Raw genomic sequence first — 141,581 nt, forward strand, 5'->3', positions numbered from 1 at the left:
GGCACTTCCCAGAAACGCAGGGAGGGACTGGGAGAGGCGAGGAGCGGGAGGCGTGAACGTGAGGGGCAGTGAGGAAGGGCTCAAACAGCCAGAAATATCGCAAATTTTTATTTCTTTATGTTTTAATGCAGTGATATCGCAATTCTTTATTTCTTTACGTTGTGTGCGGTTGTGCATTACATATTGTACTCTGTGTCTAGAGGCCGATACAGGGAGGAGGGCTGCCGGCGGCGGCAGCTGAGGCACATCCCCGCGGATGGCACCGCGGCTCCCGCCGCCCGGCCGCCCCCGGCCGCCATCTTGCCCGCCCTACCCCGCCGCTCCCTCAGCCTCGGGGGGGGGGCGGGGCGGGGCCGCGGGAGCGTGACGGACGAGCGGGAGGCGCAATGACCGGCGCGCCGCCTGCGGGGTCGACCAATGAGAAGCGGGCGGGGGCGGGAGGGGGGCGGGGCGCGGCGTCTGGTCCCGCCCCCGCGGTGCGGCGCGCGCGGCCGGAGGCGGAGGGGAGGGAGGGAGGCGGAGGGGGGGAGGGAGCGGGCGCCGCCGCCGCCTGCTCGGGGCTGAGCGGCCGCGGGCCGGGCACAGCGGCAGAGCCGGGACGGGGCGGGGCGGGGCGGCAGGGGGGGGGGAGGACGCACGGACAGACGGGTGAGACGGACGGACAGACAGACGGACAGACGAGGGACGGAGGGCTGCCTGCCGCCATGGATCACTACGACCCGCAGCAGACCAACGACTACATGCAGCCGGAGGAGGACTGGGACCGCGACCTGCTGCTCGACCCCGCCTGGGAGAAGCAGCAGCGGAAGGTGGGCACCGGGGGGCACCGGGCAGCCCGCACCCCCCTCCCAAAAAATAGGGTGCACCCCGGGGGGGACCCGGCCCCGGCGGCGGGCTGAGCGCTGGGGGCTGCTAGGGCAGGGCTGGCGCCGAGTCATGTCCAAAAATGGTAACGTTCGGCCCTTTTCTGGCCCTTTTTTTTTTTTTTTTTTTTTTTTTTTGAACTAGCGGGGAGGGGAGCTGGGGAGCCGCAGCCTGGCCGCTGCTCTCCTCGCTGTGCTCAGCCCGGAGCATCCCGTGCGGGACCGCTCCCAGCCAGCCGGGGTGGGGGTGCCGCTGCCCCCCGTAAGGGGTCTCTCGGTCTCCAGCCCCCTCGTTCCCCTTCGTTCCCTTCCCTTCCCACCTCCGCTGCTTGCGGGTGGAGGGCTGCCAGGCTCTCCTGCCCATCGCCACCGGGTTAACGGGAGGTGAGAGCTGCGGGGCTCCTGTCCGCGGCTTCCTCGCTCGGGGAGGCAGCAGGAGAATTGCAGCACCCAAGCGAGGGCATTTAATTGAGAGCGAGCTGGCGGTGTGCGAGCTCGCACCTCAACAAAGGAGGAGGAGGAATGCAATCTCGGTCTGGGCTGTGCTCGCTCGGTGGCTTATCTGCCACCATGCACTCATGGAGGGAGAGAAGTTTCCTCCTGCTCCGGAGGGCTGCCTGGCTGCGATCGCTGCCTCCAGCCCTGCAGATGGGTCTGGGACAGCCCCTGGGGCGCAGGGCGAGGTGGGCAGCACTGCTCGTTGCCCACAAGGGGAAATAAATGGCTTTCAGGCTGTGCGCAGCTCCTTGCCTTTCATGGGGCGCTGGGGGCAGGCGGAGCGGAGCGGCTGGCGTGGTCCTTGGGAGCAGGAGCCCAGCCTTTGGCTTCACGAGGAGCCCCAAAGCAGGAGCTGTGTGGCACGTGCCCCGAAGGCCACGGCTTCCTTAATTACCTCCTTCCAGGAGGTTTTTTTGGTCCTCGTGGTCCTATCAGCAGAGGGGGACAGAGAGCCGCTCCGTTAACTTGGGTTACTTGTGCGCGCACAGGAGGGGAGAAGCCGGGAGGGAGCTGGAAGGTATCCGTGTGTCTGCTCGGAAATTATCCCAGCCAGTTCCTTTACGTGGCCAGCAGCTCCCAGTGACCGTGCTGGGGCCTTGGGGCTCGCTTCAGAGGGCAGGAGGTAACAGCATCCAGCAGGCACAGCCCTGGGGTGTGCTGAGACCGTAACCCCTCCTCACCTGCAAAATGAAGTCACTGCAGTAATTACAGCTGCACCTCTGTCTCCCTGCTCAGGACTGATAGCTTACCAAGGTGAATTGGAGGGGTTCACGCCTCCCAAATGATCTGTCGGCTCTCTTCTGGCCCACTGTTGGGGCTTTCTAGTTGGCTCACGTGTTTTAGGTTTTCCTTCCTGTAAGGAACAGCTAGAGAATTTCTAAAAGCCTGTCTGCCTAGAAATAAAAGGGCACCGAGATTTGAGAAGCAGAAAATCGCTGTGGAAGAAGGCTGGGATGTTGCTATGTGAACTTAATTCTGCTGTTTATGAATCCTGACTGTACGTGCGATTTCTCTGCCTACATAAATGGCTGTTTGGACGATCAGCTCTTAGAAATCGCTGTGCCTGTTGCAGCACTGCCATTCAGTCGGGGCCTTTATCAGCGGGAGATCGCTGACGTCTCGCTGCCTGCAGGCAGAGCAGCCAGGCCTCTCCCATGGGTGAGACTCGCTTTCGGGTGCTGGCAGCAGTAGACCCCAAAGCTTCCGTGCCAGTGTGGGGAAAGAGAGACGAGGAAAGGTCTGTGCAGGGGCTTAAGTACCACCGAGTTATTGTGGCATTACTACTGGGCTCAGCAGAGCCAATGGCAGGCATCAGAAGCAGGGAGATCTGCTGATTTTTATTTTATTTTTAGGAATGGGCTCAACAGGTGTGCTGTGCTCGAAGGAGGACAGGTTTCAGGGAGCTGGTGTGCAGGTTTCCTACTGCGCTGAGAGGGGCACGGCTGGCTGGGGCAGGGCTCGAGGTACGGGCTCGTGAGCTGCTTTGACACAGGTCGAGGGATGGCAGAGTGAATTTCATATTTCATATTTGGAGGGTGAAGTTAGGCCTCTAAACGTGACATAGCCAAGAGGCACTGGTCTCACACCTTCCCACCTGCCCCTTCCTGGGAAGCTGCTGGTTTAAAATTTGGGGATGAAGCGACAGTGCTTCGGAGCAAAACAGCTTTCCAGTCACACAGCTTTCCACAGGAGGCATTTCTGTGCCTATCAGAAGAGACTCTGAGAGGTTTCAAAGAGCTCCTTGCAGCATTGCTATTCATAAGTGGCAAAAAATGTAATGTGCAGAACAAACTGCTACTTCTCGCTTGATTTGAGCCTCTGCACAGCCTTTTGTACGGGAGCAGGGTCTCTGCTGGGGATTAAAATACTTTCCTCTCTGCGCTGTTGGACTCATCTCAGTAGTTTCTTCTAACAGCCTTGTCTTTCCTCTCCCTTTTTTCTTCTTTCCTGTCTGGAGTCAGGCCGTGGCGTAGCACTGGCCAAGGCATAACGAGACCGATCTCGCTGTTCTCCAGCGTTACGAAGCAGAGCTTGCTGAGAGCCATTGCCAAGGTCCCACCTGAAAAGCAGCTGTCGGTCGGGGCACACCAGCTTGCCCTGTAGAAAGCTTGTACCAGGCACTTCTCCCTCCCGATTACAGATGGCCAGGCTTCTCCAGGGCCCTGTGGGGCTCTTGGTGCAGGAGCATCCGAGTGCCTGGATGAGCTGCTGGGTGCTCAGCACCTGTGGTGCACCTCCAGCCTCCTCCCACTGCCCCCCAGTGTCCCAGAGGGGTCTGAGGTGGTGCTGGGGTGCTGCTGGTGCTGCTGGGGGCTTTTGGGGGCTGGGGGTGGTTCTGGCTCTCCCTCTGGTAGCCCATTTTGTGGGCTGGTTTTTCAGAGTTTATTTTAAAATGTGTCCTGAAGTGACTCGTCCAAACTGCAGAGCTGGGGGCGAAACAAACCCTTTAAATGCTGAATTGCTTGCAGACTTGACAGCTGCTGACTTGACAGTGTGAGTAGGAAGCAGTGTTGGTTCCAACATACAGAAGACAGCCACATACAACTTCAGTGCTGTAAGGAGACACAGTCATGCTTCTCTTTAAGGTATCAATGAAATAAATGTGCCTTGTCTTTGTCCGGCACTGCTCTGCCTCCCCAGGTTGGCACCCCTGTGGCAGTAAATGATGTGACCAGCTGAGAGAGCTGAAGTGTTCTGGTGTACAGTGCTGCTGAAGCAGTGGTAGCACAAGCTTCTGGAGCACGTTTTCTGCCCTGAAGAAGTGCTACGTACAGTTGTTACTCATGAAACTGCTGAAATTCTCAGTCGGGAATGGCAATCTCCCAAACCCTCTGCCATGAGCTACATCTGGAGATACGTATGAACGCAAGGGTGGTCCCATACCCCCAAAAGCTATGGATCTGGTAGCACGGCTGTGTCTGCACCTGACAGGTCTTACTGCTCTCGTTATGATTTGAATTTTGCTGTGCTAATCACCTCTGTGTCTGAGGTGGGGTTGTTAAGGGTAGAAAATACTCATGAAATTAGCTCACGTCCCTCGCAGAAACACCCCACCTCCCAGGCTGCTGGTAACATGCTCGTACCGAGGGTGACTAATATCTCTGACAAGACGTACGAGTTGCAGTCACCGCTTCCTTTCCCCTTGGTTCGAGTGCCCTCCCTCCCTGGTTTGAGAAGGGTGGCAACATTTCCAGAAAGCTGCACATCGGGTGGCTGCTGGGGGCCCATCTGGAGGCGCGGTGCCACACGCCATCTCTAGCTTGCTAAAGTCACTCTCAGTACCTCCCGCTGTAGTTTCAGTAGTAGCATAAATGCTCGTTGGTGGTGACTATGCAGCGCTGGCCCCTTTGCTCCCTCTGTAAGTGACATGATGACAATCAGCAGGTGATCATGAACGGCCCTCGTGGTCTTTGCAGGGTGGCCCTGGTGCACGTAGGATTCTCCGTGCCTTGTTTTGCACTCGCTGATACCAGTGTAGAAGCAGGATGGGGAAATCAGTGTGGCTGCTCACTCAGCTGCTGTTTTACCGTCATACAGGCAGGCAATACAGGTCACCAGGTACTTGTTATCTTTCAGATCAAGCTTTTGCTGTTTAACACAGATAGCTGTCGCCAGATACTTGTTCTTCAGAACGATAAGGTGAGAAGTTGCTGTAGGGGGTCTCTACAAGTATCTGGCTTTGTAGATCAGCTACTTGTCCTTGAGTGGGGGAGCTGCCTCCTGCTTTCTGTGATCAGGTTTCGTGTGTTTTGTGATCAGGAAGTGTGCTTGTGGGTTTTTGACAAGAACATTATTTTTCATCGTACCCTTCAGATAGGTGATGAATGAGGCGTGCGTGCTTTGCAGCGACTTACCGCCTATGCAGCAGCCAGTTTGAGAGAGAAACTTAGGAGAAAACATGGGTTGAAAAGAAGACTGCGCCTTCCTTGGAAGGCTTTGCTGCTACAGACCCCAAGGAGCCACTGTGAGGAGAGACACTTGCCAAACAGGATTGAATTGTTCATCCTCCTTATCCTCTAGGGACGGATGAAATACCTCAAAGGCATCCAGCTACCAGCCCACTGATGTAAAATGTGCCTGTCTGGGGAACTTCTCACGCGCTGCTTCAGGCAAGCAGCTTACCAAATCACAGGCACAAGAATTTCATGACGTTTTTGGTGTGGAGCTGCAGAGGCCTGATGTGATGACATTGCTTCCCCCCTGCCCGCTTGCAGTGCTGCATGGGGTAGCTGGGGGCATGTGGTCTGCTGCCCTGCCACGTGGTGTCTTTAAGCAGAAACTTCAGTTTTCTTGGCAGTCTGGTGAGAAGTTGTGCCCTTAGAAGGAAATGGGTGCTTTTGTGTGGGGTGGTGGTGCCTTGCCATGAAAATCAAGTGTATCTGTGAGAACATGGGCTGGTAAACCTGTTCAGTAAAAGCTTTGTGAATGCTAAGGCCACGCTTTTAGAAGCCCTGTGTGTTACAGGGGATGCTACCTGTGCTTCACAATGCCCAAGTGGCCACTGTGAATTGTAATAACGAGCCCCAGCTGCTCCTGCTGGAGGCACTTTGCTCTTCTCATGTGAGATGCACCTTCACAGCCCACCTGTGTGTTTCTGTCTGCAGGAGGAGCAGCACTCAGTGAGCCCCCCTGGCCTGTGCACTTTCCTCTGCAGCCTCATTGGGATGTGCTGAAGTTTCTGGCCTGGAGTTCTTAGGGCTGGCACAAGCAGAGGTGACAGAGATGGTGAAAACTAGCACGGGGCTGCTGGAGAAGGGCTGAGGGCTCTTTCCAGCTGCCTGCGGATTATCGCTATAGTGCCTGACACTTGGGCCCTTCTCTGGAGCATCGTTAGGCTGGCGGGGGTGGCTGCGCTCCGTCTGATGGCGAGGTGCAAAAAGCAGTCAGTGTAGAAAAGAGGCTGGAGCTCTGTCTCGGGGAAACACTGGGAAGCTGCTAATATACAGCAAATAGGGTGGATTGGTTTCACTTCAAATGTGTAGTGTCTGCCCCAGGGGCTTGCTGGATGCATTGCTGTGACTTCTGGTGGTAGTTTGTACAACCTGAGCGGCGGTGTTTGAGAGGGAGGACAGGCAGCAGAGTGGAACAGAGCTTATTCTTTTATGTATATATATAAACCTGATTTTTTGCCCTGTGTGACTATTAGGAACATGATGATTACCATAAGGAACATGCTTAGCATGACTTCCACAAGTCTTGTGCTGCAGTGTAAAACACTGTCTCTCCGAGAGACGAACTTTGTGAAGGGGCAGCATGAAGCACGTGCTTAGCGTGCCTGGCAGCTGCCAGGTGGAAAAAATGTCACTTGAGCAAGAAAGGTCCAGAGTTGTCATCTTCCTAGGGACATAGGATTTGCTCCATCTGTGGGATACCGGGGCGGAAGCATGTTACCCAGAGTTTGGATCTGTGGGGATGAGTTGATGCAGACTGGTGAGATAGGCTTGTTAGCGGCGGGACCTTCGGTCTGGCACTAGCCACACTGCAAAAGCCCATCTTATCTAGGTCCCTAGAGCCACCCACTGCTGCATTTTGACCTCCTCTACCTCAGCCTCCCTTGGTTCTGAATAATCACCCACATCCCTGAGACACAACTGGGGAATTCTTGGGCCAACCCCAAAAATGCTTAAGTGAGCAGGCCCGGCAGCAGTGATGTGCTCAGCAAACAGGCCGCCTTCCTGTTCCCCTGCCATATCTTCCCTGCTCCCGTTCCCTCACCGTCCTCGAGCAGAACTTGGCCATAGGATGTCTGTGGTGTGGCCCGCTGCCAGCTTAACCTCTGAGCACCCTATCGGGCAGTAAAGCAGAACCTTTTTGTTCCTATTTTGGTTTCCTGTCGTTGTGTCCTTCCTGCTCAGCTGGCAATGCGTGCATCCTACTGGTAAGGCCTGGGTCAGGCCTTTGCAAGCCAACCCTTGTTGGGTCAGTATGCAGCCAGCTGTCCTCAGGCCCTCACCTGCACTTGTCCTCTCTTCTCCTTTTTCTAAATTTGTTGCTGCTTTGCAGCAGTAGGGCATGGTCTCTGCGGAGGCTTTCTCTGCCCTCAGTGCACCAAAACAGCTCCTGTTGGCGGGGCTGGGGTACACACACTCTGAAACAGGACTTTGGCCTCTCATCCAGGTGACTCTGATTTGTCATTCTGTATAGATAGACTGAAAGCCTCTCAGATGTGTTCATCCCTGTGTTATGGGAAATGACAGCAGAACTGGCCTTTCCACTGCGCGGGGGCTAAAGTACAGCTCAGGATGGGACGTACTGGCAGGTGAAAATGCCTTGCGTTGGCTATTTACACTCACTACGCTGCACGCCACCAACGTGAGGCTCCCTTTATCATCTGTCACGTAGTTGGAGTAGTTTCAGGTGAGCCTCTGAATGCCAGTGATTCATCCCTTCTGGACAGTCTTATAGAAACACCCGGGGGTGATAGTTCATGGGCAGGGGAGGCTGCAGGGAGACCAACAGCCTCCTAGATGGCTGACGTGGTCGGTGGGCAGGCAGGGGGACTTGTACCAGCCAGCTGCCGCTTTGGTCATGGCTGTGACTTTGCGGTCACCGTGCATCACTGCAGGGATGGTTGCTTGACCAAAACTTCTCACGCAGAAAGCTGGGGCAGAGTTTACTCCTCTTCCGTATCGCTACACAGCCATCCCCTAGCTGAGTGATGCTGCTGGGTGAGGAGGGGCTGCTGTGCTAGATAAGTTTTGCCCAGAAAATTTGTGCTTCCTTTTACAACACCGAGGACAACTCTCCCGTCCTACAGAGGTGCTGAGCCAAGGCCAGCTGGCAGCTGAGGAGGAGCTCCTGCTTTCCATGGCCTTCGGAGCAGGCAGCCAGGGCACTTGCTGCTGCTCGCTGCAGCATATGATGCCCAGCAGTCGGACTTCACCGCTGCTGTAAATGGAAGTCGTGCTGTTACATCTTCGCTCCGGGAGCTGGCCTGTAAAGGCCTCCGAGAAACGAGGCACGGAGAGAGATCCATGTATGGTCTCCACACCCCGGCAGAGTGCTCTTTTCTTCATCATGGAAAGTGATGTGCACGTCCCGGGGCCGTGCTTCCTGGCCGGATTCCTTGGCTCTGCAGGGACAGAGCTTCTGCTGCCCCCCGTGCTTACCTGTGATCCCCTCCACTTATTTAAAGGTACCCTTCAGTAAATGGTGAGCTACTTCAGCTACCAAAGTGTATTATCCACAAGAAAACTGTAAAAATTTGGGTCCACGGAAGAAAAAAAAAAAAGCAAGTAAATGGATTTCTTAATTGCTAAACAATGCCAAAGTAAAGACACTTTGTTTAAAGCTGTTGAGGCCATGCCTATGCCAGGTTTTATCACAACGGAAAATACTTAATTTCCTGAGGAAAATTTTGATTGCAGCCAAGAGCAGTTGCAGCTCTTTAAACGTGTTTATGCTTCCAGGTGAGTTTCCTACATGTTTTATCTGGCCTGGGAGATGAAGTGAGGAGCACAACAGCCCAACAGCCCGGCTGCAGGAGCGCGCTGGGAAGGGGGGTGCGGGAGCACACTTGTTCAGCCCTTCTCTTCCCTCTGGTGCTGCTCTGTAGGAAAAGGAGTGGTCGAAGGAGCAGTCGTGTTGGTCTTGGCTGTGCTGGGCTCCTCGCATGGCACAGGAGCCTGCCCTTGCTCGCCAAGCACCCTTTGGCTGCGGTGCAGAGGAGGCTGGGTGGGGGCAGCGAGGGAGCACGTTCATTACCACGCACCAGACTGCCTCAAAATGGCCAACGCGTGGAAACTTGCTGTTTCCCAAGGGTTTTGTTGGGCCGTTGGGGAACTCTGGCTGCGGATGAGACTATTTCCAGCTGTGGGGAGCCAAGTGTGAACTCACCCTGGGCAAGATGCCCAGCTCCACTGGTTTCCCTTGCCAGAAATCCTCGCCCTCCAGCCAGCGACACCAAACTCGGTTTCTGCCAGCCCTGAGCCAAAGATCTCTGCAGGGAGGAGGAGGAGAAGACCAAGCAGAGCAGGACGGTGCTGAGGGGCGACACTGAGCACATGCACAGGGGGAGGCTGCGGTGGGTGGGCACCTGTGGGGTGGCTCTGGGTGGTGCAGGGCCTTGCCTGGGCAGGGTGGGTGGTGGGGATGCAGGGGGTTGGCTTTCCTCATTTAGGGCCTGCTTGTGCCTTGTATGGATTTTTAGCAACCGGAGGGACTAAGGGATTAATGCCTGATAACTGCGGGCCTTCCAGCGCTGGCAGAAATTGCTAGGGAAAGGAAATTTCTAGCTGCCGTTTCTGATGAGTGCCTTTGGCTCCTGATACCGTGGGTGTTCGCAGCCGGCTGCGTGGTTGGAGCTAGCAGGCCCCTGCGAAAGAGTTTCTGAACTGCCTGTAGTCACAGTGCAGTGCGTGCTGAAACAAGGCATCATCGGCACGGTGCTGTCTGTGTAGCTCTGCATGCACGCACCTGTCTTCTGGGCCTGCTCACGTAGGGGTGTTGGAGCCGATGGGGCCAGCGCATGAACAGGAGCCCTTCTGTTCCTGCGAGCACACCTCCTCCAACACTGATAATTTTCAGGTGCCAGCCTATCATTTCGTGACACGTTACACTGCTCCTCGCTGTTGCAGCCTGTTGCAAATGGCCCGACCCAGCCAGCTCCTAACAGCTTCCTGCGGGGTAGGCTGCCGAAATCTGAAAGCGGTTTCCAGCCTAGACCCTGAGGAATATTTCCCTCCCCCTCCTATAATGGCTTGTTTCTTTAAAGCTGTTAACTGGCCATAATCCAATCATTACTACTGTAATTAGTGAACTGCTTACAGTAAGTAAAACTGAGTGTTATACCCTCTGCGCTTGCAGGCCTTGGAACAACTTCTGCCTGCGGTGCTGCGAGGGGCGATGCGATCGCTGCCCGTGGTGCTTGGGGCTCCGGGTGAGCCTGGCGTGGGCCCACGCTGGCGCCGCTAGGGCTTCCCACATCAGGGGAGCTATGGGGCCCCGAGCTGGTGTGCCCACATCCCAGTCCTCAAGGTTGCTTTGGGAGAAGCTGGGGATGCTTCGAGGCCGTTGAGCACTAGCTGCTCTGCCTGGAGCAGCACAGTGAGGTACGAGGCTCACTTCCATCACATCAGAGGAGTCCTGGCTTCGCATGGTGCTGCTGAAGGGTGTGGAGGGCACTGAGGCAGCTGTAACATGGCAGTACTTAAGGTTTGTTTTATTTTTATTATGTGGTAGGAAATGCCTACCTTGCAGCAGGCTCCTCCAGGGTAAAGTAAAATACCTAGTTGTCCGGGTGCCAGCCATCAGTCAGCCACCTCTCTGGACTCAGCAGCTGAGCAGGGTGTTCATTTGTGGTATTTGGCCTCTGGTGGGGTCAGAAAGATGAGAAGCCTGTTCAGCCGGAGGACAGGGTTTAAAAACAAAAACAACAGCAAAAAAACACTCTCATCACAGCTTTCATTTTGCTCTCGAGCATTCATCTTGCTGTTTTTCTAGGCTTCATTCCTGCCTGGTGCTGGGCAGTAGAGGTGCAGCGAGATGCCTGGCTTGCGCCATGGCTCCCAGCAGCTGAAAGGAACAGAGGGAAAAAAACTCTGAGCATGAGTTCAACTTCACGTGCTGTGGATTTAGCCTGGGAGAGGAGAGATGTTGTCACCCTCAGGATCCTGTGCGGGCTGTCGACTTCTGGTACTGCTGTCTGCGTACCTGCCTCACCACCCTGGTGTCCGCTGTTTGATCTTCCACACGACATGACGTGTGCTTGGTGCCCTGTGGGTCAGTGTGGACAGCCAGGCACTGAGTACAGAGACTTTCGGGACCGGCCCTGGGAACAGGCCTCGATCACCAGCTGCTGGCCTGAGCAGGAGGCAGCTATCTGCTTCCCTGTGCTCTTCACCTCTGCCAGCATCTTCCTCACTGTTCTTGCAGCCAGGAGGTGCCTGGGGAAAGAGTGGGCTTTTTGCCCTGCAGCACCTTGCACTACAGACCTCTCTGATCACTGAGCATGGTTCCCAGACACTGGATGGCCAGCAGCACTGAAGAGATGCTAACAGATTTTAAATGGACTCTTAGCACGTACTTATCGATGTTTTCTTAAGGCTACTTATGCCAATTACAGCAAATAAAAGTCGTGTCTGTGTTTGTGGTACTTGTTTACAATCCACTTGACTCAAATGAAAAAAATATTGTCAATTCCGTGTTTTCTTGTGCTAGTACCATGCATTTGGATTTCTGCTTTAGGTGCTGTCTTGGCCACTATTGGCACACCCTGCTTCAGTGCTTCCCAGTCTCTCATGACCATGAGGCCTAGTAGTAGGCCGCCTCAGAGCTATGCCTCTGTATTTCTGTTGTCTTTAGGTCCAAACGCCTGCTTTCAGCATGTCACTCTAAAATTGCAGGAGATGTCCTTTCCCCACACCCTCCCAACTCAGCAGTACACTGGAGCGAGTTTCTGATGTGGCTATAGCCAGAGAGAATATACAGAAGCATGCTGTTTTCATTACATTTTGCTTTGAGTTTGAAGCCTCAGGTGGTACTCCTTCATCTCTCGTTTTCTGCCTGTATTTCCCAGTCCCAGATTCCTCCTCCTCCTGTACTCCTTGCCTTTCCTCCCCCCACCTTCATTAACGGGAGCTAAGGAGGGAGGTCTGTGTTCTGGGCATCTTACGCTGCCGTCGTACTGAGAGCTCCGCCTTGGGTTGCTGCTTGTTGTCCTGCTTAGGTGGGCTGCTGGCTTTCATCTCCGATACATTAACAAAACGGTATGGTACTCGAAAGGGCTTTTGCAGATGCTTCTGTTGAAGATAATTATTAAAAACTTAGTCTGTTCGTGAAGGAGATAATATTTCAGTGGTGTCGCTTCAGAGCTTAATTGGAAGTCTCTGGTTGGCAGTGAGCTCTGGGCAAGCCTTGCTCTGGTTCTCTGCAGCACAGCAGCGGGCAGGCTTGAAAGAGGGAAGTGTGTGCCATGGGCACATCCAGGATGCGAGGTGTGGATTCAGTCTGCTCATCCCATCCAGGGAAACACTCCGGGGTACAGTGCACACGCAGCTGTACTCTGGCTAAGCGTGCCTCTGTGGGTTGCGAGGGCTGTCCTGACGCTAGGGCAAGGAACGAGGTGTTGACAAAACACAGTTCTGCTCCTGTTCCCCTCTGACCTTCCTGTATGATGGATTGGGAAGTCATAAGTCACATTCTCCTATGACTACTTCTCATGTGAACTGTTGACAAGGTTTTGTAAGGGTGCTTATTTGTCATGAAATTGGAGTGCAGCGAAAAACTGCTCCCCTTCCAATAGGAGTAGCAATACTAGCTCAACATGCCTGCATCTGTCAAACTGACAGGAGTTTAATTTATCCCCCCATTCGCACATTTGCCTTCCCAAGAAGATATGAGTGGGCAAAATGTTTTACATACATATATTAGGAATAGCATGCTCCAGAGCTCTTAATGTAATTTATGTAGTGCTTATCTGTTTCTTGGCTGGTGAAATTTGGTACTTCTGCAGCCCTAGTGTACAAGTGTATTGTGTAACTGTAGCCTGCAAAGTATATTCTAGATAGTTTGCCAGAAGGTGATGTAAGGTATCTTCAAATTGGCAGTCAGTGATTCCAAAGACCTGCCAAATCTTAACGTTTTGCACCTAATTTATTTAACTTCTGTGTATGCAAATGGTGAGTGCTTTCTTCATCCATTTACTCGGTGCAGGACTCACTCCAGGTGCAGTTTCAGTCTTCAGACCAGTCTGCATGCGCTTACCTGTCACCCGTTCTCAGCTGGATGCAGACTGTCAGTAAAGTGGCCAAAGCTGACCCTGAAACCGGTCTCTCAGCAATATGGTATTTGGGGCTGGAGCAAAAGCAGAAGCTTCTGAACACCTCATGCTGGTTGGAAAGCAAAGCAATGCGTTCTCACTCTCTTAAAACCCTGCCCAAATTCCTTGAATTTTTGCAGCTTGGACCAGGTGATAGTTCTAGTCTGCATGTGAAAAGAATAAGCTGTCCGCCAGCTCTCCCTAGGTAGGAATGCTGCTTAAAGCCACCTCCAGCCATGCGAAATAGCGGAGATGCATGGGGGAAGGGTTTTGGAGTGGGGGAATGGAAATGTGCCTGACACCAGCAAGTAATGTTGGAAGCAGTGGGGCCGTGCTGGAGGCTTGATGCGCTGAGGGGCTGTGCTAGCAAGAGCTGCCTGCGGAGTACCTGTCCCCGGCTGCTCCTTCCCACCCTGCAAGGCACAGCATCTGCGTTGCTCCGGCGTAACTGCTTGCAGACCTGAGCTGTGAGCCATGTGAATGGACTTCATCGGGGTTAAAATGAATTTACCGAACAGATAAAAGGGAGAAGTTAAACCTACATAGCTCCCCACGGTGAGAGAGCATTCGGAGAATGGGAGAGAGCTTAAGAAAATGAGGCTTTTAACTGGTTTTCCTGTGGAAATAAGTAGCAGTGGATTTGTGTTCTGACCATCACGTTGCTGGTTCCCTGAGCACTGGCCCTGGACTGGGGTTTGGCATCTGTCTCACTGTCAAGTCCGATGCAGTCTCTTGCCTTCTGGAAAAGAGCTCTTAATAGCGGGTCAAAGAAATGCTGTGCAGCAGCTGCTGAGCTGGGAAAGAAGCTTCTTCTGTTGCCTGTGCAGGAACGTTTGCCTCCTCCTCAGGCCCTGCAGAGGCTGAGCCCAGAGTAGTTCCCACGGATCCAGTCGCTGGAGCTTTGAGGAAACAAAGGTGCCCAGCCAGTGCAGCCTTTAGCCCTGAGAATCTGAGAGCCTAAAACCTGGAGCCTTTGCCATGCTGCTTTGCAGAATATCAGACTTCTTCCACGAGCAGGTACCAGTAGTCTGATCCCCATCTTTAAAGAGTCCCAAGGCTGCTTTAGGGAGTCTGGGGAGCAAAGGGCAGTGCTATGGGTTGGCTGCTCCCACAGTGAGCCGAGGGGGAGTCCCCTGTCAGCAGGGAGGTGCTCTGCTGCATCTGCTCCGTTCACGGGTGCCTGGCTCCTTATTCCCTAACAAATGCATGCTGCTCTGCTCTGTTTTGTTGCCTGGTTGCTGCCCATACAGACCTATATGTCCCTGCCTTCTGCTGCTTCAAGTGTAGTTCAAAGTCTGCAGCATGAACGCGTCAGGGCTCTGTGCTGAAGCTTCCTGTCTGGGACTTGTCATACGGCGGTCCTAAATAGAGAGAAACCACAGAGAGCTGGAGGCAGGCTCCACGTTGTCAGGGCTGGGTTCTTAAGCATCAGGGAAAAAAAGTGCTAAAGAGTAACCCACCAAGCAAAGCAAGAGGCTTAACAGTTTTGGCAGCTGAGGAGGGAAGAAATGAGTTCTAAATGGCTTAACAATCCCTTACCTGCCGACAGAAATGGGCTGGCTGCTCATGGCGTGGGAGACAGTCTAATGTGGAAGTGACTAACTTCCTTCAGCAGTTGCCAGTGCAGTGCTTAGGACGTAGGATGTGAGGAGGTCCTGAGCCACTAGTAAGGGTGGCTAGGCTTGCTAAGTACCAAGTTGAATGTAGTGCTGCGAAAACTCCGCTTTCTGAGTTGATCTGCCCGATTTGTGCAGGAAGAAAATGTTTCCTTGCCACGCACGATGCTCTGAGGCCATCTGTGCAACCCGTAGGAAGAGGCCTGCGAAGACTCGGTCCTGCCTGCCTTGACGATAAGGATACCTGATCCCCTGGGAGGGAGCAGGGGCTGAAATCCATCCCTTCCCTGGCTCCTCGCCTGCTGGTTCAGGCCTCTCTCCCCTCCCTGGCTGCGGTGGGTGCTGGAACAGCGGCCCTGGTGCCCCAGGGCAGCAGCCAGTGCCCACCCTAGTGCCCAGCGATTGCTCGATGAGGACAGGGCTGGGACAGCCGTGCCCTGTCTTTTCAAGCCCACCCGCTGGTTAACCAGTGTGCTGGGAGCGGGATTATTCCTTCCTGGCCCGCAGACAAGATGAGGTAGAGCCCCCCGCTGTGGATGTGAATTGCCCATGCCCTTGTCCCCGTGAAGCTGCGCACAGACGGGCGTTGTTCTCCAGCCTGGCCGTGGCTGCTGCCCAGCCCTCTGCTCGGGTCCGAACGGGGCCGAGCACCCCATAAAACGGCCTTCCAGGGGGCTGCTCCTGGTGGAAATGGCATTCATCCCTCCGCTGTGAGCGCGGCTTTCCAAGGGCGATGACAGCAAAGCACCAAGCTGAGGACAAAAGGCCAGCCAGCCCGTGGAAACGGGGTTTTGCTGTTCCCACTGCAACTTCGTGCTGACGCGCGGCTGCCAGCAGGAAGAGGGTTAAGCGCTCGTATCACATGGCGAGGCTCTGTTTACCGCATACTTCTCATAATCAGGGCTGGCATCCAAATCCGGAAGAAGATTAGCACTTAACCAGAGACCCTGAAACAATGTGTTTCAGGCTGGTATTCCTGTGAAGCTGCGCGGTCTGCCATCAGCCCTCTTGCAGAGACCTGCTCCTCCCTGCAGCCCTCGCAGGGAGCTGCAGGGAGAACAGAAAATTAATGCTTTTAGGAACCACAGAGCGGACCGGACTGGGCTGCATTCAGCTTGGTGTAAGCTTGAAGCTGAGAGAGTTTTGCCAGGAGTTAACTTATTCCATAATAACCTGATCTCTTCCAAAAGAGGTTCTGGGAGTTTCTGGCTGGGACGCCAGTCCCAGATGAATGCCTGAAGCTGTCCAGGCTTGACAGTGAGCAGTCTGGGAAATGGGAGCGTGCCTTGTGGCCAGAGGGTTTGTATGTGTGTCACTCAGCCGTTTGGCCAGTACTGAATACAAGCAGCTGTGGCAGCAGAGAACCTGCTATAAAATTCAAATTAGTTTTTGAGGTGTGGGTTTGTTCAAGAAGGAAAGTGTAATTTTGTCACAAGGTCTGTAGTTTGCCCTTGCTATGAGGATGGGCATAACTGTAATTAGCCTGCATGGGGCCAAAGGCAGGATGCAATTTATCTTCCTGCTGCACAAGGCAGATGCTCCGTTTCTTCCTGTATCCCACCAACCTGTAAGACCTGCTTTGCTCTCCTCAGGGCTTCAAGTTATGGCAGCAACCTGCATTGCTGGTGATTTCCAAAGCCAGTTCTGAAGACTCCTGTCATGTCTTAGGAATTGCAGAAATCTCTCTTTTTTCCTCTGTGCTTCCAAAGCTTTTTCCACCATCATCTCTGTTTTATATGAGAAGTGTCTGATCATCATCCCTGAATGAAATTTATGCATTTGACATGGAAGAAGGAGAATGGAGAAGTGCATTTTTTTTTCTCTCCACAATGAAGCCAAAACTAATGGAAAGGGAACTTGCCTCTTGACCATCCTGTTTGTTACAGGGGTCTGCCTGCTTAGGGGCTGAAGGGAAATGGGAGAATCTAAGTACAAGCTTGAAATGCACCTGTGTTTGTGTCTGTTAGCAATGTCAGAAGGAGCCTACTTTTTTTTTTTTTTTTTTTTACAAAATTGGCGTTTATTTACTGCTTTGTTTCAGCAGGAAAGGAGATGATTTCCAGGTTCTTACTGCATTGGGTACTAGCTATGACTGCTGACCTGTGGTACAGGGCCTTAGCAGCCAATATTAAAAATATAACTGAGTCTGTCTTGAATTAACTTTTCTCTATCAGTCTTGGTCTGAACTGGATTACTGAAGGAGAAATAGAAAACCACTTGGACTTCTAGAAATAATTTCAAATTCCTCCAACTCACAGTGGGTATCTTATGGTACCAGTAAGACATCTACTTACAGTCACTGGAATGAGTTTGTAGTTTTTCTGAAGCAAGCTTCAGAAATAATAAGGTGGTTTTTTGTTTATTTTGGCTTTTCGTGTCAGGGTGTCATTTGGCTTTCACGTGGTTTCTAACACTTATCTGTCATCTGAATGTCACCTTCATGCATGCACTTTGCCTCGTTCAGATGGTTCCTTAGTGAAGAAAGCAGATGACAAACTTCATGGCAATGATGACTTATAGATTACACAGAAGCTGCACGTACCGTCAGTTGGGTTATCTATTTCTCGTCAGAAGCTTTTTTTTTTTTTTTTTTAATGTAACATGACTCAGGATCCAGGATCTGCTGGTTTTATTATTCCTACCATATCCGTGCCTGCGTATATTGCTGTGCTAATAATTTAGGCGTTACGTAGGTAAAGAATAAAATATCCTGGGTGTCACAGGTCTGGAAAAAAAAAGGAAGCTAGGGTAGGTCAAAAGAGGAGCAGGACTGAACAGCCATGAATTTTACTGTGTATCCATTAGGAACAATCCTCATGCATGAGTTGTGATAGTAAGCTGAATTGCAAATGTTTTGCTTAGCAACTGTTGCAAAGGAAAATTGTCAGGCAACAGCAAAATCAGGAATGGTGAGTATGGAAGGCACTCCTTTTAAGAGATGAGCTGTACTCTGACGTGCTACCCGTGACTAAATGATTTGGCATTTTCTTATGAACATGTAAGAATATGCGCATTTATGAATATGCATCAAAGCAAGTTCAGGCTAATCCCTTAGCTACATGAATGCTCTTGCTGGCTTTCTGCGTGTTGCAGATCCCTCTCAGCAGCTTCCCAACGCGAGGCTGCAGGGTCGGAGAGCTCTACGTGGTTTTAACTTCTGTGGCCCCTCAGTGAGCAGCACTGAAGAATTTGGGTGGCGTCTGCAGCCATCCAAATGTTTGCTTCCACACATCTCCTGCCCTCGCTACTGTAATCATAACAAGGGGCTGTCGTAGGAGAGGCATGTGAGTAGCAGTTCGGTATCGGACTACAAATACTGCCTGGGTAAGAGCACTTTCATTAGGTGTTACTTATTCATGGGAGAAATGATTAAAGGCAAAAGGAACCTGCCTCGAGCTGGCACACGTAGGACCTTTCTGCTGGCTTATCTGTGAGAGTGTCTGACGTATGTTTTATAGAGTCTTTTCAGATGGTTGTGAAATTCTATGCAAAAATAAATCGAAGGGTAACCTTGACTCTTCCTTATATAGCTTTGTAGTAGTCTGCCCAGACTGCTTGCCCTTGCTTGGAGGGAAGGCGTCATTTTTCCCAGAATCCTGGTGTTACAGGGAGGTGTTGCAGTGCTTTCGTTGCCTTTCCAGGCCTGGGATCAACTGGGACCAGGGCACTGTCTCTGAGTACCTGCCCTTTCTTCCTAGCCTGCCCCAAACGTGGCTCATGGGGATCAGCATTTTGCGAAGGTGACAACACGGCTCAAGTGGAAGCTCTCTAAGGGGAGAGCTTCCACGTTTGGACCAGAAGGACCTGGCAGGGAAAAAAGCTTTTCAGCAAGATGTTATCTGGGTCAGACAATTCTTCATGTGGGACCCAGGCCGCCCCTGCCTCCTGGGCTCGGCCGGTGAGGGCACTGCCATGCCACGGCCTTCCCGGTCCATGAGGGCCTTCTGCGCCCCATGAGCATGTGGGCTTCTTCAGCGTGGCTTTGTCTCTGTTCCCCAGCAGGTGGTGGGGCCGTGGCAAGCTCCAGCGACCTGTCTGCTAGGGCAAGAAATCAGCTGGCTTGTGTCAGGAAGCGTGAGCAAAGGTTTAGAGACCAGTGCTGGTAACTGAGGCCCCCAGACAGGCATGCTGCTGAAAGCCTGCTCAGAAACAGAGATGGTGGCCGAGAGAACAGCCATGGAAATACATGGCCCTGTGGTGCTTGTGCAGCTTACCACACCAGCAGTTATACTCTGTAGTCCTCAAAGTGATTTTCCAGGGATTTGGGAAAAAATTATTCACATATACGCTAAATTAAGCCACTGATGAAGGACTTAAAAGAGTGTGGGATGATAAAAACCTGTGAAGGCACCCTGGTCTTGTGGGATCTTCTTTCTTAGATCATGAAAAGCATTTCACTTAATGATTTCAGCTTCAGTCTACTGCAGGCACATTGCTTAGATCCACAGACTCTTCCAAAATCACCACATAAGAAAGCTCAAGCTTTGCCTGGAACTTTATTGTGCCTCTGGATTAAATAAAGCCTCTGTTACTGAAGAAACTGAGATGCTTGAAGAAATGCCATTTGGGAATTAAAATGCCTACCTCAGTGACTACATGGGATTAGAGCTTTCTCTTGTCCCTGGGGGAAAAAGATCCCATCCTGCTGTGCCAATGCCCCAGGGTGATAGGCTGCTATGGTAATTTGGGACCTCTGCTGTAGAACACCGCTTCATTTCTTAATGGGTGTCCCCTGTTTTGAAAACCATTTAGTGCCCATGTTTACTCAGACTTAATTTATGCAGCAGAGATGAGCCACCTGCAAGTGTTTCATGCATCACAGAAAACAAGATGAGGCTGTGTCCCGCAGGGTTTCTGAGGTAAATTAGTGGTTCCAGCTACCCATGTGCAAGCAGAAGGCAGCGGGCATCCTTGTACCTTGTTCCTCCTGATGGACTAGACCACAGCTTGTTTCCTGTGGTCAGGAGCCACATCTGAGAGTTTCGAGAGCAACGTATGCAGGCTGGGGACTTTGTAGCTAAATAACATGCATTTCAGATGAGATCAGTGCTTACTAGAAAGAAAAAATGCTAAGGAAGGATATGGGTTAGAGATATGATTACACGGTTACTCAGTTAGGCAAATAACGTGTAGTGATGGTTCAGTGTTTTACAGAAGGTGCTGATGTCCTTACTGCTTTTTGAAGCAGTACAGCTCTGTTACCCACCCAAAATAACTATCTTTGTGAGAATATTTCAAAACGTGGTACACAAGTCTTGGTAAAATCACCCCATCTTTCATATGGTTCCCTTTCTGTGCATGGGAGAAGGGCACCTCCACACGCTCCTCCAAAGCTGCTGTTTGGTGGCAGTTCTCACTGGTAGTTAATGTACAACCACAATGTCCACAGAAAGTCTAGATTTCAACAATTATTTCTGTACCTTGACAATGTCTTTTCCAAGAGTGGCAAGGGAGGGGCAGGAAAGTGGTGATTTACTTTACAGTGTTCCTTAAAAAGGCAAACAAACCAACTCTAAGCATCATAGTATAGATCTGACCTTCACTGAACCAAGCTCTACATTAAAAACTGCCATAGATGTATGGAACAGTTGCTGCGTAATTTCATTCTGCTCTTTCCTACTGAACTGTAAAGCAGAAGTAAATTGAACATCTCAGATGATTTAAGGAGTTTGCTTACAAAAATGTTTTGTTCTCGCTCCCTTGTCGTGAAAGCTCAGGCCCCTGCCGTGCTCCGCATGTAGGCACAGCATGGAGTGGCGTGTTGGTACTCTCATGTCCATAATTATTATTCGTGCTATTCCTCCTGCACTTGTGGCCTCACATTTAGGGTATTGCTGTGCCTTAAGCAGGTGAATTGATGAGCTGTTCGGGGCTCTTCCCTGTTTTGAATTCGTTCGGGATCCAGAAAGACATTTGAGTATTTCCAATGCAAGCGTATCTTTGAAGATTTATCACCAGTGAATTTTGCTTGTCATTGTTATGTACCTGTCTTTTGATTAAATCCAGTTCTTCACAGCTAGGCTTTGTAAGCAGAACTGTGTTTTCACCTTCCTGATCATACTATTTTTCTAAAAATTAAGTGGTATTTGAGCTTGCATGAAGTGTGGGTAATGCCCTTCTCCCTGTGAGGGAGACTGGCCTTTTTATTCTTTCATTTTCTCTTCTTTAGCTAGTTTAATAATCCAGGAGAGAACATCCCACTTACTCTGTGACTATTTACCTTTGAAGAGTGATATGGTACAACAGAGTTAGGGAAAACAAGTCAAGCAACACAGAAGGGTGCTAGCTGTGTGCTGCCTTCGGGATTTGGGGTGGGATGGGGAAAGGCAAAGAGCTTTGCTCCCAGTGAGGCACTGGCAAGCAATGGGAGCACTGTAGGAAGCCAGGCTTCCTTGGTTCTGTTGCTTGCTGAAGGGCTTGTTATCAAAAAATAAATAGGTTACTGTTTGACTTTGGAAGTGAGGTATTCCCAAAAGTAGAAATGTAATGCAGGAGTACACAGAAAAGTGTGTGCCAGCACCACTGCATCTTTCCAGAATGGCACGCTCGGTTAAATTACCAGTGATTTGCTTATGAATTACCATGGGCAGCTGATGTTTGATGGAGCTAGGAGGCTAAGGCGACTTCCTGAAATAAAACCCACCCTGCTGATTACCCGAGCAGCTGTGCACTTTGACAGTACCAGTGAAGGGGAGGGGAAGGGCCTGAACGATGTGTAAATGCAATGCCACCGGAATGGTTAGCCACAGGTCAGTGACAGATAAGTGCTGAAAGCATTTGCAAGGAAGATGGTGTTGACTTAAGGCCGGGGGCAGGTGCAGTCACTTTTGGGGGCTGATCCCAGCTGAGCATGAAGCTGGTGATACAGCTGGGTCCTCCTCTGCTACGAGACCTGTGCTGGAAGGGACCCACAAGGATCATCGAGGAGTCCTGTAGGTGCTTTGGTGTCTCACTGGCATCTGGGTTTCCATTACTCTTCCTGGGAGGCACGGCCTGTGGTGGGATGGGTACAGCTTTCCATCTCTTCTGTCCATTTGCTCGGAGGGGGCTTCCAGGTTGCTCTTGGCACTGCAGCTGGCTTCGTGGTAGGACTTTGTGTTGATCAGGCCTGGTGCAGTTTTTACAAGCTAAATGCAATTCTTAGGCATGCACGAGGTGGGAATTGCTGCTCCTGTGTTGACTCTGTCACATTCCTTGTCAGAAGATAAAGAGATGGAGTAGGATATAACTCAAGGATGGGGAAACTTCATGGGGCTCACACCTGGTTGGAACAAAGACTTTGGACCTAGAGGTGGAGCAGCTGAGGCTCAGGCACGCGCTCCTCCTTGCTGCACCTCTTAGGGAGTAGCAGTGCTCAACCAAAGGGCAGGGTAGTGTCGTCTTAAACAACAGACAAGTTTTTTGGAGCCTACCCTCTAGTTAAAGCTGGAAAAAAACTTGGAAAGCACGGTTAGGTGGTGTGCAATGATGCTGCTGCTTGTGTGTTTCAGCTGGACTTTGACAATTAGCCCTGCACACTGCAGCATTCAACACGCCAGGCTGCCTTTAGCTCTTCTCCTCATAATTAAAGCGAAATCCCGAGCCCAGGAGTCCTCACTTGGGTTTAGACACAGCCATGGCACAACGCTGAAACGTGGTGGTGTGTTCGTGTAGCAGGAGGTTTGTGCTGCAGCCCCACACCAGCCCCCAAGCACTCCTCGTGTGATTGCACCCACAGATTTTCCCCTGCGCCCAGGTGGAGGGGCAGAGGGGCCGGGAGGGCTCCGGGTGCTGTGGCTGCAAAGGCAGCTCGTGGCCTCCGAGGCCTCGTGGAGGACACGTGCTTCCCGGGGCTGCTAAGAGCTCGGCTGGCTTCAGATGAGTGGGACGGAGATGAAGAGCGGCGTACAGCCCCTTTAAGAAGGAATTGGCAAAGGAAGAGCTCAGTATTTAAATTTAGTGCAGACGAAGAGGGAAAAAATTCCCTGCAGCATCTGGTTTATATTACTGCTCTCTGCTTTGGTGGAGGGCGTGTTTACAGTGAAGCTCTTGGGTGCGTAGCGAGGGGGGTGCTCGAGTTGGTTGTCTTGGGGGGACCCTGAGCCTTTGGTACCCCCATGCCCTCCCTCTGGGCTCCCTAACTAAAGCCCTAACTCCCGGCTGTTGATCAGAGAGGTACTGGGTGGGCGCGAGATGTCCGAGCCCAGTGCTGTGTCTCGCAGGGCTCTCCAGCAGCGCTCACTGTCCTGGCCGCTTCCCATCTTGCTCAGTCTACAACTGGAGACAAGCAGTCCCTTGGTTAGGAGTTTATGCGGCCGTGCGAGCGGTGGCTACCTACAGAGGCTATAAAACTGCTGATGCATCCGTGTTCTGGCTGCTGCAGTGGTTTGAGGAGGGCCGGTTACTTCTGACTTGGGCTGAAGGCAAGGTTCGTGCTCAGCGTGGGAGGTGGAAGGAGCAGGAGGACGACTGGGTTTTAGCTGTGGTGGAATTTCTCGTCTGTGTGTGTGTGTATTTTCTTTATTGAAGTGTGGTTTGTGGTCTCGGAGGAGTTTCAGCAGAGCCAAGCTCTGAAAGGAAGCCTTGGATGTAGCAGTGTTAGCTGGGCGAGCTGCTTGGAGAAGGGAGGAGAGGGCTGCGCAGGGCTGTGGTAACCCGTGCGGATGCTGCCTTCCACCAGGAGCTTGCACATCGTGCAGCACATCTCCTGAGGGCTGCCTGCCCCTCCGCTCCTGTCTAATGGAGAAATACACTTGTCAGACTCAGCGCTCAGCTCCTCTGCTCCGCTTGGCAGGGAGGGGAAAAATTCTCCCAAATTCTTACTGAAATGCTGCCGTCAGTAATCGTACAAATGTATCGTGGAAGTTCATCATGTTGAAGGACAAAATAAATACGTATTTTTAGACCTAGAGCTGTGAAGAAATGATTTCTAGCCCACAGGGCTAGTGGTAGTTTCAGTGTCTGCTGTTTGAAACTTTTGGGAATAGATGCCATATGCTTCCAGGCAGAAGGAAGAGGAATGGAAAATTTCGGATTTATGTTCATGTGTAATACAGATTTGTCCTATGGTCATTCTCTGCAGCTGCTGCTGGACCAAAGCCTGTTGCCACCACCGCCAGACTGAGATTAAAGCTCATAATACAAATAAACTCTTCCCCCAGCTATTTTTGCAATTTCCCTCATCCAAGAAAAAACAAAACTGGTCCCCACTTCCCATTTTTCCCTCGTCCTATCCCAGGATGAGTTCCCCTTTCGCAGTTTTCATCATGCCTTCTCTTTAAACGGCAGCAAAAGCCAGTAATAATTAATCTTTGCACAACTGTCTTCTAATCAATGCCCCTCGAGTACCGGTGAAGCTTTATAACTGAGAGCATCTTGCTCCAGATGAGTCACAAGTCAAACCCTGCCCCTGCCTCTCTGCCACCCTCTCCCAAAGTGCCCTGTTTGTTTCCTCCTTGGGGCAGCCTGATGGAAAGCAGGAGCAAACAAAATGACCGGTGTTTCTGAATAACGTGGTTGGTGGCACAGCTGGCAGCACTGCAAGTGTGCCCTGTTCTCGTGATGATGGTTTGGGAAACTCTGGTAGCTGGGGGTGTTTGCTGCCCGTCTGATTTGAGGCACTGGCCACTTACATCCCCGTGTGGCTCCTGCAAAGGGCCAGTCCCTCTGTAAGTGTTAGAAACGTTTTGTGACCGTGTGTTTCCATGTGGAGTTACATCTCCCAGGATTTGCACTTGTCAGATGTGGGAATGCGCCATCCTGCTGGGTGCTTTGTCGTGGAAGAAGCCTTTAAACAAGAATTCCTGCGGGAGAAAATGGGAGCACGAGGCACCTGAAGCCCAGCTCCCAAAAGGCATCGCCACACTACTGCTGAGGCAAAATCCTACAGCTTGTGGCCAAGTTGTCCTCTTGTAAGCACCGTTGCTGAAAGCGGGCCGCCTTCCGTACAGCAGGAAGAAGGTGTCTGATTCACCCTAGCCGGTATCTCAGATTGTCAGAGCTATGCTGAAACTCACTCGTGTTTTTAAAAGGGCAAAATTGCAGCTGTCGAACCGGAGCAGAGCACCCGCTGGTTAGTCAGAGCGTAGCTGGGAGTACGCTTGGAGCTGGGATGGAGCTACAGAAAGGAAGGGAAAATCCTAACACTTCCAGTCCTGAAGTGCTACAGAAATGCCTAGCAAAGTTCATTTTCACTTGTGGTTCTGAGAGGGATTTTACTGGGTGTTGCTTGGGTTTCTCCTCTTCCCGTCTTCTCTTTCCCAAGGTATTTGCATTAACACACAGCATCTTGGGAGGCTTGCCATGGCAAATAGGAGTCGTCCCACTCCTCTTTCTCCCTGCCTGAAGACAATCAAAAAAATTGCTATCTAGTTCTTTCAATTGAAAATAGACATCTTTACCTCTGGGGCTCTTTCATTTGTCTCACCAAAAATACCTGATTTTTCGCAGACAGTCTCTCTCCATTTCCCATCCTTTACCCTCCTGAAAGCTTCTCCTTAGAGAGAGAAAACGTTGTGTTTTTCTTTTTTTTTTCTTTTTTTTTTTCTTTTTGTTTTTCTTTTTTTCTCTTTTTCTCATCCCTCAACTGGGATTGCAGAGCTTTGGAAACCATGCTAGCATTTTCATACCCAGTGTGATGCCTCCTCCTCCGGCCCGCTGAAGAATGCACCTTTTATACCGATGGCCTTTCCTATAAATGGAAAGGCTCTGGGTATGAGCAGAGCACGGGGAAGAAAAATTAGCGCTGGCATTCAGCATCCAGTTTACATCATCCGTCCTCTCTTGTGGTGAGCTCTTTGACCTCATCTCCTAGAAATGAGCAAATGCAGGAATGTGAACGTGTCTGTGGCCAGGGCGTAAATCACGCCCCGTCCCCTGCAACTGTGGCTGCTGCAGCTCCGGCTCCTGCCTTCCCACTGCTCTCACGCCTTCCCGACTGCCCAGCTTGAGAAGTTAATTTCCCCAGCTGAGTGAATACAGTAGCACAGCGTTGCTAATTGAGGTGAGGTTTGGGCTTGTTGCATCTTCCCAGAGGGCAAGCGAGGAGCCCAGTGTGATTTTTACGGAAGAAACCCAGGGCTGAGGACGCCCCGAGTCCTCGCGGGCTAATGGGAACTTCAGTTCATCCAGGGCTGCAGCACTGGGACTGCCCTCCCTGCCCTCGCCCCCTGTGCTGGTGCTCGAGAGCCTTGTTTGAAGCCTCCAGCTCTTTGGGGTGGAAAAGTAAAAGCAGCAAATGTTTCCTGATGGGCTGAACATCAGCGTTTTGCTTCCAGTTCTTTCTGCAGAGTGCTTTCCCCCACGTTCCCATAGGTCTTCCTGTCATCAGACCGGCGAAAATCATGTTGCAGGGTTTAAAAAGAGAGCTCAAATTCTTCCCATTAGTATCGGGCACAGCGTTGTGCGGATCTGCTTTTAAACAACGCGGCAGCAGCTCCTCACGGCTCCTTTGGACTAGGTCGGAGTCACCAGACTCTGTCGTTCTGCCATCACCCCCTGCGGAGCAGGGCCTGATCCCAAACCCCATGAAGTCCATGGAAACATTCTTCTTGGTAGCCCTTGGATCGAGGCCAGGAGGTTTATGGACGGCTTTTCCCAGGCTTCACCTAGGACAGCCACTCACACAGGCTTGATGTCCACCCGGAGTGCTGCAGATTCCTAGTGCGTGCCTTTAAGCCTCGCTTCCTTCTTTCCTTTTTCGTAAAAGTTTTGAAAAAAATAAACTAAAACCCTAGCACAAGGTTTTTGAAGAATAATATCGTCTGGTTTTCCACTAGGTCAGAGCTTACTGTGCTACCAAGAACTGAAAATGCGTTTGCTAATGGCTCAGGTTTAATAAAACATCAAAGAAAAAAAATCCCTGAATGTTTCTCCTTCCCTTTTAATCCTTCCTATCAGTTCAACATCTGACTTCTTTTAAAGAGAGTTTCTTGCTTTGATAAAGTTCATAAACAGCTTCAAGACCAACAGATTTGATTTAAAAAAAAGAAAAAAAAAACAAGACATTTTGGTTGTCATTTCAAGAAGATGTTTAAAGAGTGCATCCCCTGAAAGCAGGGCCACGTTCTGCTCACATCACCGGTCCGGCATCCTTGTGGCCATGGGGAAGGCAAAGCAGCATGAGGCTTGGGCAAAGAAAGCAAAGTGGGGGAAGCAGAGGATAAATGCCGTGCCGTCCTCAGCCAGGTGTTACACAGGGTGAGCCGGCGCTGCCTCCATCGCTCGGTGCAGTCGCTACGGTCTCGGGATGTCTGAAACGTCGAACCGCAGCAGCCTGGAACAAAGCTCCTGCTGTAATTAACCCCTATCATCGCTTTTCATCTTCCGCTGCCTTTTTTCTTGTTTTGCTCTAAGATCTCCATCCTGCTCTGAACACACATGCTGGGAAGACCTGGCCTGACCTCCCCTGCTTCCTTCCCCCACTGCAGCTCCGAGCCTGGCCCCGTACCTGCTGCGTGCTGATCTCTGCCAGGGGCTGTGCCCCATGCTCCTGCATCCCACAGCCCTTGCCCAGCTTTGTTTTCACACTGCTCCTGTTCCTGGTACCCTGGCTCAGATGCCCTACGCCTCTCCACCAGTTTCACAGCGCTGTCTGGATATGCCCACTGGTGTGCACATGCTGCGTGAAGATAGAAGATCCCATCTCTAGCAGTGCGTGTGGTGGAAAGGTGGTGTTAGGAACTTGCGCTGGCACGCAGGAGCCCTAGGGCCCCTGGAGATGGTAACTAATGAGGCCACTCCTTGCCCTGTGATGCACACCGAGGAATAGGAATAGCTTGCTACTCGGCGCTAGCGTAGGGTTTAAATCCTGTTTTATCCTCGCTCTTAGATGACACATTCATGCCTCAACAGAGACTGTGTCTTAAGAGCTCAGAAAAGACCATCTTCATAATCTCACCACCCACGGTAGCTCTAGCACTTTTGGCATCCAATTAAAAATAAGTCACGACGCAATTCAACTTTAAATCTGACCATTAACCTTAATAAATACTTCTCCCCACAACCGTAGGGGACACAGGCACTCGTGTGTTTGGATTTGTCTTGTTCTTAGCTGTTTCATGTGCTGGGCATTTAAACCACGAGTACAAACACCCTAAAACCTACAGCTGTGCAAATGCGTGCGCCCACCTGAGAGTTACAGCCTGCCAGGAGAGATGCCTGTGGTCAGCTGCTGGTAAATCAGTGAGGCTCTGACCAACCTCACAGTGCTCTCTGTGTGCTGCCAGAGGCCCAGGGGCTGAATGAACCACAGTTAGGGCTCACTCCTCACGCATGAGGAAGCTCAGAGCTCGGTGCCACCCTGATTATCTGTGCTGGCTTCACACAAGTAACGGCAGCAAAAAGTGACAACCGTGTTTGTGAATGGAAGAGCACATCCAGCCAGGGATGCGCTGAGGAGCAGCTCCACCTTCCCACGGTCTCTGTATGTGTTAAAATTGCCCCTTGTGCTGTTCCTCTGGGGTGGGAGGTGGGGGTCCCAGCTGAGGATCCCCAATGCTGAGTTCTGCATTTTTTTTGTTTTTTAAAAGGTATTTAAAGCTCGCAGGAGTTAGAGGTGGAACTTTTTTTTTCAGTATCTTTATGTAAATATTCAAAGTCTGGTTCATACCCTGATCAGTTAAAAGCTTCCATCCAGTACTGCATGTGACATTCCCTTCTCCAACCTGACATTTCGTTTCCCTCCAGAATGGCTGATGGATCTCCAATGACAGTCCCACGTGGGCATTTGGTTCGGTTATCTTCTGTCTGAGGAGCTGCAGCACCCTTTTTCCCTGACTCCAGTGGAGCAATCCAGTCAGACTCATACTCATCCAAACATCCGCAGCAGAAAATTTTCATAACCCATTGCTTACAAACGTGCCCTTCAGATCACATCTCTCCAGCAGCTCTTCCTCCTTCATCTCAGTAAGCAGGAGGTGCCTGTCTTTGCTTTCAAGGCCCTGAGTTGTCTCTCCCATTCTTATGTCCTTGCCGTGAGATGTCAGCTCTCACGTCTATCAGCCCGATACCAACTGTTGTAGCCTGCTCGTTGTGTTTTCAACCAAATGTTTTCTTGCTCTTGGTTGTGCTGCCTCTCACCTAGGAGGAACCTGTTAGAGACAGCCACAGTTTTGTCATCTCCTTTCCAATTTGGCTGCCAGCACCGGCTGCATGGCCCAAACTTGAGCAAATTGCAGCATGGCAGGAGGTGATCTTGGTGAATAGCTTGACAAGAGGCAGGCTGTGGGTGCACTGAGACCACACATCACAGCCGTCTTGACCCAGGAGCTGTTTTCTGAATTTTGGATAAACCCATAATCAGGTGAATGATCCTAACAGTCGCAGACGTTGTGCACTCTGGAGCTGGGGGTGATGTGTTTCACAGCCATGGGCGAGCAGGAGAGCTGAGTGCTGACAGCACGTTTTGTCAGGGACAGAGGTGAGAGCCACGGGGACGGCAGCCTGCTCACAGAGATGGTGGTGCTGAAAGGTGTGGAAGGGGAAGACCTAGCTGGGCACTAATGAATCCATAAGTCTATTTTCTTGCCATACTTCAGACAAGTGTTTGGGTCCCCAGTGATGGGAGCGAAGCCCAGACACGTCGTACATCCATGGAGTGTTCTGAAACTCTGTTGGACACAGGTATCGTTTCTGATTCCTCACTCCTTGTCAGGGAGCTCAGGCTTCATGTCAAACGCTGCGTTGAAGACCCTTTCTTGCGTGTGTAGATTCCTGTAGCTATGACACTCGCCAGCTCCCCTTAGAAAACCAGATTATTTCAGGTTTCTTCTCTCCAGAGCTGCAGTCACCAACATTTGGTGGGCTGAGGAGCTGTTTGGGCTATTTTGCAGCATCTGTACAGAGCAGCGGGCAAATACACGGAGTTGTTGCAATTATTCAACCTGTTTACTTAGCTCTCTATTTAGAAAGCCTGAGTAGATGAAGCGGTAACTTCCTCTTCCTGCCTTCCCCCTCACCAGAAAGTAAACAGACAGAGAAGAGCCCCAGAAAAGGCGACACCCGTGAACCCTCAGCGTGCTGGGTGGCAGGGAGGGCTCGGGGCCACCCTAAGGGTCTTTGAACCTGGGCCACAGGAGGGCTTTGCAGAGCTGCAGCTCAGAAATCGCCTTCCAGCAGTCTGCACGTGGGCTGCCCAGAGAGGGACACCCCTCGCATGCTGGCAGCACGCTTCCCTGCACCGCCGTCGTGCAGGTATGGAGTGAGCCATGTCAGCCCTTTTTGTTTCTTTTTCTTTTTTTTTTTTTTTTTGGTTGGCAGCTTCATTTGCAGCCAGATCAGCTCCCTGCACTGCTGGCTTTATGGGACTGAGATAAACTTGGTAGAACCCCCTGTGCCATGAGAGCAGAAGCACAGCACAGTTGCCTTTATGTCTGCTGTGTGACGGTGCCAGGCATTTACTGTCTTCTCCCCCAGCCTGCCCCAGCACAGAGTGATTCCCTGAACTGAAATCAACACTGGACCAGAGTAAACCACCTGAGAGACTGAGGTTTTAAAGTGCAGACTTGCCATCATCTTGATGGCGTAAAACTGCTTGTGGAGGCTTTCATGCCTCCCTGAAGCGAGCAGTCTTGTTTTCGGTGGTTTGTTGCCACTTTTCAGTCCATAAATAGCTGCATCCCAGTGCTCAGCAAAATGATTTCTTCCAGTGTATGCCCAGATGCTATAAAGTATTTGGGAAGCTCAGCATATAAAGTGCAGAGGCCAGCTCTGTTTAATTTTTGTTATGAGAGAGCTTGAAGCAAGTTGACATTTATGAGCTGATTTCATAGGAGAGAGAAGAGCATAATGAAGAGACTTGCTAGCCTGAGCTTCATAATAAACTGTAAAAGATCATACTTCTGGCCAGTCAATCTCACCGTGCAGTTTTTGTTGTGTTTTTTTTTGCATGTCTGAAGACTTCTTGTAACTTCCTATCCGTTCATGCTCCCTGGTAACTGTGGGATGAGGGCTGCTTGTACTTTACGGATCTGAAATGCCAGCCGAGTCATTGATTTAATGGCCAGGAGCTTTTAAAGGCCAGCAGATTCTTCCTGAAATGGTGCAGGTCTGTAGCAGAAGGAGAGTTAAAGGCTCCAGAGGCACAAATGTAGAGAAGAACAAATATTTACCCTGTGCTGGAAGGGAAGTGCACTGGATTGAGATTTCTGCCCTCATCACTTTAGCTTGTTGTTAGCTAATAAAAGGCTTGCTCTGACTCCAGAACATTTAATACCATGCCAGAGGAAAGCCAGCATGGAAGGGACTCGCTTTTTTTATTCTCCCCTCCTCCAGGAGAGGAGAATTTAAAATTGTGCAAAGCACTGAGCAAAAATGGAAAACTCTTACACTGAATTTACTTGAGCTTCTTGCAATTGGTACGCTGATTCGTTGCCAGTGTCCAGAAGGACGGACTGGCTGTCAGGAAGGGTTTGTTTTCCCTGTGCACCAATTCCTAGCTCTTCTGGACAAGGAGAGGCTTTGGTAGTGAGCGTTATATCCCCAGTGGGATCCAGCCTGGCTCATGCAGATGCAGTCAGGACCGGGGCTCTTACTCCTTTAGTGCTGTTCATTGGAGCCGGGTGTGCAGAAGCAGCGACCGAGCTCTGTCCTCCCAAGTTCAGCAGCTGTTCCCTGGAGTTGGAAGATGCAAGTAAACTTACAATTTTCCTTTTCACCCCGGCTAATTCCTTAGGCAGCCACCAAATGGCTCGTTATCTGGGTGCTGGTAACATGCTGTATAATACAGGGACACCTCCCCCTTTCAGCACATAGTACTTCAGGAGCAGTGGGCTATATTTTGGCTTTCAGCTGCACTTGGAGCTCAGCAGCTGCAATTAGACCAGAATAGGACATTATCCCTGATGCCAGTGGTACTGAACTCCTTTTGTGGAGGTGGCAAAATAGCGCTGAGAGCTTCTGTAATGATTCTTTCTGAATATCCATTGAATTCCTTCAGCCTTTTTCTGAGAGAATGGGCTAACCCCACGGGAAAGCAAAGCTCTTTGTTGTGCGGCATTGGTCTCCCTGACCATCATACCTGTAATTCTTCACAGGTCAACTGCTGATAGCAAACCTCTTCAGCACAAACCAAGCTCTTTCAGCTGCCCTTGTGTCCCAGAGAATGGGCTGAAACAAGTAAATGCTGAAATGGTTTATCAAGTGCCATTCTTCCTTTGGGAGTTGTTAGGCGGCGTTAAATACAGAGCAACAGGCAGTGAAGGCAGGGCTGTATTTTCAGGTTGGAAGATGAAATTGAAGGGTATGGTGAACAGTGGCCGATCAATTTCAAACAAAAGATTCAGATTTAAACAAAAAGCACTTTGGGGAGCTCCCTGGAGTTGGTGAGGTTTGTGTAGAGGATCTCCAATCTGCAGCAGAGGACAGTCATCTGCCAGTGGCTTTAGTGTACTTAAAGCTCTGCTAGGGTGCCTGATGAATAAGCTACGGAGTATAGAATACAGAGATGAAGGTTGTAGGGCTGGACTTCCTCACTCACAGTTGAAAATTAAAAATATAGACGTGTAAAACTGTCACTTGCAGCCCATGGGCAAGGAAACTGCTCGGGTGGGCCTGGAGACCCCGTTTTGGCAAATCTGATGGCAGGAGTAGTTCCTGAAGGCCCCTTTCAACACCCAAATTTCTTCACTAGGGTTGTTTTATGTGGTCTGCCTTGTCCAGCCATGGCCTTCCGTGTGCCAAGGCATTGACAGGATCTGGGATAGCTGTGTAACTTCCCTGCGTAACCGAACACCTCCGTGTCAGCTCGCAGCACAGCCGCAGGCAGGAAGCAGAGCTGCTGCCAAGCCCCTCTTCTGGGCCCGTGCTGAGTTTGGGCTGTGGTGACAAGCAGCCACCAGGAGACCACCAGCAGTTCTTCCTAATGCTTTTTGGGTGTGTGGTGGGGGAAAGGAGCACCAGGGAAACTCTGAGAGCAATGGCACCGGCAGGGGGGAAGCCGTGTGGGGCTCTGGGGTTAATGGTGGAAGTGCGCTGGTGCTGAGGGCAGGGAATTTGGGCTGGGGGCCTGGGAGCTAGGGCCTGCCATCCAAATGCTTCATAGTAATGAGCAAATGGTGGCCTCGTCTGTCTGCTCAAGGAGAAAGAGAGAGGTTTGTGGTGGCTGTGGGTTAGGATCCTCCTTGCTCGATAGTGTGTGTTTAGCTCCCAGCCTACCAGGGTGGAAAGGAGCCCATTTTGGAGCAGCTGGAACTGCTTTAGGACTAATTCCGCGGCTTAAAGAAACCTCGTGTGCAGCAGTTTTCTGACTGCTCTTAAAAAACTATTAGTCGTTATTGGGTGAGTGCCTCCATCCTTGTTCCAGATAATTTCATTCAAATGAAATTCCTCGCAGCCTGGAATTGGCTGTAGGAGTCGTTGCAAGAGCGAGCATGGATCTGCCTGAGCCACCGGTACCCTTAGCTCCCGGCCTGCTCAGGACCTCACTTTGCAGGGCATGCGTGCAGATCGTGTAATACCATGGTCCTAGGCTGGGATTCGTGTGCTAGCAACTCCGTCCCCTCCTTCAGAGGAGCCAGGGCTTTGTGGACACATGGCAGAGGCCGAATGGTGTTGAAATACGTGATTAAAATCCATCCCCCAGTGTACATACGAGGAAGGGAGGAGGGTATCTTGGAGGCCTTTGAGCGTGGTGGTGGTGTGCCGGCGAAGCAGTGCTCCAGCAAATTCTTTCTGTGGTCGCTTTAGCCAGACTTCTTTCTGCTGTCAGAGAGGAGGCGAGCAGCGCTGCTCAGGCTCAATTACAGCTTCTCCAGGGCTGTTATACAAATACGGCAGTCTCTTGGCTGTGTCAGGAAGTTTACACTCACCCATGGAAAGCAGGGCTGCATGGAAGAGTGATTTAGCAAGGAGAGAAGTAAAGAGCATCTGGAAAGGTCAGATAAAGCCGGAATGTCACTGTCACAGCCGCAAAGAGATAAAACTGCCCATATATTATTTTTTTAATGTCATTTGCGTGGTTGTGGTAGCTCCGACATTTACATTGCTAAAATTGCTCAGAGGCTGAAGTGCTTTATGACTGTTTTCTTGCAGCAAAGAGCTCTCTAGATCTGCTCTCAGCAGCAGCACAGTGCAAGCAGAAGCTTTCTCTGAACTTAAAAATGTTGGCTTGCTTCCCCGAGTTGTAGGAACGTTGTGTGAACCACTCTGCTACCACAAAGAGAGAGAGTTGGGAAAAGGCAGTGCGAAGAAGAAAGGTTACTGACTTTCAGGAACAGAAACAAAGGTTTGTGGGGTGCAAAGAGTACCAGAGAGTGTGTAACATGCCCAGGCAAGGACTAAAACAGCAAACCCTGGAGAAGCAGGGACTTCTTGAGTTGTGTCAGAAAAAGGGCACCAGTGCCTGTTAAAACAGGTGTGCAACTAGGCTTGTAGAGACCCCGGCAATAAATTTCTCTTATATGCTGAGGCAGCGGCAGAATAGTTGATCATATTTTGTTGCTTTTGGTGACTTTTGTTATTCTTTTTATCATCCGGCAGGTTATATTGTGGTAGAATTTGAAGGTCCTACTCTTTGTACAGCACCTGGCACACAAATAGCAAGGGGGTATGAGGGGATGTCAGTCTCAGGGACCTTGCTGATGAGGCTGGGGTGTTTTAAAAAAATAGATGAATAAGGAAGGTACAAGTCATAACTGTAGAATAGAGCAGGAGGAAGAGAGCAGGGATGACAAATGCACATGTGCATGCACACATGCTCCTTCCTTGGGCATCCCTTCAATGTGAGCACTGAGCAAGAAGCAGGCCTTTGGGGAGATCTGTTGTGTCCAAAAATGAAATTAAGGGTACAATCTATGGAAAGATCTGAGGGCCAAGAAACACAGCTCTGTTTACACCTCTTGTGAAGTTCCCATAGAAAATTTACGGTGTGAGATTCATAGGAAGAAAATCCAGTCAACAGTGTGTTTCTGTGCCGTTATTTGGTAAGAGTAAGTAGTTTTCCACTTCTGTGAAATTTTCTTAAGCCTCAAGATTACCAGAGTATTTGTTTTCTCTTTGGGACAGGGAACTAGAGGTAAGTGAGAGGATAATCTCCAGCCTTCTGCACTTGCAGACGGCGAGGAAGAATGTCTGCTGCTGTGGAGAAGAGGGTTGAGTTCGTGGCTCTGTGCTTGTACCCGACACGGGGTTTTTCAGCCCTCCCCCCCAAGCTGCGGTCTGCCTCGCCTCTCCCCAGGAAACACAGGTACTTTTTGGGCCGAGGCTGCACCCAAAATAGGGCTGGCTGCTCGCGACAGCCCTTTCCGCTCTCTGGAGGCTGTCAGGCAGCGGCAGGCAGCCCCGCAGGGCTCGGCGGCTGCCCCCGCTGCTTGCTGCTGTGACTCAGGGCACGGGGAGGAGCGGGTTCGTTGCACAGAAGGTGGATGGGGCGAGAGAGCGGTTTCAGTAGGTTTCCCAGAAAAACAAAAAGGATCCTGTGCAGTTGCATGAAGCCAAGTCAGTAAAAATGACTCCAAAGAAGACTGCCAGGATTGCAAGACCCAGGAGGCAGCAAAAATTTCATCTCTCCCTTCTTCTGCTCCCCCTGACTTTTCTAACACATTTCTTCAGCCTTCTCTCAGCTGTCTGTCAAATCTCCTTCCAATTGACTACTTTGAAGTAAGAAGATATTTTATTTCCAAGCCGTGTGTGCAGCAGATGCAACGTAAAGTTGTTTTCTGCTTGCTGTGTTTTGACAGATGTTGCTCAGGGTTGGTCTGTGAAGAATACTCTCTGTGAATCCCATGGCTATAAATGCCCACTCTCATTAAAAGCATTATAATCCTGCTTGTAAAATGGCCTGATGCATCCACGTAGGGCTGCTGGTTGTTGCTGTTTCCACATGTTGTGCTGTTTATGGTGTCTTGGAGTTCATGTAGGACCTGAAGGGTACCTCCAGAAAGTGTCTGCACATCTGGGAGCTGTTGTGGGGAGCCATCTGTTAACTCTTCCTGGCCCATGGCCTTGAGGAGCTGAGGCTTCAGCTGTCCCACTGACGCCTAAAGGCAACAGTTCACAGGGGCATCTTGCTTCAGCACGTCCATGTCTGTGATGTGTGGAGAAGGCCCCAGCAGAGGAGTTGGAGGGCTGGCTCTGGGCTGTACCCTTCCACCGATGCTTAGGTGACTCTTGCACCAATAAATGTCATCTCAGTTATGTAGTTATCATTCCAGGCCTTGCAATAATGCAAAGTTTAGAAGATCTGGGGTTTGTTTGTAATTTCATCTGTGCTTCTTGGCGATGTAGACCCTGTAACCCCCTTAGTTCCTCAAAAAATGGGCAAAGAGGCCCAGCTGAGCTGTGCTGGGCTTCTCCATGATTTAGAGCACAGCCTTCTGATCTGCTTTAGTTTGATGAATAACAAAACTGACCTGTCTTCAGAGAAGTCGTACAAGAAATGAAAGTGCAGCCTGGTGACCTGTGAGTTAAATCTTGGGCTTCCTCCTCACTTCAACACTGCTCTGTAACGTGACCTCGGGCCAGTCACTAGCTGTGGTGTTCTTTCTGCTTTCCACAAATGAGAGGGAGGTTGATGGGCATCTACAACTTTCCTGACATAACTTGCTCTCGTACTTTGATGTGTGATGAGGACATAGCATTTGAAACTGTCTCTGCTCTCATCTGCCCCTCTGGAGGAGCAAAGGAGCCTGGCTGCAAGAGGGAGCCGAATAAAGGAACCTCTTTCCACATAGCACGGGCAGTGGAATGAAGAAAGTAGTGCCAAAAGGATGTACTTCAGGATACAGGGCATGTTTTCAAATACAGCTACTATTATCCTAAAAACAAAACAACAACCCAAAAAAGAAAAAAAAAAAACAAAAACACTTACTTCCCAGGGGAATAACAATAAAAAGCAATAAAAGGTGCTTAATGGCTTAATCTTTTTTTAAAACTTCCAAGTCTGGAAGGAAACCAGGCCATCTTGAAAATAGAGATCTCAGACTTTCACAATACGTGGACCCGTCCAGAGAGCTATTGCCATGGAAGTATTTACAGCTGCGCTGTTATCCTGCTCCATCCCACAGCCCCGGCAGAGAGCGCGGCTCGAGCACAACACTGCAAAGCTCGGCAGCTGCTAAGCAAAGCTTTTTCCTAGGCAAGGTTCTGCTACACTATTTGCAGTCGTGCAAGCAGGTTAATAGAAGAAACCCAGCCTCCAGAAAAAATAAGAAAAGTCTCCATGCTGTTTGGGGCAATCCTCCTCTTGAAATCCAGTGTGTGGTGTGAGCAGTGGTGAAGCATTTCTAAATTCTTGGCGTGCCTTGCTTCAGTATCAGCAGAGTCCTTCCCGCTGCAGTTCCTCAGCACCTGGCGATGGCATGAGTGCTGTGGTCCCCCCCACCCTCCTGCCTGCCCAGGTGAGCCCAATGTTCTCCTGCAGAGGCTTGTTGGATGCTGCTGGACTGTCTCCAGGGACTGCCTGAGCAGGAGCTGTGCCTCACCACAGCAAGCAAACAGCTCTGTGCTGGGGCAGTGAGTTGAGCTGGCTCTGGGAGCACGGCTGGGAAGAAAGACCTCCTTTCTGTGGTAGCGCCGAGCTTTGGGAGCTGCCCAGTCTTTGAGTAACCTCACCCTTCTATTTAAAGAGTGATTGAGGGGTTATCAATCTGTACAAAGGAAAGGGTTTGCTTGGTGCCCTGTTCAAACACTGTGAAACTCATTCCTTAGCACTTGGACAAACTTGTCCGCCCATAAAGAGCTGGCTGCTGCCTTTTACTCTTCAAACAGCGCTTTTGTTTCAAATGGCTTCTGCATCTCCAGGTTGGGCTCTGTGGTTCATCTGGCCGAGAGCATGTCACAACCTCCGGGTTTTGTGTGTCACTGTCCAGTGACAGCACTTACTTTTCTCTTTCAGACCCGTTCACGTGGTGCTCTTTTGAGATAATCTCTATTATCCTGTCTCGTGGAAGCTCAGACCCTGGCTTGGATCCCCTGACAGGCGAGATGGTCTCCTCCCCGTCAGTGCCCCACGTGCCCATTGTTCAGAGCACGGGCCGGCGGAGCCCAACCACAGAAAATGTGTGCTGTCATCAGTTGTGGCGAAATTCATTTCTCTCGTATGAGAGATCCTCTTATCCTGGCCACTTGAGGTCAGAAGGCATTTCCAAAAAGAGTTTTGTTTACCCTTAATGCCACTGGCTGTGTTGTAGTTTGGATTTCAGTCCCTCCTCCACTTCATACTCCTATTATTACCCCACTGGCCCTGCAGAATATCACTAATTACCGAGTGGCTGTGATTTTTGTCATTGAGGTGGCTTCAGTGATCCCTCTGCCAGAGGCCCTCAAGCGCTGCAAGTTTGGGACTCTGCTAGGCAGTGGTGTGGGTAATGCTCACTCATCCTTTGGAGGACTGGCACTTCTGTTGAGATGGGTGATGGTGGTGTAGTTCAGAAAGCATTTGCTTCTTCACGTGAGCAGCTGCTGCAGCTGCAGGGCGAGTATAAACCAGGCAGGCAGGAGAGGGAGAACAGGGGCAGCCGGACCCACGCTTCTTGGATATGGTTTGCATGGCCAAGTTGTCTGCCCCTCGGTGCTGCCCATAGGCTGCAGCCTTTGCTGGTGGTGGAGTAGTCCGGAGGCAACTTGCAGTTTAAAAAAATAAATAAATATTTTTTTTCTCAAGCACCTATCTAGGGACAGGGAGATATGGAATACTGTTTTCCTTTCTCCTTCATATTATGTTTAATATGTGTCCCCCAACACCATTGGAGTCCCCAGTAACTTAGCATGCCTTAAAATTAGTTTCAAGGTACTCTAAACAGAAACTTTAGGGCCTCTCCAGAAGATCTGGCACCCTGGAACCACAAAGTGACCAGCTCTATCAGACTCCCTCTGTCACGGGAGCACCCTGCAACTCCCTCAGATATTTAGATACTAACACTTGTGCTCTGCAAGATGGGAAAGTGATAATCTAAGTGGTGTTTCAGTCTGTATCGCAGTGCCCTAGCAGCACTGCTTTGGTTCTGAACTGTTGTTTGGCTTCTGGGAAGATTACTGACTGCTCTTTTATTTTTTTTTTCTTTTCTGTGTTTTAGACATTTACAGCATGGTGTAATTCTCACCTCCGCAAGGCTGGGACACAGATTGAGAACATAGAGGAAGATTTCAGGGATGGTCTTAAACTCATGTTACTTCTGGAAGTCATTTCAGGTGAGAGAGGTTCTGTGTGGTGCTCTTAAGCGTCCTTAGCATCTCTGTTCTGAAATCTGTCCTCCCCCTTTCTTGCAGATTAGGGACAGCAAGGGCTGTAATGCTGCCGATCTTGCTGGAATATAAGAACAGCTGTTTTCTGATTCAGAACAAATTTCTCCCTAACGAATATCTTGTCTCCAGCAGTGACCATGAATGTGCTTTTGGAATGTGCTCCAAGCCTCATGGCTTGTGCAGGCTGCCCATTGCATTCCTGCTCCTGCCTCTCGGCTTTCCTCCACCCGTCAGGAATGCGCAGCCTCCTGTGAAGGCTCAGGCAACGTCTCTTACTGCTTGGCAGGGCTGATGAAGCAGCTCTGGAAAGAGTGTGGGAATGCTGCACTGGCAAATCATCCCAAAGCCACATGACAGTGGGAATAGGATAGAAGTTTTTGGAAGAGGGGAGTCAGACCAGTAAATCTTCTGTGTCATTCAGTTTCAGCTGTGACTGAAGTTTTTCCATTCTACTTTCAATCTGAACTCAGTGCTCAGGCCTTCGGGAAAAAAAAAATCCCAATGCAAAACAAAATCCCAGAAAACAATCTGAAATAAAAACAGTGACCAAGTTAGGTCAGATATGTTTTAACTCCCTATCACAAATGTCCCACTATTTGGCAGGTATCTCCCTCAGCAGGGATTATTTCATATAAGCAATGATCCCTATTGATGAAATAAATACCTTAAGTATTGTGGGAGGCATGACAGGGGATAAGACTGCGTGTGTGAAATTGGGGTTGTGTGCTCACAGACTTTCTTCTGATGGCTTTAGAGCCAGTAACAGCAACCCTGGGATTTGCACTCCTGACCTTCTTGGTATGTTTTCCAATAAAATTGCCATGATAGAGGCACTCAGACTACCTTCTCTGCCCCTCCTTTCGTAACCCTCTCCAGCTCCTGCAAAGATGCTGTCAGTATGTGTTCTTGAGAATTTATGGATATAGAGTAAAACCTCATTTTTTTGCCCACACTGGTGGTTTATAGGAATCAAAGTTCAAAATGTTATCAGAGCCCTGCAGCACGTGTTGCTCCTGCAGTGCCTGTGAGAAGCTGGCTGGCAGAGCCCGATTTTTCTTTTCTGTGTTTATCTTTTTGCTGAGCTGTTCCCTTCCAGCGGAGGGGCTTCCAGATGGGCCCTGATGGCTTGGTTTCTGATTGCTGGGCTGGAAGACAGGGGAGGGGAGCATGAACAGGGAAGGGTGGTGAGTGTGGCAGGCTGGTTGCTCAAGCAGCAGCTCTCACCTCACACCGCTTGATTTCCTCTCACCTCTCACCTTTCCTCGCCTGTTGTCCTGCTGGGAGCCCACCAGCAGGCATGGGCATCCCCATCCTGCCATGAGGGCCAAAGCTGCCCACAGTTGCTGGCCCCACCAGTAGCCCTCGGGCTTGTAGCTTGGGAAGCAGCAGCCCAGTGGTTCCCAGCGCCGCCACATGAGGGGAACAAGTCTCCTGCTCGTGCCTTCCCTGCTGGAGAGGGCTCGCCTCTGTTCCTGCCACGGCTCCTGCTGGTCGCCTGCCAACAGGGAGAGTCTCCGGATGGCTCGTAGCTCTCCGGTTCGGCTTCTGGCCTTTCCTCTCAGCTCTTGGCTCTCTCCAGACTTTCCTCTTCCCGCATTTCGGGGGACTGCGGAGCTGCTGACAGGAATTTGGCGTGGGCAGGGCTGCTCTGCGGTGGGCTGAGCTTTTCCTCTAACCCAGCTACACCATGGGTAGTTTGATGGCCGGGGGAGCCTTCAGCCATGGAAGCACAGGGTCGGGCCGGCCAAGAGCTGTGCAGAGCCAAGTGCCACCTCCACCTGGCCCTCCGGCCTGAGACGTGCGAGGGAGGTAGCGCTGTCATCACAAGTCCTCTCCCGCTGGCCTTCATGGTGGGTCCCATAGAAGTTGCCCTTTGAGAGACACTTTCATTTTTCACTGCATGTATTTCCTTCCCCTGACAAAGCTGTTTTAAAAATAACACCATGAGACTGAAAAAGTCCAAGCCCACGTTTAGTACTTTTCAAATGAAGTTATACAGCTCTTTTTTTTTTTCCTACCAAACAGAAGGGATGACTAATTGAAATTTTTCCTAAACAAATTTGCTGTAAACAACTTCTATGCCAACACTTCCTTGCATTGTTTGGCTTTTGAAGTGCAGCCTTGGGCTAATACAGGAGAATTGGAGAATGGAAGCGAGTCGACCATTTTATTTTCATTGTCTCAGCTGGGAGAAGTACTGAGAAATAAAGCAGCAATGCAAATAGCTGAAAGTAGAACATATTTCTAGCAGGCTTCCGTTTTAACAGTCTACATTATTAATATTGCATGGCATGGAACCATGTGAAGCTTTGCTCTGGAAATCTAAATTTGTAATAAAGTTCGGGACTGAAGGAAATAGCCAATGGGCTTGGGGACTCTTTAAGTTGACTAAAAAATGATTCTAAAACAAATATCCTACTGTGGTATTTGAGAAAGGGAAGCTGCAGTTTTGCAAACACCTTTGGCTGCTCTTGGATCATGCTGCTGGCAGAGGGAGCGATCCTGCCCTCCTCAGCCCTGGGGAGAGCAGTTCAGATGCTCTCCCTCCTGTTGGCAGCACGCATTATGCAGCCACAAGGTGAATTGGATCGGCGTGTTCCTGCTCCAGCTGAAACCTGAGCTTCTTTCTTTATTTTTCTTTTTGCAAGGGTAGTTTACAGTCACATCAGTGAAGAAAATGGTTATTTTTCAGCTGGCTCAACCTGTTTGTTGATGTTTGGCAGCATAAATCTGCTTAAGTCTATTCTGAAATGACACTTGTAAAAATGTCTTTGTGAAACTGTCACAAAAGGTGCTTCCACTTGTATTTTCAATGACTAGCATTATTCAGGTGGAAAAAGAAAGCAAAACACCATGATATGTACTTGAGGGTCCATTAAAGTGAGAGAGATATTTTTAATCCTAGGAAGGCGGTAGTACCATAAATACATCTTTTCTACTTTAATTGTGTCATTTTGAAAGTGAATCTGGTTTTATCGTTAAGCCTGACACCAGCCTACAGTAATAATTGAAACACTTTTAAAGGATTTTCATTTCCAGACCTTTTTTCCTTTGGAGGGCATGGCTATGGTGATAATCTATTTTTCTCCCTTGTAACATTTCCTCACTCTTTTCTTAGGAAAACAAGCCATCCAGTTTTAATATGAAATAGAGTTCTTTAAAAAAGGACTTTTCTTTCTCACCCTTAAGTCTCAAGTAAAGGTTTTGGGACGGCTTGCATTGACTCAAATACTCAGGCTTGAGATAAAGCAGGAGCTCTTGGAACTGAACAGATCTGAGTAATTACTTGCCTGGACTTGCCCATTTGATCTTTTTTTAATTATTTCATAACTTCTTTTTCCAAATGCAAAACCTTCTTGCATTTTGTATGTGTATTTATATATATATAGTATATGGTATTCTGGAGCCTGTGATCTGAAACCCAGGCTGCTCTGTTTGTTTTTTGGTGAAGTCGGTCACATAAGGTGATTCCTGATGTCGTGTCTGGTTATGTTTCTATCACTGATTCCTTTGAAAAGCCCACTTGCCTGCCCAAGCTTTAATTTGCTTACCCCGAGTGGTAGGTTAGTGCTAGGAAGAGCAGGCCATGGAAGTAGTACCTGCAGCCAGTCAAGAAGGACACCACTTCATGCAGCTCTTTCAAACAAATAAGGCCCACAAAGTGCTTTTCCAAGTTCCCCAGCTTAGTTGTAGTCAGGATCCAGTGTGACTGGACTCACTCCCACCAGAGATTTACCTGCCTTAGCTCAGAGCTGGGCTGCTTCCCTTTCTCTGCCTCATAATATACATTTAAAATGCATGCCATTGTGTACAAGGCCATCACATAGAGTTAGAAATACATTGAACATTTAATGGAGAGGAATTGAGGTGATGGTTCTTACAGTTATAAAGCTGCTCACTGAAGAAATTATTTTATTTCCTGATAGTTGCAGTTGTGACCATTTGGTGCAAAGGCTAGAGAGGTACAAGGTCTGCAGCTTGGAAGGGGAAAAGGAAAGCAAGATACAAGCCCATCCTAATATTTGACAGTAAGGAGTTCCAAGAAAGAGATATTTGCTTTGTAAATTGCACATTGTAGATGCTGGAGATGAGTTCCTCACCTGTCTTCACAGGGAGGGGCAGTTAATGTCATTTCCAGGCACCATTAATTGTGGTTAATGGTACAGAGAGGTTAATTCCACTGCTGAGCTCAGTATGATTTTGAACAATTTCTATAAGGATCTTTGTACCTCTGGTACAAACCTGCTGTGGAAAGGACTCAGTGCCGACAGATTATCAGTTATGAAATTACCTGGGATGCAACAAAACTACTTCTTTATCTATTTCTTTCTGAGAGTACTTAACAGCGAATGTAGCTGTTCTGCATTCACCATCAAGAAAAGAGTTGGGGAAGCCTACCCTCTGCCTGGCTGAGCAGTGGGAGCCACCAGCATGGGAAAACACCCACCGGTGAGGAAAAGCTGCAGAGTTCTAACAATTCTTTTTCTCTTTTCTAATTAGGTGAACGTTTGGCCAAGCCTGAGAGAGGCAAAATGCGAGTACACAAAATTTCCAACGTGAACAAGGCCTTGGATTTCATTGCCAGCAAAGGAGTCAAACTAGTATCTATTGGAGCAGAAGGTAAAGCAACCAGATGATTGTCTGATTTGTCTGGGTCCAGGCTGTGCTTACCATTGCCTTTCTCTCACATCTGCATCTCAGTTCCCTTTGTGCCTCCCTAGCCCTACCATGTTTATTTCTCAATTGAAACAGAGCAGCTGTTGGTATTTAGCTTGTTGCAGAGCTTGTGGGAAAGAACCCTTATTGTTGTAGGGCATGCCATGGGTCAAAGCCAAGGGCAGTCACCAGCACAGGTCAAGGATCCCAGAGACTTCAGTCCTCAGGGCTTCCAGGCTTCTTGCACACCCTGGAACCATGGGTACTCTGGCTGGTAAGCCCATGTAGTGTTGTGCAAACAATTATGGGCAGCAACGGGTGATGAACATGTAAATTGCACAGCAGAGAGTTGTGCAGGATTTTTGTCTTCCTAGCGAAGGTGGCAGGTGTTCTGCAGATACATAGCTCAAAACCTGGAAGGGCTTGCAGGTTAGTAAGATAGTTTGCTCTGACTTTTATAGACCTTAGTAACTTGTCATCTTGTCTGGACTGTGTTTTTGTGACATTCATTTTCCTCCGCTCTGGACCTGTGCCTATGGACTCCTATTGTCCCTGTTGCTGTGGAGACACTCCGCTTCTGTGGTATTTCTACGTTTGCCTTTACAGTGACCACGGAAAATAAGGGAGGTTTGTTATCACCATCTTACAGATGGCATACGTGGTTTCTCCACGGAAACTCGTGACAGCCAGGATATGAGCCCGTGATACAGTTCTGGATGAGTATTCATCCTCTGGGAGGGGAGTGGAGCTGCCGGGCTGTGCTCTGCTTGTTCTTAGCCCAGGAGGTCAGAGCAGTATTGACGTGCTGTTCCTAGGTTTGGCTTCTTGGGCATGCTCTTGCGAGCATCTCCAAAACATGTGCCCATCCTGTGGTCCCCTAGTTCTGTGTCAGATCAGGCAGAACACCTCAACCACTGCAGGTATTTGATTTTGCCTTACCCCAAATACCCCAGTTTAAAGATGTAGCGTTAGGAAGACTCTGGAACAGTTTGCAGCTTGCATTCAACAGTTTGCAGCTTGCATGAAGTTTAACAAGGCCAAGTGCCGGGTCCTGCACCTGGGGCGCAATAACCCCAAGCAGAGCTACAGGCTGGGAGAGGAATGGTTGGAAAGCTGCCAGGCAGAGAAGGACCTGGGAGTGATGGTGGACAGTCGGCTGAATATGAGCCAGCAGTGTGCTCAGGTGGCCAAGAAGGCCAACGGCATCCTGGCTTGTATTAGGAACAGCGTGACCAGCAGGGCTAGGGAGGTGATCGTCCCCCTGTACTCAGCTCTGGTGAGGCCGCACCTCGAGTACTGTGTTCAGTTTTGGGCCCCTCGCTACAAGAAGGACATCGAGGTGCTTGAGCGGGTGCAGAGAAGGGCGACGAAGCTGGTGAGGGGCCTGGAGAACAAGTCCTACGAGGAGCGGCTGAGGGAGCTGGGCTTGTTCAGCCTGGAGAAGAGGAGGCTCAGGGGCGACCTTATCGCTCTCTATAGGTACCTCAAGGGAGGCTGTAGCGAGGTGGGGGTTGGCCTGTTCTCCCACGTGCCTGGTGACAGGACGAGGGGGAATGGGTTTAAGTTGAGCCAGGGGAGTTTTAGGCTAGATGTTAGGAAGAACTTCTTCACTGAAAGGGTTGTGAGGCACTGGAACAGGCTGCCCAGGGAAGTGGTGGAGTCACCATCCCTGGAAGTCTTCAAAAGACGTTTAGATGTAGAGCTTAGTGATATGGTTTAGTGGAGGGCTGTTAGCGTTAGGTTGGAGGTTGGACTCGATGACCTTGAGGTCTCTTCCAACCTAGAAAATTCTGTGATTCTGTGATTCTGTGATTCAGGGGCATTGCAGAAACAATTCTTTACAGTGTTTGCTATTTAAGAGCTAAATGTAAGAGATGAATGGCTTGATATAACTTGCATGCAAAACTTGCCCTCGTTTTACTCAGCTTTTCCCATTGAAGCAACCTTAGGGTGTTGTTGTCCCTGAGTACTGTTTGTTTAGCGCAAGAGCAGATTTCAAGTTATTTTGTGCCCTTATTAAAATGACTAATATATCCAGCATCTGATTCAGTAGTCCATATCTGTACAGGACTTTTTTATAACTAGAGGCTGGACCTGAAGCCAGAAGTCTCCTGCCTTAGGAGAAGACAGCTCCTGCTGTCATCTGGATCTTGGACAGACATATGGATTCTTCTGGGAGTCTAAAGCATGCGTCAAACCCAACTTCACTGCTCTGATCCCTTTTTCTTTTTCTTTTTATTTTTATTTTTTTTTCTGGTTCTGGTATCCTTGGCACTAGTTGGCCTTTTCCTCTCCTTCCACTGGATTTCTCTTTTTGATCTCTGCTCCTGCATCAGCTATGACTGTACCCTCACAGCACTTACAGATCATTTGCAAGTAAAAGGCTCTGTGACCAATGATCTCCAGGGCCCCTTTATTCAGTATTGACTCATAGCAGTTATCCTGCTCAGGAGTAGGCTGCGAGGTGCAGTTTTGTGGCAAGCCATGATTTAGTTCAGTCTAAATTGTGATTCTGACCTCCCCTGCCAAACCTTCCTGCTTCTCCTTTGTCCTGGTGCCCATGCAACTACATGGTGAACCTATGTGGGTTTTTTTTACACCACCCAAAAGACCTGGCTTTTAACAGATCATCTCAGTGACTTTGCTTCTGACAGCCAAGCGGGATCTTTCTCAGGATGCTCAGGTGGCATTTGATGTAGATAAAAACTAGCTGGCTGCTGAAGGTACAGGTGGTACATGGCTGTGAAAGGGGATAAGAAGAGAAGAGCCTGCTTTGAGACTGGCAGTGAGACAGGCTCTCGGGCCTGTGATTTGATGCAAGCTTGGGCCATGCAAGTGTGATCATGAATGCTCCCCCCCAGCCCAACACCTGCCTGTGCCCCCAGGCTGAGCCCAGGCCACTCTGGTGTGAGATGTGGGCCTGCAGCAGGGCTTCTGCCCAGGCTGTCTAAGCTGGGGACACGGTAAATTGCACATCAGCTGCAAAAATGGACCTTTGCTTTGAACAGAATAGCAGTAGCTCTGTCCATTGAAGGGGTTATATGCCTTCCTGGGCAAGAATTTTAAGGTCATACACTGAGACTTTCAGACATCACGCCACAGCAAAGTAGGAAATCAAAGCCAATGAGGCAGTCATAACACTGCGCCAAGAAAATGAGCTGTAAATGCCTCAGGCAGGCGGGACTGATCTGGAAAGTTTTCCAGGTGGGTTTTCTACCATAAGGGAAAAATACAGTTCAGTAGCAATTTGGGTGTACTCGCTAGGGCAGCACCTCCTCACCTCAAGGGGGCTTGCTCCAGCTCTGGGTATCCACCAGGCAGCAGTCTTGTGTGACAGGTCTGCAGCCCATGTTTACATTAGTAGGTCTGCAGTTCCCTTTATAAATTAGACAAAAGGCATTGGGCATTTATGTCCTGTTGTGGTTGATCTTCTTTTGGAGTGTGGTTGAAAAATAAGTTCCAGAAAGAATCTAAGAATCTCAGTGGGAGACTCTCAGGTCAACTAGCTTAAGCCTTGTGAAACCTTGCGCTCAACCAGAGTTAAAGCGTTAAAGCAAGCAAAACGTTTCCATGACATTTCTCTAGCATTCATCAAATGAAGGTCCCTCTGTGCTGCTTAGAAGCCAGGCTTTGCAGCTTTGTCCCAGTGGATGCGAACTAGAATGGAAGAGGGCTTCCCATACAAAGTATGTGTGTGGGACACATTCCATGTCCACGTTAAATGGAGGGTGAGCTAAGCAAAAAGAATAAGCGATGAGGATTAAGAGCAGCTTTTTACAGCCGTATCTGACGTTAACAATCCAAGATGATTCTAAACATCTTTGTTTAGCTGGTCTATTGGATTGAAGCAGTTGTGGTAATACAATGGATCTGTGTAAACCTGGATCAAGAAACGGTCTAGCCAGCTGCAGCTTCCAAATAGTTCTTCATCTGCTTCTACATCTCTCTCTCTTCTGACATCTCAGGAGCTTTCTTTTGCTGTAATAGATTCCATACTAGGGTCAAGTGCTCCAGGGATTTAACAGATTGAATAGGTCAAGTATTTGTCCCCAAGACTTTTTTATTTGCACCTCTAATCTGCATAGAAAGTAATCACTATCTTAGACAGATGTAGCTCAGTTCAACATGAAGATAACTTTGGATGGACTGATCCCTCTTCTCACCTGTATAAGCGAAAGGAGAAAAAATGCATAAAGATTTCAGTGACTGTAGAAGTCACAGCTGAGCAAAACACTGAACCACCAAGCAGAGCAAGCATGCATCTGACAGCAGAAAGAGGCAAAAAATACGGTCTCTCCATGTCAGTGAGTGACACACAGCATTATATTTGCCCCCTGCCTGCTCACAATTAGGAAGCTTAAATGTATGCATACCCCCATCATCAATGCCAGCAATCTGTCTTAAATCTGGCTGGAGCTTCCCCAGCAACATGCTTTGTGCAGACAGAGTCGTGGAAGCTTGTCCTGCTGTACCTGCCATGTTGTTAGGATAAAAAAAAAAAAAGAGCATCCTTTATTTTATGTCACCTTGTCTTTAATTCCCAAACCTAACACCATCCTGCCAGTTGCTCCTCCTCTGCAACTGCTTTGCTCCATGGGGTAGCCAGGTACAGTTATGGACAACTCAGAAATCACTGGGGTGCACAACGGTTTCTGCTTCTAACTACCCAGGTCAGAGGTAGAAAAGTAAGCTTGGTCCTTTTTGTATTTTTCAAAATGAGTTTTTGAATTCAAAATTGCCATTTTAAAAGCCACATCTATGTAGCAAGCCAGTCTTACTCCTAAGGACTGAATATTTGTCAAGCCTTTAATTGGCTGTCAAACAATTGGATGAGAGTACTGTAATTTTTACATATTTTGTTTGTGGTATTTGGTACAATAATAGGAGCTGGGTGGAAGCATAGTCACTGGTGCAGGAAATTTCCTTCCAGTGGCTGCAGACACCTCGTCAGCTTTAGCCAGCAACGATCCACCCCCAAGTTGAATGTAAATCACATTAATAGCATGTACTTGCTGCTGCTGCTCAGACCACAGCTGCTGCTGGTGGAGAAAATGCAGAGAACATTTGCAGAGGTCCTGCCTAGGAGGGGCACTGCGAAAGCACAGTTAGGCAGAAGATACAGCTTGGCTATTGGCCTTTTATTCCATACCACTCTCACATTATCATGTGTTGCTTATATCAGAGGGAACAAACATAGCTAATTAAACAAGCATTAGGCTTTTCCAGCTTTGTAGTGCTATGTTCAACTTTTTAACAATTTCTGTGGAGTCTCTTTCTTGTCGTCACCAAGAAGCAGAAGGCTTCATGCAAACATGATTTTTACTTTTGCTTCTTGGCCATATTCCACTGTACTAGAAAGAGACTGGCACCAGCTGAAGGGCACTGAAGGAATTCTAAGGGAAAAGGAGGTTGTGACTGGGGAATGCAGAGATGGAAAAGTGAGTGAGTTAGGGCCAAAGAGCATATGGCTCTTTCTGAACAAGCTGGTGGCTTTTGTAACCAGGTTTCCAGGAGAACTTTTTTTGCTCTAGAAATTAAAAATGCTTGCCTGCTTCTAACAAAGGATAGCAGTTTCGTCAACTCTATTTAAAAGAAGTAAAAAAAAAGGAAGGCAAGGACTGGGGATGGTATGGTAGATTAAATCTGCATCCCAGGATGGATCACTCACTAATCTCATTGACATCAGTATCTGCTTGGTAGGTGGTGAGTTTTCTCTTTGTCAAGAAAAAATAAAGTGATTTGTAGAGATGAAGTGGTGGAAATATTTTGGGCTTCTTCCAGAGCAGCTTTGATTTGGAGCAGTGCCAAGGAAGAATCTGACATGGGAGCAGGGAGCAGACATCTTCCTTTTAAATTGAATATGGCAAAGAGGAGAACTGGGGGAGAAAGGATACTTTCCACCTTAACTCCACCAGCTAACTTTATAAAAAGGGGAATTTGAGAACGTGACTAGAGCATAGTACTGAGTTCTAATGCCACATTAGCAACTTAACACCATCTGGTTTTATGTAGTATCTTGACCTTTATTTCCAATTAAAATCCATGGAACAGTAATATTAATTACCTGTTTCAGCTCACTGATTGATTTATTAGTGTTCATAAACCATTTCCAACATTAAAGTATTGCCATCAGATTTTAATCTAGTCCATTAGAATAAAGAGCTAAATTTATTTTCAGATCTTAAGTGTACCCTAGGGTCCTTCTGCCAACTGCTGTGGTTTTTACAGGCATTGCTTTTTTTGTGGTTGTTTTTTTTTCTTTCTTTCTTTTTTTCTTTTTCTTTTTTCTTTTTTCTTTTTAAATCACCACAAAGATCTATCACATGAACAAAGCAGGTTGAAAACATGGATGTTTTCTTTAATGTTTCAGCTATAGTATCTCAGGTATCCTTAACAATAAAAAGGAGTTAACAAAAAAAAGGATTTTCCTTTGCATTGGTTGCAGTGCTTCACAGGAGGATGGAAAATGCAAATTGATAAAACTGTCAGCAGGAAAAACAGTTCTTTTCATGACAGAAACAATAACCATAGTTCTTTTGTAATGCAATGAAAAGTTTGTTGGCTATTTAATTCTGAGCAAACTGATGTCCCCCTCAAGCTGTAAGTGCAGAAGGGAGTGGACACAGGTGTGCTGGAGCAGAATAAGCTGGTGCGTCTAGTTTTATATCTTTTCAACTTGTAAATTCCTAATGCAGATGTATGACAAAGCACAGCAGAGGTTATCCTTCTAGTTTGCACTTGAAGTGGCACCACAAGTACCACTGAATCACAAGCCAGGCAGCTGGGTTGGATGGAGAGGGTTTTTGAAGCAGTATGTTTGGGCTACAGGTTACTTGTCTGTTGGTTTTGAAGGCAGGGAGGTTCACATTTTGATAATATCTCATAGGTGGAAAATCTTTTTTTAACAGCTTAAACAGAAAATTCCCAATATTGTTACTTTTGCGACAGAATCCAGGTGGGTGGCAGTTGCCTGTACTGCAGATTTCTCCTTGCCCCAGAGCACGAGGTGTTTCTGCAGGGCAGCTTTGTGGAAGCAGTGACATGTAGGTGTCTATGGTTGCAGAAGAATGGTTTCTGGCAATGTGGTTAGGACTTGAGTTGTTCTAGCCGAAACAGTAGGTTAATTCGAACCCTTTCTTACTGAAAATACCTCTGTAACTTGTCAGTTATTTGTGAAACATCCTTCTGCCGTTCAGGAAACCACCAGAGAATGACTAGAAAAAACAGATAGGCTATTTTCACCATCCAAAAAAAAATGAAGGCTGTAAAATTCATAACCTGAATATGTAGTCCGTGCAGAATTTTTGCAGATGCTGAGGATCAGCGTTTGAGACCCATCTGCTTGCAATTTGGCCTGTTCGGTGCTCTTCTGCACGCAGTGGAAACCCCTTCCTGGTCTAGCATCTTCCCAGCGCCTCCCCCCAGAATCTACATCCCTCGTCCCAAACAGACCATACGTCACATGTGCAAGTGGTTGCTTTCTAAAACCTCCCAGTTGTTGACCCTTGCTGATTTATATTGCAGAGTCCAGTGAGCAATAAAGCACAATCTGCTTGACATCTTAGTTTATGTTATGCTCTGCTCAAGCTGATCAGCATGAGTCTTTGCTTCCTCTTCAAGCATGATGCATGTACTTTGAGGAATGCTCTTTTGTGTCTTTTGGCAATTACATGGCTGAAGGAATTGCTACGCAGGCAGTCTGGGGCATTTAGGCTTGTTTGAAATTAAAATGTTGATGTTTCTTGGTTTTCTTGGTTTTATTTTGTTCACACTACACAACCAGCTGCCAGAACTCATGTGCATTGGGAAGTCTCCCTGGTTATTCTGGTATAATTTCCCTGGAGCAGTTACATAGGTGTGACTTGTAGTAGGTATACTAGAGTAAGACAGGAAGGCTTTACTTTTTCCCAGTTTGGGTAATAAGGTTTATGAGTGATAGAAATTAAACTTGAACAGTGTGGTTTTAGGTCCCTGCGGTGAATTACACTGATCTATATTGGTCCTTGTTCCTGTGTCACTATCTGTTTTTCTCTCAGTGGTATAATGCAAGAGAACCACTGTAATTAGTGGGAACTACTGTGCAAGACTGTGCTGCACCAGCAGAGCATCTGGAGAGACAGAGAACTGTTTTTAGCTGGAATTACAGTTTCCCCCATCTGCAAAATGGAGGGCTTCCTGATGTGCCTGTTTTATTGGGATTTGCACTTGCGACTTGATGTCTTCTAATCCTTCTCTTTCTCCTTTTTTTTTTTTCTCCCTAGAAATTGTGGATGGCAACGTTAAAATGACTCTTGGAATGATCTGGACCATCATTCTTCGTTTTGCCATTCAGGATATCTCAGTTGAAGGTAAATCTCAGTTCTTTCAAGCCATGGTTGAGCAGCAAACAAATGGAGTGGCCACGTGGCTTTGCCACTTAAAAGGCCCAGAATGTGCTTGTAGATGAGTCACTGGAAGATCCCAGAGAGCTACCATTCCTAAGCTGCCCTATGGTCTTGTTGACTTTTCTGTCAGGATTTGGATATGCTGAGAAGTCTTTTCACCTCACCTTCTTGTAAGAGAATTTGAGAACAGCTCAAAAAGATGGCTAAGCAGGAAAGTCAACTTTGATGTTGGAATCTATTGTATTTCTTGCAGGCTGATTCAATAGCACTGAAAATGAACATTTCTTCTTCAAGTCCTACAAAGATCTCCTCTCTAATCTCAAAATGCCATCTTTTTATTACAGAACCTCTTTAAGAAAATAACAATATCAAAATCATTCCAGTGCACTATTCAAACAAGGAATTTTATGACAAAGGAAGTTAAATAAAGTGCAGTTCATTGCTGCCTCTACTAAAGAGGAGTTGGTCATGTTTTTCTAATGTGCTCCAGAGACTATTGCTTTCTGCGGAAGTGGGTTAATTGGCGTGCATTCTTTCTTTCTTTAGAGACATCTGCTAAAGAAGGACTTTTGTTATGGTGTCAGAGGAAGACAGCCCCCTACAAAAATGTTAACATCCAAAACTTCCATATCAGGTGAGTCACAGGCTAGAATTTAGCTTTACAATCCATGTTATTTTGAGATGTCTTTATGCTATATTTAAAAATTTTCCTGACACATCTACATTTCCATCGGAAACTATGTTACATGGTGGCATAGTCCAGAGAGGCACATAGGAAATTAAAGGCAGAGGTTATAAGAGGATATGAGTACCTACATCCCAATTCTTCATTCTGGTTACAATTGCTGCTTTTGAGAAGTTGGAGAACTTTTCATGGAGCATGAGGTCCTCTGAGAGCAGCATATATGACAAAGGATAAGCAAGACCCCTTCCACTCTGTGAAAACTCAGAATACCTTAGAAGAAATGAATTAAGGGCTTTTTAAACCCGTATTTCACCAGAAACTTCGTTGGATTGCAGAGTTAGGATGGGATGAAAGGTTTTCTTGCTCTGCTTTTAATATTTGTAAACTGACAGGTGCTTTACTGAAGATTCTGTGTAATAGTGCTTTTACAGCACATCTCAGAAAACTGTATGAACCTTATAAATGTAAAATATTTATTTATTTTTTCTGTGAGAGAGCTGAAGATCTGTCCATGTTAACCAGTACTGTAGTGGACCTAGCTATGGGCTTTTCTTAAGAATGAGTGCAGAAGTGCCTCTCAGAAAATCAAGTGCATCAGTGCTTCACGTCCCAGATTAGTTGATGAAGTGTTTAGATTCGATAAATTGTAGGAAACGATTATGCTAATTGGAATGAGGAATTCTGGTTCCAGTTCTGCTCGTACGTCCAGAGCAGTCTGGGAAGTGAAGCATTGGCTTATTTAATGCTGGTTATAGCCACCAACAGTCATTCCCTTCCTCCTCAATCTGTCTCTTCCCTAAGGCATGCACATGTATATACACCTTTTTTCAACCCTGAGCTCTGCACCTGTTCTTGCATGCTCCCCAGGACAGTAAAAATTCAGCACAGAGAACTGGTGTAAAGGAGGTGGCAATTCAAAGGGCAAGTCCTAGTTGTAGTGTATTTTTTTTAGGGCTTGGAAGGAATCCTTCCCAGCACTTACAGAGGCACTGCTGGTTAGAAACTAAATTCTCATTAATCCTCCTCCTGTTTTGGTGCCTTCTCTCATGTTCATGTCCTCATTGTATCTCTCCCTGGCTGAACACTGTTCATTGTGCTCTCTTACAGTTGGAAGGATGGCCTTGGTTTCTGCGCTTTAATTCACAGACACCGTCCAGAGCTCATCGACTATGGGAAGCTACGAAAGGTACAACTCAATCTGCTTGTCATACCAAATGCTTGGGTCCATGGAGTTAAAGAGGGAGAAGAATTAGCTTGATAAACGGATAACTGGACAACTTCAACACAAGCTGGCAGTTGCAGGACGAGGGGGAAGGAAGGAGGGGATGAATCAGTACATTCAGGCTTTTTAGTGAAGCGTGAACTTAATGAGCTGCCTGCTTGACTTTCCTTGCTTTCAGACTGCCTTATATGAGCCGCACGTGCCCCAGTCCCAGCTAATGAGCAAAAACTGGCAAATTCAGTAGCACCAAATGTAAGGGTAATTCTGTACTAATGTCACAGACTAGTGAGTCAGATCAGACTTAACATTTCTGGGAAGAGCTGGATGGAAACCGGTTACCTGGTAATCAAGTGTAAAAGCTCAAGTGAGGTGGGTGTTGTGCCCCAACTGGATGCTTGCCACATGCTTCCAGCTCAGCACTGAGCCATCTGCATACTGGACGTCTCCTAGCATGTAGATGTCAAATACCAGAAAAGTATTTGCCATAACACTTCAGTTTTACTTTAAAAATTGCCACTGGCAACATGGCATCTAGCTGCTCCAAAGTGCCTCCTGTGTGTCTTGGAAACAAGACTGCTACTGGAATGATGAGAGAGAGTGATCAGCCCTTTGTGTTGCCAGCATTGTTCTGACCCAGCCAGGTGACAGAAGAGCAAGCTGGATTCGCATCCTACTTGCATTCCCACCGCCTGCTTAGATCCTGTTTACCTATAGCTGTGTATACAACCAGAGTGAAATGTCATCAAGAGCATTATTTGTGTACTGTTACTGGGGCTAATATATTAAAAGTTCGACCATCTGATCTCATGGGCTGGCTGTTAGAAAGATGCTAGCTAGAAAAATAAGCGTAGAATCCCATCACTAATAGATCTGGGCTCTTGAATTACTGTGCAAATGGACAATATGTAAATGAGTTAATCAAATTAGCTGCTTCCTTGAGGCAATGACTCGTACAATGTCTGATCTGCTTTTCAGTAACCTTTTAGATCTTTACTGTCTTGCAGAGCAGTCAATTATATTATCTGATCAGTTTTAGTGTCTGGAGTCAGCATATGATGAATAAACAGTGGGGATAGACTCTACCTGTTTACATAAACAGCAGCAATAAAAAATGGAATTACTGGAGCTAGCTACATTTTCAGTGTCTGATCTTGGGAAAATAAAAGCAGCTAAACCCAACAGGGTAAATGCTACAATGCTCTCCATTACCAACAAAGTCCTAAGCCAAGCTCAAACAAAACTCAAGTAAGGGAAAGAAAATGAAAGTTATTTGGTCACTTCGCCTGCAGGCCTTATAAGGTGAAGGAGAGGGTGATTGTTCTAGCCAAAATCAATATTAATGGGAAGGAATTTGTCCTCCTTGGAGCATGGTTAAAGGCAACCAGCTCCTTTTGTGTTCCCCTTGACTTTGATCACATCCTTCATCAGGTTCCCTCTGCTTTTCTGCAGTCTTCTGACCCTTACTGTATCATTTTTATTTTTATTCTGCCTTGATTGCTTTAAAGGCATGAGATTAAATGCATGTTTGATAACTCTACAGAACTAAAGTCTTGAGCAAATAGGTGGGAAGAACGTAGCTCAGAGCCTAGCCTTTAGCTCTGATTGCAGTTGATGTGTGCTGAAGTTGCCTTTTTTACACTAGATCTTTCAAACCCATCTGTATAATGTACAAACATGGCACCTTCCTAAATACAGTATTTACCTGCACAATTTCTGCACCCTTCTCCTCAAAACCAAGCAAACAAACAAACCCCAGCATTTTGTATCTGTCCTGGCTCTGCAGGGGATTTATGTTGCAGGGAAAGATATGAGGAGGGCTGCTGAGATCAGCTATTGCAGCAGAGGATTGGGTAAAGGTCCACCTCCAGGTATCTTCCATCCCTAGGGACTGATTAGCTCACACACCTCACCTGTGTGTGCCTTTGGTGATGTGTGTTTGTATACACACAAGCACACAAATATATGAGAGAGAGAAGTGAACATCAGCAGTCCAAGATGATAAGAAGTCTGCACTGTACCTCCTGTTTGAGCAGCATTCTCATGCAGTTTTAGTGTTTTCTGCTCCTTTGTAAAGGCTGTGTCTGTGCTACATATTGTGTGTTGGCAGTGTATGGTAGCAAAAGGTAGCTGGTGTAGCTGTGTGTCTGCTTCCCAAAAAGTTAGAAAGTTCTTTTATCAGCATGGTTGTTCTTGGTTCCTAGCTCTTTTTTTCTTTAGCTGTAGTAGTAGAGTGAGCACAATTATTTCTTGCTGACATGCAGTGCCTAACTAAAGGTGCTTGTATTGACCAGGCCCTGAAATGAAAGATTGAGGTCAACACAGTTTGGTGTCAGTAATTCCCTGACACCACAATAACTTATTTGATTAGATGGCTTTTATTCAGTGCAGGTCTGCCTGCTATTGTTCTGGTCAATGTAGGTAAGATCTTCAGCTCATGGTCTGCACATGAGGGACAAGAAGATGGGGCTTCCCATATGCCTTTTACCCCCATCCAGAGCTGAATTGTGAACCAAATCTAAGATATTTTCATCCAGTACAGTTTGATAGCTCAAACGCCCCCTCATGTACTGCAGTCCATACAGAAGTGTCATCTGTGTGCTGCTGTTGGAGGCATTTCTTACAGATATTCCTGAAAATATGAATTGTACTAATTGGATTTTTTTTTCCCGGTGTCTTCAACTCTGGCAGATGTAGGAAGTGCTTGCTCTCTGTTGATTTTCCTCCATCCCCTTTCCTGATTGCTAGTTAATAGAAGATTTTTTCATGTCACACTGCAATAATTGCCATGGCAACCTTGTGTGCTGCAAGGGCTTGGGACTAGCTGGAGGAGGAGAGATGACTCCCTGTGTGAGTTAGGGTTGTGGTGGAAAAGGAGGAGCTGTGGTCGTCTTTAGACAGCAAAAACAGAGAACGTGCCAGGTAGGCATCTGTTCAGAGCAGGTGTACTGTCTGCCACTGTTAAAACAACATTATTCTTACGTGGAAAAAAACGATAGCTTTCCTGGGGGTTGGCCCCGGCAGAGCTCCCAAGTTACTGCTTTTCTTAGGTGTCTCTATTTCTGTGCTCATGTAAGCAGGCTGGGGACTAAGGCGCCTCTGGAGACCCTCATCTCAGTCAGTGCTGCTCTGGGGTGTGTGTCTGAGCCGTGGAGGGAAGGGACAAGTCACTGGGCTCCTGTTTGCCCTGCTGCCTTTGGGCCCCTGAAGCATGCCTGCACCTGTGGTGCTGGAGTGCTGCTTTGCGAGGCCTGGAGCCGCCAGGGCAGGGCAGTCTTCACTTGCTTTACCCTTTTCATGAGGAGTCAAATGAAGTGAGGAATTTGAAGTAATGATTAGCTGGTGTACTAGGGGCTGGAACTGAAAGCAGTGGTGTCTGGAGGAATTTCCAGAGGCTCAAGGCCCTGTTATGGTCTGGGGGAGGCCGCCAGGGAACCCTCTGCCTTGCAACCAAGAAGCACCACCTCTGTGATAAGCAGTTCTGCTGTCCGTGAGGGGTGAAGCTTTTCCCACAGGGAAAAGGGCCTTGCTCGGGTTTAGCTCTCTGTAAATCTCCAGGCTAGTCTTGGGCTCAGACAGCTTGCTTTCAGTGGTGTTATCTTTAGCTTCATTCCCCAAGGGACAATGTGATCACACATCCTTGTTACACATGAAATAGAAGTCGGCTGGCTTCATCTAGGTGAGCCTTCAGTTTCCCACACGTTAAGACTTCCAGCCCTTCCTTTGGGAGTGCCCAAGACCAGTAAGTTTTCCCATCAGGAAACCTCTCCCAGCTTGCAGCTTAGAATTCTTTTTAACCTTTGGCAACATCGCCCCTGGTGTTGTTACTCGCAGACTGATAGGGAAGCTATCTGCAGTGAGTTTGCACCTCCCTTTCCTCCAGGAGAGGCTGACCGCTCCTCCGGCAGCTCTGGCAGACGGGGCTGAGCTGAGGAAGGGTCTGGGTTAATAATACTAATACTAGGCTCTCTCTCGGGGCAGGGGGTATTAGTGATGTTGTGGTATTCCTGGTCAGCATGGGTTGAAATTAAAAGTACGTGCTGGTGATGTTTCTACAGAAGTAGAAAATGGTATGTGGGCTAGGGGAAAATTTCACTGAAGTGAAAGAAATGCTGTTACACTTCCTTCCTATAAGCGTAAATGGAGGTGAGGTCCTGTCTACATGTAGCTAGTCTCAGCCCCTCAAATAAGGCTTTTGGTTACCCTTTGGGTTCATAGTGGTTTCTGCACAGCAGGTACCAGAGGCAAGTAGGCTGAAGTTGAACTGGTGCCAGTGTCTGTAAGTCCATTGCACAGGGTGGCTCCTTGTGGCTGGAGGATATTTAAAATCCCCTGCACTACTAAGCTCTGAAGAGGTGGATTTAGATATATCTGTTGAAGTCACCCCTGAAAGTGTACTAAATAGAGATAAAGTACTAATTGGTGCTGAGAAATGATGGCCTGTCGCCATGTGTGGCAGCCGTTCGTTTCATCACCGCGTGCCCATCCAACATTTCCTCACTTAGTATTGACTTGTCCCAGTGGACTAAATATGGATTACTGCTTGGGTCTGTTTGGATGGCCTTTGTGTATGATTTACTTTGGTAGGTGAAACATTGCTGCCTGCTGGAGACATTCATCCAGAGGAACATGATACTGTTATGGGATGCCAACCCAAAGCATGCATTAATTCCTGGGGAACTGCTGCAGCAAACCTCTTCCAGAATGGCTTGGTTTCATAGCTTCTTGAACGCAGTAATCCAGGGGCTACTTTGTGACCAGTGCTGTAAAGAAACCTTTCTGTGTGCTCACACCTGTCTGCCCAAGCCTGCCTGGCTCCATCTGTCATGCTTAGTGGGTTCAAAGGAGATTGACTATTGATTAAAGGTCAGATACAGCTCAGTCTTCCAAGTCATTGCAGTAAGTGAAAGCACATGCTGTCAAGTAGAAAAGAAATAGAGCATGGATGCTAGTCCAGGAAGAAAGGTGAAATGACTGCACTTCTTATTTCCTAATTTTTAAGGCGGGACTCGGTGTGTGGCAGAAATTACAGTATGGAGAGACACCCCATCTTTCCTCCCTCCTGAAAGCCTCTTAGCAAACAGTGACTAAACACTAGCATTTTGTGCACAGCCCCTCCTCCAGCAGAAGCCACCTGTCTCAGCAGTAGAAATAGTCATCCATGAAGTTGATTGATTGATCCTTCAGAATAAATGTCATGGATATGCAGGAATATAGGAATCAGGCTTGTATGATGGGCTGATACTGCTTGATAGGTGTTTTGTTGCAGATCATTACGTTTGAATGCTGGGAGCAATTTGCAGAGGTCTTTCATTTCCAGTGACATCTGTGTTTCACATTCTCTTGTTTGGCTCTCTAAAATCTAGTTAGTTACCTTTGTGATATGACTCATGTCACACGCAACTTTGTTTAGAATTTGATTACTGTGTATTGATGTCTGTATCTGAAGTGCATCCTGCTACAGCAGAAGGTTTATACCTAGAGGAATAGAAATATACTAAGGAAATAGCAAGTACTCTGCAGCGCTTAGGAAGAAAACCAATGCTCAGACAAAATGGGTACTTTTATATATATTTATTTTGTAGAGATTCGTTCAAACATTTCTCTTCCTCCCACTCAACTGGTGTTCAACAAACTGTACACTAGCTAAGGACAGCACCCGTTGCAGATGTTGTTACTATTTTAGTGTTGCTTAGATGTTCTAACACTGCTCTGCAGTTCTTTAAAATGGAAGATGCAAACCTAATGTAAGCATGATATGTAAATGTGTGATATGGCCATTTACTATCAATATGATGTGAAGCTAATGTTACTTTAAACTAAATGCAAAACAAAATGTATTACTCCTTTTTGTTGCAAGTGCATAGATTATATGTTATTATCATATCATGAGTCTCCAGGCTCTGCTTTCAAAAGGAGGCTAATTATTTCATCCTGCTACATGAGGAGTTGCACGTAATTTTGTCTGGACAGCTGAGTTACCTGAACCAAATAAAGCACAGTTGCTCTATTTTGAGAGAAATGCTGTGAACCTTGTTATGAGTTGATGCTAATGCTCTGGCTTTTTTTCTTTCCCAGGATGATCCTCTCACTAACCTAAACACAGCCTTTGATGTGGCTGAGAAATACCTGGATATCCCCAAGATGCTGGATGCCGAAGGTAAAGTGGAATGCAGGGGGTGATAACTTGCTTTGTCTTGACATTTCCCACTTCTTCTAGGTGGATTTGTATTGTACAAGAATTCAGTAACATCTGAGTGCTCCCTCCATCATCACATACTGAGTGTGCAGGAAAAAAGTTACAATGGAATAATTAATCACGTTTTGCTTCCCTCTTCCTCCTGTGCCCCTCAGTTTTCTGAGTCTGATACGGAGATCTTAACCTGGGGTTGACTCACTAGGCAGAGATGAGTAACACCTGGCTATGTCTACAGCTGACCAAAGTGTTGCCTTTCAAGAACCAGGCTTAATACTGAGATAATGTATGGTGTAGGACAGCGTTCCTTTTGCTTCAGATTTTTTTCTGTGCTCTTTCTGACACAGCTGTTGACCTTCCTTTTGGGGATGCGATATCAGTATTATAAACTGCTGCTTCTTGACTACTTGGAAGTCTTGGGCATGAAGATCCCTCAATGACTGGATCTTGAGACCAAGGCAGAAATCCATGTATTTCAGAGATGTTTTTGCTACTGACTATGACTTCCCAGAGGCCACTGGGACAGCAAGGATTACTTCTCCAAGCCTTGTCAGAACCAGCTTGGCTACAGACCAGAGACTGTAACTCTGAAGTATAAACAACAGCCTAAAATAGTTCACTGGTTCAGGGGCTGAAGCCAGCTGGTTTCAGTGGTGGAAGCTGTATTTCAGGCTTGGTTTTGACAGGAGAAGCAATTAAAGGCATTTTTTAAATAAAGGAGAAAGAGGAACTAAGGGGGAAGGTGGAAATAAGACAGTTGAACCCAGTTAACCTGTATTTGGGTTCTAGGAAGTTCATGTTCATATTCTTAGGCAGTGTTTCCCATTCCCAGGGATGAGTCTCAGTTTCCCTGCACTCACTATGTTGAGGTCACAAACAGTCATGAGGTTTCTGGAATAGATGTGAGTGCTTCCTGCCATTCTGTAGGAATAAAGCCACCCCCAAAATAAGTGGATCTAGCTTCAGATCTCAGCATAGCTAACAGTGATGAAGAGGGTCACTTAACGGAGCTTCTATTGCTTTTTCTTGATCCGTCTCCTCCCTTACAGACTGGGACTAATGTGCATTCCTCTACACCATTAATTCTGATCTCTGGAGGTGTTGAGTTTCTCTTGAAACTAATGAAAGGGTCTTTTGAAATTCAAATCATCATTGTGTTGAAACGGAGGACAGGGGCACAGAAAGGAAGGAAGAAAGGATCTTTTCTGAAGAACTGCATGGAAGAATTGCAGAATGGTACATCTACAAAAGCCATATCAACCTGTTGCTAGTTCGGATTGATTCAACCCATCATTCACATTAATGCTCTCAGGATGGGGAAGCGCTCTGGTGTGAGATGTGTTGACATATGGCTGCATTAGCCTGGCCAGGCACTGGAAGCAATTTTATCATGAGGGAGGGGAACCAGAAAGGGTGATCCTGGCTTCTGAGAGTGATACATTTTCTAGACAAAGCTGGGAAGCTCTTCAGAGTTGCTATGACAAGTGTATACCCTAGCAGGCCTCCCGGACAGTTGTGGTTCTCCCCTTCCTTTACTTTCCTCCCATCGGTTGGTTATGCTCTTAACGTGAGGTTTTTTTTGACAGACATTGTTGGAACTGCCCGTCCTGACGAGAAAGCCATCATGACCTATGTTTCTAGCTTCTACCACGCCTTCTCAGGAGCCCAGAAGGTATCACAGGATCCCAAGCTCCCTCCACAGAGCACACCTGGTGCCGTTGCTAATGTCCAAACCTTTTTTTCTTTCTCTCTCTCCTCTCTAGCTACGGGCATCTTTATTATGTTTTCGGTAGAGTTGGCTGTTGGTTCAAAGTGGTGCCCCAGACTCAATACATGGGGCAAGGAAGCCAGGAGTCCCACTTCCCTGTAGTTAGCGTTGCTGTTCCAGTGGCACTTATATATGCCAGTGTCTTGGCGTGCCCATAAAGGCCAAGAATGGGGGGAGCCAAACTGCTGCCCTGATGGCTGGGGACCTGCACTCCCTGTGTCTGGAAAATCTGAGCGACGATGCTTGGTTTCACAGAGATGGAGACCACAGATTGCTCTGCTCAGCTGCTCACGGCAGGCTGACCCCACTGGAAACTATGCTGATACTTATTCACTTTTTTTGTTTTCTTTACAATGATGGGGTAACAGAGCTGTCTTAGTGGTTTTATGTTGGGTTCAACGAATACCCAAAGCTTTATCTTTTACCTTATATCTGCTGCAGGTTCCCACACCCGTCCTTCAAGGTCCAAACCTGCTGCTTTCTTGAGCCATGCCACAAATTCAGTCCCAGTTTATCTGGGTCTTACAAAGCACGTCTAATGAGGGCTTCTATGGTGAGATGTGAACAGAGCACAGTTTATTACAACTGAAATGCCTGGCTTTGTTCATTTGTTTCTTTTTAACCTTTCCTCACCCACCATGCTGAAAATCAGGCAGTCGAGTCCTCGCCGTGTTTGGCTCAGCCATTATCCTGTTGGTAACAGAGTCACTTAAGGAAAACGTTTTGTGGGTGAGACCTTGTAAATGTCTCTGCCCAAAACCCAGCAGCATACTGAAGTGCCATAGGAGCGCTCAGTGCATGGTGAAGCAGAGCAGCGCGTAGGAAGCTCTGATCTCTGCAGCTCCTCAGTGTGCAGCAAGGCCTCGGGCACAGCCCTGAACACCTCCCGACAGCCCGTTGGTACCCTCTGACCACCACTGGGAAGGTGCAGAGCCCAGATCCTCAGCTCAAACCCTCCTTGATGCGGGGGGAGGGCGCAGGGGTGCCGCTTCGAGCCACAAGCCAACGCTGCTAGCCACCTTCTGATCCGACCTCCCAGCTCCGCATGGAAATCTGTTTGGCCTGTCCTGCTCTGCATGATGGGAAGTTTTCTCCCCCTCTCTCACGCCACCCATGACTGTTTTGTTTTATTCTATGTGCTGCTTCTTACTTTATCCTTTCAACCTCTTTTCCTTCTCTGCACAGATATTATAGGCACGCTAAGGCCGGATGAGAAGGCCATAATGACCTATGTTTCATGTTACTACCACGCCTTCTCAGGGGCGCAGAAGGTGAGACTTTACTGCTAACAACCCCCTCCCCACTCCCTGCCCTGCCCACTCGTCCTCTCCACCGAGGAAGGCTCCAGCCCCTCCGCCCGGCGCAGCACCGAGGCTGAGCAGTCTCTGCTGCACCCCATCCAGCTCTAGCCCTGCTGGAGAAGTGATTTAGATGTCCTTCCAAACAGCTGCTCCTTCTCTCCAGTTCTCATGCCCCAGTGGTGGAGAAAGCATTTGATTAAGCTGGCGTAGAATGAGGAATGAGTGTCTGCTCTGACAGAGGCAGCACCCTGTCAGTGACTTAGCGGGCATCATCCTGGCCAGGCGATGCATCTCCAGCAGTGCCATAATCAGCTCGGTCTGGCCCAGGACTTTGCATCCTGTCTCCCTTGAGCTGCCTGCCTTCTGTTCTCACTCAGCTTCTGCGAGGTCAGTCATCGCTTCCTAGGTTGTATCACGTCAGCTGATTACACAGTGGTAGCCTCTTTTGGAGCACTTTTGTGCTCCAGCCATGAAGTTCATCCCTACCCGGCCTTGAGCCTTCCCACACACACCCACTTCTCCATTTCTTGCTTCTCTGTAGTCATTATCCTCCCAAACCACCTGTATGTTTTATTTCTCTTTCCTCTGCTTTGCCCATTTCCGTAGCTTCAGTCCTGCTTCTTCTTTACCCCAGAGTCTCTCTGCCTGGCACTGGGACATTTCTCCTCAGAGGAACCAGTCACTCAGAGGCATGTTCTTTGGGCAAACTTCCGCAAAATGGCAATTTCCCTGCAATCCTTTCAACAGAAGACAAAGTTCCAGCCTTTTCTCCCATACCATAGCCTGTCTGGGCTGCAGCCTTTCTATGAAATCATTGCAGATTTTAGACTATGAGCTTTGGAACAATAAAATCCAAAGCTCAAGACTGGATTCTTCTTGTTACGTACAGGAAGTAAAATCTCCCTGTTTCCATAACTTCTTTCTCTCACCAGGCCTTTTCTGTTTGAGGCCCAGTCCGTGTGTTGCCCAGCTTGAGGGGTAACTTGGCTCCAGAAAGACTCCATCTCTTTTGTGCAAAACAATGCTGATGGTTGCAGCATTGATATAGATACCGTGCTGAGGCTGGCTCTCAGAGGGCAAAAATGGGCAATAGGTTCCAGGGAGCAGCTTTTTGGGATAAGCTTTTTGTTCCCTGCCTTGTTTCATATGAATGAGATGATGCTATCTGCTTTCCAAGGAACTGGAAATATGTTCCACAGCAGTGCAGTAGATTTGCCCACTTGGCATGATTTATGTAGTCAGGACTTGTCCAGTGGGATCCTGCTTTGTGAATAGTTCAAAACCCCTAACACCAGGCTGCGGGCTCCATCCAGCTGATACTTGCCTCTGACGACTGCAGTCTCAGAACTCACGCCAGCCCAGCGATAAGGCCTGTTGTTTGCCAGGTGCCCCTTGGGAATTGCTCCATGCTTAACCCGAAGAAAGGGCAAACCACGAATACGAGGAGGGCAGTGGCCTGCTGCAGAATTGGCTGTGTCCTTCTCCAGTCCCCTCCTCTTAGCTCTGTGCCCGTTCCACCCTTTGGAAACCTGCTCAGCAGGTCCCATGCTCTCATCAGCAATTGAGGTGGATGCTAGGTCTGCTGGGATAACTGAAAGCAATCTTCTGCTGCCTCAGGACCTGAACCAAGCAGCTGGGGCAGCAACTAGCGACGGAGCTTCTTTGTTAATAAAGCTTCAAACCGATGTGGTCTAAGTGGCTTGTAGGGAAGATAAAAGATTTAATCATTAATTAAATTTTTAGTAGGCCTGATGGGCCAGTGCCTCAGCGGAGAGCTGGCAGGAGGGGCCCCATTCCTTTTTAGAGCTGCCCCCACCATGCATTAGGCAGCTGCTGAGTGACACAGATTGAAATCCCAGGGCAAGTGCAGAGTGATTGCTGAGCGCAAGCCCCAGCCCAAAGTGTCTTGTAACATGTTGCTGCCTTGTGCGTGGTTAGGTGACTTACTGTGGTATCACTCCATTTTTCATTCAGATTTTTCATTACTGCCACCAGTCCTGAAGGGGAAGTCCCATGAGCCGCTTTCTGCTTCTTTCACTCTCTTATACTGAGCCTTTGAAGGTACAGGGTCCCCAGCCTGACGTGTGTGTAGATGGCTGCTTTTTCTTTATGCCATTTTGTTATAAGTATATATATGTAGGTATACTTGCTTTGGTTGGTTTGCTTGTTTTCTAACTGCTTCTGACTTTCACACTAAATGCATGATTGTTTACTACTGGTTGGCTTAATATTTTGTAAACCTTATTTCTGGGGTGAAAATTTCTAACTAACATTTTGCTATTTTATTAAAAGATTGTGTTTGGCATACGGTATTCAGGGGTGGTCCTCTGAGACCAGAGGGCAGCAACAGGCAGGCACCCCCCCCTACATAGCACGCTGGGGGGATGCCTTCCTTTGTCATCGCCCTCACCGAAGAGACCTGGATCCAAGAGCTAGAGACACAACTCCACTTCCATCCTAAGAAGTCCAAGTCAGGGTTGAGAATTAGAGAGAAGACAGTAGGCAGAGAAATTACTGCTACTTCTGCTATTCTTTGGCCATTCAGGTTTCCATTGTGAGCCCACCAAACAGGACATAGATACCTAACAGCACTGCAGTATCAAGCTGAATGCCCTAGTCTCACCCTCCCTCCATGATCTCTGATGAGAGTACGTAGTATAATGTGTTAGCACCATGCTGTACCAAAGCTGATCAGCTCACACAAGTCCTCAGAGAATCCAGCTGTGTAGATTTCAGACCCCAGGACGGTGCATTTGGCTTATCAGGGCTGCTCCATGCCTTGTGGGCATCTTGGTTTCTTTAGAACCAGCCTGAGCATCCCAAATGCATCATTGCCTTAAGCCCTATGGGGAAGAAACACGCTTGCATAGAGCACCCTTACACAGAGCAGTCTGGAGCAGGCAAGAACCACGGAGCAGCAAGTACTGGTACAGAGGAGGAAGAAGATTGGCCTCTGCCTGTCAGCCGTTAAGATAACACAAATAATGCCGTAATTGCTGACATTCAGAGGGCTTTTGTGTTTGGACAGATGTTCAACACATATATACACACGCAGACCTGGGCAGCTGGAGGAAATCTATCGTCAGATAGATGTAAATATGCCTGTGCAAAATGGGGTCCTTCCTGCACAGCTGGCTGCTGCTGCAGTGAGCTCCAGGGGTAAAAAAGGAAAGAAGGAGAGTTAAGAGTGTGCAGGGAGCTCCTCTCCTGGAAAGACTGATACAAACATTTGGCATCACCAGTTCCCTGAACCACTCGGCACATCGTGGTAGGGCTCTGGCACTGGCTTTTTAACAGACCATTTGGTCTCGTGCCTATAAAGTTTTCTCTGAATATCAAAAAGCACTCCACTAAAGTAAAAACTTCTGTTAAAAACAGATCAAAGTACAAGTTTCTTAAATACAATCATCATTTACATTTTTTACTTTTTTTTTTAAGTGAAATGACTTTCCTCTATGTTTCTCTCTGATGTGTTTCTAATTAGTTAATATCTGTGCATCTGCTAGCTGGCCCACTGTAATTAAGGGACAGATCACTGAATATACATTTTTAGAGGTTCTTACAAATGACTAAGATCATCATATCCCCTGAGACCTTCGCAATCCATATGTCACTGTACAGCCTGTGACTTTATTGCTGTTCTTGCTGCCTCGCGTCAGCTGCAAAATTTAGAGGATTTTTCTCAAATGGCCTTGAATAAACAGATAATGAAAGGCCTTTTAAAAATAGAAAGAGGTTGAAACTTGCCAACTATAAGCTTGGCAAAACTTCTTTTGTCATCAGTCCCACACAGAGTCTTAAGGCAGGGCACAGTGCTGATGACGGGTCTGTTGTAGTGCTGGCGTGTGCCCTCCTCTTCATCTCCACTTGGCCTCTGCGAGTGAGGGAGTGAGTGAGGAGAACTCCTCCACAGGGGTCCTGCAGGGAGCTCCAGCACCTACCCCAGGCACCAGGGCGATAACTGTGCTGTGGTAAGAGGATACTGAGCAATCTCTAGGCACCTGTCACAGTGCTATGTCCTCAAAGGCTTTATGGCCTTGCACCTACCACCATAATAATAAAAGGAGCTGTGCAGATCCACAGATACGTGCTGTACAAGGATCAGCCTGCTGTATGTTCCCCGTGCCAAACACTTTCATGGCACTTCAGGGCAGACTGTTTGCTCTTGAGCTCATAGCTGGGATTTTTCTGAGCATTGTTCTGTTCCAACTTCATGTTTTAACGTGTCCAGCTCCCCACAGAGAGCCAGGTTTTGGTCCCATAATAGGAAAAAAAAATAAGGAAAAAAAATAAGTAGTAAGAACAGGCTCTTTTTTGTGAGATTTGCTTTGTAAGACTAAGCAGAATGATTATCCAGAAAGGGGGAAAAAATCCTCTTCTCACCTGGATCATGCAAACCTGAATACATGGTAGGTGTCGTGCAGCAAAATGCTGGGAGAGGTGGCCCTGTAATGGATGCCAGAAATACAGGGAGTGCTGGAAAACATCTCTGCTGGGCTGAAATTAAGCTCAAGGGTGTCTAATTTTATCTTCAAAGCAAAACTAGAAAATTTCCCAAGTCCAATATACATGTATGCATTCACCTGAGCTAGTGAAAGGTGTCCGTGCCCATGGCAGTGGGGTTGGACAAGATAAGCTTTAAAGGTGCCTTCCAACCCAAGCCATTCTGTGATTCTATGCAGATAACTGTGTTTAGGTAGTGTGTTCCTTAGGTAGAAGCATGTAGAGAGACTTGTCTGTGTGACACCTCTCAGTTCCTGGTGTTGGAGCTCTGAATGTTGGTGAGGAGAGAGGAGTTGGTGACAGAAGCTCCCTGTCTTTGTGAAGTGCCGTCTGGGGTCCTTCTGTAGGCAGCAAACAACAGGACCCTTTTGTAGGAGCAGCTTCAGAAAAGGCAGAGAAATGTGTTCCTCTCACAACACACAGGGCTGGGGTCAGCTAAACTCAGAATCCCTGAAAGAACATACATAGTCACCTGAGAAGGGGAAAAAAAAATAAAAAAAACTGTTACAGAAGGTCAGATGGAAAGCAAAGAGGTCAGGACAGATGTTTTTGAAGCCCAGTCAGGCTGCAAGAACCAAGGTTAGGAGACTTGACCCACAGGTATGTAGCAGGAAGCTAAGCTGCAAGCTTTGGCTTATATTTTTTTCACACTTTTCCCCCTCTCCTGTTTTTCTTCTCTTTGGCAGGCGGAGACAGCAGCAAATCGTATCTGCAAGGTGCTGGCAGTCAACCAAGAGAATGAACAGCTCATGGAAGACTACGAAAAACTGGCCAGTGATGTAGGTGTCCATGGTGCTGTTGGTTTCTGGGTGGTGTTGTGTAGAAAGGAATTGCATTTATCCCTGATAGTTAATCCTAGGGAGTGCTATTGGCCCGTGTTTTCCTAGAGATTTATTTTCTTTTCCCTTCTAGCTTGAGGAAGATGAAAGGTTGAATTATATCTTAAAGAAGAGAAAAATGTGGCTTAAAATAGAAATTTCCATTGAAGCAGTTTTGAGTTTCTCAGTTTACTAGGAGCAGCCACAAAAATACTAAAAAATTAAAACAAAAAATCAAACTGTTTTGACTTGCTCAGGACTGTACAACATCATAATGTCTTTCATACATGTTGCGTGCCAATATACTGCGGAAATCAGGAACTGGATCAGGGAGAATGGAAGTTAGAGATAGCTGAGGAAAGAAATATGCCTTTGCTGATAGTTGGGAGGAATCTGTGTACAACACAAGCTGGAGGCTGCGTTGGTTAACTGAGGAGCCTGACAGACTGACAGATGTGAGACTCCAGAAGTGACCAAATGTGGACTGGAGTATGTTTATGGAAGATAAGTAGGGAAGGGAAGATGGGGAGAACAAAAGGTCAAACATTGCCAATGAGCCTGGCTTCAGCCTGTTTAAAAAGTGTTTGACACTACTTCACTCACGCTACAGACTGCCCATTGCATTAGCACCTTGCCAGCTCCCTCACATTGGGTTGTGAAGGAGGGCAATTCAAAGAGCAATGCTGACTTCTAAGAAGCTAGAGAGAGAGAAGCATGGCTCTTCTGGAACTGGAGGCAACGGCTTGTTTTCTCCTGTCAACTCCTCTGGAGCTAATATGGTTTACAGTATCTATTAGTTATAGCCCAGCAAAATTCTAGGGTTCATTTAGTGCAGTCAGAGGATGTAGTTTGGTCCTGATTGTGTAAAAGCTATAACTTTAGCGTGTGGTACTAGCAGTGCTGCAACAAGTAGTACTACTCAGTGTGGTAGGGAATGGGCTGCTCATAAGAAAAACGATCGTACTCCCAAAAAGCTAGCAAGGTTTTCCTTACTAGCCCTGCTGTTGGCAGAGCCTTTCTGAAAGCAAACATAAAAGTAAGTAGTCCCTAATGATATCAGACCAACAGCTGTAGTTTTAACACAATTTCAGTTGAAGGTTTCTTGATCTTTCCAGCTGCTGGAGTGGATTCGTCGCACCATCCCCTGGCTGGAGAACCGGGCACCAGAGAACACCATGCAAGCCATGCAGCAGAAACTGGAGGACTTCCGGGACTACCGCCGCTTGCACAAGCCCCCCAAAGTCCAAGAGAAGTGCCAACTTGAGATCAATTTCAACACCTTGCAGACCAAGCTACGGCTCAGCAACAGGCCAGCCTTCATGCCTTCAGAAGGGAAAATGGTCTCGGTGAGTGGGGGCGATTGAGCATACATATTCTCCAGCTCTGCCCCAAAAAACGGAACTGGGCCGAGCAATGCCAAGCTCCAGAGTGAGCTGTTCTGTGGCAGAAACCCTACAGAATGTAGTTCAGTGAGTCCATAATAAGAGAGGAACAAGGAATCACTGCTCTTCTGTACCTAAACCAGACTCTGAGGCTCTTCACAAGTTGCATGCCTTTATGGGAAGATGTTTGGGTGCCTCTTATTCTTTCTAATTCAGAAATAGTTGGATTTTGTTATATTTTCATGTGAGGGAGTGTATAGAGAGGGTTTTGTGTGTAGACTGATATATCTTGACACTGCTAGGCTTGCTTATCTTAAGTCTAGCACTTTGTCTTCCTGACCTGTCTGCACAACCTTCTGAGATAGAAAGCACACACACCCAATCTCTCCAACCAATTTGAGCCACATAGCCCTCTGGGATTAATGCTGAAGTACATCTTCTCCCCCGTCTTCTAACCTCCCTTTTCTTCCTGTGCTCCTGTCTCTAGGATATAAACAATGCCTGGGGTGGCCTAGAGCAGGCTGAGAAGGGCTATGAGGAGTGGTTGTTGAATGAGATCCGGAGGCTAGAGAGGCTGGATCACCTGGCAGAGAAGTTCCGGCAGAAGGCATCTATTCACGAGTCCTGGACAGATGGTAAATGCCAACCTGTATGCTTCCTATTGCTGTCAGTTATTTAGAGGGAAAAATATGGGTCTTCCATGGGTTCTCTAGGAGATTTTCTTCTCCAGAGTGCTAGGTTCATTTCTTACTTTATTAGAAAAAAAAAAAAATCACAAAAAGCACCTCTGTTCTGCACTGGCATTCCTTAACCATGCCAGAGGGAGATTTTTTGGATTGAACAGAGCTACAGAACAGAGAAAAGGTTACTGTAAAGTAAATACCACAGTTGGCATTTACAGGAACAGCATAGTGAGATGAGTCCAGTATAAACTGTGACTGCGACGGCTTGAACTGCACTACCTGCCCATATCTGTTGCTAATGGCAAACTCGCTCGTTTGAAAGTGAGAACTGTGCATCTTTAGGCAAGCAAGCGTCATGGCAAGCCTCAGGCAGGGTGTCTGGAGTGGGGCAGGTGCCCCAGCAAAGGCCCCAGGGTTGTCTGGGTGCCCGGGAGCTGGCTTCAGGGGCATGGGGTCCTGTCCTTCATTCTCTTGTCCTTTGGCTCCCTCCTCAGGTAAGGAAGCAATGCTGCAGCAGAAGGATTACGAAACTGCAACCCTCTCGGAGATAAAGGCCCTGCTGAAGAAACACGAGGCCTTTGAGAGCGACCTGGCTGCACACCAGGACCGCGTGGAACAGATTGCTGCTATTGCACAAGAGCTCAAGTACGGCACCCCGACGCACATCCGATGCTTGGGGCCAGGGAGACTTGATCAGCATTGCCCTCTGCCCTCTGGAGAGCCATGAATCCATCCCCATACAAAAATGCTGGGAAGCCCTAGTGTTTCCAAACAGTATCTAGGATACTGTTCTCCAGTATCTAGACATACCAGAAAAGCAGGCCAGAAAATGGTTGAGTCGTGGGTGCCGATGAGGGGGAGGCAGAATTACATTCTCAAGCCAAGTTTCCATCCTCTTCCAGCTTGTTATACTGCCATGAACCCTTTCCTAAAGAGCCTGACCTGCCTCTGGCCCCTGTTAGGATGCAGCGTTGTAACGCTGTCCTACTTTTCCAGGAACAGAGGGAAAGAGCAGAGGATAGCAGGCACTCCAGAGACTCATGGTTTGCTCTGTTTTATCAAAAAAAAAAAAAAGTCCTTACTGCTGAGGAAAAAAGTCTGCTGATTGTTTCAGCCCATAGTGGCCTCTATGGCCACTGCAGGCACTTTGCCCCAGGAATAATGCACAGCATGCACTCCAGCTGGGACTTGCACCAGGGACCCTTTACAGCAGCTCGTTTTCCTCTGGGCCTCCCCTTGGCTTAGCAACCTTCACCTCCACTCCTTTTCCTGGACTGAGGAGTGACACAGGTTACTAGGTGAAACGGGGTCCCATCAGAGTGTGAGGCTGATTGCTAGGGAGAGCTGGTCTCTGTAGCACAGAGAGAGATTTTGAAGCTCTGCATGTTCCTTGGCAAAAACAGTTTGAACAATTTGGCTTTGACTTTGTGTCTCATTATTAAAAATACTTATATATCACACTAGCCTATTTCAAGTTAGACAGCATCTGGGCTAGATCATCTCACTTGGGCTGAATGACCATTTTTCTCTAAAAAATCGGGATTATTGGATCAAGATCGTTATCTCCTTTACCAACAAAGATTTACAGAAGTGCTCACTTGACCACTGGAGGATTGACCTTGGAACAGGAGGAGGGTTCAAGGCAATCCTCCATGTCAGTAAGATTAAAACTGAGGCTGGCTAGTCAGCAAGCATTAGCTGATCTGCCACTTCCAAAGCAAATGCTACAGGCCAGGCAAACCGGCTGCGGCTCTAATAGTGACAGGGAAAACTGGGCCCTAAGCTGGGAGACGGCTGATTTCTTCCAAAGTGTGAGAACAGAAGGCTGTGCCATCCTTCCGAAAGCCATCTCCTGTGTCAGCAAAGGTGCTGTGCCCAGAAAAAGAGATGGCCGAGTTCTTTCCTCATCCAGAGATCCCCTGCCAGGGAGACTGAGAGGCAGCCCCTGTGGCTGCCCACACCAGGCAAGTGGAGGGGCACAGGCACACTTCACTCCCCAGCACTAGTGGTCCAGCCTGGCTGCATTACAAGCAAGGCTTTCAGTAGCAGTTCTTTCAGCTGCAGTGCTGGCTGTGCAGCAAAGTAGATCAAGGAACTGATCTGGATTAAAAACCCAGCAAATAAAAAGTTATTTTTAGCCGAAGGCAGTTTCATGACTAGTTTTCCACAAGACTCCACCGACAGTCAAGCCCACACACCTCAGGAGGGGCAATACAATGATGGGAAGAAATGAAGTAGGAGGAAACTGTTTAAACCTGCATTACTGCATAAGAGAAATGCTCATCATATTGCCCAGGGTCATTCAGTAGCTCAGCAAGTTATTCCACCTTCTTTTATGGGTGACACTTCCCAGTTTGGCTGGTCTCCCTCTGCCTGCAAGCTTCTCCCTCTTTGATCATGTGCAGAGCCAAGAGCACACACTCATGCAAGACTACAGCCCTCAGCCTAACCCATGCTCTCCTTTCCCCAGCCATACTCTTTCCAGGAGTGCCAAGCTACAAACGCCCCAGCAAAGCACTGTTATGAGGCATACCAGAGAGAAACCTACACTGTAATTCTGGGATTGTCCTAAATCAATGAATGGGTTGTACGTTTCCACTGTTGCTGAAGGTTGCCACCTCTCCTATGCAACTGTTAGAACATCTTAAGTAGTTTTCTGTGCAATCATAATAAAATCTTTGCTGCCCAATCTCCTGATGTACAAGATGCAGGTAGTTAGCCTACTCGATTTTCTCGTGCAAAATACAGGGGCATACTGCTGCTTCTAATCTGCTTAATCCCAGCCTGAGTAAAAGTCTTCACTCCCCTCCCCTGGTGCCAAGTTATCCCCATCAGGCAGCCAGCACCAATGCCTGTTGGAGCCTTGGGTGGGGGTTGTTTTTCTTCCTGTTGCATGATGTTTGATGTGCCAGTGTCTCCAAAACTAGATACTGCTGTCTTCCTGGCATGTTTTACTTGCAGAGACCATGAGCCCTTTGTTTGCATCTCTCCTTAAGGCTGATAAAATTTTCTCTTTCTTCTCCAAAAGGTCTTAATTTGCTATTTTGTCCTTTTTTCCCCACCCCTCACAGTGAGCTGGACTATTACGATTCTCCAAGTGTCAATGCCAGGTGCCAGAAGATTTGCGATCAGTGGGATAATCTGGGTGCCCTAACCCAGAAACGTAGAGAAGCTTTGGAGGTGAGACATGTTGCCAGTTGGGATTACAGGGGTAGGTCATTTGTGGAGAGCAAGCTGCAGTGCGTGTGAACAGCCAGTTTCTCCTGGAACATCCCAGACTGTAAACCAGGGCTGCATTTCCGAATACTTAGGCAGCTTCTCTACTTCCAGCCCAGTTACGATACCATTTGTTTGCTCAGGCTATTGATTTGTTTATACTTTCTTGTGTTCTGTAATGCTATTCTGCTTGAAAAGACTGTCCTTGTTTGTTTAATTTCAATTGACCTCATATTTTTCCCTCATGGAGAGGAATAAATCTATCTTGTGTGTAATCTTAATAGCAGAGACACTTTTACTGTAGCACTCTCCAAGGAGGTCTGAAAGCTCAGAGAATCCATGTATCTGTGTGATTATTCTTCTCTAACCATCTTTCCTCATTTTCTTTCTTTTTTTTTTTCTTTTTTTTTGTGCACGCTCAGAGGACAGAGAAGCTACTGGAAACAATTGACCAGTTGTACCTGGAATATGCCAAACGAGCTGCCCCTTTCAATAACTGGATGGAAGGGGCCATGGAGGACCTGCAGGACACGTTCATCGTTCACACCATTGAGGAGATCCAGGTACAGAGCAGTCACTTCCACCAGCCAGGGAAATCAGGGGTCTCCTGGATTCCTAACAGTGCTGAATTTGTAGGTCATGTTTTGGTGGTGCTGCTCTAGTGAGTCAGCCTTAGCAAGAGAAACAAAAGGGCCTATGCTTTCCCTTGATTTCTTCAAAAAAAAAGTAATGTATCTGAATAGATAAGAGACATGTTCACACTATTCTAGCTGAGCACAAGGAACTGAAAGTGTATTTTTCATTGTGACTCCAGTATTAGTAATAAGAGCCTGAAAGCTGAGAGGATCTTTTTAGGGTCTTGTGTTTGTTGGTTGGTTTTATTCCAAATGAAGAAAGCTTAGTGCTGCTCTCAGATTCTGTGGGTCGGTTGTCCCATGTTCAGGCCATTTGTTCCTATGTGATGCGGCATGAGGGCAGTTGTTGAGCTGCCAGCTGGGTTTCAGTGCTAAGCAATGGAAAAATCAGGATTCTGTACTTTGTTAGTGGATTGCCATTTGAAGCCAAAGACTTTCTGCCTCCTGAAGACAGCAGAGACAGTATCTCAGTTTTCCCCCTTCTGAAAGGCTGTAATGAGAGGAACTTGAGGTATCTAAAGGTAATTTTCAGACCTTTGGGAGCAGGAATTACCCTTCTCTGGATTCCGGAGGGGACTATTTCTTCTGCTTGATGGGCTCATGAAAAGAATCCAGGTATTCATTTGGATTCAGCTGGCTGAGATAAAGAGCCAGCATATTCTTTCTCTTAGCAGCTGCCACACTGCTGCCACTCCTGACATTGTTCTCTCTCAGGACCTGTTCAGTTTGTCAAAACTGATGAGTTTGTTGCAGGAATGGTTGACAGCAACGTGGCCATCACTGAGGCAGTGAATTGGAGACCAACAGGGAACACAAGGCAGCCGGGGCATCAGAGAGGCAGTGAAATAGCCCTAACCAGGCTTGAGCTCTGTTACAGAACTACAACTTGCTACTTCCACCCTTCCCTTCTGAACAAAGGGGTTCATTAAGTCTTTCATAATGCAGAACAAATCTGAACAGCATTTAAACATTTCCATCATCTCTTTGTGACTGCAGACTGTTTCCCAGCTCCCCCAGACTTGCATTACATTTCTATGGCCACTGCAGCAGCTGCAAAGTAATGAGTCACCGTGTAAGAAAGCAGTTCTACAAAACTAGTTACAGTGTGTGTGTGGTAAGAAAGTGGTCAGTCACGAGGTTTACTTTCATTCCCTCCTCTGTCCACGCTGTTCCTTCCATTATCCCTGCACATGCCTCTCTGTCCCCCATTTGTATTGCTGCTTCTTCCCCTGTGTTTGCTTCCCTAGTCTTGATCTTCCAGGCTTCTGGGATGAAGTATCTTACAGGCCTGTAGAAGCAGTGGGAAATGAGCCAGGACCAACTGGCTTGTCAGCTGTCCACAAGCTACCAGAAAGTGTGCCCCTACCATTGGTCCTCGGATTACAGTCTGGGCACCACAGCAAGATGGGCAACAGAGAGGGCCTGTTGTGTTCAGGGAGAGGGAGCTGTTTTCAGCAACAGGAGCTTGTGCTGCTTGTGCAGGTTTGCTGTGGGCTGGAAGACCTTCACCTGTTTCTAACTTCACTAATCAGACTGGATCTGACTCTTTATTATTCATCTGAAATCATCTTTGATGTAGAACTATTACATACCTAGTGGGAGAACAAAAATGTGGTGCATTTAGACAAGTACTCCAGCATTCTTCCCAAAGGGGGCTGAGAGCCATTCACAGAGCAATAACGGAGAAATAGATCCATTATATTATGAGGCAGAATTATTCCATCATGTTTTGGGATGTGATCTCTGTCCCTGGTCAACATGGGTTGGAAACAATGAGGAAAAATGAGAATTCATTTCATTTAACTACTTAAAGCAGCCTGTTTAGTGATGCTGGGAGGTGCTGAAAGTGTGCTAGAGTAGACTATTTTATATCCTGGGAATATATAAGCTTTTGCAGTCACTTCTGTAGGGATATATTTGCTGAAGAGGCTACTCAGTGACTAATGCTCTTCTTTGCTGCTGCCCTCCTTCTACAGGGATTGACCACAGCCCACGAACAGTTCAAAGCCACTTTGCCAGATGCCGACAAAGAGCGACAGGCCATCCTGGGAATCCACAATGAAGTCTCAAAGATCGTCCAGACATACCACGTCAACATGGCAGGAACGAATCCGTACACTACAATCACCCCACAGGAGATCAATGGCAAATGGGAACATGTGAGTTCTTTACAACCTTGTAGTCAGTGTGGGGGAGGCTGCTTCTTAGTCACTGGGGCCCCAGGAAGGGGATTATTTAATCTGAGTTATCCTTGATGCTTACTTCTGAGCTCCTGCACATTTGCCATTTGCTTTCGGCTCAAATGTCATGTGCTGGGAAATTGGAAGACACCTTTAAAATATATTCCTAAGGGTGTCATCCCTTTTCATTCCTTTTTTGTTTTGTTTTGTTTTTAACAAGAGATGCTAAATTAAAAAATCTGAGATTTTAAGTCCTCATTTGACCTGAAAAGCAAGTAAGTATGTCATGGGAGTCAATATCCTTCTCCACCATTCAACCGTTCAAATGTTCAGTCTCCACAGACCAGGAGCCTTCCAATGCTGTAATCCTAAAAGAGCAGATAATCTTAATACCAGTTTATGCTGGTGGTTCTTACCACAAACTCAGTGATATCTGTAGCTACTACAATTCAGCCTGCATCAGGCACCAAACCCCCAGATAGTGGATGAAAGCTTCTTTTCATGGCCTGAGATGAATTTGCAGTCCTGCAGTGAATAGGATTCACATTCCTTGAGCCTCCCTGCCCAGGCCTAAAAATTATGACTGCTTTTTTTCAGTACAAACATCTTAGCGCATTACAGGCCCTTTTGCAACGGCACTCACAGTGGATCTCTGTACTTTTGCTGTCTCCAAATCCTAACCCTAGAGAGAGCCCAGGTCCAACAAGCACCCCACCTGGGGCTCCCCCCCAAAAAAGCCCTGGATTAAATGCTTCTGGCAGCCCTCACCCTCTTTTGGAAGCCCCTTCACAACCCCACTCACACTGGGGCTCTGTCATTTCTCTCTCCAAACCTTACCCCTTCCTTGCATCAATTCCTATAGTTATTATTCACTTAGTTTTGCATGTATTAAATGCACGTTTTTTCACTCTTTGCTCTAGGTGAGGCAGCTGGTTCCTAGAAGGGATCAAGCACTGATGGAGGAACACGCTCGCCAGCAGCAAAATGAACGACTTCGTAAGCAGTTTGGTGCACAGGCCAATGTCATTGGACCCTGGATCCAGACCAAGATGGAGGTATTGCTTTTCTCATTTTCAGTCTGTTTTCCTTTGTGATTTTCACTGATACTTGGTTCTTTTTTTTTTTTTTTTTTTTTTTGACTACTGTTTTGGTAATTTTTCCTTCAGATTGCAACAAGATAAACTTTCATAGAAAATATGGAGAATACAAAGATTGATACCAATTACTGAAGTGCTTTTACTTTTCTTCCCCTAACTCTTCAGTAAAGTGATAAAAATACATTACTTAAAATGGGGAACGGTGGTATTTGAATAGAGTCAAATATATATGCAGCAAGAGAAAGACTCTACATCAAAAGCATATTTTCCATAACTGCTTTCACAGCAATTGCACACATCTTGGTACACATGAGAAAATATATACAACTAGCATGTCAAACATCAGCAGAAAAGAAACATTTTTAATGGAAATCTTCTCTCTTTAGGTAAGATTTGAATTAAAATTGGAGTTGATGAGATGAAAGAATGTGAAGCTGTTACTGATGGTAGGAGATGTAAAGAATAGAGCAGTTACAGACATTGCTTTATGAAGGGACTGACAGTGGTGGACAGCACATCAAGAGAAGATCTTTCTTGCTACATTACTAGCTTATGGAATGCAGTTTCATTTTTTTGCATCTTTATATTAGACACATTTCATGTGACACACCCCACTTGGAAAATGTTCAAGGCTCTGCTGAAATTTTTGCTGACAGTGTCTCAGCTCATCTCAAGTAACTGCTCTCTGAGATGTTTTTCTCTGAATCATCATCCTATGCAAGTGTGAAATAGCTGCATTAAATGTCAGCCATGTTAAGGCTTTTCCTTCTAATGGGGTGTAACTCCTTTCCCTTTGTTAATTTAATGCAGGAGATTGGCCGCATTTCAATAGAGATGCACGGGACCCTGGAGGACCAGCTCAACCACTTGCGGCAGTATGAGAAGAGCATCGTGAATTACAAACCAAAGATTGACCAGTTGGAAGGAGACCACCAACAGATCCAGGAGGCGCTTATCTTTGACAACAAGCACACCAACTACACCATGGAGGTAAATGTTTTGCAAAGCCTTTTCCCTGCTGGAGTGTAGTGCCAGCAGATCAGACAGCCTGATCTGTTGTGGCCAGTTAGCACCAGCCACGTCCTGCTCAGGCAATGTGTTGTGGTTCTCAGCAAAGAGGAGAGCTTGACAGTATGGCCAAGCATGCAACGTGTTAATAAATTTCTTTTCAGCCTTGCTGTACTTCATACCAATGTGGTCCACTGTTCTTCCAAATACAGACAATAGAAATAACCTAAATGAGATTTCAACAGTATTGCTTGAAAAATTGGCTGGCCTTGTTTCTTCTGCCACCTGACTGTGGCAGCCTATTAGCTGGGATTAGAAAGACCAGACAGGCGTTGGTGAGTTTGAGTTGCTACAGCCTTGAAGAAGAAAGAAGTCCAACAAAACCTTTTTAAAATCAGAGTCTGGCTTTCTGTTGACAACGTGAGATTTCTTGGAAGCAATCTGAATTCAGCATGAGTCCAGCAGAACACAGACAGGCTTTGAAACTTGCTTTTTGGTTTCTGGCCAGCTCTTCATTGAACAACAGCAGATGCAGTGGAGCACCAATGTATTTCAAGGACTGTGGTTTATTTATTTTCTTGGTTCATGTAAGGAGAGTTTTCTGCCCAACTAAGTCTTAGAAGCATTGGGTTTGATTCTCATTTGTGTTAAAGGCCCCCACTGTGTTGCTCTACTAGGAAAAGAAGTTTGCAATAGGACCAAGACTTTATTACAAGCAGGAATTGGCCTCTTCAATGTTTTTTACAGTCAAAATTCAGATTTTAAATATCCGTCTGGCTTACAATGTGGATGAGAAGGAAATGTTTCTGAGCAAGTGGACTTCTACCTTGGCCACCAGGATCATTTAATTTGAAACAAGTAGCATATTTGATCCAATGGCCTCAGAGGCAGAAGGACTTTTTAATTTATATAATTTATAAATTGTCTTGTCCTCCTTTTTCCAGCATATCCGAGTGGGCTGGGAGCAGCTATTAACAACAATTGCTAGAACCATCAATGAAGTGGAAAACCAGATTCTGACCCGTGATGCCAAAGGAATCAGCCAGGAACAGATGAACGAGTTCCGGGCTTCTTTCAACCATTTCGACAGGGTAAGTCAGTGCTGACTGCAGCTTGGTAAGTTACAAGCTCCCATGTAGACTGTGCAGTGCAATAACAAACAGTCACTGTAATAAAACTAGATTAATAGAAGAGGCTTAATTCTTAAAAATGCCACTCCTGTGGAGCAGGGAGATTGCCAAGAGATCATTAGCCTGGGAGGAGAAGTATATCTGAAACAGAAAGTTTCTTGATAAAGCTAAAGTGTGAAAAAGTTTGAAGGCTTATTTAGAAAATTACATTTTTACCCCAGCTTCACTATCTTAGTTTATAATCCATAGTTTATAAATCCTTTGGAGCAGCCGTCCTGTGCTCTGATACACCATCACATACACCAGTACTGAAGGAACCAGCATTGTTCTTGTATGGAGCAAACAGGAGGATCTATGCGCAGAATGACATTACATAATGTAGATAAACCCTGATGCAAAGCTTGCCTTGCCTTACTGTGGAGATACCTGTCAAGGCACTAACAGGTACAATAAGAATTCCTCAAAGGAAATCCTCCTCCCCTCAATTTGCCACTCTCCCTGCAGCTCTTCCTTCTCCATTGAGAAGCCATCAGCTGGCATCCCTCTACCAAACAAATCAGAAAGCTGTCAACGCAGGGAGGCAGAGACAGCAGCCCCAGCCTGACACCATCTCATGACTGGTTCTGTAGGCTCAGTTATCAGCCCCCTCACTGTTGTCTGGAAATCCGTGCGCCTGCAGAGATACTAAGTAAGATGCAAATGTAGGTGCTCTCCACCATTTGCTGCACCGGTCAGACTGTTTGAAAGGTCTCCAGAGAACAGGGCCCTCTCAGAGGCTGGCAATGTTTTCAGATTGCTGAGCACTAGCCATTTCAGCCCCTCTCTAGCTGCCAAAGGAAAACCAAAAACATAGCTTCTTTCCTTGGCAGAAGAACCCAGAAAGCACTGTAAGTTTTATATTTTGACTTTCATGTCATTTGCCCCTTCCTGCACAACAGTCTGAATGATAATGCAGAGAAAAAATGTCTTTCCCAATCTTCAGCTGTCTGTTTGAATTATGAAGGCTTAAGTCTGGCTTTAAAAAGCTGATTGTTTGAGGAAAGTCACATGGAATTTGCCCCACAATCCTGTCTGTAGCTTTCTTTCTCTGGCCAGAGATGGTGGCTGCAGGCAGGGGTTCTTCAATGCCTGGGGCTGCCTGAGCAAAAATTTTGCGGGGCAAATGGGGATTCTCAGTTCCTGTCATAGTTTGTGATCATGGGTACATCCAAACACTGATGTTTGGGGAATGGGGAATGAGGAAAGGGAAGAGCAGCTGCCAAGCCACGTTGTGCCATGCTGTACAGCAGTGCTGTTTTCAGAGCTGAGCACTTCAAACAGCCTTGCCAGTCAAAGCTCCACCTTATGTGCAGGTCTCATAAATACAGCAATAACACTGCTCCCTTGAGCTTCAGCTGTTTTTCTTTGTCTGTTCGTGGGATGCCCTGACAGCTCAGCTTCCTCGGGTGTGTTGCCAAACATACCTGCCCTCACCTACTCCTTTGGTGGGACTTTTGACTAGAAGAATAAGGCAATGCTTCCCACTGCCTCTGCCTGCTTACCTGCACTCCAGGTTACTAGCGAAACACAGGGCTTCTGGCACTATGGATAACAAGCAGTGATGCGAGCAATTCACTTGGGAGATTGAGATCTTGAGGCTTCTGAGCATTGACTGTTTTTGTCACTGAAATGCTCTCAAGATGTGACGAGCTTTCTCAGAAGGAACTGTTCCAAGAGCATTTTTAGCACATCCTGAAATGTCATTGTGATATCTAATGTTGTGCACTTTTTATTTTTCTTCCCTATCTTTCTATCTGCATGTCATTCTTCCTCTCCCTCCTCTCACCCACTGCATGGGGCACCTATTTGTTGTCTTTCCGCCTCCCTTTGATCTCCTCTGTGTCTCCCTTCCTTCTGCCCACACCGTCACCCCACTGGCACTGCATGTCCTGCTGCCTGGCACACCGCATAACCAGGACCACTCCGGCACACTTGGCCCTGAGGAATTCAAAGCCTGTCTCATCAGCTTGGGTTACGATATTGGAAACGATGCACAGGTACTGAATGCTAGTGGTGAACACAGCCAGATATTAAACTGTGAAAAAATAACAGTTTTTTTCCTTTCTTTTCTTGTTTGTCTTAATCCATCTATCATTCTTGTGTTTGACTGTAAATGCATCATTTTTCTATACTCCTTCCTTCCTAAATGTACCTTGGTATCTATTCCTTCTTAATTCCCTAATTGTTTGTCTTCGGCAAATTCCTTTTATATCTTCAAACTATTCCATTTATGTCTGTGTCACTTAACAATCCTTCTCTTGTCCGTCTCTCAATCGGTCTTGCTTGATATCTTCATTCCTCTTTTTCATCATCAACGTGTCCCTTGCGTGTAAACTGTTTCATTTCCAAAACTACCTTTATTTCTTTATGGTTTCACAAACTACCTGTGTTGTATTGTTTTTCATTGTCTTGTAAATACTTTCTTCCTAAAACTCATTCTTTGTAATGTCTCCTGTGGGTTCATTTCTCCCTGGCCTGGTCTCCCTTTTCTTTCTTGGCTTTTTCCATCTTTGCATCACTCTCTGTAGAAGAAGACTGGTATGATGGATTGTGAAGATTTCCGAGCCTGCCTTATCTCCATGGGTTACAATATGGTAATGTAGAGCCCTCTGTCACTCCTGTTCAAAGTGATTCTTATAGCCACCTTCAAAAAGAAAGGGAGAATGTGTAGCGAATCAAGGTAAACGCAGTCTTGCTTTCCAGCAGTGGAAGTTAAATCTAGCACATGTAAAATTCTTGTCTCGCAGCAGTAGCTGAAGGTTAAAAAAAAATGAAATCATTGTCTAATTCCTGTGTATGTCAAATAAGAGTTGTATTTATCAAACTGTGCAGCTACAAGTGGAAGAAACAATAAATTTTTCATATCGCTCTGTGCAGTATGCACAGTGGCATATAAGCTCCCCAGCCCTGGGCATCAGTTGAACTCATCTGGACATATGCACAGCCTGATTTCTGAGTACACTCAGATGCCACTCCTCTCATTCACTTATTTCACATCCATCTTCCTGTTCGTGTAAGTAGGTTTAAGTTCCAGTCATCTTCCCTGTAGCTTTTTCCTCACCAGAGTACCTGCGTATTCACAACAGGAACAGGGCACCTGGAGAGGCATGATAACTAATGGGGAGAGCTTCCCCAAAGACTGAGGTTCATTAACGGGCAGGAGAACAGCGTAGTGCAGAAATGTTGAACTGTACGCTCAGTACCTTTGTTCCCGATACCAGGCAAAGCTGTGTTGATTTGTCATACTTATCAGCCCAGTGTAAACACAGACTCTTTAAAGTAGTGTGCCAAGCTGTAGTAACATTTGATTAGACACCTCAATTAATCTTGCAGGTGTACTGATCTAGAGGTGTTAGAAGAGCCTGTTCCCAGGAGAAGACTCAGCTGTGCTTTCCCCTTCCTCCTTACCTGGGGAGGAAGGAGTCCCAGAGATGAAAATAGATAATTGTTTATATGAAAGAATAAAAAATAAAAAAAGGAATAAAAAAGTTGCTACAGGGTTTTGGCCTCTCTAGCAAACTTACCTGTAGCACCTTTCCTGTAAAGGCTATACTTCCCTGGGCCTCTTCGGATCTGCAAGTCCTTTTCCAAAGCCTGTCTAATTAGGATGAACAAGATAATATTAAGGGCCCCCAGAGAGGTTTCTTCTGGTGGATGCTGTTCTGGCAGCTGAGGAGAACCATAAAAGTTCTCTTCTAGTAAATGAAAGTAAAAGGATTTGAGGAATGCAGATCTCCCAATATCGCTACAGGCATCTAGCACAACATGTAGTACAGAGAAAGCTGCATCTTCCCCTGAGGTCTGTGTGACATTGTTCCCTGATAGGAGTGTTGTCCTAGAGCCAGATGGAGCTGGATGTTATCCTAGGTCACAGCTGAAAGTATTTTATTCCAAAGGACAAATGATTGGGAAGCCTTTGTACACAACAGACAGATTAAAAAAGAAAATTCTGACAAAAGGTTGAAGTTGTTACTGTCTGGCTTTGTTTTCCTAGCTGTAAGATGTGCTGCAGAACAGTTGTTCCCCACTGTCATAGCACTGCTGCCCAAGCATCCTGGCTTACATGCCTGTCTTGTTCCCCAGGGGGAGGCAGAGTTTGCCCGCATCATGAGCATCGTCGACCCTAATCGCCTGGGTGTAGTGACGTTCCAGGCCTTCATCGACTTCATGTCCCGGGAAACAGCAGACACAGATACTGCTGACCAGGTTATGGCTTCCTTCAAGATCCTGGCTGGAGATAAGGTGAGGCTCTACATCCTCCTTTCCAATCTTCATTGCTCCTGCTTCCCTTTTTCCCTCCTGTCTCCAAGAGTGTCAAGGGGAGTGCTCTCTAGCAAGGAGAGTTTTCACAAGACCACTGTGCAGTGCTAGAGGAGTACAGGGTTAAAGTGTGGGTTAACAGGCAGCCTGCCAAGCAACTGAAGTCCTGTTCCTCTGTCAGTCAGAACTATGCTGCCCACTCTGGCATTAAAAATTGAATTAAGAGCTTAGCTGCAATTTGTTATTTCAAAATGTATGAACAGATTCAACAGATGGTTCAAAAAATAGTTTTGAAAAACTGTTAGTTTTTCAAGAATAAAAAACTATTTAAAAATATTTTTCAAGAAAAAGAGCTATTAGCTGTAAACTTGAGGTGATCTTTGTATATATCACTACTGCTGTTATATGATCAATACTAGATTTTCATTGAGGATATGCTCTGTATGCAAGTTCTGTGATTTAAAAAGGGCATCTTTTAATAATAGAAATTGGCCAAAAATAGGAAAACTCACAGAATGAATGTAAAATACTAATTTTCTAAATTTGCATCAGTGGAGCCAGCTGATATAAAAATAAATATATTCTTATTTTTCTCATATAAAAATCCCCACTAATCTTTGCTACAACTGCATAAATAAGTAGTATATCAATTATTAATGATTCTCTGTATTTGCTAATGATTTTGTTCATCTCACAAGAAATTTCTTTGGTTGTGATGAGTTATCCTTTCATCCACTACTGTTTTCTGTGTTTTACTAATAATCTTTTAATAACCAATAATGTAGAAACTTATGATGCCCATTTTTCTCTAAGGCATTATACCTGACTAAAGCCAGTTCTATTGTCTTTCAAGGCTTGAAAATTCCAGCTTATTGTGACAAGCTAAAACACTGAATAAATAAGTTTTTTGGCATAGAGTTTTATTTACTAACTCATCTACTCTGTACAGTACTTCAAATAAAATTTTCAGTGTTTAATATGCTTCAGTGACTACAACATGAATCAGACAGGATTTCATTATGAAGAAAAATCTTATTAATTCCAGTCATGAAACTGAAAGACATGAAAAAACGTATAGAAAGTCAAAGGAGAGAGAGAGATGCTCTGAAACCTGAGCCATTTTTCAGAAGACTGCAAGGGAGTCAGTTAGCTAAATACAACATGTTGGTTAGCAAACAGGCAGTTACTGTTACCAGCTGCATGAAGAGAAGCCAAGCTAGCCTCACCTCAGCTGAATGAGCTTCCAGAAGTCAGTTTTATGTAAGACATTTTACTTGCCTATTAAAAATGTATGTTGTGAAAGGCAAAGATTGTCAGCAGATCTGTGAAAGCAAGAGGAAGTGTTGGCTTGTCTGCTGCCTGCATCAGTGCCACCAACCAGTGCTAGTGGGGATGGCTCCTTTCTGTGGTCTGAAGAGAGGCAACAGCAATTCCCAAGTGTCATGAACCACTGCCAGTGAGAGCAGGATCCAAATTAAACTGCTTCCTTCTATTTGCCTTCAGTAGGACCTCCACTTTCAACGAAAAGGGTCAATTTCACGCTAACAATTTACCTGACCTACCACCAGGTCTTTTCTTTAGGTGTGCCAGCATCTCTCCTGCAAAAACAATCCTCCTATCCATTTTTTAAAACATATTATTGGCCAAACTGTTTACGGATGTACAGTCCTAGTCTAGCTGTGGTCTGTCCCTGTCATCTGCTGCCCTTGGGGGACAGGGAGCGATTGTCCCGGGAGGAAGGTCAGTCTTCTGAAAATAACATTTGCCTTATCTTGTCTCCTTGTTGCAGAACTACATCACTGTGGACGAATTGCGGCGGGAACTGCCTCCTGATCAGGCTGAATACTGCATTGCTAGAATGGCACCCTACAACGGCCGTGATGCCGTACCCGGTGCCCTGGACTACATGTCCTTCTCCACAGCGCTCTATGGCGAAAGTGACCTTTAACTTTTTTCTGTCCCACCACACGCTCCCTCCCCTCTCCCCCGTCCAACACACCCTTCTTTCTCTTTGCAAAGCAGCCTCTGCTCCGCTCTTTTTTGTGTTTCCCTGTTTTGCTTCAGATAACAGATCACATTTTTAAGTGGGGGGGAGGACATTGACATGACACCGCCTACCTTGCCCTTGAAATGACAGTTTACAAAATTATTTTGTGCAAAAAAAGTTACGTTTTAAAAAGAACAGACATATTTTATTATAGAAAAAAAGGTATTTTTCTCCACCAGATTGAAACTTAAAATGAAAATGTTAAAATATTACACCAAATATTTTTTGTTGTGACATAGAAAGTCGAGCACAATGTTACATTCCATCCTTTCCAAAAAGAACCAAACAACAACAAAACGCCACTTGTTCTGTTAACTTTTACATTTGCGTATGTCTCTTTATCACGTTTATCTTTGGAGGGGGGAAGGCACACAAGTGCATGTGTTTGCTGGTTCACTCATTTCATGAAAATATTTTATGATAAACTTTTGAAATTGCTGTGTTTTCTAGGGAAAAAATAATGTACACAGCTCATGTTTTCATATTTAATTAAAAAATACAATATGCCTCCTATGTTTATCAGTGCACAACTTTTTTTGTTGCTGAGAGTTGTCTGGTTTCAGAACATGAAGCTTGAGAGTTGATAACTTTGATATTGCTTGTCACAAACCATATTAAAAATTTCTTGTGATAACAAATCTAGACTTTATTCATTTGTACAGTAAATGTTTAATCCTCTTTAATTGAAACCACAGGCACGAAGAAGAGAATCCAAAATGTTTTTTCATCAAAATTACAGTCCTTTGAATGTCATCTTCCCTCTCCCTTAACTTTTAATTTTCGTTTAATTAAGTTGGAAATTTCACAGATTTCTGACCACTTTAAATTAGATTTATACCATTTTTAACCATTCCTTACACACACACACCTCTAGGAACAATATCCTCATTATTCCTTAGAAAACAGTACAGAATTTGTTACTAGAGCTATACAAACAATCACCATATTTTGAACCATCTAATGAGAAGTTCCTCCACTGTTCCATGCTCAGCATTCAATATCTCACTGCTTTTAATATCGCATCTTCTGACACTGTAAATTCTTCCAGAGCACTCAAGAACATCTTCGTATCAGACATTCAAAAGAAAGCAGCCTGCGAAACATCTCTTTAAGGACCTGTAACGAATCATAAAGTAGAAGCAAACGCACGCACCTGAAAATTAGCAAAGGGAAGCAGCTAATCCCTTCCCAGACATTTTGTGTTACAAAGACATTTCTTGCCCTCCCACAACTTTTTAGGAAACATGGACTTAAGGACAAAAATCTTCATTAGTGCTTCATGATGTGTTTCAAGTGGGCTTTTTAGGTATAACCACATACTGCTGCCTCCAGTCCTGAGGGCGGTTTTTATTCTGAAGTGACTAGCCTGCGGGAGCTGAGAATTCATTCACAGATTCACAATGAACTCCTGCAGCTCTCAGCAGAATTGCCTTCTGTTTCCTAGGGCAAAGCTGAGTCCTGAGGAAAGAATTGTACTTGGGTTCAGTACAGCTTTCGGGTTCATTCCTGACCTTGAGTGTGACACACCGTAAAAACCACAGCAGTATGCTGTGAGGTATCCCAACCTGACAACATCTGCATGCTGTATCTGGGAGAGGGGGTGGTAATGTCTGCCACTGCACCTCCTCCAGCAGACACTGAGACCCCCATTCTCCTGATAATGTGTTGGCAGAGGGTATGCCCGTGAATGCTGTTTGGCTTCATGTGTAGGCAAGGCCAGACTATACTCAGCAACAGTTTGTCTTTGGAAGTTGAAGCCAAGACAGTTCACGTAGCTTAAAATTAACCTAAAATTGTGTGGTTAATGAGTGCTTGAGTTCAGAAGCCAAGTTTCCTTGGGTGCGAGGCTGAGTTGCAATCCTTAACACTGAGACCCCTGGAGGGGCCGATAGCTGTGATGAGTAACGTTGGCCTTGCAGCTACATCAGTATTGAACCCACTTGCAGGCTCCTTTCTAGGCCCGTTTTCAGCCAAGTCTCTACAATGAGTGTACAATTGGGACTGTCCTCTTCAAAGGTAGAGTGACGAGTCCATTACCATGTTTTAATGTACAAAACATAGGTTATGTTTTAAAACTAAAACAGTAGGGGGGGTGACTATATGCATGAGCAGAAAATCTGTATTGAAGTTTGCGTCAGAGTACCCACTGCCCTTTTTGTAATAACCCTTGTTCCTCCTGCACAATAGCTGCCTGGTCCTTAGAAAGGACATTGGCACTTACATATAAATTGAGGTTCTCTGAGGAGTGGCTTGTACACATGAAGATGGAGTGATGAATTCCATTATGCATGCTTTCAAAAAAAAATACTAATACCAGGGGGTGAGGGGAATAACCATCAGGATTTCAATGACCACTGTCTTGAGAAAATGTTATCTTGAAATAGGGCTGCAGAAAGCACAGGTACACCTTTTAGTCACATGTACTGTTATTTTTTCTGCATAGCCTCTGACAAACCAGTTAGAGCTGATGTGACCTAGTCTTTGACCCTTGGGCTGCAGGTAAAGGCCTCCCATCCCCACGCCACCCAAGGAGGCACGGTGGTGCTGCAGCAAATCGGCCTTCTTCGCATGCAGCACAAGACATATTCTGCACTCCTGTGGCCTAACTGCCCCTGGCAGTTACCGTGCCGAAATCTGAAAACAGCTTTTTGTGTGAGGATCATGGTCTTGCAGCTAATGTGCCACTTTTCAGCCAAGTCCTGACATCAGCCTTGATTAAATTCCTTCCTGGAAGCAGCTGTTTGCAGTTCAGTGACTGCCCCTTCCCCTGCCAAGAGCAGAAGCAGCAGACAACGCGTCTCAAGCTCACATCTCCCATTCAGGGATGAACTGATCGTTTTTTCAGCCTGGCAGACTCACTGTTCTCAGGCACGGAAACTGAAATAATGGTTTTCCCAGAAATTAACCATTTTCATTTCATGGCTGTTGCCATCTTCGGCTCTGGAGATCTCGGTACCTGCCCCTGCATGGCTCTCTGACAGCCCAGGAACAAAAACACATTAGTGCTCAGAAAACATGGAGCTGTCTTGCCTGCCAGCATGTCAGCCACATTTCGAAAAGCCTCTCAAGTGTAGCTTGTGACTATCGCATGTCTTCAGTGCTGCCAGCATCTGGTTTCAGAAGAGAGGAGTGGAGCCAGGAGTCTCAGAAGACAATGAAAGGAAACTGCTCTGCAACCTTGAATGAACTTAGTTTCAAAGAAGTATTCATACATCCACAGCAGATCCATACAGCTGAATCAGGCTGGCTGGTTTTATCAGTGAAATAACAGAGAGGGCAAGGAATAACGAGAGGGTGGCTGTTTGTAATGGCTGGGAGAAGGAACAGCTCAAACTGAAATATCTTCCTTAAGAAACCAGAATACAGGTATGATTTCAAACCATAACTAGAAAATTATTTCTACTGTATTACTTGCACAACAAATGTCCGGGTAGAACAGATTTATATATTTTTCGTTTTGTTTTGTTTTTCATGTGGTAGACAAATACTAAGAAAGCTTAATCCTGTTGAATTAATCAAATTGCCTAGGTGACTCTGGCTACCACAAGAGTTGCCACTACATAAACCCTTAAAATCCATTGCATTAGCCATAAGCTGCTGGGAAAGTCTTAGCACAATAAACCTGGATTAGCAAAGTATAGGGCATACCCTGAGACAAACAGGTAATCAGAGCATGCCCCAGCATGCACTGAGGAAATGTGTTCAGCACGACAGTAGAGAAGTCAACCATTGCAAGAGATGGACAACTGTCTCCTGTACAGGGAAGGATTTCCTATCTGGCTATTTTAGGCAGACTGAAATCTCAACAACTCACTGAAAATGCTGGAATAAAACTAGTCTTTTCTATATTCTGAGGACTTAAAGCTACTATAGACTATGCATCTATCTCACCACCAAAACACTGAAATGGATTCCTCCCATTTATTTGGATACCGCACAACAGTCAGGAAGTAGTTCCTCAGTTTTGTTCTCAGACATATACTTCTGGGACATGCATGCATGAAAATACGTTGGTAGAACCAGCACTATTGTCTTCTCTCTTCTTCGCAGTTTTGTTTACACCTTCTTGCTATCTGTGGGTAGTTGACAACCTAATGAGCATCATGCAAGGTATCATTTGAGGTAAATGTCCAGCCAACCTCTAGCCAGAGCAATACCTCGATGACCCCACCCTCCTACCATCTGAAAGAAGAAAACATGACCTTTCACCACTGCTGTGGGAAATAGTGTCATTTCCATTGTGCAGATGAAAAAAAGCACATAGGGGAAAAGGCTAGATCTCACTAGAAGGAAGAAATGAGAAGTCTGTATTTAAAATTGCAATTCAGTTTCCACTCAGTTGCTACCCAAACCTGGAGATGGTTCTCTAGGCCTTCACTAGGCCTTTCCCTCCTGTACCTAAGCCTTCTTTGCTGCTTTCTTTGCAAAGCCACTACGTGGGCTTGCCACCCATTTGCTTCACAAGGGCCTAATTGCCTAAAATATCTCCATGTAAGGTGAGTAACACAAGGTCCACACTTTATCTCTCCTCAGGGGATTGCCACCCCCAGCACTGCAGCCCAGCTGGGCCAGGGAGCACCTCACAAACCTGGCTCCGTGTGTTTATGAAATAAAGAATAATGAGACAGAAAGCACAATCCTGCACCCTTGTGGTTTAGGAAGTGTGCAGGAAGGCTGCCAGGATTCAGTCCCTGCTGGAGGAATTTTTTAGGTATTTTGTGTTAAACAAAGGATAAAACACAGAGCAGAGCCTCAGAGCTGGCCCCAGGCCCTGGGGCTCCTCTCCCAGCACCCTGACCACGAGGTCGGTCTAAGACTTGCTCCCCTGGGTTGCCTGCCCCGTGATGGCACAGCCGCTGTGAGAGGGGCCTGCCTTCCACACCAGGCACCTCGCTCAGTGCTGTGGTCAGGGCTCTCTGTGGTGGACAGGAGCCTGAACCTCCATGCTGAGGAAGACACCAGGCCTGAGCCTACAGAGCAATGGTGATGTTAAACATAAGCTATTTTACCAAAAGTAGCTGTTGGTCTAAAAACGTCTTTTGGTGGCTCAAGGAAAGAGTCCCAGTCAGTCCTTGACAGAAACAGATGTTGGCAGGTTCCTCTGAGACAACCCCAGCCTGTGGATCCCAATGAAATAAGGCTCTGGTTTCACAGCTGCAGGTGGCTGTGTATGTGCAGGGACATAAAGACCTACATCTCTCACTACTGCTTCCAGGCAGCTCTTCGCTAAGCACACAGGTATTTTCAGTCACCAGGTGCCCACCTGCTCCTGTGTCCTCTGCAGGGACCTGACTCAAGGTCTTGGAGCCCACCAGGGCTGCTGGCACCTCTGAGGTGGGAGCTGTGGTGAAGACAACTCAGTTGTGTCCCCAGCCAGAAGCTGTTTGCCTGCGGTCCTTGGGGAAGTCAATGGTGAGCAGGGAACTGAACCCAGCTCTGTTACATTCCAGTCCAAGTGCCACAGTCATCCTCCAAGTATCTCAAAACATTTCCCAGACGATTCCCCCTAGTTCCCTAATTGCTATTGTTGCTTTTTGTATGAACCCTGTGGCTTTGGTTGTGCAGATTTGCCTAAAACCAAGAACATCTTTTAAAGTGCAGAATTAAGAAAGCATTCTATGACTTCTTTATTAGGTACATTCAAACACTGCCACCATCACTTTAATGAAGATTTTCTCTCCTGCTGCTTCTTAGTTGAATAGAGCAGATCTTTCATCTGTGGCACTGAACCACACCATCCTGCTTTCTGCCACAGAGAAAATAAAACACTTGCTTCAGGGAAGCAAGAAAAAAATAGCAATAAGCAGATTATGTTTTTAAGCATGCTGATTCCAGCTGAGTGTTTGTTTCATTTGTAGGTGTGCAGTCAGGACACTAACAGTTCCCAAGGGGCTTTCAAACAGGCTTCTGAGACCAATCTTCTTGTGCCACCAATCTTCTTGTGCCACCAAAATAACTAGGAAACTGATGTGCAGCTCTACTGTGAGAGTTGTTTTGCACATGATAACATCCAGAAACACTACCCACATGCTAGAAGCAACACTGCAGGTTCTTCAAATGATTAATTTAATGCCTTCTACTGCCTGTGCAACATGTCCACAACCAAGAAAGGCAAGGCAGGAGTCCAGCCCAGCCCAGGCGCTGCCAGAGCAGTCCGAGCTTCGTTCCAGACACACAGCCACATTCTTCCCTGCTGACATGATCCCAGAGACTGCAGTGATGCGGGATAAAACCAAAAAATGCTTTAATTGGGCTTCCAGCATGACTTATCTTCATTATTGCCAGTAACTCAAATCCTTATATATGTGGATTATAATCCTCATACCGTTCCAAGACTGCCACCTAAGGAGCTTTTTCATGCTTCTGAGCTTCTTACACAGCAATCCAAGCACATAGACCCACAAAGGCTCTGATGCTACTCCTGTAATATTCCAGCTCTGCAAGCTGCACAGAATTGGAGTAGAGGAACAGGGCTGCCATTTTGAGTGTCCTGGATGGTCTTAATAAATAAAGAATTAAACCAGCCTTACAACTGAACATTGTATTGGAGTTGTAAGACATACTTGCCCTAGCTACAGTCACCCACTTTTTAAATGACAGTTTTGTTAAGCTATCACATTACAACTTTTTCTTACTAAAAGGGTTCACATCAATTGCCTTGCAGCAAATGTTAGCAGCGTGGTGGGCTGCATCAGACAGCATATGTGGAATATTGAGGGAGGTGATCCTTCCTATCTCCCCAGTCCTGGTGAGGCCACACCTGGGGTGCTGCATCCAGACCGGGGCTCCCCTGTACAAGGGAGACATGGGCAGACTGGAGAGAGGGGCCATGAAGATGATGAAGGGCGTGGAGCATCTCGCCGGTAAGGAAAGGCTGAGAGCTGGGATGATCAGCCTGAGGAGAAAGCTCAGTGTGTGTGTAAACACCTGATGAGAGGGGATGAAGGAGAAAATAAAAACACATGAAATTTCATGCAAATACGAGAGAAGAGTTTGCTTGAAGGGCAGCCAAACGTTGGCACAGGTTCTGGAGTCCCTTGGACGTGGGTCTCCTGGGCACCCTGCTCTGGGTGACCCTGCCTGAGGTGGGCTCCAGGGGTTATTTTGTGTATTGTGGTGGCTGAATTTGCAGTTATCCCCATCCTGCAGAATACTAACAGAGAGCAGCACTTTAAGCATTGCCCAACACAGCCGGGCAGGCTGAGGCAGAGCCCCCTGCCCGGCCTTTGCCACGTCCCAGCCGGGCGGCCTGACCGCGCCGCCGTGCCTACAACTCCCAGCATGCCCCGCTGCCCCCCAGGCGGCGCGGAGAGCCGGGGCGCGGCGGCGGGCCGGCCGCGCGGCACGCTGGGAGTTGGAGTCGGGCGTTGGCGGTTGCGCAGCATCGGCCGGGGCCGCGCGGCGCTGTGGGTCTCTCCGGCAGCGAGGCAGCCATCGCCGCCCGCAGCCCGCAGCCCGCAGCCCGGAGCCGCCTTCCCGCAGCGCGCAGCGCCCCAGACACGGTGAGCGGCACCGGGGGGCGGCTGGAGGGAACGGGGGCGGCGGCCGAGGGCGGCTCCCGGCGCGGCGGGGCCGTGAGGGGCCGGCCCGGCCCGGCAGGAGCCCCGCGGCCTGGCCCCGCCTGAGCCCGCTTTGTGCGGGGGCCGCCGGGGCCCTGCTCGGGCAGGGCCGGGCTGCGCCCAGCGGGGGGGGCCGCGGCCGGGCCCCGCCGCGCTGCGGTTATGTAAGGCCGGGCCCGCGGCGGGGGGAGCCCCGGGGAGGGGGTGGCCTCAGAGGGCCTGCGGGGGGCTGCGGCCTTCTGGCAGCGGTAGCTGTCACCTCGGGGAATCGCGCTGATCCGAAATGCCGCATCCCCAGCGCCTCTCCAGGGCCTGTAGGAAGAGCGCTCGGTGTGCTCCGCAGCCGGGAGCCCTCACACAGGGCCATGTTGGATTGCTGCTCCCCAGGGCTCGGATTCTTTGTGTTTTGTATGGCAGCGAGCTCGCCGAGGGAGCCAAACAATTAACATTTTTTAGTCACGAGAACATAAGATTTCCTAAATTACGTCAACTTGTAACTAAAGAGCACACAAATAATCTTTTTTTTTTTTTAACTAAATACTCAGATCAATAAGTCACTATTAAAATAAAAAGGAAGTATGTTGTCACCTCTGGGGTTATGAATCTGGGGTGCTTGCCCACAGAAAGAGTGACATGGTCAAGGTAAACAATGGGGCTTCCGTAAAATATCCCAAATTATGCCTCCTGGATCAATCAATCGTTTTAAAAATCTGAATATCCAGAATAGCCTTTGTTTTTGCCCTTATTGAAACCTTGTGACAACAAACTGTTTTTTCATAACTGTTTTTTTCATTAAAAACCAGAATTTTATGATTAGTAATTTGATTAATATAGTTTGTCTCTTGGATTCTAATATGACTGTTATTGGCGTAGTCCCTTCAGGTGAAAGCAGGCGTCTGAGATTGTTTTATGTTGTTACTCTAATGATTAACATTTTTAACTACTGTTAGCTTCATAAATTTATCTTAGAGCTTATAGAGTGGGGTTTCTTTTTGTGCTCTGTGGCACAAAAACCTTGCTAGTGTAGCAGCTAACAAAGCCATTATGTCAGAGAGCAGGAGGCTTTAAATTACATAACTGAAAAGAACAAAGCTGGGAGTTCTCTGTAGGTTCAGCTAAAAGTCAGTAAGGCAGGAATTTCTCACTATAGACAAGAGTCAGGTTTTTAACACGTATACCTCTAGGACAATAAAAACAAATTCCAATTAAGCAAGTTTTCTAAGATGTAAGAGTGATCTTAATCAACCTCTTTTAAATTAGTTAATTTGATAAGCAATGATGTTTTCTTTCTTAGCATCAAACTTAAGATGAGTGGCTGCCGTGTCTTTGTTGGACACTTAAGCTCACGTGCTCGGGAACGGGATGTGGAAAAATTCTTCAAAGGGTACGGACGCATACGAGAAATACATCTAAAAAATGGATTTGGATTTGTGGTAAGTAGTACCTTATTTTGTCTTGCTTGGCATTACTAGTCATGGTAGTCTGAAGTCAAGAAAGAGCAAATGCTGGAGATGATAATAGTTCCAATGGGAAATGGAAAATATTAACATACATTTCAGATTGCTTTACAGATGATGTGATTAGTTTTCTTTCACTCATTAAGCTTTTTCCTTGTTTTCTGCAAGGTCTTGCTCAAAATCTTGTTAATATTCTAACTACGTTAAATGCATCCTGAATCTGATCGTTGTCTTCCCTGGCATTTAGATTTTAACCGTTCTTTCTGCAGGCAGAATAAATAGCCTGTTAACACACTATAATATTCAACCAAATCTTGACCTAGAGAAACATTTTTATAGTTTCTCTCTCACTCCTAGTCTGCTTGGTCGTATTTCTAAATAATATCCAGACATAAAGGCAAAGTAGTTGGCTAAGATAACAGGTGTAATAGGTGTTTGCTGTTGGATTTAAGCAGCACAGCTTAAACTGTCGTGCAGCTAGAGTTAGGCATATTCACCATCATCCTATGTTCATAAAGTATATGTTTTTCTCAGGCTAATAAACAAAGCACAGTTCATTGGATCTTAGTTTCCTACCACTGCTTTTTGACCTCTGTGTTCCTAAACTGTGACCCAAATCTTTGCGGCTTCCCAGGCTGCCTGAGGATCAGCCTGTTTCTTTGCTGTTATCTGCCAAGAACGGGCCATTCTGCAGCACCAAATTCCAACCAAAAAGGTCGATACTGCCCTCACACAGCAGTGGGCATACATGCCATTTGTTCTGCCATGATCAGTTGCTTGTGTGAAGCTATGGGGAAAACAAGGAAAAAAAAAATGCTTTGCCTGCTTAAGTTTCATATGAATATTACTTCTGAACTCCTACATGTGCCAGTTCCTGATCGCAGCGCGAGCTACTTCTTGTTGGCTGCCGCCAGTAGGTAAATACCTCCCTCTTGAAGTCTGGAGGTAAATGGCTGGTGTGCAGTTGAGCAGTTTATTTAGTCCATCCTTTCCAGTTGGTGCTACTTCTCAATCGCTTTTCCCTGAGCGTTTCTCTTCTCTTCTTGGGCAGGGCTGTTGACTCATTCAGGAAAGCTTCTGTTGAGCTCCTGTATGTGAGTCAGCCAACCTTCCTTTCTTCCTTCCTCCTCCAGTTCCTAGGTAGTGGCATTTTCCTTTCAAAATTTACAAATAAACTTCAATAATTGTCCCATAACTCTGTCAAAAATGTTTAATCGCTCCCATTATTAAGTTTTTTTCTTTCTGAATGAAATGTTGCCTAGGTAGCTTGTGCCCTTTGTCTTCTCTCCTGTCACTGTGCACCCACATGAGGAACATACTTCCATCATCTCTGTAACTGCATTTTAGGTTTTGGAGGACCCTGACTAGATCCCCTTTGAGCCCTCTCTTCAGCAGGCTGAACAAACATTGACAACCTTTAATCATTTATTAAGTTCTCCAACCTTCTGATCAGCTTTGGTGACCCCCTGCTGGTCCTGCTCCAGGTTTTCAATGCATGTCTTGAGCCTGGAGAGACCAAAAGCGGACAGAGTGTTCCAGGTGTGGCCTAGCAAATGCCAAGCAGGGTGGAATAATCAATGTCTCTTGGCCTGCTGGGTGTATCCCTACAGGAGCAGCCCAGGACGTGGTTTGCTTTCATTGCTGCAAAGCCATACTGCTGACCTACGCCTGGCATACTCTCTGTGAGGATTCCCATGTCCTTTTCAGCAGAGCTACCCTCCAGCCACTCAGACCCCAGCCTGTACTGCTTCTTGGGATTATTCTGTCTCACATGCAGGACTTTACATTTATCTGTGTTAAAACTTGCAATTTTTGTTGAAGTAATCATTCAGCCTATCAAGCCCTCTCTGTGTTTTTTCTTCTACTGTATCTATTTCTCCTCCTACTTTAGTGTCATCCACAAAATTGGTGAGGGTGCATCCAATCCTGCCATCCAGGTCATTTGTAAAAACATCGGATAGCCCTTGAGGTATTCTACTTGTGGCTGGCTGTCAGTTCCCCTTTGTTTTCAGTTATTTGAAATCTGTATAAAACCTTTTAAAAACCCAAGTGATTCTGGTTTAACATTGTTGTAAAAGAAAAAAGCGTGTTTTAGTCTGCTTGATCCGAATCATTGCTTGATCTTTGAAACTAATGATTTTGACTTAAATTCTGTAGATTTCAATACAGAATCTTTTCAACCTTGAGAGCTAGTATGTGAAGCTAGATAGACTGGCAGCCGTTCAGTGTCTTAGAAACCAGCTGGAATCAGTGGGAGTTGTAGGTGTTAACTACACACCTTCGTGTAGTTAATGATGGATCTAAATAGGTTTTCCCCAGATAATTCCTGCGTCATTGTGCAGGGTTGTGTGATGTTTGGTAGTGAAGCAGATTTCGGTGCGGGATGGGGCAGAAAGCATTAGCCAGTTTTGCTTCTGAAAAGCTGCTTACAGTTATAAAAACACTTTCTTCCACTTGAAGCTCTTTTTGTTCATTGCTCTCAAGCTACATTTCCACGTTTTTGTTTTCTACAGAATGCTGTTGGTGTAAGCATTCCCTATCCAACTGCCTGTTCTCACTGCTTGCTTTCTTCCTTTTCTCCCCTTACCTTCACTTGGTGTTACCACACTTGTTCAGCCACGTGATAAGCCTACCTGGGAAGCTGATCTATTTGAAAAATAACACTGTCTTTTTCACCCCACCTCCTGCAGCAAGTGTGCTGTTTTTCATCTGGATAGGTTTCTTGACCTAGTTTCCTGCAGAGCTGTACAAACAGCTTTGCCAAGAACCAGTGGGCTGGATAGTGGGCAGGGTCGACTCAAGCTGACTAAAGCAGCATTGCTGCCAAAAGTGAAGCAGCAGATTCCATTGCAACAGTGTATGGAATTGCACATCACAGCTGATCCGGACCCACAGGTTGCCAGTGCTAAAGAGGGGCTTATCTTCCTTGCTCGTCTTACACAGGCACCTTTTTTTCCAGAGTAGTGAGCTGAATTTAGCTCAGAAAAAAAAATCAGAAGTTTTTTTTTCTGTCTTGCTGTTTCTTTGCCAATTCAGTAAAAATTGAATTCTTAGGAGGGTTTTGGAAGTGTGCTACTCCCCTGCTTTTGATTGCAGTTCGATAGATTGAGCTGTTACATAGAATTTCCCTGCATGTAGGGCTGTGTTTTAAACTGTATCCCTTGCAATGATCCTCCCACCCCTCCCCCAAAAGGTATTTTAGATATTTCTGTAATAATCCAAGTCATTTAATTTATTTTACGTAGCTCCCACAAATAGTTCTACTGAAATAGCTGAAGGAGGCAAAAGGAGTGTGCAGGGTGCAGGTAGAAGGAATGATCCAGGCTTTTCAGTCATTAATGTGCCAGGAGTCCACTCTTTGTTCATAGTTCTGGCTGCTACTAGCTGCAGAAATTGAAAATTTGTAAAGAAAGTGTGTTTTCTAGCATTTGAATATCCTGTGAGGGAAAATAATTCTATATTCCTTTTTTTTTTTTTTTTGTAGGAATTTGAAGACCACAGGGATGCTGATGATGCAATTTATGAACTAAATGGTAAAGAGTTGTGTGATGAAAGGTAAGTTTGATACATTTTCCCTTAAGGTCAGCAAGAGTGTTTTGCATCTAGATGTGGCACGTTAGCTTGTGCTGACGCCTGTTTGTTCTGGCTCCGTGACATGTTACACCTTCTGTAACTTTATCTGAAGAGATTTATTTGAATATGTTGACTTCAGAAAACAAGTTGATGATAACCTCTCATCATTTGGGGTGTTGCCCTTCAGTTTGCAACGAGATGGTCAGTAGTGATTGCACGTTACGGTCATTTTCATTTCCATTGTGGAAATTGGTTTTAGGTTATTAGGTTGTTGTTACTCCTTTTGGTATCTTTTTCACTCTGTGATTAATTTTGGGCTCTGTTTTAATTAAATTTGCTAAACCAATTACAGACCCATGACAATTTTCATGAAAGTCTTGAGGGAGATGAATGAGGCAGGAGAACACCATTGTTCTGCCTCTTTAAGAAGTGCCAGTGACTGTATTATAAAATACTGCTTGTAAGGGCAAGATGCTTCTTGTTTGTGCACATGTGGTTCCAGTTGCGAAAGATTTCAGTCACTCTCAAATACTTACTTTTTTTGTTCGCTTGTTTTGTTGCATAAGGGTTACAATTGAGCATGCTCGAGCCCGAAGAGGAAGGGGCAGATTCCCGCAACGGTTCAGTTATTACCAGTCGACGAGTGGATCTAGGTAGGTGGTCTGGACTCTGTTCCCTCAAGCAGAGTAACTGAAGAACTGTACTATACTGTTGCTTTCTTCCCGTGCTTGGAGCTAGGGATCCAGCTCTGTTTTCCTTGAGGAGCTTCATGGCAGAGGTTTTATGTTCTCAAACCTTGGAGGTCCATTACTGTTATTTACCTCTTTTGGCTGAGGAAACTGTGGTCTTTAAAACAGTTTAACTGGCTCACAGAGATTCACAAACACCTTTTGAAATGCTTCCCCTCCTTGTTGTAGGCACTGCATTGGTCTCGCTTCCTACTGTTGTGTAAATGATGTGAAGGAGTAACGCTGCAGTCGGGTTGGCTGTTCTTAACGCTAAACCAAGGAGAATGCCAGAGCTTCTCTGCTGAGGTTTCTGTCATTAAACTGAGCTTACAAGCTAAGTAGAAGTGTTGTGGAATAATAGTTCTCCAAGGTATTTACTATCTAACCAAGCTTTCACATTTCCAGCTGTATGGTTATCAAAATGCTTACTTCATCACAGTGCAAAAAAGGAACTGTATTTCAGAAGCAGGGTTAGGGGACAAGGTACTAGCACGTGCAGAAGCATTTAAATACCAGCTTTGCTGACTGGACAGGAGCCTTCTGAAGGAGAGCCTCTGTTCAACAACAAAATCTGAAAAGCAGGAGATAGCTCACGCGGAATACCTGTAGTGGACCTGCAGTATTTGTGGCCGTGTTTACTTCCAGTGAATTGAGCCAGTGGTGAATCTTGTACCACGTTGCAGTGAATTTTGTGAAGTTTTGCAGCTTTGCATATATTCCACCAGATAAGCACATTTACATCTCTGTACTTTATGTCTACCTATTTATGCTTGAAATAATTCACTCTGTAAAAACATTTATAACTGTGGCCTACACAGAGTAGCAGTCGGAAGAAAGAGGAAGATTTAACTGACGTAAACCTCTGCATTTCTTTCAAAGACAGAATTGCAGCCAGTTACGAACCAGTGTCTGGAACATCTAATTTGCATATGCAAGTATGCTAATTAGATTATTTTTTCTTTAGCGGCAGTAACCTTGATGCGGTATAATTGATCCGAGGTCCAGGCTAAAAGTGGACTTTTAAAGTAGGAAGTGTGATTGGAGGTCGTGGGCGTCTGACGTTGTAGTCATGTTCATGACGTCAGACTGCCGATGCCAGACAGGAAGAGACTTCGGTTTGCAATAATGGAAAAATGAGACTCAGCCTGCCAGTTTTGGGACTCTGGGACCTCTGTTTAAATGCTCTGAAGATCTGGATGTTCTGAAAAAAATTGGGACACTTGGAGGTATGCACTGAAATGAAATTGCCTATGCTTCAGTGTACAAATCAATACGCACAATTTAGGGTTATGTTTTTGTGGGAGGAGAAGATGAGAATAATTTACTCTGAGGTCAGTGTTCTTAATTCTTGAGTCTTTTTGTAGTAATACAAAGTAGTGCCATTGTTAGAATCCTGCTTTACTTATCAAAAGGCTGGCGTATGTTTTTCCATAGTTCTCAGATCCCTTTGGATTCAAATGGCTAGCATTAGGATCAGAAATAGCCTGCAAGGGCAGTATTTTTTCAGGATGTCTTACTGTTCTTTTCTGTATGAATATTTTTAAGCCACATTTTCATTTTCGAGATGGTTTTAACCTTTGGTTAAGGGGAGAAAAAATCCACTTTCATTCAGGAACTGTGAACTGCCACGGTTATTTCAAGGTAACAGTTATCGAGATCTCTTTTTACTAAACCAGTAATATTTCTACGCACAAGAATATTGAATATAGGTCATGCATAAATATTGACAAGTGATTGGGCATTTACAAGCATGAATTAAGGTGCCTTTAAATTGTGCCTCAAATTGCTGAGTTGAAGCTGAATTTATCTTACCAACTAAAAAATAAAAATAAAATATTGCATTTTAGATGAATAACCTCCAAACCCCTGTGTGTGAGCCAAGCCTGTTAAATGCTGAAGTTAAACTAATTATTTTTAAAGTTTTTTTTTTATTCTATTAGGCACTTGTTTCAGTATTATCTAGAAAAATGGCAGCTGTATTGACTGCATTGACATAATGTTCATCATCAAAATCCTCTTTATTCCCCTTATTACAGTTGTTCTCTTGTAGCGGACTCTTAGGTATGTTTTTTACTAGGGAGAATCAAATCTGCAGTCCAGAAATAAGGAAAGTACTTGACTCAAATCTTGCAGCAAACTACAGAAAACATTAAATTTCTTATGTTCTAAATTCCTTACACTGGAGACTTTTTTTCCCCTCTGAACTCTTCTAGCCGGTATGGACCTCCTGTTCGTACTGAACACAGGATCATAGTTGAAAACCTTTCGTCCCGTATCAGCTGGCAGGTGAGTTACCATCTTTTCTTTTTTTCTTTTTTTTTTTTTAACACTTTGTTTTTCTGCCCTGTTGGTAAACTGCTCTCAACCTAATTTTGTATTAAAGCCATCATAAATATTTAATGCAAATAAAAAGTAGGCAAAGAAGTCAGCGATTGCAAACAATTAGCGTTCAAACAGTTAAAGAAGTCTTTGGTTTCACAGCTGTGCAAATAGTTCTGTAAATAGATTTTGTAGTTGGGAACTGATTCTTGCTTACTTGCGTTTACCGACTGATAAAACTTGAAACAGCTCTAGATTGTTTCTGAATTACTGAAGAATGACATATATTCAAACCATGTCATCTTTTTGTAGTACGATAATCATGCACTTGGTTTGATTGAAATTTATGGTCTTTTCTTATGCTTTACAAAGTACTTTTGTGATGTGATGCATGATTGAGAAGTCATAAGGCATCGTTAATAAAGGAAGTCTTAAGAAAGCTGCTGTGTAAAGTGTGCTCACTGTAGATACTAAACAAGAACCCTTTCATCTTCTAATGATGAAATAAACCATCTTCTGTAGATTTCTTACCACTTTTCTATCTTTTTTTCCTGCCTCGTGCTAATGTTTTCCAAATTTTCTAGCTGGCTTTTAAACAGAATAAACACATAATCAGTTTCTTCACTTGTTCTATGTAGTATACAGTCTGTATAGAACTTTTTTTTTTTTTTTTTTTGAATATTCAAAGACTTGGTCTTGCAGCAAAGTCCACTTGAGGCTGTTTTGCTTGGCTGGAGCTCCACTGATGTGTCTCATAAGAGCTTGGGTGCAGATAAATAGCAGAACTAGGATTGTTCATCTTCTGTGTGATGGGATTAAAAAGTTTCTAGTTGTATGATTGTGCTAATTACCGAAAAATTGGAAAAACAAATTCTGAGTCGATATAATGAGATATAATGAGTTAGTGGATTTCATCTAAATCACTTCTGGGTATGCTGTGCAGTTATGTATTAGAAGAGATCATTTAAAAAATAAATAATAAAAAAAAGGTATTTGGAAATGACAGTAGGCACTAGAGAAGTAAGCTAGAATAGTGTTAAACAGAGTGAATCTTATAATGCTCTTCAGTGTTAAATTCATAACTGGGGGGGGGGAACATTTCTGAAACTTTCTTTTACTTGTGAATATTTATAATGGCTTTACATGTCTTACTGATTTAGACTGAAGCCCACCCAATATGGATTTAATGGCTATAAATCTTTAGGATTCTAATTACATGTTTTAATGACTCTTTTATATGTATAATAAGTTACTGTAAGAGACTTTACTTCTTGATACCTGCCTAAAGAGACAATCACTTGAAGCTAAAATCCATATGCAAGCCTCATTTAGTTTTGAAGCTGACCTGCTTTGATATTGATACTGTTTTAACTTCTTTTAACTATGCTACTTGCACAAGTGATTCAAATAGCTAATACACTAACGATAGTGGCATTATTACTCCTTTGTAATCTTCAAGCTTCTAGCAGCCACAACTGATATGGAACCTTGCTTGAAAACTTGTGTGCATCTTTTCATCTTTGGTGTGTGCAGATCCCCATGCTTTGAGAACATCTGTCTCCTTTAAGAGTTACTGTGTTGAGATATTAAAAAGATAAATGAGTAAAATTATAATATTTCTTTTCAGATTAGCTTCTTTGACCCATTGATGATATCATTAATAGATAATTACCTAATTATCTATTAGGTAATTAGGTACATACCTAAGTAGTAGACAATTTTGTCAGAATTCTCTTGATTTTAGTAAAAGCATTTCTGCATGTTCAGAGCTCTCCAGCCGCTTACTAGTTCTTCAGTGTTTGTGAATTTCCAAACAGTTGGGAAAACTGGCTCTGTGTTACTTGAAGATCTAATTTTTAATACGCGCTTTTCCTATTTACAGTTGTCCTACACTTTGTTGCCTTTTGATGCCAAGGACAACAGAGTATTCTTGTGCTGTTTAAGGTGAACTGGAGCAGTAAAGTTAGAATAAAATTTGACTTGGGTTTAACAAACAGAAAACCAAACTAGATAACTTTAAAACATTCCCCAAATTCTACTTATCTTGCACACTTAGTCTCTTGAATAATAATGTTGGCATCTTAATTATGTTGACAGTACTATTTTGAATTATATTCCATGATAACCTTTAGGAGTCAGTGTACTGTCTGGCAAGGGGGCCTCAGTTTTAAAGAGTAACATTTTTTTAATTAGAAAATGATGTAGTTTAATATTTTTAACTTTCTCTTAATTTACTGGTCCTGGTCTGGTTAGGTTTTCATTGACTTAAGCAGGGCCAAAATTTTGTTCTTAACTTCTAAATTGGGCTAAACATACTGAGGTTGAAATGTTACTTTTAATGGTGGTGCAGGGCCCATTTTTCACTTGCTATTACAATTACATTTCTTTGCACATTTGAAACAAAGGGAATAATCTACTAGTCTGCATGTGCCGGTTTTTAAAATTAAACTACTGAATTCTAATTAAGAAATTAGATAAAACTAAGCCTTCTTATATCCTGTGGCAAATGTTCTGATTTTTTTTTGTCTTTTTGTTTTGTAGTCTTTTCTTCCTTAAGCATATTTCTAACCAAGTGCATTTTGAACCTCTTCTAACAACCTTGATTTGGTTAACCCTCATTTTTCTTGTGTGGAAGAGAAAGAACCAAAGATGTGGGGGTTTCTAGAGTCTGAAATTCTAGGGCTTGGCCTGTTCTGAATTTTCCTTTTGGTTCCTGTGACACTCCTGTTTTTTGGCAATCTAGATCTTGGTTTGTCTGGGTTTGATCTCGATTGGCTAGCGCAGATCATCCTCGGGTTCTTTAGCCACTTCTGGAGACTATGTCCAGTGCTTTCAGGGCCTCTGGTACCTCGGTGAAGCACATTGCTATGAGCCATCACTGCCTTTCTCATGTAAGAGTTCCTCTTGGCCAGCTAGGTATTGGACAAGCAACTCTTTGCTTAAGGTACCTTCTTATATCATCTGCCACTTGTGGCGTGCTGCGGTAAGTAGTCTGGGACTAAAATACCAGCTACAGTTTGGTAAAAAGTAGTGGTTTAACTTATGCAAATATTCTGTTGTTTAGTGACCTTTCACATTGTTTTTTTTGTACTTTATGCTACTGTGGAGCAAGTAATTTCATAGTGCGTGTGTGTTTAGCCTCTATTAAGTTAAATGCAAGGATGTCTATTGACATGACACTGTAGTGTGACAGAATAATCAGTTGAAATCTAAGAAAAAATGCTCTTATAAGATTATTTATTATATGCTAATTAAACCTATTTGCCTTTAATTTTGTTGTGAAGCTGGGGAGGAGAACGTATAGCATGAATTTGTCTAAGTGTACCGGATTGTCAGTTACCTGGGACGTTAATCCTCATAGTATTAAAATTTACATTTAATACTATGTTGCTTTTCATCTGGTGTAGTTCTGATATCAATGCATATGTTGGTATTTTAAGTTCTGTACTGCTTCCATAACAGCTATTTTGTGACAGGATCATTTGCAGAGCAGTATTTTATTCAGCGTCTTCGTAAGTGAGGGGTTCTTTCTATACATAGCTGCTATTACGTAGACTGAGATTAAGAAACTGATTTTTCTAAATTGTGGGTATATATAGAGGGGGGGAAAAAAAGCATTATGCAGTTTTAGTGGAGAGAGTTCTAGGGGGATGTTGCCTACTGCTAGCTGACTTTTCTGTCTTCTGTTTAAGGCTAAAATGTTAACTTTTACTGCAGGACTTGAAAGATGTCATGAGAAAGGCAGGGGAGGTCACCTATGTGGATGCACACAGAAACAACAGGAATGAAGGGTAAGTTCATGTTTGTGTATAAATCTGTGTGATAATGAAAACCATTAAGGATTATTATTCCTGTAATACAAAAATAAATGAAACATAGCTATATGGTCTGGCTTAGCTTGGTTGAAATTTCTCCAATTAAAAATAATAAATAAACCTATCAGTAAGTAGGAGTTCAGAAGGGGTATTGAACTCATCTGTCCTCCACAATGAAAACAATTTCAAAACAGAAGAAGGGAGAAAAGTCAACAGTTGTTTGTTTTTTTTTACAGTTTTAAACTTAAGAGTTATTTATGTATAGCCATTTATCATCTAATTCTGATTTCTGAGGCCAAAATATCACCTGTCTGTAGGCTACCTTGCACTGGTTCAGCAGGCAAAGTCACCGGAAATGAACGTAACCAAGGAAAAGAGATGAAAAACCAAAGAGGGGATTATTTATTCACTGTTAACATTTCCCCAGTTGGTGCAGGTTTGTGTAGCTTCCTGGATTTCTATCACCTCATTGCAGATGAGAGTTTCAGTAATGTTTAAGAAGATATGAAAGGTTTATGTATGGCTAGGCCTGTTAGGGTCATATTTTCCTGTCATCAAGTTAAAAATTAGCTTTGAGATGATAAAACATCAAGCTGTGAATCAACAGATTTTTAAGAGGTTTGAACTTGTTCTCCTTGCTTTCTCAGTTTCTCTGATTTTTTTTTTTTGTCTTCTATGGTGTATAGGGTTGTAGAATTTGCATCTTACAGTGATATGAAGAGTGCGCTGGAAAAATTGGATGGCACTGAGCTGAATGGACGCAGAATTAAACTGATTGAAGACCACAGAAGGCATAGGTACGTCAGCTGACTTGATAAAATTCTGCTGAGGGTTTGGACTTGGGTAGTATTAATGCCAAAACTGCATTATCTAATTCTTTGGTCCCAAGCTAAATATCACAGCAAAGAAGCACTTTCTAGCAGTATAAACAGGTTAGGTAAGATCTGACTTGCTAAAAATAGACTGAATAGAATGCGTTAGGATGAGAGTAAGGAGAAATCTTTAAAATAAAACATAATTTATATTTAAAAGGATTATAAGCTATGATATTTTGATATTAAATTCCTTTTATTTTATTGGGACCTGTGAAATGCCTCTCTGATTATTGTGAAAGCCAACATTTTCACGAGAATAAAAGAAAAGATTAGCTTCCTTGTGTTATTCCCAAAGCAGTTCTGCCACTTAGTCATAAAAGCAGGTTAGCTGCAGCTCTCTCATTAAGTCTCTTAAAAATAAATCTATTTCTTTCCATGAAAAAGGGTTGTATAACTAAAGATTGTGTTAAACTCTTGAGCCTTGAAATGTAGTGGTGGTATGTGCCAGAGACATTTTTAGCATCTTGAAAAAACCCTAACTAATTTGCATGGGCGTTTCTAGAGAGACTGAAGACTACAGGTATGAATTTTCATTTTTGTGCTTTTCTTGATAAATGGCTAAAAATTGTTTGCTCTGAGAGATTGGGAGAGAGGAGAAGGAGGAGGCAGAAAAGGGGAAAGGCCTTTTCTTTTTCTTAGATCAGTCGTATTTTGTCAATCTAGCAGAGAATGTTAAGGCTAGCAGTTCCTGGTATCCTTGGCCTAAGATATTATTTGATAGAACTAACAGAGCAGCTCTCTGAAGTAACTGAATGCTGTGTTTAGTGCGTTCAGATGGTCAGCTGGCAGCACTGTGTACACAAAGCGGTTACATAAAGTAGGAAACGGGACTACAGCTTTTAATTGTGTTTCTTTAGAAGCAGATCTCGATCAAGGAGTTACTCAAGATCTCGCAGCAAATCCAAGTCTACAGGATCTTCCAGATCATACAGCCGGTCCAGGTCTAGGTCAAGATCAAGGTCCAGATCCAGGTCTAGGTCCAGGTCTCGCTCGCGATCCCGGTCCCGATCCCGGTCTCGCTCTCGCAGCCGTACACCTAAAAAGAGCTATTCCCAGAAGAGCCACCGCTCCAGCTTGCTAGCTTCTTCCCCATCTCCTTCTTCTTCTAAAAGAAAATCTCGTTCTAGGTCGAGCTCTGCTCATAGCCGTAGTTAACCTGCTCTTAGAGATGTATTAATACGTTTAATTTGATTCAAGTTTCTTGAAGACTTGAGATGAAATACACATGAGAACTGGGAGGGGATGAGTTAACATGATGAAAGGGTAACCTCCTTTTACATTGCCAAAGTGCCTGTCATCAAATAGGCCATCTCTGTGAGGAGGGGCTGTCAGCTTTCTCCTTTCAGTGAAGTCTGGAGTGGGAAGTCTTTTTTTGTTATTTTTTTTCCTGCTATTAGTAAACATTTCTATCATAGATATAATATGTACACATAATGCTGAGGTAATGGGATGAGACAATACGCTGCTTTCTCCCTCTCCTGCCCCCAAATTCCCCTCCACCTTCAAGGCCTTTGACTTCCAAAATACTACGTTATCTTTTGTCCTTGGTATTAAGTCCGAGAACGAGAAGTATAGATTTTATTCCTTAAAGTTCTGTGGCTACTTTTCTGTGTGAGTATGAATGGACCAGCTGAATTTAGTTTAGAGTTCACTTTTTTCCCCCATTGCTTGGCTTAACAGGCTGTTTAAGTTCCAGCTTTAAATGACCTTGATAATAAGCTTAATTTGCAACAGACTTTCAGGAATACATGTTGGCCAGTTGAATATTGTTTATTTGGTTAGTGAAAGAATACAATGTTAACCAGTAAGGAATGCTGGATTTTCCTGTTAAAATGAGTCATACCATTCAGATGTCAGGATTATTGGGAATCCATTATACTAATTTTCCAGTAATTCACTAGTATGTGTTATTGTATGTAGAGGCCTTATTTGACAGGTGACTCCATAAAACTGCACAGAAATGTCAATATGCATGTCCATGTTTTTAATGTTTATAACAGTGGCATAGCTTTCATACCCAGATGTATGATACTGAATATTGTGTGTATGACTAGAAATAGTCTTGATGGAAAGGAAGGTTATTTTAGTAAAGGACAGCAGCAAAAATTCCCAGGAAAAGTGTAGTCAGTTGTAACAAAAAGTTAATCATGTTAAAGGGTAAAGAGGATAATTTCTTTAAATCTCCTGGATGCACAGTTGTTTTGATTAATAGAAATTTCCACTGCAAATACTGTTTGTTCTTATAATTTGAAATAAGATTTTTTTAACTTCTGGATTGTTAAAGAAGGGAAACATTTTTGGAAAAATACATGTAAATTAAACTCAGTCTTACATGTGTTTAAATGTACCAATCCTAATAAAAATAAAACCTTTTTCTGGCTTACCTTGCAGTGTTGTGTACTAATGTTACGTGGTATTGTTCACTTTGTACAGTCTTGCAAATACGATCGCAAGGAAACTTACTGGAAGGTGTACCCTTGTGAAAGCAAGCAAAATGTAAACTAGAAACCAGTTGTGATGTAAGTAATCAGATCCTGTCCAAAAGGATGACTGGATAGGATTCTCCTGTCATGGCCATCGGTGTTTCAGAGACCTGATCACAAATAATAGTCTCTCTGCTGTCCTTGCAGAACTATTTGTGTTATTGACCTTCTTGTCCCCAGTTTGACCGAAGAACCAACAGCCAAATGTCCATACAGGAATTTTCGTGTAAGTAAAACCACTTGGAACATTTGAAATACGGTTCCAGGAAATCTTACATTGCCTACACTCCTTCCGTTAATGTAAAGCGCCAAGACAGGCACCATTACTAGAGGAAGTTTCTGCTAATCACGTTTACATACTTGGCTTGATGTTACTTGAATTTTTACTTCAGCAAAATGGAAGGAACAAATAGAAATCACTTCGCAAAGGAATCTTGCTAGACATGACTACATTAGGAAAGCTGGAATTTGCTCAATTTTTTAAGTGTCAGTGTTGTTATCTTTGGTAAATTTTTGATGTTACCAAAAACTTTCCAAAATGTCCACTTCTTTTGAGAATCTTTGAGATTCGCAAGTGCAGTACTGCAGACCATGAGTGCTCCTGGCTACAACACGCTTACCTTGCAAATATCATAAATACAGAGCTTGTGAATGTTACTATTCACTTGATTCTTTATTGTACAGTGTCATTCCCCTTGCATAATTTTCTCTTGTTTTACTCAGCTGTGGCAAAAACAGGTGAGTAAAGAAAGGTAGGTAGTTGTGGAAATGCAAGCTACATTTTTTAGTTGTGTTTAAAGTTTAGACATTACTTGACATGTAAAATGAGCTACAATTTTGTACACTTAATAACTTTGATGAAGGATGACTCATTGTGCCATTGTAAATTGGTCATATATGACCTCAGTTTGGAGAAGCAAACCCAATCCAGAATTTTTAGTTTTAGGGCATCTGAATTGGTGGAAAAAGTTTTAAAATAAATAAATAAATAAATAAAAATAATTAAAAAAAAAAGTTCTCCAGCCTGAATAAGATAGCCTGAGGCCAACTAGTGTAGAAAAGTCCTGAGAGGAAAGATGAGGGACTAGAGTAGAAAGAAGCAGTGAAGTAAAACAGGACAGAGGGACTTTGGGTTTTAAGAGGTGGCAGCTTCAGTGTCATAGGCTTCTAATTTCCTTAGAAGGAAATGAGACCTTTGTTACTGAAGATAGTAGTTCAAATGTAGAAGTTTCCCTATGCATGTGATCTTAAGACAAACAGATTTGGGAACCTGTGTACTTGTTGGCTTTGCTTAAAAGTATTTGGTATTCTGCAGAAGAGCAAAAGGTCTAAAGAAACACTACCTGTGTTTCTGTTAGTAGTGTCTGATTCAGGTAGGCATCTTGATTAGAAGAAATAAACTTGGCAGACTCATTAGGGAACACAGTATAGTATTTATTATATTTATCGTAATTATTTACCTGTACCAGGTGCCTTAGTTCCAACACTACAGGGCACAGGAATGAAAGCCCAGCTTTAAAATAACCATAAATAAACTCCTTTAATGTTCTGAAGTCACAGCTTTTACAGGCAGTATGTTCTAACATCTGACACTTTACATGAGAACAAGTAAACCTGTCATTACTCCTGCCTTTATCCTGCTAGCCTGGGTCTTGAAGAGCAGTTTTTAAAAATTTTTATAACGATTCCACCACAGAGTGGATGCTTCACGTCTCCTAAAGTATTGCTTTTACCAGTTCTCTCTGAATCTGACACATGGAGGGAGGAAGTGGAATTGTGTCCTGGGGTGTAACTCCCCTGTGATCCTTCTGTTTCCCTCACAAGCACAAGTATCCTACTATCCCCAAAAATAAGAGATTTTTTTCTTATGATGTGTATTGCATTTCTTTATTATTAGTTACATTTTTGTCAATTTAATGCATGGCTCTTCAACCAAGAGTATCCAAGTAGTTGTGAAGATAAATAAACTTCGATATAATTGGCCACGTCACATCACTGCTTGACAGGTGAGAAAAGCAAAGCAAGTGGTTAAGGGTGTTCACCTGTAGTTGAAAAGTGAGGGAGTTCAGGAACAGATAGGAGAGTGCCTGAAATGAAGGCCAGGATTCTTCATTGAATAGATTCATCTCTGACTCCTGCCATCTAGTGGCTGTACTTGCTCCCACTGCTTGTGGAGTCAGGAAACAGGCTCAGAAGGTTTTGTTTCCTCACAGAAGAGAAAAATGTATTTTAAGAGTCACACAGGCACCCTGGAAGCAGGATGGCTCTGATGGTGTGTTCCATCAGGCCCTATCTGGGAATCTGGAGAGCTGAATGCTCTTGCAGGAAAAAACAAAACAAAAAATGCCTTGGAAAATGCAACCCTTGTGCCCTATATGAGCTGTAGCAGCCTGAACATTGCACAGCTCCTAAATGGCTTTGGTTTTCTCACAAGGTTTTTGGAAATGTGTGATTTCCAGTCAGTTTCCTCCATTCCCCCTATGTAGCAATTGTTGGCCGGAAGGCTAAATGCTGTGCGTAGAGTACCTGGGGGTGTTTCCTCTTTTACCAGCCCTGCCATCAGTTACCCCTCCACCCCCTCCCTACAGACCTGCAAGAGAGTTGTTAGCCATTCACCCTGGGGCTGATTTGCCTGGACAATGCCGCTGATGAGCGAGCAGTTACACCTAGCAGAGCCCTGGGGCCGGGGGGCATGCAAGCAGGGTGCTCTGTGCTGATCAGCTGCATGGGATGCAGCAGGTACATGTACACTGACTCCACGTAAAGCAGCCATTCCAGGCACCAAAAGGAAAGTGTAAGGCGTAACAGGCTGGGGGCCTGTGTAAGAAACAAGGCCGCATTATGTGCTGTAGTGAAATACTAGGTAGTGGCAACCCTGTAGGCCTGGGTAGTCTCAAGATGTTCAAAGGACAATCGCTACTATTGATTTGCTGGGCCTAGACTATGAGGGAGTGACAAGGGAGAGGTGGGAGTGTAAGGTAAAACCCGCTCTTCAAGATGAATGAAGGGCTTAAAATAAAAGACAAAGAGTTTCACAGGAACTGAACGATACTCTTTTGTGTTACAGTGGCTGCTTCCCATAACCAGGGTCTCCTCTCCTCATTCCTTGCTTTCCCACCCTAGAAAACCCATGTTCTGTGTAGGTGTTCAGCAGTAACAGGTTGAGCTGGAAAGATCCAGATCAACATGCTTGGAGTAGATGCTTCAGTCCAGGCCAGGAATTGCTGCCTTTTCCAGTCCTGGCACTTGTATGGTCTAAAATCCACATCTGCTCGTTATATGACCTTCCCTGAATTTCTTTTATTCCAGTAACTCATACCTCTTATCCTTGAATGCCAGAAGAATCACACTATGCTGTATTGTTCAGTAAGAATGAATGATAGTCAGTATATAACTTCTGAGACCCCAAATCTCTAAATTTACTTAGTTCAGTTAGTATCTCAAAAACCTGCACTGCACACCCTCCGATTTGTCTACGTAACCTGAACAACAGTAATAGCTGTGTGTGGAAAAACTGTGCGATGAGTGGCTTTTGCTTATACTCACAGTGGACAAGTGGTGTTACATAGCAGCCGGCGCTGAGGTGGACTTGGGTCTAAAGTTGCCCCATGCATGGCTACACTATGACTGTGCACTTTACATAACAGTGGGGTTTGTCCAGTGTATCAGCAATTAGCGCACCAGAGTGTCAGCTGCAATGCTGTGCTATAGAAGGAAACTTCAGCATACTTTATTATCAGATATATCATGTGAAGCAAGCAACTGCCGTAGCATGGAGTTCATGGGCTGGAGGAGGCAGGGCTTGCTGGAGCCAAATGTGTTCTTTGGGAGCTTCCAGACCACACTGCAGCCATCCCCAGTCCTTGACTTGTTGGATATTCTAGCATCATGCAGAATGTGACAGGCCTAGGGAAGGTGGATGTGTGTGGAAAGCTCTCCCTGGTTACAGGACCAGCATGGGGATACAGCTGAAGTGCCTGCACCCCATCCCCAGGTCTCTTGCCACAACATTCACTAGCCTCCAAACTGCAGCATCTCCCTCTGTAAAATATGCAGGATGATGCCGAGTACTGTAAATCCTTCTATCATTCTGGATGATTCTCCAGCCTACTCTGCAAGTTCGAGACAGCTGTTACAGCCTGAGTTGCCTCAGACATTTCGCAGCACAGCAGTAGGCGATGCTCACAAAGAGTGTTCAGCTCTCTCACTGAGTGGTGAGTGGTGCTGGTGCACCATGAAGACAGACCGAGAGCCCCTCTGCTCCCACAGGCCCCTTTGTGCCAGCCATTTGCAGAAAGCCTCACGGCCCCTCTGCCGCGGGAGGCTAGCTGGGACCCCACCAGATGGTGCTGTAACACTGCCTCAATGAAATACCCTTTTTAGAGGAAACTTGAAAAACCCATCTTAAAATAGCCCTGGTGACCCAAACCTTTGTGGAAAAAAAAATATGTATTTATGTACCAAAAATACACAACAACACCCCTGACTAGAGAACTGGAAACTCTGCCTTCCTCCGCTCGTGTGGTTTCCGGCATGCTCACCTGCCGGGGGAGCGGAAGGACGAGCAGGGGGAGCGGGGGCCTCAAAAAACAGCCGAAGGAGCTGGGGCATGCGCAGCTCCCTCGAAGGATCTGCTGTCGGCCCACCTGCCTGTCCCTTCCCATCCTGCTGCCTGCCCTGGGGCTGCCTCTGCCCTGAGGAGCACTGCGAGGAAGGCCTGAGGGCTGCAGGCCTGTTCCTGACCCTGCTGCAGCTCCTGAGGGACGCGGGGCACAGCCTGACAAAGGGCACACGCAGCCCGCCTTTGTGGCCACCAGCAGGGCAGCGGGGTGAGGGGGGAGGCCGAATTAGGACCCAGATACTAAACTGCAACGGTAGAAACCACAAGGCAACCACCCAGGAAACCTTCACAGGCTGTTCTTGAGAGTGGTTGGCGAGGCTTAGAAGTAGTGAGAGCTTACAAATGCTTCTTTTCTGAACTGGACTGAGAAAAATAAAGCTGCTGAGGAACCAGCTCCCCCGTCTCCCCACACGCGCACACACGTGTACCCAACAGGAGCTACCCAGCAGCGGGGCTGGCACCCTTCTCCTGCCACAGCCCTGTTTCCAGCTGGTCTTAGCTACACTTTCAATGGTGCCACTCTTCTAAAGCAGCCTGGTGACAAAGAGGCTTCAGGAAATATTTTCTGGCTTGGTCCGGACAGAATTTCTAGCGGTCTGGGTGTGCCTTCTGAGCTGATGGCTTTTCTGCTGTGTTTTACCATCCGATGGGGAAGTAGCCCTCTCCCAGCAGCCTGGCCAGGGGCTCTCTCCCCAGAAATGCCTTCCCCTGTTGAGCCCTTTGCAAGCCAGCTCACTGTGGCAGCCTCAAACTGCAGGGTCCCCTAACCATGTCGGGGCTCCGGGGGGGCAGCCTGAGGCAGCGCACCCACCCCTGGTGAAGAGGCACGGTTCTCTTTCCTCATCAGTCCTTTTACAGCAAGGGAACTCAGCTGGCTTTCTCAATCCACACACCCTACCCCGCCATCCACTCCCCCAAGCACAAACAGGGGCTGTGAAGTGACTCCCCTTCAAGATGAGATCCCTCCGCTTGAGGCCAGAACAGGCAGACTCCAAGTTCCTGGAGGTGTGGATCAGCTCCCAGACTGCCTGGGCCCCTGCTCCTGCTGTTTGGCAACATAGTGGTAAGTTTTTCAGTCCTCCTGTGGCCCAAAAGGTGGCAAAGCCCTGCTCTTGGATTTGTCTTATCCATTTGTCTTTGCTGGGAGTCCAGCACATGCTGCCTTACCCTTTCTGGTACCTGCTGGACTGACGAGTGGAGAAGACAGTAATGCTCACAAGGTCCCAATTAGCCCAACTTCCCATGGGCATTACTTTCCCAGGATCTGGAAAATCTTGGGCAAACAGCACAGACCATTTTCAACAGTTTCATTGGGGTTAATGCACGTCATGGCTTTCTCCTTGCCTCAGTAGCGATGCCTGTCCCCGCGAGCTCTGTCCCATGTCACTCCTCACAGACTGCCCTGGCAGAACCGACACTGCTCGTGCTCCTCCTACGGCACGCTGCTAACACAACTCCACCTTCCACATGCCCTCATCCAACATCCACGCGGTGTCACTGGCCTGCTGACAGCCAGCACCCTGGCACCAGGGGCATCTCAGCCCCGCACCTCTGACCAGGCAGAGGAGGTCCCCTTCACAACCCCTCCTTTACACCACGGGTGTGCTTGCTTTCCTTTTGACTCCAAGAAGCACATTCACACCATTTTCAGCTCCTGGTTCTCCAGGAACAAACGCCAAAATTGGAAGGGAATGGTTGGGAATGTTATCCCAGAGGTATTCACACAAACGCTTTCCATCGTTTCATTTACCGAGAAAAATACCCTTGAAAATACTCCGCTATGGAAAACTTTTCTTATCTTCGGCACCTCAGGGACTTTCAGCATCTTCTTAGGGCGAGACCTTCACCGGGGGGGTTGTCCCACTTCTCACTTGCAACTGATGCAGACCAAAACAGTGAAGAAAGCAGGGGAAGTGGCCGCTCACTCCAGTGCAAGGGAGCTGCCCGCACTTCAAAGCCACCGGGGCTCTCTGCCGGCAGGAAGGGCTGCCCGGGGACACTGGGCGTGGGGCAAGCCAGCGACAAGGAAATTGTGGGGCCGATGGGACGTGAAAGCTGCGAGTGTGTGAAAGGCAGGACGGAAGTGTTGTAGGGGGCAGCCCTATTTTTAGCTGCCTCTTGCAGAACTTTGCTAGCGCTTGCTGTAGTAGGAGAGCTGCTTCTCCTTTCCTTGATGTAAGCAGAGCCGACGACGTTTGGGTCTGTTTTTATTTAGCTACTCACGAGATAGCACTGCCTGAAAGGTCCCTTGAGCGCTGTGGATGCAAAAACACCCGTGGTCAGAGAGTCTTGGGCAAGGAGAACAGAAAGCATCTGACACTTCCCTGTCTCCATTTCAGGACTGTGAGAGGTAGAAACCGAAGCCGAGGCTGCCAGCATGACTCTTAGTCACATCAACAGGGGATTTTGCAACACAGTGGGTGCAGGGAGTCTGCAAGCAAATCTGGAGTGCTTCGCGAGGGCATTGGATTGGGGTTCCTCTGGCTGTGAGGCCTGAGCAGCGCTGTGCAACCCTCCCTTTCCTGCTCCACTGCAACCTGCTCGGCCGCTCTGGGTAGGTGGGAGGCAGGCAGGGTTTAGCGCTAATTAGCATGGAGCACTGTGGGGAGCAAGAGGTGGCCATGCCTGCCCTGTACGGGGCTCCTTTTAACGCTTGCATTAACATTAGATGATTCCTACACCCACTGTAGGGAATATCCTACAGGGAGAGGCCATTCCTAAGCCAGGCAAGAGAGGACATTAGGCAGCAATGCAGAGGAGCATGAGACGAGATGTGGTTGTTCTGCACGGGGCTGGAACCACCAAGGCAAGCTCCAGACTGGATCCCACCGCTGGCAGTTCGGCTCAGTGTGACTTGCAGTGTTCAGCTCAAGGTCAGGATGGGAAGGACGGTGTCCAGACCTGTATAACCAGAGCCTGTTGCTGCTCTCAACATCTCATCCCTGCAGTGGGTAGATACGTGGATAACGTATATAGCCCCTTCTTAAACTGGATTGATTAAGGCAGGATTTGAAACTCTTGAATGAGAGATGTGTGTGGAGGATGCTTCGTACTGTAACAATTTTATTTAGAAATGATAAGTCGTTTATAAGGAGGTAGTGAGAGGAGTAGGTTATTGACAGCGCCATTCCTGTCCAAGGGAATGTGCTGGAAAGTCACTTTGGCCTCTAGATGGCACCCCTATTACTCACACATCAAAAAGTTAAAAAAACAGACACGCCTTTCTTTTAAACGCTCAATTTACAGACAGGCCGTGCAGTTTAGTAGTTTGGACCAAAACCTACGGGCAATCAAGATTACAGGAAAACCAACCATGTCTGGGTTTTCCCCTCTTCTTGTTCAAAATAAGGAATATGGATTTGCCTTCCTCTGGACTCTGTACTTGTCGTTACTGGGCTGGGAGTTGCTACCTGGGAATTCATCCTGAAATTTCTGCAGCTGTGTGGGAACCAAAGAAGAGCTGCGGTGCTTTGCTTCGCCCTCCAGCCCGCACACATTTGGTCAGTGCCCCGCCTGATGGGCGAGCAGCTCTCCTGGGTGAGGACCAAGGGCCTCCTCAGCGAGCAGGAAGGTCCAAGGCTCTGCTGCTGTATTTGATCTTTAGGGATGTGTGGTTGTGAACTTCGACAGAACCAAAGCCACACTTTGCCAGAGCTATTTGTACAGAAAATTGCTTTATTGTTTCAATTAAAAAAAAAAAAAAAAAAAAAAAAAAAGGCAGCCAGGCATTTAATGGCTCCCATCTGCAGCCACTCTGTGTAATTCACTTCCCACTTAAGGTTTGAATCCTTTTATTTTTTTAAGCATGGGGACAAAAAGGGAGCGTTAACGTCCTTAATGTTAATAAATGTATCTTTATGGTCTATTTTAAATAAGAATAACCAGGCTTTTGTTGGAGAAGGGTTGTAAATAATCCGTGTGTGACTGGAGATGCTAACAGTGGGAAAGAATGCACATGCACAGGAATCTAAGTTGGCTGTTAGCAGAAGTGTTAATGAACTGTCTAATTGATTTAAATGTTACTTAGTTATCCCCATTTCTATATTTCCTGAGAACTCATAGTCAGGGTATTCTTCCATCCTCATAATACCCTGAGAGTTAATTGCCATAGCCAAAAAGGGAACTGAGGGAGCCAGATTTCAAAGGTGTTTGGCACCTAGAGACAGAGACAGGGGCTTACATGTCTAAGCTGCACTGAAATCAGCAGTCAGGGCCAATGCCCTCCTGAAATCCAATTAGGCACTTTGCTGGCATTTTTAAGTGCCTCAGTGCCTACAGTACCCCTCCCTAGATGACTTGTATGAAGTGTGTGTCACAGCCCTGCATGAAAAAAGTGCATGCAGAAGGCAGATGACATCCACAGGTACAGAAATGTGATTTTTTTTTTTTTTAATTGATAGTTTGGGGAGGCGATAATAAGATAAGAAGGATGTCTTTGCAGTATGCAGTTCTGCCTTGACAGGGCCCTTGGTAAATGGTGAGCTGCAAGCTGGACGTTCCCCCAGCACTCCTATGCTCTGCTGCAGCAGCTCGGAGCAGGATTCAGTCTCCTGTTCAGGAACATACTGCTCAGATTATGGGCAACTCTCAGATCATGGTGCTGTCAGAGGTGCACTGTACCCTTCCTAGTGACGGGATGGAGCAGAAAGGAGAATAAATACGTAAGAAAAAGAAAAAGGGGAAACAACTCTTAAAATAGATTTATTTATTCATTTATTTATTTATTTATTTATTTATTAGGGTTTGCACTTTTTTTTTTTTTTTTTTTTTTTTTTTTTTAATAAAGCAGAAGAGAATTAATAAGAAATTTATGGTCTGATTTCAATCCTACTGATACTCACGGAATCCCTTTAGTGAATACTGGACCAAATCCAAGAAAAACAGGTTATTCCCTTAACTTCTATTTATTCGGGGCTGTGTGCTTCTGCATTCAATCTTGTTAGATTTGCCAGTAGATTTAATCTGAGTCTCATCAGCAGTGGTTCTGGACAAGAAACTGTGGTCAGCTGCCTCTGACTCTGAGCCTGTCTTCCCAGAAGAGTGGTGGTACCTTAGGATGTCAGGGCTACATGACAGGTAGTTGATGCTTGTCCAGAGCATCACGGTAGGATCTCCTACAGTAAGACGCAACTTAGAGGTAAGTGACGTCTCTCTGTCATGCACTAAACTGCTCCACCAGCTGGTGTTTTTAGCACACCAAAACCAAAGCAGCTCAATAAAATGGTTTCTGTGTGAACAGTTCAATGAAAATATCTAAGTTTGGTTGTGGTCAAAAATGCAAATTAAAAACCCTTTGGGATATACAAAGAACAGACCAGAAAATTGTCTTGTGTTACCAGGACCAGAACAAAGCCAGGCACCTGGAAGCAAGCTCTCCCCCAGCGTGGGAGACACGATGAGAGGAAACAGGTTCCAGTCCTACCTCTGCCAAAGATTTTCTGGGTGCTCTTTTTAACGTATTGTTGCTAAATCTGTGCACCTGACACAAAAGAGGTCAATGAGAAAACCCGGCTCTTGTTTCAGTGCCCTAGGGACACAGGAATGCTTTTGGGGAGTTTTGCACTTGCATCGCTCTACATCCATGCTGTCCTCAGTAAACATGTTTGAGTTCACAAAGCCAAGACGTTTGAGCCAGGAGCACTTGTGCTGTTTGTAAGGACATAGCTTCTATACGGAACAGGCTCCTCTCTGCTCTTTGACGAGCAAGACTGAATGGAAGAGGTGGTGTGAATGGTCAGTGAGTTTGGGCTTGAAATTAAGCCTGAACCTGGTGTTATCCATGTACAAATCTACCAGCACTTGGGAATTCAGACTGAAGTTTATGTCTAAAATAATTCCACACATATTAAAAGGTTGGAAATATGATTGGGGGATAACTCACTGACCATCGTTTCTTTCCCTGCCCTGCCTCTCTGCTCTGTGACTATGACTAGGATCTCATAGGGCGTGTGGGCCCAGCCTAGACTGAATTTGTCTGTGGGGACATGGGTTTGTTTTTTAAGTCGTGGCTGCTCCTGGTGAGGTGGGGTTAACCCTCACACATCCCACCATCTCTCTGTCCTTTGGTGACGCTGGTCCACTGTACAAGGAGCAGAGTGGGAGCACGTGGTGTGTGAACAGAGATTTCTGCTGAGGCACGTCCAAGTGGTGTGCCCCCAAAAAGGGAACGGGAGCTGCACCTTCCGCCCTCTTGGGCCATGAAGAACGACCACCCCTGAGGTCTCGGGAAGCTGAAAGCTGCTCCAGATCCACCCTTACGCGAGAAGAAAACACACCCCTGCTTCTTTCTACATGTGGCTGCAGGTTCCTTGCCACAGCCTGAACCAGCCCTCCCTGATGATGTGTGGCCCTTAGGTGGTGTGACAGTGTGCTTCTGGGTCGCCCGGCTGCCCACAACAGGCTTCCTCTGCTCGCTTACTGCTGGGTGCTGCCCCTGTGAAGCGGCCTCCTGCCAGCTGCAAATCCAGCGTGGCCCTGTGTCCTCCAAAATTAGGATTTCGTTCAACAGTTTTATGACTCTGTTACACAGCTCTGTTGTAAGCTTCCCACTATCTGCCTCAAGCAGCTCATCTCAGCGATTCCTCCCATGCTAATCTCTGTGATCTGTGGCATGCATACAGCATCGACTGGAACAGAACCTCCCCTCTGCTGCACCGTATTTGCCAGAACAGGCACAACTCAAGATAACCGGATTTGAAACAATCAGAGCAGGAAGCAGCAATAACTGGCCTGGAGGGAAGGCAGGGAGTTGCCCATAGACAGTTTTTCAGAAGGGTGCCCAATTTGTGATAGCCAATCTCTTTCCACGTTCCTTTAGCCCAGGTACAAATGTAAATCTTGCAGGAACTATCTTCACCCTCACTCCCTGACTTCTGAGTGAGTGAGTTTAGATCTGTACCATCTTTTTCTTACGGCAGTGTTTAACACATGGTGACACGCATAGCGACCTACATGTGTGCGTGACCAAGACCTCCAGAGCCGCATCTGCTTCAGACACGACACTGATGTCACCGCCGCCGATGCAGATCTCTCTGTGGGACTGGACAAGGCGGAGGACGGTGACGTTCCTTTTTCCATGGCGTGCATGGACCTCAAGGCTGGCTCTGGTACCGCTGATGCTCCCACGGGCAGCAGCCCGTACGCAGCAGTGAGCCAGCCCTCTGCCCACCAGCACCTTGGTACCACGGGGGTCAGAGCAGGCCGAGGCAGGTCCTGGGCAGGCGCTCTGGCTGTCGAGCCGGCAGCTTAGTCACGGCGCTCTCCAGACACCGTGTAAACACTACCCACAGTCCCCCGCAGCTGCCCGCGCCACCGGGCTCCGCTGCAGCCCCGTCCCAAGGGTCACGAGCTGGGACCAGCAGCCGGGTGCCAAACGCAGCCCGTGGCTTTGAGCAGGCAGTCTGCTAGAGGTCGTCACACGCCTCCTTAAGCAAACAGGGATCCACGCCAGTTGATAAATCATTTACGAGGAGAAGTCAGAAGCAAAGAACTAGATTAACCAGGTCACTGGGTGTCCTGAGGGAATGACGTGTCAGTGGAGCTGAAACAGCAGATCCCACAGTTGCAATCTGTTGCCTTCTTCTGTCCTGACAGCAATTCATGGAAATCCCTGGAACTAGACACTAGTGATGGAAAAACCCATTAGCTCATCCAAGTCAGCTCGCTAGTTAAAGCAGTCACTCCCATTCTACATTTTTGGCAGAGTTAAAATGTCTCAGGAGAGGGGATTTCCACCAGTTCCTTCTCAAGGGGAAATTATTCCACCTATCAGGAAGACTGCCCTGAGTGGTGCTATTTTTGTAAAACAGAAGTAACTCCAAAGCCCAAGAGAGAAAAACAAAAGATTCTGATGCAGAATCACAGGCAGCGATGTTTTTCTGCCCCAACAGACATGTGCCACGCATGGCACATCTCCAAATGGAAACGCTGTGTGCACACGTGTGTGTTTATATATATCCACCTAGGTGTGTTTATGTGTGTGTATACACACGTCCTCCCTCTGTCCAAAGGGTGGTTATGACCTTGTGCCTCCTTGTATAATCGATGTGTTGTATCGTGATCTCACACCTAGTTTAGACTTATGTAATGCCACTGACATCAAGGCAAAGAAAATTGCTAAATTAACTCTGAGGAGGGAACAGACGCGTGGAAAATGGAAGGCATCAGCTGGTGCCGGTGCACACACTTCCCATCTGAGTGAGGGGAGAAGGCATGTTGCCTCAGCAACCTGCATCGAGGAGAGTGACCGCCCTCACCACAGCTAGCTACGCTGCTGCTCGAAGCGCTCGGGCCTGCGGTGATGGGAAAGGTGTTGCAATGCAGAGCTGCGCTGCGGAGGTTGTCAGCAGAGGCTATGGAGATTTTGGCAGCCAAGCTTTTCAGCACCTGGGAAGCACTTTGGGACAGTGGGAAAATAAATTAGCTGTGCGATGGCGTTTAAAGCCTTATCATTAGTTTCAGAGCTAATTCTGCATTCAGATGAATGGGTGTAGCACACATTGCTGAGCTAGAACTTGTAGAGATAGGGAGGATCGCTCTCTGTTCCCATTCAGAAAGCTTTCGGCCAGCAGAGCTCTAACTTGCAGTCTTGGTGGCTTAGGTCTGGAGCAGAGATCTGCGGCTAGGGTAGGTACAATGGCAATATTAGCAGCAAACAAACCCCATGTTATCCAGGGCCCTGATTACCATTGCAACGGGGTGTTGGCTATATGCATCTTACGAGAAGAAGGCGGGGTGCTGCCTGGGCGTTTGTCCTGAATTTGTAACTCCTTCTCAGCTAGTTATTTTATTTGTCTCTCACAGTCTCACAGCTGGCACAGCTGTCTTCCCCATCTGGAACTCCTGAAATTCAGGCACTGTGTTTTGCAACATTGCAAGGACCCGACTGCCATGTACCCGTCAGTTATATTAAGGCTGTCCTCATGAGCACGCTGTGTGTTCTTGCGTTATTCTAGGGAGCTCGTGAAGGCTGCCCTGAGCATCCCTGGCTTTGGGCTGGGCTTCCTGCTTTGCAGGATTTATACTTTGTTCATTTAGCACAAAACACAATGAAGTACAAAAAAAGTCCTGTGAGGACTGACACGGAGTGTGGAAAAAGATCTAACCAAAAAGGTGTAGGTCAAATTCTGGGCCTTGGCTGGGTCCCTTTAATTGCTGTCAGGTACCAGTGCCAGTTGACCTACTAAGCCCCTTGCCCCTTGCACTGTGGAGGGATAAGAGCGGGTGAAGCCCAGTAATAGTTTAACTATGAGATTAACTCTCTGCCAGTTCCACAACAGAGGACGAAAGGTGCTGACTCCAGGCGCTTCCACACGCCAGCCCACGCTCTCCCGCCACCCCTCACGCTGCTGGCCTGCCTTCCCCACCGCCTGAAACTGCAGCCTGACCCTCGGCAAGGACGGGAAACCTGAGCCCGCTGTGACTCTGCAGACAGGTCTCTGGCAGAGTTTATGTGGTGCTTGCTCCCTAAAGGAGGGCCAGAGGAAGAGGAAGAACCATCTTGCTCTCAATGCTTTAGACACCTCTCAATTTCCCTATGCCTGTAAAGTCCCACTGCTCCCCACAACCACACACCATGGTAGGGAGAGATGCAGGGAGGCCCTGGAGAGGCCTAGGCACTCAGGTGCATGCCCTTCGTGTTCCCGAGTCTGCTGAGAAGCTTGGTCTCTCATATCTTAAAGTCTACGGGGATTTGGCCATTCCTGTCAACACATGCAGGACCAGGCCCCCAGACCAGCCCAAAGCCCCCAGACATCATAGAGCATCTTTCTGCAGGCTTCATTGTGGCAACTGAAGTCAGTTTTGCACGTGGCAAGGCAGAAGGCAGCTAAACTGCAGCTTAATTAGGATGACCTGCCACAAAAGGAGACTATCAAGCATTTTACTTAAAAATGCAGATTTGTACAGTGAACTCCAACCTTCCCTCTGGTATTGTGAACCTGATCATAGGCACATCCTGTCCGGGCCTGAGGAGCAAACAGACAGACAGACCTGCGTCAGAAAGTGGAACTGACTGATCTGACTCGCCCGCGCCGAGCCGAGGATGAGTGAAACCATGCGCCGTGCAGACGGTGTGGAAAGCAAGCGGAGGTGATAAGGAGCGGGGGTTTTCGTTGTTGTTGTTGTTCTTGATGCCGTGTGGGAGAGGAAAATGATATTGGTGAGGATTGTAAACAGCAATAGTTGCCACCAAATTGTGGTAATGTACGGCCCTGAATTTTCAGCCACCATTGGGCACCAAGTGCCTGTCACCTAAGTGCTTGCATTGAGGAAAGCTTGATTTTCCAACAAGCACCCAGTGCTCCAAAATAACAAGCATCACCTGCGAACGTGGGCTCTGATCCTTATCTGCTGGCCATGTGCTGTGAGAGCCATTTCCACCTGAGAAGCACTTTCCTTCCATTGCCTCACAGAGCCACGTTTCCTCTCTCAGTCATTCACACCGGGGCTGTGTGGGGCCGAGTTAACCCAGGACAGCAGCAAAGAGGGGACAGGCATGGGGACAGCCCTGCCCGGCACGCAGATCATTTGCAGATCCTTGCGGCGTGGTGGGGTTGACCAACACCTCGGTACAGGGCGTGTGTGTGCGTGTGATGTGGTTGCGGAGCGCACGGTCACCAGTGTTCAGCTGCCTACCCATGTTCTGCGAGTGGCCTTGCGTTAGTTTCAAGCGTAATAACATCATGATATCATAATAATATATCACACTGATGACACCAGCCCATGGAGTAAGCCACAGCGATCTGATCTCATTCTGCAAACGTTGAGATGAGCATTACTGCTTCTCAGGACAAGTGGGTGGCAGGTAGATGGAGCTGGCTCTGCCTACATTGCCAGCCCTGGGTGGGAACGTGACCTCCTGGGTTATGCTCAACTCCTCAGCTCCTGATCTGCCTCAGCTGCGGCCGGTGAGTCACTGCACCTATCTGAACTCACTTCTTCCATCTGTGAAATGGTGACAATAACATTTCCTCACCTTATGGGGGGAGGGAAGGGAGCATGTGCAAGAATGAATAAATGTTTACAAAGCACCTTGGGAGCAGTGTGCCTCTGACGCTGCTGTTCGGAGGAACCGGCGCTAATGCTCTCCACATTGTTCCTTCCAGGCTGGGTTGCACCATGCAGCGAGGTGTCCTCAAGTAAACACTCCCCTCAGAGTCAACAGGCTTGAATGAGAGCAAATGAGATAATGCCTCAGGAGAGAAACAGAAGTGAAGTTACTCTCAGTGGAGACTCAGTGTGTTACCAGTAATTTCAATAAATTCCGTCAAAGGAACAGCAGAGTAACCTTTAAAAGAAAAAAGAATAAAGTAGAAAAACAAACGAGCTGTGACCATTTTTTTTTAAAGTGGTACCATGGTCTTAGGTTTCACTTCCCAAATGGGAAACAGAACAGAGAAGTGAATCCCCTTGAAATAAAAGTGAAGTTAATAACGGGACGCCTTTAGCTGCTCGCCACATCCTGTGTACGCTGATCGCTCTGTTTATAGCTGGCAGGAGCCCTTCTAGACTCTTCTCTACCAATTTAACTCTTTGCTGAGCCCAGCTGCACTTCATCAGCAGCCAGGAAAAGTCCTCCCCGCCAGAGCCACGCTGCCGTCAGCATGGTCCCACACCCTCCCTGCCTGCACACGGGCACGCGGCTGCCAGCACGGCGCCATCCCTCGCGTGGGCCAGGGTGCTCAGCCATGGCCATGCGCACGGGTGGCTGCGGTAACCCCTCAGCGTCCTGCTCACGTGTCCCATGGCGCTTGTTCATGCGCACACATGCTCTTCATAGGCTAGTGCTTTCTCCTGTACTGAAGAGAGATGGATAATCAAGCACTGCACCAACGCGCTTGGCAAGCCGTATGCAGGGCAGCTGTGAGGCAGACTTACCCCACTGCACCGTCACTGCAACAGCTCTTCTTCCTGGGATGAGCTTTGTGGCTGGGGGTTCAACTGCTTCAGGAAACGTGGCTTAAACTGGCATGTTTGTTCACATGCACAGCTCTTTTTATTGGCCTGGTTTATTCTGGACTCTGCTTTTGGTGCACTGCTGGCTTTTGCTGTTGCTTCTTGTTGTTCTGTATACGGCGTTGGAGGTGAATGTGGAACCCTCCGTTCATTAACAGACTTGCTCTTTTGAACAGTTTCACCAGACAAGGTTTTGCCATCCACCACCCCCACACCTGCTCCTCAAAGGGTTTTCACTAGTTCAACAGCACTTAAAATTTCTGGTTTGCATTTTGGAGCAGCTGCATTAGCAACAGACACAGTCATATCCACCACAGCATGAATCTGTGGGTTTTTGATCCATCAGTGATACTAAAGGTGACAGACTGGTCATCTTTGAGCCATGCATCTTGAACGCATCTGAATTTGGGAAGAACCACACAACTCCACCCAGCATCCTGCCACTGTACTGGTGGGTCAACTAACTGCAAACTTCAGAAACAACTGGTGGGTACAGCGTCTCAGCTATAAGGGCTAGAGGTGCACACACTGGAGGGCAGTGAATTTGGGAGTTTATTATTATTATCTTTTAATATGCCTAACAATGGGAAACATGAGTCATCTCTGTAGGCCTGAAGATTGCAATTGACTATCCACAGGCAAACTACAGCAAGAATCAAAGAAGGTAGTGGATGTGCTGTTATTGCAGAGCGGTGCAAGTTGGAAGGACACTTTCATTGAGAAATTTTGTTTCCAGGTAATTTAAGTCCTGTCTGCTGGGCTGGCAGGGAGAATGGTCATGGCAGACACGAAGACACCAGTTACTGTAGAAATTATACCGTGTGGATGCTTGTCTGCTAAGAAATGCCAGTACTGTTGGCAGAACTTCCATTTCACAGGGGAGGTCAGGTAGCCATCGCAGAGCCCCAGCCTCCTGCTGCTGGGAATCACTGCTGGAAGTATTATCCATCTGGACTGGCACATGCAGCAGAGATGAAAGAGAAAACCTGACCTGCTTTTCTCTTGGAGCCCCCTGAGGGTGGTAACAGACCTCTGATTAAGCTCTAGATTAAGCTCTGCAGAGCTGTGGGCTGGGATTTTGACATTTCCCAAGTGGTACTAGGCGGCCAACATCCTCTTCTTTGCAGAACAGCTAATCCCAGACATTTAAGAGTTGGGTTCTGAAATATTGTCAGTATCCTAAACAATATCATTTAAAAAATTTGAAAACCAGTAATGTTGGATTCAGTATCTATTTGTCTTTTGACTCTTCAGCCTTTGGGCTCAACTCTACAGAGCTTTCATGTTTTTCTCTGCAATAGCCAGCAGGAAAAGCGTGCTTTTAACTGAAAACTGATTCCCCTACAATCACATGATCTACGGAGCAGTCTTAAAGAACAAAAAAGTAGCAGCAAGTAGGAGCTGTAGCCAGTAATCGATGCTCCGTGTTTGTGCAACACACCTTATCCCCTTACAGAAAGCAAAGGGTGAGCACAGAGGAAGCACCCTGCCATCAGCAACATCCAGGGCACTGTGCCACGGAGCTGGGCATCACAGCATGCAGTGCTCAGAGGCAGCCCAGACACCAGGCCCAACGTCTCAGCTCTTGTGAGGAGTATGATCAGTTTTTGATGACGAGGCCTTGCTTTCATTCCTCCACCAAAGGTCTGCCTCTCCATGGACACTTGGGTTGGGGGCAGAGAGACAGCCTGCTTGAAACACGACAGGCACCATCCGGCAAGCTATCTCCCCTCCCGGCCCCTCCATGGAGTGTGTGGCAAAGCTCCCACGTCTCTGAGGCTGCCACATGTAGCTGCGGGGCGTTTCTTCCTCTCCAGTTTCTCCACAAAGCTTTCTGTATGCAAGAAAGCTTGGAAACTCTGAAGCCACCCCAGGCTGTCTTCCCGCACGGAGGGCTTGGATGCCTTTGCTCTGTGTCACCTCTCAGCATTTGGTCCCCAAGCTTCGGTCTTGGAGGCTGTGCAGCTTTCTACCGACTTCTCAAAAACAAACAAAGGCCTGGTAGCATGTAGGTCATTCTAGTGAATTATTTACAAACACACCCCCCTTCTGTTTCTTACTGCGTTGGGCTTGGTGTTACCACACCCTGCCAGGAACTGTGCTTGTCCCCAGCAGAGCCGTTCCCGCTCTGGGGCAGCCAGACCCCACCGCTGAGCAGGCTTTGGGTGCATGGGCCGGGCCTCGCCAGCCGCTGCCCCGGGCTGGATGTTGCCCACCAGGCAGCTGCATCCAGCCTCTGCAAAAGTGGGGCTCGGCAATCCAGCCGGAGCAGGTATGCTGCTACGGGTGGGTTGGCACGCCAGGCCAGGTTCAGGCCAGGTACGGGCTTATCGGCAGATCGCATCCCGTCTGGAAGGGTACTGCGAGGCAGGCTGTTGGCAAAGCACTCAGTTCCCTTGCAACTATTTTTAAAAGCACCTTTACACCTTTCTTTTCCCCTTGTATGACACAAATAAAATGCAAGCATCAGCCGGTTATTACCAAAGGAAATCATTGCTCTGTAGCCCTCTGTTTCGCTGTTGCAAGTGAAATCATATCTATCCCCCTTCATGAAAAAGAGCCCCCTACCCAGCTCTGCCTTTGATCCTGTTGCTGTTTGTCCATGCTGCCTTTGGTGGGCTTTTGATCTGCCTCAGCGGGGCTGTTCTTAGGGAGCTGCTTTAGGTCCTGCTGCTATGGCCGTTCAAAGCAGGCAGGCAGACAGGGACTGCGATGTGCGACCAGGCTATGAGATGACTATTCATCATGCTGATCCAGGCCCCAGATCATTTCTGAGCAACTCCTGAACAGTCTTGGCCCATGCCACAGCTGACCCCTACGAGCTAACTTCTAATTCAGAACAAGAGGCTTGCCCAATTTCATCTGAAATGGCTTGTTTTGGCTTCTGTGTAAGCTGAACTTTCTCTGTCATTGTGGTTTGGTTTCCTAGTTTAGTTAGAAGCTTCTGGAGTGTCTCCCAGCTCTGTCTAGCTATGCCTGAATTTACAATAAATAATGCTCCACTGGTAGCTAATGTTGTTGCCTTGTTAGTCCTCTTCCCCCATTTGTGTTTTGAAACGGTACTAGGAGGGCTGCCTTCATCCCCGCCACACGTGGCCCCACCACCCCCTCCCCAGCAAGCTTTTCTTACCCTGCTGGCCACTTACTTCTCATGGATTCCCCCCCTCCCATCAGCTCTGACCCACTTTTAATCCATGACAGGACATTTCATCCCATGGCTGCCAAGTGTATTTCACTCTTGGAAGAGCCTTTATCAAAAACCCCTTTGAAAGCCTGTGTTTACAACGGTCCCTACTTCTTTCTGACCAGCTTTTTCAGAAACCCAAAGAAGTCAACTGACTAGAGGGGCATGATTTAGACTCACAAAAAATGCGTTCATTTATTATCACCGTATCCTTCCCACTTACTTTGGATGCTGCTTTTGCTCAGCAGTTCTGTTTTTCCCATTCCTGTTTTGCTCCCCCACAGGGCAGAGTTCAGACGTGGGGCAGTTTCTGGGACGTGCCTTTGCTCCTGCTGCAGCCCCCACTGCTGTCTCCCATCCCAGCACACGCCAGCTTGGAGCCAGACGCTTTGCACAACCTCCTGTCCATGCATTGCTCCTTCCTCTGCGGTCTCTGTTTGCCCAGAAGCCCTGTGTTATACTCAGTCCAGCCTTTCTAAAAAATGCAGCTGCTCCCTGGTGGGGGGCAGGAGTGCGGGCGCCAGGGCTCTTCCCTTCCCACAGTGGGGAGCAGCAGCCGGGCTGGTGATGGAGATAAGGGATGCTGGACCCATGGCTGTGCCAACATGCTTTGTGTCTTTGGGAAAAAACTCATGTAGTTCGTAGGGCCAGGCAGAGCAAAACCCAATCACCAGAATGGGTGGCTATGGGGGGAACACAGGTGTCAGAAGTGGAGGGGTCAGTGTCCCCGGGATGAAGGTGGGCTGATCGGGGCAGTGCAATTGCCTGAGCTAAAAGCCACGCACTGCACATATGGATTGGGGTCTAGAGGTAGTTTGGCTTCCCAACCTACCTGCGAAATGCTACAAAGGGCTCTGAGAGGCTCCCAAAAGCACTGTGGGAGCACCAGAGGCTGCGCAGGAGGTTTCTTGCACCATCTGCAGGAGACCGCAACGGGAATTTCACCGCTGGCTTCCGGAGGAGCAGAGCTGGGCAAGCACATGATACCTCCAAAATCCAAGTTCAAATGTATAAATTTACCATATCTAACACCTCCCTGAAATCCAAACAGACTCGATTACATTCTCTCTCATTCTCTTAATGAATCAGTAATTATATTGAAGAACACTATTATTTGTTTGGCATGACCTATATAAACCCGACCTGCGGAGTGCATAGTTGGTGCAGTGCCAGTGCTCTGTGCCCTGTGTATTATTACCTTATAAACATAACCATTGTTTGAATTTCAGATCAAAACAAACCGAGCCACGTTGCTTGTCAGTTATTAGATATCTTTTTCCCAAATGCTCACCCAGACCGTATTACAATAACAATAATTATTATTACATACTTCCTTATTATATGTTTGTGCAGAGGTAGCACATTTGCCTTTTTCCCACACATTAGTAGCTTCTCCTGACTCTTATGATTCACTCCTGCTTATTTCTCAACGTCCATGAGCACTCTTTGCACTCCCAGCTGCATTTCGTCAAGACCTGCAGATTTACACAGAGATTCCCCATCCCGCATTGCACCAGTCCACAAAGGTTGCAACCAGTGCTGGGGCTTTGGTCTGTGAAGGAATATACAAACACGTAGCAAGACATGGACCCTGCCCCCAAGAGCTTTATAAATATTTAACTTGGTCTGATAACGTGATAGGGGCTGATAATGTGATTTGGACACACTAAGACCCAGCCCTGCTTGGTATGGACATGGAGCCTCTGAGGGAAATTTGATGGGGGGTTTCAGACAGTGCACAGCAATGGTGCCCGCTTCCCTGAGCCACTGCTGCGGCCAGGCTGTGGGGTGGGATCCGCCTTCCTGAACTTGGGGCGTCCCAAAATTAGCTGTCAAGTTCTGAGCAAGTTGCCCATCTGCCTTTACAGTCGCAGAAGAGAAGTGGGCACTCAGCTCCAGAGTGAGTCAGCCCTTCTCAAGATAAATGCTGAAGATAGTCGAGGTGAATCACACACTAGAGGTGCCTATTTGTCTCCATTGACTATGCAAGAAGCCTGTCCGACTAATTAGGTTTAGACACCTAACTTTTAGGCACCTAAACTTGGGAGAGAGGAAACCCAGCCTCATGGAGCTTCTTTGTTCCAGGCGGGACAAAGGAGACAATGGGAGGCTCCCTGGAAATGCCCTCCCAGATGTGGGTCTGACCAAAGCCCTGTGGATGAATCTGCAGCGCCTGGCCTCTTCTGCATCTTCGTGCAGCTCCTGGGGGCACGGCCGGGTGCTCCAGCAGTACCCAGCTGGCAGAGATGAAAGCACGTTCCCCGCTGTGGTCTGGATGAGGCAACGGTCTTGTGGGAAAAGATGTAATAGTGGAACCGAAGGCGGTATCGTAATGTGTTCACAGAAGTCAGGAGGAGCAAAAATGAGAAAAAAAGAAAAGGAGGCTTAACCCTTGATTCCTGCCTGGTGCTAAAAGTATGTTTTGATGGGATGGGATGGGATAGGATAGGCAGGGAAGTAAGCTGCCTCACTGATGCAAGTATCTCACTGAGCTGTGAAATGTGTGGAGTACAACCACTGTGTTTGAAAACAAGGCTGTGACAAGTTCCACCGTGAAGGGGCAAAGTGGAATTTTTCAGAGGTTTATAGCCAGGCCTATTGGAGGTGAACTGCTGCCAGCACAGCAAGCAGCACGTTTTGACACCAGCACTGCATGGCTGACAAAGGTGAGATCTCGAAGAGGTTTTGACCTTCTCCTTAAAATAAATAAATAAATAATAATGTGAAAGCATTTAGTCCTAGCACATTCTTTCAGGGGAGACAAAATCATGGAAACATTCCACCAGTTGATGTCTGCTGAATAAATCAGCAGCCAGCTCCAGCTGGAAACTGGCATGGGCGACCAGGAGTGGCTGTGCTGCTGCATTATCGCGCTGGTGCGTACAGGCTTGCAAGCGTGGAAGCAGCATTTGAAAACAATCCCCAAGTTGTGCTGTTTGCTGCAATCTACGCCTTCCCATTTCCAGGATCGCTTCTGCTTCATGCACTAACTACCCTATTGATACAAAGGGCAATTGCCGGTTCAACTTGCAGCAGGTGTGGGCTGCTTTTTTTCCCCCAGACACTGCCAACAGCCTCTCTCAAGCTTCCGGCACTCCCCTTGATCTGAACGCCAAAGTGCTGGGAGAGAGCCGGTGTCTCTGCCCCGGCAGGCCGGGCCTGCAGACGAGGCGGGGCCGCAGCGTGCTGCGGGACGCTGTGTGCCACCACCAGCCCCACGGCCGGGACTCGGGGGGCAGTGGGACGGGGGCTGACCCCAGCACCTTCACCGGCCACCACCGCTTTTCTCCCACCCCTCAAAACTGCCCTCTTCCGCACCTGTCTGCGCCCCAGCCCCATGGAGCTTGGCACCAGCCTGGCTGCAGCTGCGGGGCCCCGAGGTGGTCGTGGCAGGCAGCAAAACACCAGCATGGGCTTGCCGTGCATTAACCGCATTAGTATTTCCACTGGAAATTACAGCTCGGATCCATTAAGTTCAGCCAATTTCCTTACCCTGCGTCTGCTGAGAGGACACCTCTGCTTTTTCCCCTGCAGTACCTTGTCAGTGCCACCAGCGCTAAACTCGTGACCCTTCCTCAGGAGGCCACACGCTACATCCACCTCCCGTCTTTTCCTCCCTTCACACCCAAACAGTAGCCCAGTATCTGAGCCACTGAGGAAGAGAAAGCCCTCCTGACGAACAACCAAATCAGATCCAAACCCCACTACTAATTAGCAAAGAAGTCCTGTAATTGAGCTCATCCTGGACGGTCCTTAAGTCATTCACACGTGTAAAGTCGGGAGGATTAAGGGCTCATAATATTTGCCTGGTGCTGTTGCTACCAATTCCAGCAAAAATAATGGAGCTAGCTTCTTGGGTTTCACGCCACCACAAAACACACACATGCACACACTCCCTCTTTTACGGATGTTTACAAACGCGAGCAGCCAGGAATCTCGCTTGGGTTGCTTCCCACCACCCTAGCACACTTGCCTGTATCTCTGCGCGTCTGCTGTCCCACCAGGGAGCTGGTTGTGTCCCCTCTGCTTGGCAGCAGGAGGAGGCCACGCTGCCCCAGGTGCCGGCAGCCCTGGCAGAGGGCGTCCCTACACCCTGTGGTTTCCAGCTCCGGCCATTCACACCTCCCAGTGGCAACCTAGAGATGTTCCACAGGCGGAGCACAAGGCTAAAATAAAAGGAAGGATTAAAAAGTTAGGGGCAGGCGACAAAGGGCAGGCGCAGAATAGCCACGCTGACATCCGCCTACTCCACCTTAAGGGCCACAGCGTCTGGAAGGTGCCTGGAGTTGACACAGCCTGCGGGCAGCAGAAGAAAGGCACTGCTGCACCTCCACCTCCAGAGGCACGGCCAACAAAAATAGCACCTGACCCACAAGATACGAACAGCCACTGCACAAGGCTTCAGCTCCTCTTGCACCCCCAGCAGAAATAAGGGTGGGAGGATTGTCCTGCCCCTAGCTGCCCCGCACTGGAGGAAGACACGTCTGTGGTATAAGATACATCCACATAACCCTGGCCCCCACAGCAGAGGGGAAGCCCCTCACCCCTACAAAACTCCCTTTCTGTGCCATGGAAGCACTTCCCTTTCCTAGCTTGAGACCTTGGAAAGAGGCCAAGGTGGGAACAAACCAAACCAAACCAAGCCTTGTTTTCAACCATTCTGACTTTTCTGTACTTGTGCTGTTATTCAGTAACCCCTGCTCGGCTCAGATCCCCAAAATTCCTACTGGTGCGTGGCTCCAGGTGAAGGCATGTGGAGGCATCTCAAGGCAGCGATATTCTCCTGTAGCTACGGCAGATGTACCATCACCAGACGGACCTGTGGCAAAGCTGGCGCTTGTGTTCAGTTTACATGTGGTGCCCCACGTAACCTCTTATTACCCGGAGGGGGAGTTCAGCTAAGTGAAGAGCACAGCCACCCCGTGGGACTCTTCTCCAGCTTCTCGCAGAGGCCAGAACGGGAAGCTGAGCCCAGTGGCCCAGGCACGAGACAGCGCTGACCTCTACTTCCCAGCGTGGAGCTCCTCCTGCCCGGCCTGGACACCTCCACACTGTGCTGCGAGAGCCACGCGTGCGAGGCCCACCTCCAGCCAGCACAGTGTACGCAGCTCCACCTGCACGGTGGGAGCGTTGGCCGCTCCCGTGAGGCCTCCCGCTGATGTCCGCAGGCCCACAAAAAGCAGGAGATGACAGGAAAAGGTCTGGCCGGCTGCAGCAGCCCCGTGAACTGCTGGGAGGTAAAGTGGCTCGGTGTGTGGGAGCAAGGGTTTGGGTCAGCCCCTGCCAGCTCCTCAGGGGCTGCTGCAAGGCTCCTCACAAAACCCACAATCCAGAGGAGTCCATTAGGGTTTGATGGAGTACAGAGCGCAAGGACAGGCCAGGACTATGTAAAAATAACTGTACTGGGTCAGATCAAGAGTCTGTTTTAGCCTTCCTCTTACTGCCAAAATCAGTCAATACTCAGGGGAAAGTGCAGGGGGATGACAGAGCAGTACTTCACTGGGCATTGTCCAGCGACACACAGTTCAGGTCTGCCTTTGGCTTTAGTAAACCTCCAGGGACTTTTCCTCCATAAATTTGTCAAATTGCTTTTTTGACCCCGTTTATACTTTTGACCTCCACAGCATCATGTGCCAATGAGCCCACAGCTTCGTGCACGCGTGATTTGAAGAAGTACTTCTTTAAACCTCCCGGCTTGTCGTTTCATTTGCAGTCCCCTAGTCTGTTCCCCATTTTCGGGCCGTTCTGGCGTATGCCAGCTCCAATTTTGGAAAGCAGTTTATAACTGCTCGGCTGGATGCGTGCATGGACCAGGACCCTTATCTGTGTCTATTCTGAGGCAAGTTTAGCATCTGCCTGCACCAGAACTGGGGAGCGAGAATGCTACAGATGCTGCTCCTGTGCTGAAGAGGGACTTGGGACCGGCTCAGAAGCACTGGACATTTATTGCCGTTCCCTGGGCCCAGCAGTAGTGCCCCAGCTGGAACATGTCCCACACAGGGTGGCTAATGAGCATGGCATGCATTCATTCACTTTTTCAGTAACCTCCTTTAATAATTTACTTTCATTTATTCATTTACCTATCTTTATTCATTTCCATCTATCAAAGTTCTTGCAGGGCTCTGGCAGAAGGTGCAAGGCTCTGATTTTTCATTCCTCCAGTCGGTGTGAATTCATGCCCACACAAATTCCCACTTTGGCCTGGAGGGCTCTGACTTTTAGCCACGAGGTGGGGCGAGCAGCTAAATTCCTGCTCTGAGCATGTGCGCGCTGAATGCAAAGCAGACCACCACGGAGTCAGGTTTTGACAAGCTAAATCACTGGAAAAAATTCCTTCTCGGCTTCGGCGTTTGCTGCTCGATGCGTGGAAATGCGCGACCTCAAACCCCAAGTTTCCAAAACATACGCACGCATGGGGCGAGCGAATATGCACATTTCAGCACAAGAGGGAGCAGGGAGGAAGCCGAGAAAAAGAAAAAAACAAAAACGGCTCAGAGCAACTCAGTAGTGAAATAGTTATCTCGGCCGGCTTTCTCGGTAACTCTTGGAAAGTCCCCGAAATGACGTTTCTAACCTAACAATTAAAATGGGTTTAATTATAGAGAGGCTCGGAGCCCTGGGAACAAGCACCATCTACAGAATCAGTAAACAACTGCAGAAAATAATAGACTGGTCTCTCCCCTGGTTACTCCTCGCTTCTGGCCAAGGCGAAAGAAAAGAAACTAGAAAGAGAAGGAAATTCGAGGAACCTGATTGCTCTCCCTAAGTAAATAATAAAAAAAAAAAAAAAAAAAAAAAAGGAAAGAAAGAAAGAAAGGACTCTGGCATAGCCGGAGCCCGTGGGCGTTCCTCTCCTTGGTTGTTTTGGCCGTTCTCGAAGAGCGAAGGAGGGGAAAAAGCTCAGCCGCCAGTTCAAAGTCCGGCTCCCGAGACTCTAAAGCAAACAGCGGAGGAAGCGGATGAGTTGCTTCAAGTCCTCAAGGCGCTGGCCGCTGGGTCCCTGCGGGGGCCGGGAGGGACCCGCGGAAGGGGGACCCCGGCAAGGGGCCCCTCGCCCCCCCAGCCCCTCGGCTGCCTTGGAGGGCAGCCGCCGTGGCGCTGAGGCACCCTGCTATCAGGAAGCCTTGAGACGTTTGGCTTTTTTTACACCGAAACTACCCCCGTCCTCCTCCCCCCCCTCACCCCCCCGCCATATCAATATCGGTATGAATCACACTGTGCCGACTGAAATCTGGAACAGATTACTTGCTCAGAGACACATTCTTTTTTTTTTTTTTTTTTTCAGTTTTACAACTCCAAGAGGGGACTGGCAGGAGAGAGCATACGGGGAGAAGAGAGGCAGAACACACCAAGCACCCTTTTAAAACCGCCTTTTAGCAACTTTGGGAAGGCGGCTGCGAGCTCGTTCCCCGCGCAGCGCCCGGCGCGGGCGGCTCGGGCCGGCACAAAGCGAGCCCCGGGGCTGCCGGGGGCCCCCTGCTGCAGGGGCGGGCGCCGCGGGACTTGCGCGGCTTTTGCGCGGGGCCGCGCGTTGCACTTGCACGCGCACACACACGCACACACACACGCGGGCACGCGCACACACGCGCGCAGCAGCCGCGCACAGCCGCGTCCGGGGCGGGGAGGGGAGCGCTGCCCGCAGGGGCTGTTCTGGAAGGGACGCGCTCTTTTTTTTTTTTTTTCCTTTTCTTTTTTTTTTTTTTTTTTTTCCCCTCCCTTCCCCCCCCCCAGCTTCTTCCCCACCCCCCTCCCCCCCCGAGAAGTTTTTTTTTTTTTCTGGGCCTGCCCGCCCGGGTGATTCAGACGCGGTGTCAATCACCCTGCCCTCCTCCTCCTCCTCCCCTTCCTCCCGCCGCCGGCTCCTCCTCCCGGGGTAAGTCGGAAAACTTTATAAGTTGAGCTTTTTGCCCGAGCCCGCTGGAAGCGGCGAGCGGGCGCGGCGGGCTGGTGGCGGCAGCGGAGGTAGCGCTAGCAGCAGCGGGGGGAGGCAGCGCTGGAGGCTGCGAGCTGGAGGCTGCGCCTTACCCACACCGCGACTCCTTCCACTTGCCTGCCGCCGCCCCTGCCGCTTCCCCCCTCGCTCGCCGAAGATGTCCACAGCCCTGGTGTCGCCCACCATCTTCGACCTGAGCGAAGTTTTATGCAAGGTAAACGCGCCGGCTGGCCGCGCTCCGGGTTGGCGCCTGCAGGGGCTCTCTGCGCTTTTTTTTTTTTTTTTTTGCTTTACTTTTTATCCTTTTTTTTTTTTTTTTTTTTTTTTTTTTTGCGTTTTCCTCTTTACTTTCTCCGGCCGCGAGCAGCTTCCCCGGCCGGGCGGGGCGCCCCGCTGGGCTCAGCACGGGCCCCTCTCCCTGCTCCCCGCTTCGGGGCCGGGCAGGGCAGGGCCGGGGCCGGGCGGGGGCCGAGCTGCTGCAGCGTGCCCGGGCGGGGAGCAGCGAGCAGGGCTGGGAGCAGCCCGAGCTCTCGGCGCCTTCCCCCCGGGGGGCTCCTCCCGCAGCAGCCGCCCCCCCGGTGGTCGTAGGGGCGGCTCGGGGCTTACTTTGCTCTTAGCAGGCGGGCGGGACATGCAGGGGGGCTGTGCCGTGCCGTGCTGTGCTGTACCGTGCTGTGCCGCCGAGGCTGAGCCCTGCGAGGGCTCCCGGCGTCGCCCTCCTGTCCGGGGAGAGTTGCGTGGAGGCGGTGGCAGTGACCGGTGCTTGCTTTCTGCCCGCAGAGCAACAAGATGCTGAATTACAGCCCCTCGGGTGTCAGCGGGTGCCTGCTGGACAGGAAGGCGGTGGGCACCCCGGCCGGCGGGGGTTTCCCTAGGAGGCACTCTGTCACCCTGCCCAACTCCAAGTTCCACCAGAACCAGCTCCTCAGCAGCCTGAAAGGGGAGCCCGCGCCCATGCTGGGCCCCCGGGAAAGCCGCTTTCGGGACCGCTCCTTCTCCGAGGGCGGCGAGCGCCTGCTGCAGCAGAAGCAGCCCGGGGGCCAGGTCAACTCCAGCCGCTACAAGACGGAGCTGTGCCGCCCCTTCGAGGAGAACGGCGCCTGCAAGTACGGCGACAAGTGCCAGTTCGCCCACGGCATCCACGAGCTGCGCAGCCTCACCCGCCACCCCAAGTACAAGACCGAGCTCTGCCGCACCTTCCACACCATCGGCTTCTGCCCCTACGGGCCGCGCTGCCACTTCATCCACAACGCCGAGGAGCGCCGTGCCGTGGCGGGCGGCCGGGAGCCCGCCGTCACTGACAGACCCCGCCTTCAGCACAGCTTCAGCTTCGCCGGCTTCCCCAGCACTGCTGCCAGCGGGCTGCTGGACAGCCCCACTTCCATCACCCCGCCGCCCATGCTGAGCGCCGACGACCTGCTGGGCTCCCCCACCCTGCCTGACTGCGCCAGCAACCCCTTCACCTTCTCCAGCCAGGAGCTGGTCAGTCTCTTCGCCCCCAGCATGGGGGTGCAGGTGCCCAGCGGGAGCTCCCCCACCACGTTCTTGTTCAGGCCCATGTCCGAGTCCCCCAACTTGTTTGACTCGCCGCCCAGTCCTCAGGACTCCCTCTCTGACCAGGAGGGCTATCTGAGCAGCTCCAGCAGCAGCCACAGCGGCTCAGATTCCCCTATCCTGGACACCTCAAGACGTCTTCCCATCTTCAGCAGACTCTCCATCTCCGACGACTAATCTGGGGTTTCCTCTTGCTCCCCCCCACCTCTATTACGATGTTAAGCTGAACTCCCCCGGCCCCGTAGTCGGAGCTGGATGTTAACGTGTCCACCTGCCTGTCGTAGACCCACTGGCTTAAACCTTAAGTGCCAAATTTACGATGAAAAGCAATAACGTTTACAAAAATTAGTGCCTTTTAATGCTTTCACTGTGACTGTATTACCTCTCCAGCTGCAGAGGGCACCAGCAGCTCTGTGCACTTCCAGATGTGCAGGAAATGTCCGGATCCAGCTCCCTCCACTGGCTGCATACTGCATCGCCCTCTCCCAGTCCCTTCCCGACTGGCCAGCTCCCGCTAGGCTGCAGGCACGTGGGCAGGCGTTAACATCCAGCGCGCTCTCCCCCCTTACAGACTCATCTTGCCTGGATCCACTCAGGTCTGCGGGAAGACAAGCTGAGAACGGACAAAGATTGTAACACGAGTGGGACTTCGACTGGGAGGAAAACGAGCAAACGAAAAAAAAAAAAAAACAAAACAAAATGAAAAAAAAAAAGAGATGGGACTATGAGAGACTCGATTTTGGTGCTAAAAGTTTCCCCGTGTATTCATGTGACATCTTAAAAACAAATAAAGAAATAGAGGGGGTGGGGCTGACGGAAGTCATTCCACACACACAAGTTTGTGTAAACAAAGTTCCAGTAGACATAGCTTTAATGGTTTTTGCTCTAGAGTACTTTAGACCTATCTTAGAGCACTCACGCCAAGCTTTTTATTATTTTTTTTTTCTGGGTTTTTAATTTTGTATAACTTCAGAAATTGGAGAGCAAATTTTGCTTGTCACTGCACAACAATATAAAAAAGCTTATTTAACTTATCAAAACGTATTTATTGCCGAAACCTATGCTTTTTTGTTAATTTTGTTCATATTTATCGGGATGATGAATCCATAGAATATATTCTTTTATGTTTAAATTATGATCTTCCATATTAATCTTAAGATTGTGAAGTGTCTTTTTTCCTTTTTTTTTCCCCACAGTTTAATATATTATACTACAATGACATTTTTTTGTAACTTTACACTTTTTTGGTTATTTTATTTTAAAAAATGAAAAATTAATTTAAAAAAAATGCAAAAACTGTGTTTGGATTATTTATTTTAGAATTCCCTTCCTCCCCCCCTTTTTTTTGTGTTGGACTGCAAATTGAGTTCATGTGCTTCTTTGCCTTTCCTCTTCTCTTCCCCTCCCCTGGGTCTTGCCTATGTGGGCTTTAGAATGTACATACCTGAGCTCTGTTGCGAGACAGCGTGGGAGGAAGACCTTTTTCTTCCTCTTTCTGTATAGTTTCTTCAAGGAGAAAAGCCTTGGGCTCAAAGTGCCTATCTGAAGACATTCCAAATACAGTTTGTCTTTGCGTTTTCTGTATTCCAAGTTTGGAGTTTTCCTTGCCGAGGTGAACGGGACTGGCACAAAGAGAATAATGAATGTAATTTTTTTCCCCTGTTACTGTTCACTACATTGCTTTTTCTTCCTCTTTGTGTGAGTTTATTTAAAAGAGAATCTCTTTTGTAACGACTGTTTGCAGTTTAAATCAATAAACCCCAAGTTTTTTCAAGAAACTGACAAGTGAAGCTGGTTTTACTTGCAAAAATCGAGGCGCTGGTTTTAGAGAACCACTCAAATGCAGCTACTTCTCTCCTTTTCACCCCTGCAATGCCCACCATGTGCTCAGGCACCCTTTGCACCTCACAGATGGAGCTGGTTGGCCCCATCAGGCACATGGGTGTGCAGATCAATGTCAGCGAGCACCTGGTGTGGCTTGTCCCATGGCCTCTAACCCTCTCTGTCTCTTAGGGAATCCTACCCCCATCCTGAGTTGCTCAGTCAGTTCCTGCAGACTTCTTTTTGGTTGGTGTAGCTCAAGCTTTGGACTGGCTTTTGTTCCTGCTGTGAGGAGCAGCCCCTTTCCCCTGGAGGACAGCCTGCGCTGTCCTGTGAGAGGTTCTAAGGCAATACTGAACTGTGAATATACCAAACATCAGGCCCAGCTTGTTAGTGGTGTTGGGCCTTTGTGGTAGAGTGGCTGTCTGGCATTTTGCAAGGGAGAAGGATGTGGGCCCCCAGCAAAGTCTCAGTGCATGTACAAGTGATCCTGCTATGGCACTCAGGGCCCCATAGCTGTTGGAACATCGGTCACCAATCCCAGAAACATCCCAGAAAACAATCCCTGAAACCTGTGTTTTTATTTAGGAACACTTCTTTGCCAGTGCTGCTCACGGTGCCCTTCTTGTTTTTTTCACCTTTGAGCTTTCCTCTGGAGAAAGCTTGGTGCTCTTCATCTGAAGCTGTTCCAGCTCTCTTCCAAATCAGGGGTGGAATATTGCTGCCGAACCACGGCTTGCTCAGTTGTCTTGACATGCCTCAACGTTAAGGAGAGACGTTTCCTAATTCAAGTTGGAAAAGTTCCTGCAAAACAAAAGCTGCAGGATACCTCAAGGCTTACACCGACATACCTTCCCTGCTGCTGGCTTTGTGCAACACTCTTTCTTGTGTGGTCTGGCAATAAAGGCAAGCTAGGTGGAGGAAAGATGGTGGAAGAAGAGTGTGGCTGGTAGGAGCTGGTTCCCATGAGCAGTACAAAAGCTGCACGGGGAGTTTTCTTGGCAGATGCTGATGTAACTAGCGCACAGCATGCAAGAGAAGAGCCTTGGGCACAGCCCCGGTGCTGCTCAGCGGTCTTCCTATACCTCCTGCGAGTGAAAGCAGCCAGGCCCCACGTGAGAGATGTGCCCCTGCCTGGAAGACCCGTGCCCAGCTGCAGCAAGTGCTCGGGCCTGCCTCCTTCCCAGCTGCTGGGAGCAGAGCCATTGGCCCCTGACGAGCCAGGCATATCTGATCTGGAGAGGATCCCACGCCTGTCATGGGTGTGCATGTGGGGCTTGAAACTGTTCGCTTCCTCTTTGGACTTTCTGCGCAGCTCTTCAAACAAATAGTCTTTGCCCAGTTAATAATTGATGAAGAAAATAGCTGTATTAGTATCAGGGTGCTAGTGGTAAGACAAGCAACTGGGAAGCTGTGCTGAAAGTAGGTCTTTGCTCATGGTACTCATATACTTCCCTTGTCTTTCTAGGGCACTGGTTCTGGGATGCCAGCACTGTTTTTCTTCTATGAGCTTATCAATGATAAATGCTCTGTCACTTGATGTTTTGCTTTTTGAAACTAACCTTGAGCTAGGCCACATGGGGAACAGAGAAGAGCTGAGCAG

The 141,581-nt window shown here is 47.1% G+C and overlaps 3 protein-coding genes across 7 annotated transcripts; all 3 read left to right on the plus strand.

Annotated features, from left to right (window-relative positions):
• The first annotated feature begins 637 nt into the window (after window positions 1-637).
• On the plus strand, window positions 638-86,242 carry ACTN1 (actinin alpha 1). 5 transcript variants are annotated; one of them, XM_032188384.1, is made up of 22 exons: window positions 638-809; window positions 38,726-38,840; window positions 43,395-43,514; window positions 51,812-51,898; window positions 52,481-52,568; window positions 53,727-53,805; window positions 59,917-59,998; window positions 61,621-61,706; window positions 68,293-68,385; window positions 69,540-69,770; window positions 70,294-70,441; window positions 70,984-71,134; window positions 73,561-73,669; window positions 74,128-74,268; window positions 76,317-76,499; window positions 77,441-77,575; window positions 78,428-78,607; window positions 79,570-79,716; window positions 81,711-81,791; window positions 82,323-82,388; window positions 83,878-84,036; window positions 85,844-86,242. In XM_032188384.1, exons 1-22 carry the CDS (start codon window positions 705-707, stop codon window positions 86,000-86,002), a joined length of 2,745 nt encoding a protein of 914 aa, XP_032044275.1. In that variant the 5' UTR covers window positions 638-704; the 3' UTR covers window positions 86,003-86,242. The 5 variants fall into 5 exon arrangements, with proteins under 5 accessions (XP_032044275.1, XP_032044270.1, XP_032044272.1 ...); XM_032188379.1 differs by lacking the exon at window positions 82,323-82,388; XM_032188381.1 differs by lacking the exon at window positions 81,711-81,791.
• A 7,230-nt stretch (window positions 86,243-93,472) lies between these two features.
• LOC116489472 (serine/arginine-rich splicing factor 5-like) lies at window positions 93,473-108,810 on the plus strand. Its single transcript, XM_032187878.1, has 8 exons — window positions 93,473-93,603; window positions 94,955-95,093; window positions 98,602-98,672; window positions 99,257-99,343; window positions 101,632-101,704; window positions 105,455-105,528; window positions 106,239-106,349; window positions 107,285-108,810. The coding sequence occupies exons 2-8, from the start codon at window positions 94,968-94,970 to the stop codon at window positions 107,580-107,582; spliced, it is 840 nt and encodes a 279-aa protein (XP_032043769.1). The 5' UTR covers window positions 93,473-93,603; window positions 94,955-94,967; the 3' UTR covers window positions 107,583-108,810.
• A 27,802-nt stretch (window positions 108,811-136,612) lies between these two features.
• On the plus strand, window positions 136,613-138,905 carry ZFP36L1 (ZFP36 ring finger protein like 1). Its single transcript, XM_032189331.1, has 2 exons — window positions 136,613-136,817; window positions 137,384-138,905. Exons 1-2 carry the CDS (start codon window positions 136,761-136,763, stop codon window positions 138,332-138,334), a joined length of 1,008 nt encoding a protein of 335 aa, XP_032045222.1. The 5' UTR covers window positions 136,613-136,760; the 3' UTR covers window positions 138,335-138,905.
• The last annotated feature ends 2,676 nt before the right edge of the window (window positions 138,906-141,581 follow it).

The sequence above is a fragment of the Aythya fuligula genome, chromosome 5 (assembly GCF_009819795.1).
Source record: "Aythya fuligula isolate bAytFul2 chromosome 5, bAytFul2.pri, whole genome shotgun sequence".
Taxonomy (NCBI): Eukaryota; Metazoa; Chordata; class Aves; order Anseriformes; family Anatidae; genus Aythya; species Aythya fuligula.

What these genes read in the sequence shown, in the direction of transcription:
- ACTN1 (XM_032188384.1), top strand. Translation starts at nt 705, where the DNA reads ATGGATCACTACGACCCGCAGCAGACCAACGACTACATGCAGCCGGAG. An exon ending in GGGAGAAGCAGCAGCGGAAG is followed by an intron (nt 810 to 38,725) that starts GTGGGCACCGGG and finishes TCTGTGTTTTAG; the next exon opens with ACATTTACAGCATGGTGTAA. An exon ending in TCAGGATATCTCAGTTGAAG is followed by an intron (nt 51,899 to 52,480) that starts GTAAATCTCAGT and finishes TTCTTTCTTTAG; the next exon opens with AGACATCTGCTAAAGAAGGA.
- LOC116489472 (XM_032187878.1), top strand. Translation starts at nt 94,968, where the DNA reads ATGAGTGGCTGCCGTGTCTTTGTTGGACACTTAAGCTCACGTGCTCGG. An exon ending in AAAGAGTTGTGTGATGAAAG is followed by an intron (nt 98,673 to 99,256) that starts GTAAGTTTGATA and finishes TTGTTGCATAAG; the next exon opens with GGTTACAATTGAGCATGCTC. An exon ending in CGTCCCGTATCAGCTGGCAG is followed by an intron (nt 101,705 to 105,454) that starts GTGAGTTACCAT and finishes CTTTTACTGCAG; the next exon opens with GACTTGAAAGATGTCATGAG.
- ZFP36L1 (XM_032189331.1), top strand. Translation starts at nt 136,761, where the DNA reads ATGTCCACAGCCCTGGTGTCGCCCACCATCTTCGACCTGAGCGAAGTT. An exon ending in TGAGCGAAGTTTTATGCAAG is followed by an intron (nt 136,818 to 137,383) that starts GTAAACGCGCCG and finishes TTCTGCCCGCAG; the next exon opens with AGCAACAAGATGCTGAATTA.